The sequence below is a fragment of the Ixodes scapularis genome, unplaced genomic scaffold (genome assembly GCF_016920785.2).
Source record: "Ixodes scapularis isolate PalLabHiFi unplaced genomic scaffold, ASM1692078v2 PGA_scaffold7__128_contigs__length_106722199, whole genome shotgun sequence".
In the NCBI taxonomy this organism is placed as follows: domain Eukaryota; kingdom Metazoa; phylum Arthropoda; class Arachnida; order Ixodida; family Ixodidae; genus Ixodes; species Ixodes scapularis.
Window position 1 is genome coordinate 103,107,003 of NW_024609882.1, and position 144,179 is coordinate 103,251,181.

A 144,179-nucleotide genomic window follows, 5' to 3' on the forward strand; every position below is an offset into this window, starting at 1 on the left:
GCCGAAGATTCGGAGTTTATCGAAGTTCATATTTCTTTGATTCCAAATTCTCCGAAATTTGGAGTTTAATTTCGCTGTGTTTCCTATTAAAAATAAATAAATAAATAATAACTGAATGTAAACGTATGCCAGATAAAGAAAAAGAAGACGCGCTTGTATCAATTGAAATATTTTTAGTTGAATTTGGCGTTGGTGCCATTGCCATTGGCAATACTAATTTATCCATCGGATTTAAAAAGAGCGCGAAAAGACGAGGACCAGACAAAGAAGTGACACGGACGTAGCGCTGTTTATCCACGACAAAAGTCACACACAAGTGGCGCTTCGATAAATGCCGATACCTTAAAATCAATAAACACCCGGAGGTAGTCGCTAGGAAGCTCGTAGTCATCCCATCCTATTTCATCAATCTAGTGGAGTGGTTAAGGAGGTAATAGAGAGTTTGAACTGCCCCTCTTCCCAATTTTATACAATCTTTATGGTCCATATCTTTCACTGTTACCAATATATACCCTTTCCTTTCTCTAAATCACAAATCGCTTGGCCCAAACCGGAAACCAAAAGAGTGGCTTTTGTCGTGACCCGAATATACAACGAACGACCTGTTGCCCTGAATTAACATTGAAGAGACAAGCGGCAAGACACCTGTTGACAACGGTCCGAGATTTGAGAGATAATTATGGTGGAACTTTCCCAGGACCATTGACTCTGTGCGGATCAAACTTAAAAAAAAACAAAAAAACACTGACACATAAATATTCGGAGTTTATCGAATAAATACGAATTGACCAACATTTTACCGGCGGGTGTTTTTTGGAGTTTTTCGGATTTATCCGAAAACACAGAGCCCTAGATATAGCCAATATGTTGTTCGTTATAAAAAAGGACTTTTTTATGCATTTTTATTTTAATTTTCTGTGAGTTCGATATCGACAATAATTCGCTGTACTGTATACCCAGCTAACATGCTTGGAACATGCCTGAGAAATGTCCGCAGTTATAGCTGTCTTCATGTCTGTTGCGAACATCGTGTCTTTTAGCACACAATGTGTTTTTGAGCGGGATTTCATGAGAAAAGTGTATAACACTTGAGTGTGACGAGCGAAGGTTGCACGGACGCCAAGGCAGCATAAAGTATGCACAGACACCAAATTCTCGGCCTTCTTTACGTATGCTAAGTTCGTACTATCTCTATATGGCAGTCTTATTTGCGAATCCGACTTGGCCGGTGACTACCATCATTTTTCGCGTAAACGCGGAAAGGCGGTGCGAATATTACTCTCACTTAATACTCATTTGAATTGTCTCTCGGAATATCCCCCCCCCCTCCAATCTCTTAATTCAACACCCTGAAAAAGGTAGATGTATATAAATAGGTTAATTAACTAAAATCTAATAAATATATTTCAATAATAGTTTGATGAATCATGTTGACAATGCAGCGTTAAACGCAGTACACTGTTGCTGAACGTTGCAATCAAGACATTGCAATGAAGGTTTCGTTCGATCGCAATGTTCGGCACATGCGTAAGCTATTTTTAGTTTTAGTGGTGTAATCACTAACTTTAATGGTTGCGCAAGTACTTGAATTATTTTTCAAACAAACGATATTACTGGTTTTAACAAGATTCGTTGCAACAGCAGATAACTAATCTTGGGTCATGCTTTGTCACCAGTATTACAGCCTTGCTGTGTCTTGTTGTGTCGTCTTCTCTGCTTTTGTCCTCGTCTTTGTTGCGCACAAGATTGTATAAGATGTCAAACCAACTCGCCCAAACAAACTCTTCTTCAGTATTACAGAATTTCATAGTGTTCGAATTTCTCACCTGGATCGTTTTTTTTCTATAAAAAGTAGGTACTGGGAGTAATAGGGACTCACGAACCATAACTTTCATATTGCATTAGACAACTAAAATGAGACATTCTTTCTCGATATAATGTAACGGCTTGAAAACATCACGTTGCCCAAGTCAGAAAGTAGCCTGTGTTAAGAGTTTTAGTAAATCGTTTAGTCACTCCCGCAACTCTTTAAGCATTCCGTTGTGAACTCCGCTATATGTACCGCAACGGAGCCGTGTTTTCACGTTTTAGCGCGGTTGCAACCCGCTGCAAAATATAGCGTTACGCGAGCTAACGCAACGCCACTAGCGACTCTTTCGGACACTAAAGACAACATACATAAAACATTTTTGTAGAGAAATTGTTGGTAATCGTGTATTCACCTGTCGCAGTCTAAATATAATATAAATTACTTTATTGTCGAGTAAGCTTATGCTCATCTTCGCTCCTTTTGCACGTACGTCCAGTACGTTTCCCACGAGTAGGCTGGAGGCAATCCACGTTGTTGGCGCCGGGTTGGCTGGATCTTGTACAGTTGCGCTCGTTTCGCGACACGAAAGGAGCAGCGTGATGAACAAAGTCGACCGGACGAAAATAAACAAGATTGCGATTTTTTTTTTTGTGCATTATTTGTAATGTAGCTGGAGGAAGCGGGCAAACTAAGAAAAATAGCGGTTTACCATAGCCTCCTCTATACTTACAAAGCCTGGCAGTTCGACGACGGAGTCATAGAGTGCCCGGACACAGATTTGGAGAGCGAGGATCTGGTAACACAGAGCACCAAAGAGCCGTTTCTCGGGGAACCTGGACGGTAGCGCACAGCTTTTGCAGCGGCGAGGACCCGAAACACACTTGTTCGCTCGGCAAAAGTGCGTTTCGGCGTCTCGCCGCAGCGGGGCGCCAGTCACGTGGCTCTCCTCTCTTCCGTTGTCTGCTGCGCCACGTTTTCCATTTCGGCGGCCGCTTTTCGTGGTGATCCGCCAGGCTTTGTCAGTATGTATAGAAGCTATCGGCTGCATTGTGGATCAGCCGTTCCCTCGCACCACGGAGTCGCCCCCCCCCCCCCCCCCCCCGCCCCTCCCCCGCCCACTTCGCCCCGCAACCTGAACGGAATGTTTGTAAGACCCTTTCTTTCAAGTGGACCCTTCCTGAATGCATAGTTGACCTGGCTTTTAAGACCCGTTCGAATTGCTTCGTTCCTTTGCCGAATCGACGTTTCAGCGTCATTTCCTGTGCGGTGCTGTGGTGTTCGAAAAATGCGCACTCCCCGCAAGCCGGTCGAGGTTTCGATGGTGGCGGACTACCACGAGTGTCGGGCGCAGTCGCTGGTAGCAAGGCAGTGCTCGTTCTTGTCGACTGGATATGCTGTTCTGCTTTGCATAGAACTCAAATAAACGCTGCACGGATTATCTTTCGTTTTATGGTGCGTATGCTTTATTTCAAGAGTATGCGTTTGTCGCGAAGGTGACGGGGTAGGAAAGTAGACAGGTCGACTCGAATAGAGCCAGCGATCTTGGCAGCTACGTGACCACGCTAAAAACTTTCAGGATAACGGCGATTCGTTTCCCGTTCATTCGACTCGTCATGTAACAAGTAACATGACGAAAGTGGCCGTACTGAGCATGCCAGTGATTCATCGCCGCCTGTCGCAGCCCTGGAGGGAATTGGCCGCGGCTACTTCTCGCAGCAGCAATGTTTCATCCGCCACGGACATTGACGATCTCGCAGGGGGAACATACGGCGTGGTTGTCGCTGGACAGAAGCTAGCACGCTGCTCTACGTGCCTTGCTAACTTTGTTCAACTAGCGTTACCTCCACTAGAATCCGCAGCTCCGCTATTTCTCCGCTAGCAACGTGCATGCGGAGTAGCTGGGTCGCTCTACGACTATATAGGTTAGCAGGAGACCCAGAATGATCTACTAAAGCATCGTTTTAATGCACATGATAAACTGTGCATAGTGTTACAGCAATGAATACAATTATTATTTATGCGGTCTAAATTTTGCGTGCAATTCATAAGAGTTCTAAGTATGTAAAAAGCAACCAACCAGGGGTTCGTGTCGGTGTTTGGCCAGGCGGCGACCTGGCCCACACCGGCGGCCGCCGCCTTTTTCTCTTTAAAGGATGAAATGCTTTTTAAAGAGAAACAAGCGGTTTTGTATCTGAGGAAATGCACTTAAACCGTCTTTATTTGGTCTCTAGTTTCACGAATATGGAGATTATTTTTCAAGTTGGTGCGCGGAGGCTGCAGAAAATTATTTTCAAAGTACCGCTGAAGACCCTCGTTCCCAGAGCATGACGTCATATTAGGAGTTTTCGGAATCTTGGCTCTAGCGCATCTTCAGCGCCTACCAAAGCTATGCACGCGCACTCGTGCTATTTTCAATAAGGCTCGAAAAATACGCCATGACTGGTATCAGTACGGGGAAATATACCCAGCAATATTGCTTTTGCTCGCGCTGCCCACACGAACGACGCGCCTTTGGCGGCCCAAAGGTCCTCGTATAATGTAACGACTGGTCGGAGGTTTTCTGTGTTTGCTGGCATTTATTTATTTCTTGGGGAAAACGACCGTAATATTCAGATACACGGAATAAAAATACCCCAGAACGCACCCTTAACTCGTTTTTTCAAAAGGCTCTTGAGCTTCCTTTCAACGTTGCTCGCAAAAACGTTTCACCCTACTTACATTTTCCGCTAAATTTAACGGGAAAAGAGGCGTCACGTGACGTCACTTGATGTCATCGGACTTATACACGTTAGGGAAATGAACGGCACGTGAATAATATGTCAACTCAGTTTACCCCTTAAATTTAGTTGGGAAATTCATGTCTTCTGACCAAAACATAAATTCAGTTACCCGCTAAATTTACCGTGACAATTCGTCTTTTGACCTTTACATTGTGGTCGGTTTGCCTTGCTGCATACCCGACCCGCTGGAATAACAAGGAGCCAACGGTCTCAAAAACAAGAAACAACATTTCGTGGGGCATGGGCGAGACGATGAAGAATACTAACAGAAAACCAGCGACCACAGGCGGCACTTGAGCCCAGCCAGTGACTGCCTCTGTGCTGCCTCTGACCCCCCTTATCAAGGCGGCGCACGCGATGTGCGCGTGGCCGGCTTGATTCCGCCGCCACGCGGGTAAGTTTGCCACCTGTGGCCCGTAGTCGGGCAACTGGGCTGGGGAGCCGCCAGGGTGCCCACAACATCAATCCAGCTTCCCGGCTTAATTTAGCGGAGATAATAGACGTTATGTGACCTAAACAACCATTCAGTTCCTCCCCTGAATTTTTCGGTAAAATGTAGGGTAGAAACACCCACCTGGAAAAAACATACCAATTTCCTCACAAATTCTTTCTAATTAGAATTCTGTGTTTTCGTAGTTTATTTTTATTTGATTCCCGATTCTCGGAGATTCGGAGTTTAATTTCGGAGTGTTTTTTTTTAAATAAATAAATAAAATATATCCGTGCGTAAACGCATCCTAGATAAAATGCAAAACGCGCTTGTGTTAATCTTGAGCTGGATTTGGGATTGGTGCCATTGGCAATACTAATTTTGTCCCACGACAAAGGTTTGACTTAAGTGTTGCTTCGATAAATGTCGATATCTTAAAATCAATAAATTCCTGGAGGTATTCACTGGGGAGCTTGTATTAACCACATCCTATTCCATCAACCTACCCCGCAGCCGCGCGAGGTGGAGCTGTGAAGGATGTAATAGAGAAGATTCAGCTGCCTCTCTTCCCCATTTTTATGCAATCTCTATGGTCCATACATTTGCCTGTCATGAAAACGCAACATGCCGTTGCTCTAAAGCCCAAATAGTATGGTCCAAACTGGGAACCAAAACAGTTGCTTTTGTCGTGACCCAAAATTACAACGACCTGTTATCCTCATTGAACCTTGACATATGCGGTAAGACCCCTTTGGAAAATGGTCCGGGATTTGAAAGATGAGTGGCGGCATTTTTACAGGACCATTGACCCTGCGCGCTGATAAAACTTAATTGTAAAATACCGTCTTTTTTAGGAGTTTATCGGATAACTTTCAATTGACAAAATGTTTACCGGTGGTTGTTTTCGGAGTTTTTCGGATTGATCCGAAAACACGAAACTCTACCCGAAATGCATATTATGCATTATTAGACTTAAAAAGCAAGGTCGCTGTTAATTTTTTTCTTTGTTTAACTTGTTAATGGAGCACCCCAATCCCAAAAAATCTGTCCGTCTGTCCGTCCGCATGTTTCCCGATAAATATAATGAAGAAAATTACACCACGTGACCTGAGCAACATTTTAGTTTCCCCGCTAAATAAAGCGGGAAAATTGGTGTGCCCTGCCCTGACGTCATATGACGCATACACCTCTTCAACGTCCTCACTAAGTGCAGCGAGGATGACGTCACTTTAGTGCGAACCAAATAATTTGCCCGTTAAATTTGGCGTGGAAAGTGTCACGTGACCTGTGTATCAATTTCGTTTTTCCGGTAAATATGGCGGTAAAATTGATCCTCGAAATATTTTCTGAAAAACATTTAAACGACCGCGTCTATAAATACTGCATTTCATGCACTGTAGGACTTTGAAAGTAAAAATCGCTGCCAACTTTCTTGCAGGTACCTTGTCCCCACATTGCAGATAATGTGACCTAAACATCTCTCTTGTGGTTGTTTCAGTCGCCGGAAAAGATAGCGGCATTGATGAGAAAACGACCCAGGTCTTAATCGACATAACGATTCCTTGTTGGCTGGTTGTTCTATGCCTGTTTGTCGAATGATAATTCCGCTTGGCGACTGTTTCAAAGAGTAATCACCTAGAAAGCCCGAGGACTTCAGGGAAAAAGCAATTTAGCAGCAAGAATACTCCATTATCAGGAATCAATTGTTAGACAAGACTAAAAGTAAGCTAGTACGCCACGAACCGGGCAAGTTATTTATGAGAATTATTCATCAACCTGGTATCACAAAAATGGAACTCTATTGCAATTTGACCCGTAATCGCAGCAAAAAATGTTTTTTTAGAGCGTCTTTGCCTTTGTATCTAAAAAAAAAACAAAGACTCGAGAACGCTTGCACAAAACTTGCAATGTACAAACGTCGATCAGTTTTTAAAAACGAAAAAAAAGGCAGGTGTACGAACAAAAAAGCGGTGTACGTTGTCACGTAGTTAGGGCAGGCAGGTTTCTTTTTTTACTTCCGTCGCTGCAGTACAGCACACACCTAGCTGCTACAACCAAAGCGACTGGCTCAGGCATCTCTTCGAGCATGCCTCGGTACCAGAATGTCAGCCTCCGCATCACCGGCATAACTGTAAGTGTCACGCAGATGGTTCGCCAACTCAGATCGCTTCTCAGCAGGTTAGTTTAACATGACGATATCTTCCATGGGATATGGTTGCTGCGTCGGGATTTTCTCGAGGTCGTTGGTTCCTTGCGTTTCTCTAAGAGGACAGAGTAAAGAAATTAAACAAATACATAAAATTTAGAAATGAAGGACGAAGACACCCATGACTAGCAACACTGATGTCCTTTTAATATAGAAACATAAAAATATTGGTTAACATGTGGCCCAACAACCACCCATATTTAGAATGACCGAGGCGTCATGCACCGCAAATACACTTTTAGGTTTTGTGGCACGAGAGGGAGGGAGTGCTCACACAACCCTATTGCAGTTTCTACTACGTCTGGTGCCTCCATCATTTCGCGTCCGAGCTGATTTCTGCTCCTTCCCAGAATGTTGATGTCCTTATTTCCTATCCACTCCTTTTTTTTTTTTTGGAGGCGGGGGGGGGGGGGGGGGGGGGGGAGCTTCGATTCAAGTTTTGCCAATGTAGCACTTGACGCATAATAGAAAGATGCGTTACGCGACCCTTGTTTCTCACGGGGCGTGTTGCGCCCCGTGGGCAGCGTAGAATTTATTTCTATCTGGGCCGTTATACAGGAAAGAAGCGCGCCTCAGACTCTGCAGGCTGTCTTTTGAATGATGGATTAGCAGAATAACCGCGGCTTAAAGGAACACTGAAAAAAAAGAAGGAAAAACAGTATCTAATCGGATGAGAGTACAGCGCGAGCAAACGACGGACCAGTAGAAAAGTAACACACAGACAAGCCGCTGACTTGCATGACTTGTAAGTCAGCGCTTTGTCTGTGTGTTACTCTTCTACTGGTCCGTCGTTTGTTTGCGCTGTATTCTCACCCAGATGCATCGCCAACTCGCCCAGATTTCTACGCTTCTACACTTTTTAAAGGGCTTAAATTGGATGCATATATAACAAAACATATTTCCACTAAAAAAAAAAATAAAAGCGCAATATAGACGCGTTAGACGCAATTTAGGTGGAAGTTGCTCTGCTCTAGGCATCGCCCATTAGCGAAAGGAGCGTACGTAGCTAAGCGTCGCTTCTCGACTTTCAAAGTTTGGAGAGATGTATGACGTGTGGAATGTTCGTCGTAGAATTGCTTCTCCGTGCCGCGTAAGTCTTTTATTTCACATTTTTTTAATGCTTGAGAAATAAACATTATAGATAGTAATTATTGTTTTAAAAACGATCGCGAGATCGCCTTTTCTGCTTCGGTGTCAAACAATAACACGCATGGCTGCCGGCCTTTGTGGAGATAAGCTTTATGCGCCGTGCAACACATTGAACTCGTGTATTTGACTGAGTGTGAGTCGTTTTGCGTTCAACAAGACTGTCAAAAGAAGGTCTCAACCAACGTAGTTTGCAGCAAACTGTCGGAACTAGACGCCTTCGGAAGCGCTGTGCGGGTGCTTGTTTTCGTAGCGGGACTGGAGAAAGCCTAGCGTCTCACGTCAACTATTTTGCTTGATCTGCCTTGATTCGTTTGATTGTGCGTGTTAATGCTGAATAAAGGTGTTAATACCCATGAAAGCGGCCCTGCTACTCTCAAGAACGTGTAACCGTCGGGATTGTGACCATGGTTCCAGTACTTAGAGGGAACCTACAAAGATAACAGTTTGCGAGTCATTTGGTTGGAAGCAATCTTGTGTTCGACTAGTATCAGAAGAAGATGAGGAATAGGTTCGACAAAACAACGCGAAACCTATGGTTCCTGCTGTTTTTTTGTTTTTGTTTGTTTTCGACGCTCTTATACACCCTCTTATAAACGCTCCGTCTATACATCGAACTGCCTCCGTGCTTCCTCTCGAGTAGCCCTCAAACCACAAAATACTCGTTTTGGAGAGTGCGGCAGCGTCCAGGTGGTCTCGGTGGCAGAGTGGGCTAGCGCACACGATCTCGGAGCACGTTGAGTGAAGCTCGCGATGCAGAGCCCAGTGATCATGGACTCAATTCCCACCCCTGCCCGTTTCGATCTGGATGAGCATCATACCGGCGTGCGGTCGTGTATCACTACTGCGTGGTGCATCTTAAAAACCACAGGCTAGCGGTTGCACCGCACTAGCTAAATTGCTCATATATAGCTGAAAGACAAGTCGCGCGTTGAGGCAGACTCAATTCGGGCTGTATAAACATACCCATAACCCATGTTTTTTCGGCAGCGTTTGTCTGCTGGTACAATTAATGTAGAGGGACATGTCCACGTCCGAGGTGGACGTCTGCGCCCAACACGTCACAGCCCTAGATATCACGGCTGGACAGCGGCATCCGGACTACTCGACTCCCAACGTCCTTGAGGACGATGCCCGTTCTGTCTGCCAAGACAATTTGCATCATCATTTGGCACCGAAGTCGTGAGCACGGAGGAAGATTATGACAGTGAAGGGACTTGTGGCCTAATACAATGACGACGCCAAAAAAGGGTTGATGTGGGGAGTACCGAAAGCAACGGTTCCCTTTCCAGCGCTCACGCAAACATCGATTGAAGAAAAGCAGCAGATGGACTCACTGTGGTAACTGCTCCAACAAGTGAACACCAAACGATAACATCACTAAATGGTCCCGAGGTGTCCCTGGCTATGTAGAAGACGTGCCCGGAAGATATACACAATGCAATATATAATGTGAGACTCAGTAGCATTGCTGTCGGCACGCGCAACAAAGAAGCCGACAAGGCGTTGCTGAAGACATCTACACTCTGTGATATATCGGTGAGGCGCTACGCTCAAATTTCAGAGTTTACGATCCACACAATTATCAAGGATGCTGAGAAAAACCTTAGCAACAACAGAATCGTGGCTCACATGCAATCTGAAATTACTGTTGGAAACGTCAGACGGCTTGGAAAGTCCACAGCCGTAAAAATAACGTTCTTGGGGAACTCGCTTCACAGCTACATTCTTCTGGGAGACGTCCGCCATTCCACCTCTCTCTTCACGGACAGACGAATACAGTGCCTCAACTGCTATGGCAATGGGGATTTCTTGTAAGCTTGCCACGGAACGTAATCGCTGTGCCCACACCCACGTCCAGACAGATAAGGTATGCCAATCACAAACTGTGAAATAGGTTAACTTTCGAGGTAACAACGGGGCAACGCCACGGTACTGACCGAGATTACAAGAAGGGCAGGATGTTTGTGCCTATACTCAAGAAGGCATTCCGTGGGATTCCAAGCCGCAAGCTCCGCCATGAACTATGAGCAGACATCTCCCAAACTTGAACTCACTGAACTCCTCAGCGCCTCTGGGGATGACCCAGTGAGCATTCAAAGTGAAATAACCGTTGACGGAAAGAAGGCAGATCCCAGAACGAGGATCACGCAATTATCGCCAACCTATGTTTGCGTCCTAAAAAAAAAGCCCCCCCCCAAAAAAAAAAAAAAAAAAAAAATAAATAAATAAATAAAAAAAAAAGAAAAAAAAGAGAACGTCGAGAGAGACAGCAAGATTCATTATCGACGATTTCGAAAGACCTGAAGATACCCCAGCGTCGATACCAAAAAACGCACATTCGTTCACTGCTCCGAAGCAAGACAGCTGTGATGCCATCATGCAGTTAATCGCAGTTAACAGAGCTGACGAAGAAGCACGTTCGGAAATGCCAGCTTCTATTCAAGAAGGTACAAACTGATGAATACCTTTTATCAGGGCTGCCATCGATGTTTCTCTCACAGTGCTGCCAACGGTAAAGACATCATGGTCACCCGCGCTCTTGGCTATAATACAAGCAGTGCACACGCAAATTCACGAATGCTAGAGAGCACGTCATCAAGGAAACAAAATACTGCAATGCAACTTCATTGGTGTACCCAAAGCGTTCACGCGGTCCGCGTAAAAGAGAGAAAAAGAGTTGTTTAGCTTTACCTTCAATCCACTAGTGGAACGTATGTCGGTTTCGAAGACGTCTTCCGAACCTCTGGCAGCACCTGTTACATCACCGCACTGGCGTTCTAGTCATCCAAGAGTCTATGACACAACCTGGAGACTTTCGACTCTCTACCTACGTTATTTAATCACAGCACGTCAGTGAGAAAGGATGGTCGCTCGCTGGCGGTATTGCTCGTTTCTGCAAGCCTACAACCATAACTTGGTGAACCTCTCACAATACACTACATATAAAGAAGAATTTCTAGCCACCACCGTTAGAATAGATGTTGAAGACTTCACTATCATCTCTGCATACGTCTCCGCTGGACCAACCAAGAACTAGGATGCAGAGGACCTGCCCTCCGTGGTGACATTAATGCGCACAACTTGGCGTCAGGGGGACAGACGAACTGCCGCAAGAGGGCGGGCGCTTGAGTTGGTAACATCTTCGCTTCGCATTGAGAACTTAAACAATGACACGGCGACATATGAGTGTAATCGACAGTGTGCTTGACGTGACGTTCATCGCACCGGACGTACAGGCACTCTGGACCGGATAACCAGACTCATGGGGCAGTGATCACGTTCCTCTACCGTAAATGCCTAAAATCAAAGCACAAGTGGTGCCGAGCCATGAACTGGGATATGTACCGGAAACACTTTGATAATGCACTCGCAGCAGGCCCTCTACAGGACCCAGCCACAGCAATTGCGAATGCTCTAAAACTTTGGAGAAAGACAATAAAAGCTCCGGTATGGAGACCCGTACCAGATCTAGAGTGTTTAAATCATTGTGCTGCACGCCAAATGGCGCAGCGAAGGGCCCGCAAAACAAACAATCCAAGGGACTGGAGCACCCACTATAAGGCTAACACGAAGTTCAGAAGACATATCCTGCGTCTTCAACGTAAGCAATGAGGAGAACTCTGCACCTCTTTCGGTTTTCCGCTCGGTCTTTCGAAGTTATGGAAGATAGCAGGGGCCTTGTCGGCCGCGAAGCAGATACAACATCCCATATCCGGACTCGTGATCGCACTTTAGAAGCCCCTGCAGAAGACACCAGAGTTGATCGCTGGCGCAGTTTCTAGGGCAATCCTGACACCCGCGGCCTACCAGGCACCAAGCTGTCATACGCCCACCACCAGCGTGCCGATGCAAATTGACTCTGATCTCACCCTAACGAAAATTAAACCCGCTCTGCGGAAGTGCACATACCGTAGCGCTCCCGAACCTGAAAGTGTGACGTACCAAGCATTACGTAATATTGATGACAAGAACCTTCACATTTTTTAGAGACGCTATATAGGGTATGGCGCATATTGGAGCTCCCAGCTGCTTGAAAGGTTTTCCATGTTAGGTCAGTCGCCATATTGAAAATCACACGCGGACCTATCTCCGTATAGGCTAATCTTCTTGACCAGTTTTGTGGAAAAGCTCCCTGAAACCCACATTCTCCGTCGTCTCATATGACAGCTTGACACACACAAGGCGCTTCCATGCCAACTCTCTGACTTCCGAGCTCATTGCTCTACGGCTGATGCCATAGGAGAGGTGGCAACTTTGTGCGAAGAAGCACGGGCTAACGGAAAAATGACATATTGCGAGTTCCTTGACATTTAGAAAGCTTTTGATGCACTACTTTATGCCACCATCCTCCAACTGCTACGTGTTTCGGCATAGCAGGTAGGGCGTATGACTATATTTGTGCGATCCTTGAAAACAGAACTTTCGACGTCACTATCGAGGGAGTTACAAGCACCACAGAAAAAGTAACGCAAGGGTACTACAAGGAAGCCTTTTAAGTCAGTTTCTATTTAACCTGGTAATGGGCTTCCTTTCTTCTACACTTCCTCCAGTTAAATATCCACTCACCCCGAGAACAAATATCAGGATATATGCTGATGACGTCGCAATCTAGACAGTCGGCCACAGTAGCAAGGCGCGCATGCCATGTCACGTTCTCCAATTCGCCTTGGACAAAACGGCAAGAAACATTTTGTCTGGGACTGCCGCTGTCTGCATCAAAGACTGCTCTGCTCTACAGCAACTCCAGCCGGCAGCAAACTGTCCAAATATCGTTAAATTTCATGGAGATCAAAAGAGGCAGGTCACACGTCTACTTGGTTCTTTTTATCGATGACCTCTTGACGTGGCGACCGGCAGTCAAACGACTCTTGGTGTAATGCCACCGGCTATTAGGCGTTCTCCGGAGTCTCCAAGCACATGGCTTACGACGTTTTTCACCGGCTGGCTTGCTCACGCTCTGCTAGGATCTCCTGCAGTCGAAGCTGCTGTAAGCACTTCCCCTAGTCAACATCCCGCGGCTCCAATTAGAAGAACTCGAACAATTTCACTGTGTGGCATTACGACTCTGCACGAGCCTCCCACCATACTCTAGAAAAATGAAAACAAGAACGAGAGCCCAAGAATACCCAGTCTCTCTTTGGCGACAAAGGGCTGCAATGCACTCCCTAATACTAATGCATACGGCCCCATCAGCTCAATATGTTATTACGAACCTGCTCGCACGAGCATGTTCACATTTCGGTCAACTTGCAGCAGAATTCTAACGCGATATCAAAGGCCCAGGAGCTCACATCCCCATCCTGCCATCGCACTCTGTGCGTTGCCCATTAAGCGTGTCGATTCATTACCAAACCTTCCCAGGAAAAAATGCATGCACCCGGTAGTCGCTCGCTCTGCCATGGCTATGGCTCTTGAAATGTAGTATGATGGTCGGCACATCGAGGTCTACGCTGATATGGGTTAGTAGACAAATAAAGGGCTCTACAACTGCTGCTTACGTGATTCCAGCCCTTGTAACAGAAAAAGCTGTTCTGAATATTGAAACGCCGTCTACGAAAGCAAAGACCGTCGCTATTCAACTTGTGCTAGGGGCTCAACAAGCAAGATCAGCGGTTGGAACAGCCGTGATTCTTACGGACTACCGTGGTGCTCTGTAACACATCGCCGACATTGATGACGCTTCTCATGATAGCCCAAAAAACCTCACATTTCGCGAATAGGCTAGAAGACGACGATTGGAAACGTGTGCTTGAATAGGCTTCTTCGCACTACGGAATCGTCGGAAATAAACTAGCTGATACCTTAGCCAAAATAGATCGCATGCTACCAACTGCTAGACACAACCTCCGTCGTTTCCATGAAGCGTATTTTCTGACCGTGCGGAACATTAGGACACTCTACCCAGACTTCAAAACAACCGGGCGACAAAAGACAACACCGGTGCCAGTCTCTAACCTAACCCGAAGAGACACGACGCTGCTACATAGGCTGCGTACCAGCAGTGCCTGCACCCAGAAAAACCAACATCGCTTCGGGAGCAGGGGCGGATCCAGAACTCGGTTTTGGGGGGGGGGGGGGGGGGGGCGGAAAATTTGTAAGGGTACTATTCTCCGACTCTTTCGTGTGCACCGGGGGGTCCCCCCATGTCAAATTGCCCTCTGAGAAGGGGGTAGGGGGGTCGACCTTGTTTGGGGGGGGGGGGGGGGCGGCCGCCCCCGTTGCCCCCCCCCCCCCCCCCCCCTTGGATCCGCCACTGTTCGGGAGGTGTGATCGCAGAAGTGGTCCCAACTGCGTTGTGTGCGGATATCAGGAAGGGGAAGAGGAATTGGACTATATATTCTGGCACTGTCCTGAGCAAAACATTGCTCGAAGGACATTTATGGCGCGTATCTAAGCCTCCGGCACGCAAGCCATTACTCGGGAATAACTATTCCTCATTATTAGCAGGCAACGTGCAGCAACGATTTTCAAAGTAGTGTTCAATTTTACCCACGAAACAGGCCTGACAGACCGCCTATAACTTCTCACATTACTTTAAGGACTGTACGGCCTACCTAGCCTACAGCAACCCTATGACGCTGGTAAGATGCCATTGATAACCGCTCACCTTGAAGCCACCGCTCCAGGCACCACCGCTTCACGCCGGTGCACAGGTGTACATAACCTCCTCTCCCTTTATCAGCTGTTGTCTGATCTGCTTTGATTTACAACCTTCCGCGCTTGCGGCAAAACTATTCTAAATAACCCTTCTCTACCCCCTGCTTTGACTCCATCTCCCTCTTGCCCATGCAAATCTTTACCCGGTGCAGAAGGATAATAGACAGTTTTAGTGGAGCGTTGCTGGACCTTACGTACGCAAGGCGCAATAGTATAGCGTACGCTAAAAATGACCTGTTTGGACCGAATTTAATTGTGCGTTACGTTTTCGAGTGAACACCGCGCATGATCTTGGTTAAATTTGCTAGAGCCGTAGAATTCCGCGTGCTTATAGCGCAACCATGCTCCTGGAAAGAAATATTGAAAATGAAAACGTGTCCAATCAATTTATTTCAAATTAAACCAAGCCACAGCTGCCTCGTCAAGCGCGCTTTTCTGCGGGGTACAGAGGCTACGAGTACGAGTGCGTAGTCAAATTCGATCACGGAGCCTCCGTCACTCGTCCCGTGGAAACGGCACCTTTTATCAATGCTATTGCGGAATGAAATTCATGACCCTGATGTCCAGTGCATAGCGAGAACTTCGGCGATTTCTTTTAGAGTCGTTCGTCCGTCGGTGATGAACTGTGGAATATGCTTAGCGTTGAGCAGATCGCAGCGTCGACGCACATTCCGAGCGGCGAACATTTTCATTGTGCGCTCCTTCGGCTGCGCGGCGATCTGATTCGACCGGGCTAGGCCCCAGAAAGAATCGCCGAGCTAAACATCACGCAATTTCACGTAACCCAGAGCCTCAAAAACACCGCGTCGCCCTTGCTGCGCCAGTCGAGGCAACCGCCATCTTGAAACTGGCGCTCTCGTTGGGGTCTGAGATCTCTCTAGAGCGTCCCGCAAGGCCGGCTAGCCAGCAACGCAAAATCCCCAGCGTTACGTGCGTGCGCAATACGCTAGCCCTTTTATTGCGTACTGCGCATGCGCACTCACGACCCGCAATTTCCTTGCGTACGCAAAGGTATAGCGTATGGTCCACTAAACCTGTCTAATATTACTCATGGGCAATAATTTTAACCCCCTTTCCCGCTTTACACATCATACCCCCCCCCCCCCCCCCCCCCTTCTTGACTAGCATCATGTTGGTCCAGGTGTGTGTCCGTCATTTCGCTTCGGAAGGCCTGTAGCTCTCATGTTTTGAACAGTGCACGTGTCTTGCTATAGAAAATAAGTTTTTGTCTTGCTTCAATTTCGCGTCATGACGCTTCCCCACCTTGCTCGCAGACGCTATGCAAGAAAACAAGAACAGGAAAGCTAAAAGGACTGCATACATATTCTGTTTATGTTGTATAGTCCTTTGGGTCGCCTTTTTATTTCGCATGGACAGGCGCTGAGAGACGCTTGTCGATGTCATGCGTGACCGTGGCTCATGCATGACGGAAAGGTAGAACACCGATTTCAGGATTGCGTTTTGTGGGATTGCAGTGCTCTTTGTCGATTTCACCAAGTATGACCAAAGCAGCCCGCATTGCCACCTTAACCATGTATCAACATCCTCGGAGCTATTTTAAAGGATACTGCTCAATGAAGTAAATGGCTACCCGAGCTGGCAAAAGCTTGGAACCAGACACTTAAACCCATCGGAAAGACGGCTGGAAAGCAATGGGGTGCCAATAGAAATGCCATCAGAATAATGACCGGCGCACTCACATCTAAATCTCTATACTTTAGTTGTGACTGAATTAACCTAAACACGACGTTAAGGAGAATCAAAGGATATTCAACAATTGTTCCCAGCACTACAGAAATACACGCCCCTCGGAGAACGACGAAAATAGGCGGGAATGAACAATATAAAAGAACAGGAAAGGTGCAGAATATCGCGCACTGTCAACGCATCGAGAAAACCAAACACGGCCGACGACTACTTGAGGTTATGGGCTACGTAACAAAAAAGATACCACCTGGAGGAAACCCTGGCAGCATGGAAACAAATTGAAATAACGAACCACAAGGGGAAACAAGGGACAGGTACAAGAGCTTTCGCTGTCGGGTAATATAATCAGTGGCTGGAAAAAGGTACACAAAAAACAGAAATAAAAGGCGAAGTCAATTACAAGAATGCTTGAGGGACGCGGCCGTTACTGTAGAATGAATAGACAAAACTGGGAGCACGTTTGGAACACAAAGCTTCCGGAGCGGATCTTAGTTAAAGAGGCCAAAATGTGAACCATCTTAAGGGGCAGCTCCCAGAGACATTAAAAAAGTTCTAAAATAAGGCTACAAAGCTTCGGTTTTTACTGACTCCAAACCGGCTTTTAGAGCGGTCAGATATAGTAGTACAAGAAACAGAGCAGATTAAAAAAAAAAATCAAGATGTTCAATATTAAACTCAGATTACAGGATTCTAGTTTAACAATTGAGTGGACACCCGGGCACTCTGCACGCCGCGAGGAGGCTCACCTCTCAAGCAGAAGCAACCGGTGAAACCCCAATTAACCCGGAAGGAAAAGCCGAAAAGTCCAAGGGAGAAATTAAACTCTGCCTCCAGTGCCTTCTGCTGACAGATTAAGACCCGATCCCACAAGGATACGAAAGTTGGGATGCTGTGCGACTAAAAATAATAATGACCAGGACAGCCTTCACACCGTCAAGGAAATCAACCTTCAGCAAAAAGGACGACGGAAAGACGCAGACCTCCCCTGCGTGCAAGGCATGCACCGCGAAATCGTTATTGGCGATGACACATGTACTTTGGACCTGCGTGAGCCTAGAATAATTTGAACAAGATGCGTGGCACTCACTATTAGCGACAGAAAATTTTGGTAGCTCCCTCCTATGATTCCCTTTCGTGACGTCGTTACCTTGCGAACAACAAATTCGATGGTGTTTGTTATTAGCATGGTGGAAGCTTGAAATCATTGCGCTCCGAAAGAAACACTGCCAACACCGTCCAAATAAAAGTTATTACATTACTCTTATTTCTGTTGATAATAATACCTTTGTTGACGTCATAGTCAGTATTCGGCCAATTCTGGAAGGTTGATTACAGCGACACTTTCGATCGCAATGGCGGTACCGCGGTGTGAGAATCACACTTCCTTGCTCCTATATGATCAGCCTCACAATAAGGCTGCTTGCTTCCTGACGTGGAAGCATGAAGTAAGGTTCTTATATCACTCTTATTTCGCAAAATTAGCCTTACTTACGCGGCGCAGACCCTAACGCGATCTGCTGTACTACGACGATAATTCAGAACAGATCCACTTTGGTGGTTACCATTGCGCCCCCTTTAGGTCGTGAAAGTTGCGAAGAGCAGCTGAAGACTGAACCCATGCCGGGGTACAGGAACAGTTCAAGAAGTTGGATTCCATAATACGTGATATAACGAGCTTTTGGGTCCATCACATCATAAAACGAAATCATAACCATAACCATTCCCCTTTTTCCATACAGCCCACAATCCCAGTCTCGCCTGCCTCAATACTCCCACGCCATAGGCAGGCGTACCTTTTATTCAATTAATGTGTTTCGTGAATGAATATTACCAACGCTTTTCACGCGTCCAACAATCCCTTGCTACTGTTCAAAACTGCCTCCACTCAGCTGACCACAGTCTCCTCTACTGAGTCCGCTAGGTTCTTTCTGTGGAATAGCTTCTTCATTCGACCCTATGCATTCTTAACCGAATAGAGGTGTGCACCCCTCGGTGGATATTTTATGGTATTGATTCACCGCTCCTCCAAGTATGCTCCCAAGCGGCTGCCTGATTGACGTGACAGCGATATTGCTGGAACATGAAGCAACCGTCCGCGAACTGCCCGACCAGTATGGACAACCTGACCAGGTTCAAAACGTCAATATATTGTGTTCTATTGAAGGCTGCACCGAGCCTGCGTAGCGGTTTCAGTCCCTGGCTTGTCACTGCACCCTAAAAGCATATTGTGGACAGCTCGCTGGCGGCCAAGTCGGGGAAGCTCATACAAACGAAGCTCTGAGCTGTCACAGGAGACCACATCCCGGCGTCATGCAGGCGCTGACGGATGATGGTCTTTGAGGTTCTTATGCTTAGGCAAGTTTTTGACCTACCGATTTCCATAAGCGGCTCATCGCAAATTGCCACCTCGATTAGGAGGTTCTGTACTTTAGACGTTCTACGAGAAGGTCGCCCTCTAGGTGCAACGTCAGTGCGTACTTAACCTAAAAAAGGCCGTTTATGATACGATCAACCATTTCCCGGCTTACTCAACTAGTTGCCGCATTTGCTGACTTCGACAATCTTGCTTGTGAGAGCCCCATTATTTGAACCCTAATTTCACATGGGATCAGAGAGGGCATATTAAAATAAACAAAAGCTTAATCAATGTCGCTTGTACCAAGTACGGAATACCATATTGAATGCAAAAATGATGGCGAAAATAGCACGGCAAATGCTAGTGTAGATAAAATTAGCCTGTATGAATTTCTTGAAAAGTTACTCCTGTGCCTGCAAGTTTGTGAAACGCAGGCATTTAGAGAAATGCATGACCGTTAAGGAAACTGAACCATAAGCTGCAAGGGATGGAGAAGAGCGGCCTATTGTTTTTTTTCACATCGTCCCTCGCACTAATGATCGCCGCACCAGATAACTTAAGTCACCAATTCCCTTTTTTACTAGCACCACGGTGACCCAAACACAAATATAAACGGCAGCTAGTTTGCATCACATGCATCACATCTGCATCACATGGGCTTGGCCTTGACCTCAGCCTTATACTACCTTGAGAGCCAGGCAGAAAAAAGCGGCCGTTCAGCCCAATAATCTTTGAAAAACTAATTTCATCAATTATTTATACCGAACGGTACTTTAAATCGTAATTTCTTCAAAGTACTAATCAACCTTTTATTTGGGTCCGCGAGCTTTAAGCGTTCATAAAATGAAAGTGAAACGAACTCTTGCTGCGTGTCGCAGCTTTACCCTTTTTCCAGGGCTGAGCTGGAAAACGGCACCGTGCGGTTCTCGGGACTGTCCGGCTACATGCTGGATCTTCTTCAACAGAGCATGGGATTTAGGTGCGTTTTTGACCGTTTCTTAACACCCGTTTTAGGGACTAGCACCGGCGCTTAGACGCCTCGTTTAATCTACCGGAAACTGGAGGGTTCACCACGTCTTCAAATGTAGTCACTCGAGTTACTCTTGATGGCTTTATAAATGTGTCATAGATGTGCCTGCCGTAGTCCTGTATATGGCAGGGCAGCAGGGGTGGAGGGTGAAAACGCGTGTTCTACACTAGGTCACTCTGCAGTAAGACAGCTCACGAAAGCCTCACCAACCAGAATTAGGGGCGCTAGGATGAAAGCGAGCTTCACGTCTGCTCGCATTTCTTAGCCAGTATTTCTACAAAGAACCACCAGGACCGCGACATCTGGCAGCATGACACGCCGGCTCTTGTGACGTAATTTGTCACCCCTTTGGAACCCTTGGGATGCATTGGGGGAAGAAGGCGTTCAAAACACAAGTCAAACACGCGCTCGAGGTACCGAATCTAAACTTTTCTTAAATAGCGTTTTTTCCTGGTGAGCTTTAGCTATGTCCCAGTGAAGCACCGATAAATTAATTTATCGGAACGTCATCAGCTAGATTGAGTGAGGGCTTTAGTGGTCAAGCCCGCTGAGTATAGGGGCTGAAATATAGTTTATTCTCTCCATTCAATGTGTGTGTTTGGGGAGGGGGGGGGCAATTGAAAAACGTATTTTACATCAAAGTAAACATAAGCGAGGCATTTTTTACCTTAACATGAGACGCCGAATTCCTCACAAAATTGGCATTCAACTGGAGGCAACTATTTGCGTAAACAATATTCGCACACAGTTCCTTCAATTACCTACTACTCAGGTATGCCATGCAATTTTATACGGTAACCCCCCCCCCCCCCCCCCCACTAAAAAAAAGAAAAAGACTTCCTGTGAATCCTAAATCTGCACCTAACGCCTGCCTAATACAGCTTAGCCCGACATTTAGCTGTGTGCAGAGATCTGCCAGCCGGAGACGTCTAGAATGCTCCCTGTTAAGATATGGCTAAGATTTTCATCCACGGCATTTTTTAGCATCAAATGTTTTTTATTACACCTTATTACACCGAACTATTTTTCCGGATTCTTTCGGAGGGCATTTCACCTCATAACGCAGCCAGCCCGCTCTCGATAGCTGGCAGCATTAAGCATGTATGGGCGATTTCCATATTGAGCGCTTGATGAAAATTCTTTGATGAATGATGGGGTAAAAGGTTAGGCATTAACGACACAATTGTACATCTGCAAAATAAATAACGCACTTTTAATACGCAGGGTGTATTTCATAGTTTTACCAATTTGGTTTAAGAAAGCCGTGAAAGCTACACTAGTTGGGTATTTGCAGCCGCGTTATACTGCCAGGGGACATAATATAAGGGCTAATTGTCACGATAATTCATATAGCTTATTAGTAATTGATGAATAACTTTTATTTATTGAGAATAAACATATGGTTCTAGATAAAGGCTTGTTGAGCGCGATCGTAGATCAGTAAATTAGTAAATTCTAGAAATATTTGGAACGCGTGGGATATGCCGTGGTGCGCTAAATTCCCCTCGTGCAACAGGTGCAAGGCCCGCGCCGTGAAACCGCGGACAACACCACCGCGGGCTTACCTTCTGTGTTTTCGCGCCGGCAGCCTTGGGCTTGTTTGTGAGGGTGCAACATGGATCACCAACTAGCCCAAGTGCATACCCTTCTACAGCTTTGGGTTTATTGCACGTTAGGGAATCTTAGCGCACTACCTGCTTCCCTCGTGCTCCACTTTTTTTTCTAAGTTTGTGACTGGAACCATATGTTTATTTTCACTTATTAAGAAAGACAATACCAAGTTTTTTGTTAAATATTCGACATAAAGAGATCATTAGCTCATAATAATATGTCTCCCTGGCCATATAACTCACTTCCAGAAACCACGATAGTTTAGCCAGTGCGTTTTTTTTCTTTACAATCTGTAAATCCTAAGAAAAGAAACACGTTGTTAAAAGTATAGTTAAGATGCTTTTACATCTATATCTTTGGGTGGCCAGCTTCACACGTACATTAACTCTGCTGCTGCCGCCAGCCGTCGCTAAAAAAAAAAAGATTAATAGCAACACATGATAAGAATACAGGATGCAAACATGAAGTTTTATAAGTGTGATCCTTCTCCTTCGGGGGAAAATGTAAATACGTAAATAGGTAAATACCAGGGTATGTATAGCTATAATAATAATCTCTTGCTGTAAAATATAATCATCAAAAAAAAATAAAAAGAAAAACAAAAATTACAATGCTCTCTGCCTCCCCCCCCCCCCCCCCCCTCAAAAAAATAATTAAGGCGACAGACAAATAAGAAATAAAATGAAAACATACATGAGAACGCCAAGATACGTAGAAATACATAACTAATTTTAAAAAGAAAATCAATGAAAGAGAATAAAATTTTAACATTGTTTCCAATTCATTTTCTTATATATTCCAGTACGAAATTTTTAAAGAAGACAACTTCCTCGTCGTCAAGAACACAGAAGACTAGAGGCAGGACCAAGCGGAAAAACAATTAATAACTTAATACCAAAGGAAAAAAAAAACGAAACACAAATACTCATAATTGCTCGCAAGAATCTCCAAGTTCGTTCCAATGCCAACGTTCAGCTGTCTCCCTGTTTTTCTTTTTAATTGGATTTAAGGACTAAAGAAACGTTTGGTCAATTACGGCCCTCATTTTTTTATATTATATTGGATCAAACCTGTTATACCGTCAGGTGGTGCAGGTAGAGAGAAACAGTTTATTTTTTTTATCTCTCACTTAGAAATTGAGTAATTGAGCCCACTCAAATTATACAGTAATTATTCAAATCTTTTTGTAGGCTTTTCAGTATTATTTTAAAAATACCGCGAAAGCTACCGTACCGCTCTCTGTGCAGCGCAGTTACATGGCAGTGGGGACATCAAATAGGGGAATTATTCTAACTATAAGTCCTCTAACTCACTAAAATTTAGTAACAATTTTTTTTACTATGTGAAAATAAGCGTATGGCTTGGCTCAGAAGCTAGCTGAGCGTCATCCCAAAACCACTGAATCAAAACGTTTAGAAAGACTTTGAACACATGGGGATGCCCGGTAGCGCAGTGAAGTCGTCACTCGTTCAGCAGGCTCAAAGCTGACGACTCGAAAACACGGATGTTGGCACGCGGTGGTGTTGGCCGTCCCCAGTCATCTCTTTGACAAATGCTGGATCGCGTTTGCCCGCTCCGCGAATGCGGCCACTGACGGCCATTCTGTTTGGTAGAGTTATATTACCTCTAGCCAAGGTACAGCTGCTGCAGCCGCTATCATCCATACATGGCAGACAGCGTAGTGGCAGTTGTGGGGGCAGGCTGCCATCAAAATAGCGTGGGTGATAATTCGTGCTTGATCGAAATTGTTTGACGAAAGATATTTTTGAAACCCTACGTGAACGGTAGCCCGATCTTTGAGGACCCGGTGAAACTCTCACGAAATCTCAGCAAAGGGGAAAAGCAGCACAGCACGTATCGAAAGTCGCATCGAAAGAAGCATCGAAAGAAGCATCGAAAGCAGACGCCGGTACTATGGTGCCTGGAACGCGTCTCCGACTGGTGTGTTTACCGCGGCCAAAAAAGTGGTCCCTCGATTTCCGCCTGATGACGTCATAAAAGTGTCATGTTGTCGCCGGTCGCGACCCTGGCGGCGTCCCAATAGTTGTAGTACAAATAGCAGACGCCTGTTCTGCTGCATGTCGCTCTCTACTGTGACAGTCCACGGAAGCTAGAGCAGCCGGAAGTTGGGACGCCTAAAGGGACGCCGCGACGACAGCGACACTTGTGTTTGCTCGTGCTTTTCGCCAGCATTTCTACGGCCAACCGCCAGGATCGCGACAGGCAACAGCATGACACTCGCGTCATTTGTTGCCACATTGGGACCACTTTTGATGTATGGGCGGGATAGGACGCTAAACACACCAGTCGAAGACGCGATCTAGGCACCATACCTGTACGGAGCAGGGTGTAAGATAGACAGGTGGGGAAATGGCCCAGAGAAGCCTACAGCAGTGCCGTGACCGGATTGTGTACTCGTCTGCTTGTGGGTACCCCCGTTTTGCGACAGATGGCGCTGCGGCGAGAGGAAAAAAAATTGGAATCGGATTTGCTTGGAACTCTATGGGAGAGTGCATAAAATAGACCGAGAGCACGACAGTCCTCCATTGAAAATCCATGAGAAACCATCTCAGGCAGTTTAGCCGGTCGCCACCGGTCGCCCACCCGGAGTGAGAGTTCGTGGTGCTCCACATGCAGGGTGCGGCCGTAAAAACTTTCAAATTTGGGACGCCTAGCAAAAAACGAATTTCAAACGTACATACCTGAAATTGGGCACACGAACGTCGTTTATTCCAAAGTTTTTTGTCTATTTTTTTCAGACGTCAACTCTGGACTAGCGAATTATTAGAAAGATAACAAAAATGGCAGACGTGCATTTCCTATGGCCTATACCCGCCCGTTCGCCGTCTGCTATCTAATTCGCGACGCCGCTCCCAGATGGCGCACTGAACGCAAAAACGAGGGAAACGCCGCACGAAAGGCTGGTGTCGGGCGAGATAATCGCGATAAAAAGTGATTTTACCGAAATATGTGAACGATTATGCCCTTTTACTTGAAATTTAGAAACTGGCGGACGCCCTCGTTTAATAAAAATATGTTCTAAAGCAGACGAACGTGTGTCTTCCTTTGTCGTCTGCTTATCTGTTGACACGTCCGTTCCCGGTGAAAGCTCAACTTTGGAATCAAGAGTGCCGCTGCTGAGGCATCTTGATGGTTCCTATTTATTGTTTTTGTTGCACTACCTTCCGCAGTTATTATCAAAATATTTTCCGCGCCGCCCTGCCATGCCGCAATACTCGGCAAGTGAGTGTGCCCAGGCAGTCAAGTGGTACGTGGAGCGGAACTCGGTGGCCACAGCACAACGAAAATTTCGCACTGCATTTCATCAACGCCCGCCTTCACGCCCGACTGTTTTGAGTTGGGCGGATCGTTTTGTGAGTGGAGAAGACTTTAAAAAGAAGAATCCAGTCAGTGAACGTGAGAGCCTGCTGAAAAATGAGGAGCTCATTGAAGCGGTGCTTGCTGTCTTCGAGAGCGACCCGCAATTGTCAACAAGACGAGCAGCTGTAAATAAATGATCTCGTCGCATCATGGTGTCTTCTTGCTTGCATGACGATCTGTCAGAACTTGACTCGAAACAGGTAATTTCAACAATCGTTCATATATTTCGTTCAAATACCTTTCTATCGCGATTATCTCGCCCGACACCAGCCTTTCGTGCGGCGTTTCCCGCGTTTTAGCGTTCAGTGCGCCACCTGGGAGCGGCGTCGCGAACCATATCGCAGACGGCGAACGGGCGGGTACAGGCCATAGGAAATGTACGTCTGCCATTTTTGTTATCTCTCTAATAATTCGCTACTCCAGAGTTGACGTCTGAAAAAAATAGGCAAAAAACTTTGGAATAAACGACGTTCGTGTGCCCAATTTCAGGTGTGTATGTTTGTAATTCGATTTTCGCTAGGCGTGTCAAATGTGAAAGTTTTTACGGCCGCACCCTGTAGATGGCGCCACAGAAAAAGAGAAAACCGAGAAGGACACAATCCGGTCGCTCATTTGGCTTTCGTTTCCCCACCTGTCTATCTTACACCCTGGTACGGAGTCTGTTTTTGAAGCGAGCTGCGCTGTTTTTCCCCGATGCTGCGCTTTCGTAGAACTTTCGCCGGGTCCTCAAAGATGAGACTACCGTTCACGCCAGGTTTGAAGAATCTGCTTCGTCGAACAACTTCAATCGAGCACGAAATATCACCCACTGTACAGTGTACTAGATCTACGGCTATTTTCTGGCAGCCTGCCGCCATTGCGCTGTCCGCTACGTTACTATGATAGCTAGAGATGATATAACCTTACCAAAAAGATGGCCGACCGTGGCCGCATTCCCGTCCATAGGTGGAGCTGGTCAAACGCGATCCAGAAAATAGACGTAGAGACCAGCGGCCGTCCCCGTTTTCGCACCGCTATTCTCGCGCGTCTTGCACAAGTGGGAACTTTAGCGCACCCCTGCATTTCTCACGCGCTCCAACTCTTGCGAAAGTTGACAGATTTAGTGTTCTTCTTTTACACTCAGGCAATTCCATATTGGAACCGTATGTTTCTTTTCACTAATTACAAAGTTAATAACCAAATTTATTTAATTATTCGACTTATCGTGAGGATTAGCCAATAATATGTATCCTCCTGTTTGTCTAACTGAACTGCACAAACCACCTCAGTGTAGTTTACAAAGTTTTTAAACATCTCCGTAAAAAAAAAAAAAATATTTAAAGTATATAGATTATTATGAGGTCCTCACGTCACGCCGCAGCGGTGGCACTGCTGTTTGCGGTGTGCATGCTCAGACTCTTCTCTTCACGTGAATCTCTGGTTTCTGCGCACGCGCATTGCCCTCCTCGTTTTAGTAAAAGCCGGCTTATTTGTAAACAGCGCGTTGGCCTTCCGTTTTTCATTCAAACTAGGATAATTTTGGGTTATTAATGTTTGCCACTGGTGTCGACCTATAACGCGACGTATTCTATGGAGGTTTGTTAGAACGGCGTCCTCAAACACTCAAATTTCACCGTCAGTTTAGCTACGCGGCCACTGTGGTGGAGCTTGAGTGTTCCTGCTCGTGCGAGAACCTCAGTGCGGCTCGGAATACAACGGAACAAGCCGTATCCGTCACTGCCACCGGCCCCCTTTTACGGTACTCCTGTGACGCATGCGTCACGTCACGCGTAGGTCGAACGCTGGGAGCGAAAGTCAGGGCGGATAGTAGACGCCTTGGTTCGTAAAACTCTCAGGCTGGAAACTAAAGGCACCTCTTAAGCCGAGGTCACACTGCTCATACATCGTACAAAAAGCAGTGTGCAAACACGAGTCAGCGCAATATCCGTGGTTCGAAGGCCGCGTGCCACGTTTTCTCCTTGAACTCATTGCTACGCGGCATTTGAAACACAAATCTCGTGGTGACTCGCGTTCCAATCAGTTTGCAGACTGTCTTTCATGTGTTGTTAGACCCTTTTAATGGCAAACGCCACAAAGCGGTGCTCCAGTCTTCGACGTCACAGAGAACTTCCGGTTCATAAAATGAATGAAAAAAAAAAAGCCTTTTACGTTGCTGCTTGAAATGCCTATGAAACTTTTGACCACCGTTTTTTTTTTCAGGTAAATGACAAAAGAGCGAGGCAGCGCGGATCTGTAAAAATGCTTCGTATATTCTTGTAGACCAACTTGCCTCTTCCAGGACGTTCAACTGTTTTAGTCAAAGGGCCTCGTTAAATCTCTAACTTCTTTGTCCGTGTAACATTTCTGCTGTCTAGCACTGCTGACATAAGCAAGCTCGACAAGCTTGCAAAGATGGAGTGACCGGAATTCGCTTGGGACGCAAACGGCAGTTCATGTTTGTAAACAGTAAAAGGGTCTTAAAGCAGTGTGGTCCCGGCTTTATGCTACATTCATGCTGCCTTTCAAATCGCAACCGGAAAGCGGATCTGCTCGATCTCATCATCAACTGCGCGTGAAACTGCACTGAATCCCTAAAGGCTGGTTCACATATTTGCAACGGTTGCGTTCGCATGCAACCGAAACGACCGTAACAACCAAAACACCGTAAAAACCGTGACTCATGGATGGCTTCGCGAACCTACTTCTTGCATCGCTTGCCATGCTGCGTACGGCGAACACTTGTCCCGGTGACTGTCGTTACAGTCGTTTCGGTTGCATGCGAACGAAACCATTGCAAATGTGTAAAGCAGCCTTAAGGGAGGCTGTGGTTTAAGCAACCGAGTTTGCAACCGCTCCTCGAATGTGGTTTAGCTGCCAGTGTAAATGAGGCATTAGTAAGGCATGCAAATCGGATGAAGTATACACGCCAAGTGCAAAATGTTGGTGCCAAGCAGCCATAATGCCCGGGTCCCACTAGATTGACTGATAGCAACAACCGCCACCGGCAAATCTTAAGCACGTACATCGTGTTCACCAAGATACCTTGACAGGCTTTCAATCTATCAGTGCTCGCGAAGTAAAGGCCGGTTCACGCATACAGCGGAGCGCTCAGTTAGCGCTTCATGAGCGCTGGAAGCAGCGCTCATGTGGCACCGACCTACGAGTGACGTAGGGCTCGGCTAGCGCTTCACAAGCGCTCCAGTAGGCGCTTGGTTGGCGCTCCAGAAGCGATTCAGTAGGCGCTCGGTTAGTGCTTCAGCAGCGCAGTGTAACCGCTTATTCGCACTGGAAGCGGATCCGCGTTCGCAAAGCGGTTGCGAACGCGGTTGTATAGAGATCCAGTACGATTGCACGCGCACTTGATGTCATCGAGTGCGGGTAGAATTGTACTGGATCTTTATACAACCGCGTTCGCAACCGCTTTGCGAACGCGGATCCACCCCCAGTGTGAATGAGCGGTAAGCGCTCTCACGTGCTCGCTGCTGTCGAACAGCGCGTGCACGGCGATTCCGTTGTTGTTTTTCCTTTGGTGGTGAAAGAAGAGGAAGTAAAAGAACCGCTTTCCAATCAAAGGGTCCAGCAGACGATCCAGAGTCATGAACTCTGAGCGACTAATTGATTGGGCACGACCTCATCGCTTTCTATTAGATACGCGTCACCCTGGTTTCAAAGACACACAGTTAAAAAAAATCACCTTCGGAAGACCTCTGTGTCTCGGTCCCTCAGCCTGAGAACAAGGCTCGCCGGGGACCCGTCTGTATCTCGGTTGCGAAAAATTTCGCGCGCCCAGAAGATTCTTCTGGGCGTTAAGTCGTCCACACACATACACACTAATTGCTTATGTAAAAGCATTTGTCGCGTTTCTATTTCAGCGTCCCACATGTCCGCCATGGTACTTGTGATGCACACCCAACTACAGGAACCGGAACTGCAGTGCACGCGCTAATTCACAGCAGTAACCGCCGTAAAAGAAGCGCCAACAAGGTGCTACTCAAGCGCTAAGATTGCGCTACAAATTCGGTAATCGTTCGCTATATTAGAACTAAGCCACGCGCTTGGAAGCGCCACATGAGCGCTCTCTAGAGCACTCACGTAGCGTCAACTTAGCGCTCCGCTGTATGTCGGAACTGGCCTTAAACTCGAGTGATTGCTAGCCTGCCAAATATACATTGGCATGCTTGCTGCATCTGCTTCACGTTGGTCAGTGTTAGTTGTTTTTATTTGTTGCTTTAGTGGGGACTGGACCACCCGAGTCTCGTTACACGACAGATAGAAGCAATCGACACCGACGTGCGGCACGCACGCGAAGGTACCTATGGCAGACTTGCAATTTCTTGGTGCTCGTGGAGTAAACACGAGTGAATGCAAGCCTACCAAGGATACCTTTGTGTGCTTTATGCTCGTGCCTGCTGCTTGTTGGTGTCAGGTGTTTTTGCCCGTCGCTCTAGAACGACTCGGCCTAGAGTTCCTGTAGAGGCTCCCTACGGAAGCCAGAGTTGCGCGTTCATCCCCGTAGCGCCGTCTTTCCTGCACGGCATGTTGATCCTGCTCTTCACGTGACTGAATTCGACGAATAGCGGCGCCGCGCGTTCGAGGCGCGCGACACGCTCAAAAGCAGGGGTACGTACTGTCGGGACGCGTGCAACGTCTACTTTCCTGCATGGCATTTGATCCGGATCCTCACGTGATCGGATCACGGCGAGTAGCGGCGCGGCGGCACGTCGAAAACAGACGCACAACTCTGTCTCCCGTTGGGAGCCTATACAGGAACTCTAACTCGGCCATCAAAACGTGTTGTTGAGTTTGTTGTATTAGCGGCGAGATGTTTTGGTGGCGCCCTCCTACGGTTTCCTCTCGTGGCGTCATTATCTCACGAACTAGATCGACGGTGTTTATAATTAGCATAGTGGAAGCTTGAGATCATTGCGCTCTGAAACGAACACTGCCAACACCGTTAAAATTAAAGTTCTTGCATCGCTCTTATTTCTGTCGATGAGAAAACCTTTGCTGACGTCATAGTCACCATTCGACCAATCGTGGAAGGCCGACCACAGTGACGCCTTTGATCGCTCACGTCGCCAATAGCGCCAGCACCTTGCTGAGGGCAATATGACTTTTGCGTTGATTGCAATTACGGAGCTTCTGCTTGTTTCTCTGCTCAATCGAGCGTCCGGGCCCCAAAAATATGGGCCAATGGGAGACTGACCGTGTCAAACAGGCTGAGAAAGTGGCCTTTTTTTTTTCTCTCTAGGTACAAGGGCATTCTACCTCCTGACAGCGTCTGGGGTGGAAAGAATGCGGATGGTGAATGGGCGGGCCAGATTGGGATGGTCGTACGAAATGCAAGTACACCCAAACTGCATTGGCTCCGCGTTAGCTTGATCATTGATCCAGACTTGGGCAGTGCACCTACTAAAGAGTTGGAACTGATCAGTCGGTGGCTTTTAATTCACAAATTAGTTGGGTATTCGGTCTAATGCGTAGGGTATCAATGTTATAAAAGCGTTCCAACGTTTATTTATTATTTAATATTACTACATCTCCGGATAGAGATAGTATAGGGGTGGTGAAATAGTAGTGCAAGCAAAAAACAAAAAACGTAACAGTGTCAGAAGCGTTATGACATTACATTATGCATTTCGGGAAACAATTTATGAGAGTCTTATGTTCTTAAACGTGTACTTGCTCAGATATTTGCGTTTGAGTTTGAGGGAGGGCCTTAGGACAGCGTATTGCTGCTTTCTACAAGATCGTTGCTATTAAAACCGATGTCCGCAAGACGCGTTATGACATTGGTTACAATCAGAAGAAAATATCTGAAACAGTGTTTACAAATGCAGAAACGTTGCAGTTTTAACGAGGTGATTTTGTTTTATTCTTGCACGACACAAGGGGGCACAAGCTGATCTTTTGCTGTGAAACAAGCCAGACAAATCGGTGCCTGCAAATAGAAAGCTCAAACCTCAGCAGATCAGATTCACCGTGTGTAATTTCAAGACTTTCTCTTCCTGTAAAAAAGCGAACAAGACACTTGCCGAAATTAACGACGAACTCATCCGCAGACGATCGAGTTAGCGACACTATTTACTTGTGGCGCCATCTCCCGATAGGTACATCGAGCAGGAAACGCACTATGCTGTCTGCTCGCGACGCCTATCGCGCCTATTTCAAGTAAATAGCGTCGATAACTTGGTCGTCTGCAAGTGTGCCCAATTTTGGCATTGGTAAATTCATTGCTATCGTTAAAAAAAGAAAAAAAAAACGAACAAATTACGCTGTGAACTTTTTTACGGTTAACCTCACCTGATCAATGCCTATTCGGTAAAAGCTTGAGCTTTCTATCTGCAGGCGCTGATTTTTCTGGCTCGGTATAAAGTGGAAGAACTGCATGTGCCACCCTATTCAGTCAAATGCCATGGGGTGATGTGGCAGAAGTAAATAAGTGGAATGAAAGCAAAGGTTACACTCTCTACAGATATCAGATTGCAAGCTAAGCAATCATTGAAAAGTCACAAACACGGTAGCTTGTTTTTGTTTTATCATGAAAGATGATTGTATGCATGGTGTAGCATTTTTTCATCCGGACAGGAACCTGTCATAGCATGGCATCGAAAGGGGTCGAGAAGGTTCGTGTTATGCCTTCCATAGAGCTCTCCGTGAGCGAACTGGATCTTTTTTATTTAGTTTTTAATTGTTCAGATTCTGTAGTCATCTATAGCAATGAGAGTCTCGGGCATAATTTTCCTGTCAGATTCATAACTAACACACTACTCTTGTTTTTCGGCACCAGTAGCCTGGTAGTTTCGTCACCGCACGCGTCACAGTTAACTGTGACGCGTGCGGACGCGCACGCTTGCGCGTGTATTTGTGCTTTCTCTTCGTCAGAATTTTCCATAGTGACCTTTCCAGCGCTTATCATCTGGAGAAAACTTCCGAGTCATAAGGCTGCGCGTGTTAGCCTGGCGTCTAATATTTCGCGGTCAAGACCTACTGCTGATGCTCAGAGTGCGTGAACAAAGATAATGCCGCGCGCGGGGCCATTCTTGCAAGAATATATGTTTTTGCTCTTACATATATAGATCAAGGCATCATTCGGTCAGCGGTCCCATTTTGTTCCCAAATACTATTAAGTATTTAAAGAAAGGATAGCGTGTAGTGTACCTTCGCGCACGGCGGTACCGTGGACGTGGCCTTTTAGGTGGCACTTCGATCAGCGCAGGAGTCGGACCTGGCCCTTGGGCCGGTGACTCCTACGGAGCAGACTTTCTCGGTAGCAGGGCCCCTCCCGTACTACTTCGACACCGAGGCCGGACACGCGGCGGGAAGACTCTCGAGCCACGCCACCAATGTCTTCGGATACATCGGTGGCTTCGACGCACAGGTATGCCAGGCAGAAGGCCAAAAAATGCATGAGGGAGTGCATGAGATCTGACCGTTGGTTTGATGACATGTGCCCTTAATTCTATAATACGGCAATGATATGGTCAATAGTGTCATATAAAATGACTAATCTTGATATGATAGGCTAATCCTTTTGTTTGCAGGCGTGAAATTTAATTTGATGTGCATGGTATTTCTAAACTACTAACCAAAATAAAGCAACGTTTACCGACTGGTAACGAGGAGATTCCAAAAACTGTTTTAGAACCTTGTGCTAAAATTATTTCTTTAACTCTGTCATTATACTTACTGTATACTTAAAGGAGCTGTGCAACAATTTTTGTACTGTGCACAAATACCGCTTAAAACGGATCCCTAACGTTAATGACCTATGAAACACGCGTTCGTTTTTCACCCCACGCAATAGAAGTCCCAGTAAACAATTTAAGAAAAACGAGCAGCGTTCACCCCCTCAACTCGCAGCCAGAACAAGCGGCCACGTGATCTGGAGCCGATTATATGCCGCCAGTGTTGACCATAGCCACGCGCTGGGGTTGGCAAAGTGCAGGACACGCGCTGAGTTGCAGACATTGTTATGGCTCGGCTGTTGTCGTCGTTGCAGCGATTGGACACGGGTCACAACCCGAATGCTTCTCGAGCTAGCAATTGTCACGAGCCCAAGTCGAGTGCCCACGCAATGCTCGGGTCCAATCTATGAACTGCATTCAAATATCGTCACTTGGGTGTACTGTGATCCCCGAGTTACGTCATCAAATTTCGCAAAGGAGAGATTGAATGAAAATGATCGCTTTTGTCCTTGAAATTACACCGCAACAAAGGAGTTTCTTGGCCAGTGGCGTTGCGTGTGAGTATCCTTGAGTCCCAGGTGTGCCAGTAAGCTCGTGTAGAGAGAAAAACATTGCAATTGAATATCGTTACACAGCTCCTTTAAATTCTGATTCTTTACCACTTGACTGGAAGCCCTCAAATTTTGTCCCGATTCACAAGTCTGTTGCCAAAAATGTGGTTGAGAACTACAGGCCTGTTTCTCTCACAAGCAAATCCTGTAAAACAGTGGAACACGCAGCTTACACCAGTCTCATAAATCATCTAGCTATAATTATTTATTTTATTCCGAAACCACATGGTTTCCGCTCCAGGTCATCCTGCACCACGCAGTTAACGGAATTTTATCCTGATATAGCACTGTAATTCGGAAAAAATGAAGCAGGCCGACTGCACTATTTTCAGACTTTCAAAAGCATTCAGCGTGGTTCCTTATGCTCTACTCTCGTTTAAACTTCAGAAACTTAATTTTGACCCTAAATGTTTTTGTTGAATACGTGACTACATGATTTCTAGAAAACAACCCGTGGTAATTAACAAAATCTAGTTCCCCCATGTAAAAGTTACATCTGGGCCTGTTTTCTCGAACGCGAACCGTGGGTTAAAGTTAATTATTGTCCCTAGAAGGGCGAATTCTAGGTCACGTGACTGGGAGAGCAGGGGCGCCGAGGGAGGAGCAGTTCCTACAAGCAAAATGGCCGCGACGTCGCTTAATGAGGGCTAATAGTTCTGCTTGGTTCTGCTGAACATTCATTTCGATCCGGCTATTATATTAATGACGCACCATCAGCTTATTAGCACGTCAAGCAAAGCGGTAGTTCAGAGGGACTACTAAACTAACCGACGGCACAATTCCGCGAACGCATCACTCTTCAGCAGTCCGGGATCCAAGACATATGACGGTACATAAGCCTTGCTAGTGTTTTTATGGTGAGTAAAAAAAATGTTTTGCGAACGGGTGTTGGTATAGGCCCGTAGCTCTTAAGTTTTGAGCAGCGCTCCAGGCGAGCAAAATAGAATATTTGGCTCGCGTTTCGAACGTTGGTCATCACGCTTCCCCACTGCAGTGTTTTTTTTTTTTTTTGTACTCCGTTCCATTCTAAGTGCCAGCGTAGCAGAGTCTACAAGAGCGAGCTCCGAGCTTGCAGTGTCCCTTTTAAGCACGCGCGCTCGTGCAGCGCGAGCATCGTTCAGGGAAAGATGTTTTTGCAAGTAGCCTCGGCTTCGCTATCATGTAAATTGAGACATACGGGTTCACGGAAGCTATAAAGAACGCAATGAAATAATAAAGCTGGTTGGGACGCCGAGGCCGCGAGCCGCATAATTATTTTTTTAATTTTTTTTAGACGTTTTGTTATCGCGCATTTAGAGATGCTGACAAATGCTTGCATTCGAACGTGGCACGTGCAAAATCTAACGTTACAGCGCCACCTGGATAGTGCTGCCAGCATAACATGGTCGCGTCTTGCGGAAGTGCTCGCGCCCCCTGCCCGAGAGCAACGGGTCTATATATTTATACTAACACGTTTAATTTGTTACACAATGCACACCGACTCGTGAGCAGCGATTACTTTGCGGAGGAAGGGGGTTATCCTCGATAAAGTCTTCGTTCCGGGTCAACAGCTGGGACATTGTACTGTTTTTTTTTTCTGTTCGTAGTGCGCCGACAGAATGCCGACAGCATCGAGGTTTCTACATATCCCCGGTGGCGAGCAATTCAACGGTGACGATAAGCTTAGCTTATCGTCACCGGTGGATCGGTTGGGCAAACGGAAGAGAGGGCAAACAGTTGAGATCAGCAGGAATCACAGAAACGCGCGTCTAAAGGAACAAAAACGAGAGTACCGCACCGGCGTTGCCAGACTGGAAGGCACACGGGAAAGCTAGGCGTTGTTTATGACGAAACATTTTGAACGAAATGTTTCTTACATTTTCGAATATTCGTCGACAAGCTCTAGCATAGTAGCAAAAATGTCTTCGTACCATCTGAAGCAAATAAATTGGTCTTTAAGTACATTATTACTATATTTTGACTTAAAATACATACTACATCGATGACAACCAGCGGAAAAAAGAGGATAAACGAAATGACTGGCTTGTTTCACCGATAGATGGCGCATCTTACTGCCCAATCAAAAATAATTATTGTTGTTCTATATTCAGCCGTTACTTACAGTACCTAGGTACTTTTTCCTTCCTAGGCACCGTGGTTTACCAAAATGGGTTTACCATCGCTTCGAGAAAACCGGCCCTGGTGTCCCGCAGGAATATGTGCTCGGACAACTCCTGTTTTTATTTTTATATTAATAATATGGTCCAAAATGTATCGGTGGATGATCTTATAAAATTTCGTTTAAACTCATGTTGAAATATTTTTTGAAAAAGTAATACTTCGTTGAAGTTACAGGAATTAGTCAGGCGAGCTGGTTACGGATAGACTTGGTGGTCCTGGAGTGAAGGGACAAAAAGGAACGCACATACACGACGCTCCGAACTCAACTATATATGTGTTAGAAAAAAGACATCCTGAAAAATACACTGAAAAAAAAATTAAAAATTAAAAAAATATTACAATCAAATTTTCAAGAAAAAAAGACAAAAAAATAATTACAGCGCTATGGAGGAGGAATAAACGTCTTTATTTGTCTTCAAAAGCTAGCCCATCTGGCTAGGGGAGGCCGAAAGCCCCACCCGGGGTAAGGGTGCAGGGGGCCCGGTTGCGGACCTGCCTGTCCCTCAGTTCCCGAGCCTTCTGAACGGCCCATCGCTGTCCTTCCAGTGTCGTATCCTTGACTCCGGCGTCCAACATCTCAGGCAACGTTCCAGGCGCGCCTACCGGACTGCAGTCCCACAACACGTGCATGACCGTAGCCTTTTCCCCACATACAACACACGCATCCGTTCTGTACACGTCCGGAGCCATATACCGGCCCAACACCGGCGTGAAGATGCATTTCACTTGAAGCTGCCTTAGAAGGACGGCTTCCTCTCTGCTTAGGTTCTCGTGCGGAGGGGGATACACCCGCCGCGCTTCTCGTTTCGCTCGTAATACTTCCCCGTAGCCCACCGGAGCGAACACCGCCGCCCCACCGAAAGCCCGGCCTAATAACTCTCGGGCCATTCGGTCAGGAGCGACATTGCCGCCCATGTGCGCAGGGGTCCACACCACTTCCACCTCGTTACGAGGTTTGCACAGCTTGGCGACTAGAGGCGGAACACGACCGCGCGCGTACCCCCTCACCGCAGTCATCGAATCGCTTAGCACTGCTTTAACCCCTGGCAGGGAAACCGCTATGCTTATGGCAATTCCTTCTGTTACACAAACATCTCCGCCCCTAACACTCAGGGCCGTCTTGATTTCCCCGGTGGCCAGATCCGTGACAACCGCCACCCCAACTCCATCACGTACAGCTGCATCAACACAGACCGCTCCTCCAGATTTCAAGAACAGTCGCTCCAGAGCTTGCGCTCTGGCCGCACGACGCCCAGCGTCTCTCGTGGGGTGCATGTGTCTCGGGATCGGGCGCACTTTCACACATCTCATGGTCTCATTGGGTAACTCAGCTAGTCCGGTGTTTCCACGACTTACGCCGACTCGGGCGAGAATTTCTCGTCCAGCCGCAGTACCGGCAAGCCTTAACTCCTGAGCTTCTCGGTGTGCCTCAATCATCTCGGTCACCGAGTTATGCACCCCAAGGGCGTCCAGGTCGGCGTTATGCGTGAAAGAGAGCACCCCCAAACCGGCTCTGCAAGCTTTCCGCACCATCGCATCCAGCTTGTTTAGCTCGGCCTTCCACCATTTGAGATATGGCCCTACATACATGATATGGCTGAGGGCAAAAGCCTGGACTAGCCTCAACACTCCCTCTTCTCTGATGCCTCGTCTCCTACTGGAGACCCTCTGTATTAATCGCATGGCTGCCAGGACCTTTGCCCTCAGCCTGTCTAGCATGGCGGAGTTGCCCGCCTTTTCTTGTAACACCAAACCCAACACCCGAAGCGTAGGCACTTTCGGTATCAACCCTCCGTCCGCGTACAGTAATACTTCTTTCCACGAGCTTCGATGTTGTTGACACATTAAGTACTCAGATTTTTCTGGTGCACACACCAGTCCCGTTCCCTCTAAGTTTTCTTCCACCAGTTCGATACCTGTTTGCAGGGTCCCTCTCACAACCTCGCGTCGTTTGTCTAGACACCACATAGTAATGTCATCGGCGTATACTACATGTGGTATTCCTTCCCGACGTAGAGCACGTACTGCATCCACCATCACTATGTTGAACAACACAGGAGATATCACTGAACCCTGTGGTGTGCCAGCATTACCTAGGTTCCCTTCGCCTACCTCCAGATCCCCGGCCACCAATTTAGCTCTCCTGTTAGACAGGAAATCCTTTACGAAGGCAAAACTTCTATTCCCTAGCCCTGCCTTGCTAACTCCGGTTAGGATGGCTTCATGGGTTACTCGATCGAACGCACTTTTTAGATCCAGACCTAGAATCACCCCGGGCTTCTTGCTTTCCACCACCTCGTGTTTTATGATGAGCATGGCATCTTGTGCACCCAGACCCTCGCGGAAGCCGATCATTGAGCTCGGAAAGTACCCTTTGCTTTCCAAGAACGCTTGCCATCTCCTTAGGATCATATGTTCAAGGAGTTTACATACACACGAGGTGATGGAAATTGGCCTGAGGTGTTCCAAGTCCGGCGGCTTGTTGTGCTTGGGTATTAGCACCAGCTTTGCTACTTTCCAGGGCTCAGGGAGGGCTCCCTCTTCCCACACCTTGTTGTACAGGTCTAATAGTTTCTCTAGTCCCTCATCTGATAGATTTGACAAGACCGAATTACTGATCCCGTCCAATCCCGGAGCTGAGCGACGGTTAGCTTTAGTTAGTGCCGCCCTAAGCTCCCACATCTCGAATGGTTTGTCCAACTCTGGATTCTCTAACCCTTCGTACCGTACTCCACAAGTTTTCTCACCTTTGCCCAGGAATTTGTTCTTAAGCCAATCTTTGACCTTTTGTACCCCCAGATCCCTTACAGATCTGCCGACCACTTCCTTAAGCTTGCGGCCCTTTGCCGCCTTGGTCGAGTCCTCGTTCAATAAGTGTCTAAGTAGTTGCCATGTGTCTCCACAATGTAGGCTGCCCTCCGCTCGCGCGCACACGTCGTCCCACTGCTGACGGGACAGCGCTTCGCAATGCTTCCTGATTTCCCCATTAAGCTGAGCCAATCTTTTGCGCAGGGCTCTGTTGCGCCTACCAGTTGCCCTCCACCTCATCCTGATAGAATCCTGTGCCTCTAATAAAGATATCAGTCGGCTATCTACTATGCCCCCTACTGCATTATTTATTGCCTCATCAAGGTTCACTTCCCTTCTCGCGCTTTCAACCGTATTCGTCAGTTCCCTCGACCACGCTTCAACGTTCTCAATGGGGCCGCTTGGGCATAAAGCCCTGAAAAGGTCCCAATTGACCAGGCCCTTTACTCTCCACTGCCGCGGTTTCTCCCTCAATGGTACCTCAATCTCCACTACCCGGTGATCGCTGCCGAGATCTTCCATTAGGTTTTCCCATGAGATCCTAGCGTCATTGACGTAGACCAGGTCAGGCGTTGTATCCCTATCAGCAAAATGCCGCGCAGCCCGTGTGGGCAGGCCAGGATCCGTAACCAGCATTAACCCCACTTCCTCCGCGTCTGAGAAAAGGTTCAAAGCTTTTCTAGTGTTGTGGCCATGTCCTAGAGTTTCATGGCTAGTGTTAAAGTCCCCGGCCACCACTAAGCTTCTTCCGTCTGCCCAGCGGACCGCACCGTGCAGAATGTTACTGAACCTTTGCCGTCTAAAGTGGGGGTTACTATAAATGTTGCATACGCATACTCCCACCCTGCCCACGAGGACCTCTACTGCGATTCTTTCTACATTTTCATCCCCATCCATACAGTGTACTAACACCGGCCACTTTCTTCTTACAAACGTACAAACTCCCCTGACTCTACCAGGGGGCCCCCCCTGCGCCCTGTATGCCACATATCCCGGTAGGGTTACACATTCAATCACAGTTTCCTGCATCAAGATAACGTCTGGTTTGCGATGCCTACTCCTGAGAAATTGTTGCAACCTGGCCCTCTTGTTTCCATATCCATTACAATTCCAAATCCATATGAGCAAACTATCCATTCCTGTTTTCAAGCTTTTCGACCCTGCTTCTGATACCGTCCACACACCTGCAGACGTGTTCCAATTTAGACATTATCTGGGCCATACTCTGCTCCAAAACCCCGAACCTTCTTTCCCAGTCTACCTGGCCTTGCACCTGCTCTTTTCCTGCCGCGATTCCGACGGCTTTGGCCTTATCCCCCACGACCTTACGCTTCATAGGCGGGCTATTACCGCTCGCGTCAGACGATATTTCCATCTGGTCTACCTTACGCGTTAGCGCCTCGACCATTGCTTTTAACTCTCTGTTTGTCTGAATCAGCTCTTGCCGCTCCCTTTCCATGACTTTCATCTTCTCCATTAGTTCATTATCCTTACTACCCTTCCCAGTAGGGGGCTTTTTTGCAGCAACCTGAGCCCACGACACCTGGCGGCCTGTGCTACGGCTGCGGCTCCGCGAGGTACGCGACTCCACGGAGCCTGAGCGCCCCCTACCTACGGCGGGGAAATCGCCACCAGTAAACCGAGGGATCGAGGGGCTACGCGCACGTGCCCCGATCTGGCTCCTTTCCCATTTCCTACTACGAACAATGTAAGGTTCACGAAATTTGTTCTTACACCTCCTGTCCCCAGTCTCGTGCGGACCACCACACAGCTTACACTTGGCCATGCACTCATGTCCGGGCGTTGGGTCTTTGCCGCATCCCAGGCATCGACGAGCGCTTGGGGTCGGGCAGACGTCCGTTCGGTGCCCGACTTTCCCGCAGATTCGGCATACCTCGTAGTGCTTTCGGTATAAGGTGCACCGCAGCACAACGCTATCGTAGACCACGCGAGATGGGACCACCTCCCCCTCGAACACCACAATCACAGCACCAGATGAACCGATGCGCTCCGCCGCGATAAGGGACGGATTCCTGGGACCAAGCAGCGCCTCTTCGATCTGCTTCCTCGTGTGCGTCAAGGGTATCCCGCGGATTACCCCCTTTGCACATCCTTCGGGGACTGTCGCGTAAGCCCGTGCCTCGTACAGGGTATCACCCATCTTCAGGGCCGTGATTCCGATGTACTTCCTTGCGCGCTCCTTACACGAGCAGCTTATTACAATCACGTTCTGGGTGCCGTTGATAAACACCAGGTCTTCACTTGCCGCTGGGAGCTCTACACCGGCCGCGTTCTTGACAGCCGCTGCCAGAGCTACGTCTGAGACCCTTCTTAAATCCAAGCCCCCGCGGGGCCTAACGATGATCTTGGTGTCCCCTCGTACTCCAAAACGGGGCATGCGACTCGCTCGAATCACACGGTCGACAACTTTGCCGAAACTTCTTGCTTCCGCCGGTCGTGCCGTCTTCGTTCCGCGTCTTCCTACCCGGATCCGTCCGTCCTGTCCGTCCGCCACCGTCTCGTCATCCATGCCGACCACCTCGCCGGCGCCGTTAGGCTTAGCCGCCGACGCCATTGACGCCGGCGACCGAGCTTCTTCCAAGGACGTCGTTAGGCTTAGCGCCTCTCGTGGGTTCAATACAGATAAAGTCCAGAAAAATCGCAAAAACTCGACTCACCGGGACAAACTTCACTTCCCCGTGATCCACAGAACTTCACAAAGACGCTGAGGTCAGAAAACTTACATAAATTATCACGGCGCCGCACTAATTTGCGAAAATTGACGGAGCCGACATGAAGCACGTCCTTTCCGTTCAGCTGCCCTCCTATCTCTCTCTTACAGCGCTATACTTGTTTTAGTTTACAGCTTTCAAACGCGCGCGCCAAAAATGGACACAAAACTTCACCACCATGTCATCACATGTACGTGGCAAGGGCAGCATTCCCATTAGTTATCAATCCTCTCCTTACTTCTCTTCAGCGCACCTCAGCCGCCTTAGTGCTCCTTATTTCCTCTTTTCTTTGTCCCGCGTGATTTCGCTACGCGGTGGAGAGTTAAGTCTAAATGATATACAATCCTAAATACAGGGTGTCATAAAAGAAAATTTACACGGTCTCTTTTACCACAAAAATAAACTAGGCATCGCCGAACGTTCATTCTCCGTCCAAAGGTAGCGCTAGAGGTCACAACTAGATGCCAAAGTTTCAGCCCGATCCGATGACTTAATCAAAAGTTACAAGTGATTTTCTGAAAAGTTTAATGGGGAAATGGCGGCCGACGGAGTTTTTAAACGCATAGGACTCTGTGACTTCAGAAACAAAAAAACAGGCAAAAATGGGCTCTATTTTCCCATTGAAATTTTTAGAAAATCACTTATAACTTTTGATTAAGTTATCGGATCGGGCTGAAACTTTGGCTTCTGGTTGTGACCTCTAGCGCTACCTTTGGGCGGAGAATGAGCGTTCGGCGTTGCTTAGTTTGTTTTTGCGGTAAAAAAGACCGTGTGCATTTTCTTTTGTGACACCCTTTATATAGAAATACACATCGTGTAATTTCATATCTCTAATTGAAGGGTAATCAGAAAAATTTATAAATACCGGCCAATCTCCATTATCTTGACTAAGAACAGATAAAAATAGGAATTGCATTTTCAACCGGGCGTTGATTGCTACCGCAGACACTTTACGGTTCGGACGAGAATTAACATACCGCCAGAACTTCGTATGGGAACTTAATTAAGAAAAGCTTTTTAAGCGTGATGTTGTAAAAAAAAATTGCATTTAAATCTTTAACAAACCTCTTTAGGTCACGACTTATTCTTCAAAGTTGGACTCTTTTATTGACATTTGGTGTTAGCGTAAGGGCCTTTCCTAGACCGCTTTATTTTTCTCTTCACGGGAATGATTGCTCAAGTGATTTCAGAATTTTTTCTTATAGTTTTTGTATGCGTACGTACAAAACAATTAATACAGTACGTTATCACTTCACAAATAACCTCAAAAAACCTGAGTGTTGGCAGATAACTTTTAGAGGAACTGGACATCGTCGAATGATTCTTTAAGATATTATAAAACACTAACGTCATCAGCGGCTTTAAAGTTCAGGAATGTTTTATGAGGAAAGGTGGGGGGGGGGGGGGGGGAGGCTAGATAATGATTTCATGGTTCGATATCCGCTCTAAATGTTTTCTTTTTGGAAAGAAGAAAACGTAGAGTCCGAAAAACAAATATTAAGTCAGGTAGAGACGATTCTGTGGAAGCTGGTCTTGTATGACCCTTGACGACGTGCGTTAAATTATAACAGAATGCAAGCTCCAACTGTTGGTTGCAGCTAGCAAAGTCATCAATTCCACTTGAAAGCGGATGGCAATTTATATACGGTAAATTGAAATCGCCCACCAACAATATATTATTATTATTAAGATATAATGGATTGTCCACTTATACTCGGAGTTTGACTTGGACCTCGAATGAAGTATTTGGTGGCCTCTATTTTCTGCCCAAGACAACGGTTCTATCATTGAACTTTAGCTCTGTTCATAATGCTTAAACGGCTTCAACCTCTTCAAGCACCGTAAATTCCATTAATAAGTGCAGCCTCTCTACTACGTGATTTCCTGCATGTCCTATGTTGTAATTTACAGGCGTAATTTTATTGTCTAAAGTATGGTGGTAAAGACACGTATTTGTGATTGCCATAATGTCAGTCATGATGATGCCATCGATCCTGGTTATTGAATGATGTACATTTATACTTTTAAATACTACATTCGTTGCACCAGAGAACAGTGATTAATTTGACTTTATCAAACACTACTTTTACATTTGCACCGTTCCTTCGTTTTTCTGTTTTAGAATTCGACAAGTTTTTTTCCCGGGTGTCAACATCCCTTTTGGAGTAGTCTTCGTTGGTACTGATATAAGATCCCTTCAGCTCAGAACGACTAAATATTTTCATGCTTTACTTCTTTCTTGTCTCCTTTACTCTTCCTTAGATTCGATGTATTAAAAAGCCAGTTCTGAGTATATCGCATCACTATATAAGATTCTTTAAAGGTTCGTCGAACGGAAAATACCTGCTTCACGTTTAAGCAACATACGAACATCCGTATTTTGAGTGAAGCTACAGCCGCGCAGAGATAATATAACTTTACGCGACCTGTTATTTGGCATTTTTCTATGCCGCCCATACGCGGACGCCCGACAGAGAAAACAGAGCCACGTCGAACTATTTGGCATTTGCGTGAATATACTCACCGATTATAATTTTTTCGAAGTTAACTTCAAGAAAATAGGCATGTTAATTAGAGTTAAACGCAAAACTTCCGCTATTTGAAAACGTGTGATGGACAGCTTAATAAGTAGAGCTATAATGAGGCACTTATTCGCGCCAGAATCGAACAATCTCCTGCTGCTGCTCAACTACGTATCCTCTCGAATCAGCAAGGGGATGTGGATTGAACCGCATGAGTATAATGTAACCTTAAATTGATAAAGGTGTCGTGGTGTTGTGTATACTTCGCTCCGATTTTGCCTGATCCCCCCCCCCCCCCCCCCCCCCCCCGCTTCCGGTTTTCAGGAGGTGTATAGAAAAAAAGGCTGACATCTCGCAATCAGCTCATTAGTTCCCAATACTTGCGTCGCCCAAACTAGATAGCTTGCTCTGTTTAGAAGTTAACTATTTTTGAAAGCGCACTGGATGCGTTAATTACGCACCTAAAGGCTGGTTCAGTCATTTGTGTTTGAGTGTCACAAACTTCGTCAGACCGGTGATCATTCCGTACGACGAGGTAGTTGCTATGTCAAACAAGGTTTGCGAAACGCTTCGCAGTTGAACTTAAAAGGTCGTAATGCACTCGTTCATATTAAAACGCCAAAAAAATCTAAACAAAACTTCAGAAACACCGAGAAAACAAAAAGGAAGGCGGAACGTGTGGAATCACGGGAATGGATTAGACGTAATCAAGGGCGGCACATCAGTAATTATCTAAGACCTCCGAGATAGCAAGACTACAGTGCTGTCTTTTCAAATGTTGAATTCGAGTGGTCGCCCCTCTCCTCTGGGCTTGATCCCATCGAGCGCTTCCTCCTCGCCGCTATAATTGGCGACAGGTTGAAAGTAGAGCCTGCTTTGACATCTCGTTTCATTGTCGGTGTCGGCGTGGTGGTCGAAGTGTCTTCATGTTGTCGTCGAGGTCGTAGCCATGGGCTAGGTTTAGTTTATAGTCCGGGTCGTTTTCGAGGTCATAGTCGAGGGCGTCTTTGATGTCAGAATCGACCTCGAATGTTTTTCGGCGACGACGTCTTCACGGTCGTTGTCTTGGGAGCTATCGTGTTCACAGGTGGTACCCATCGTGGGAACAGACTGCGTAACCCCGCACCTTGACCAACACGTTACTAATAAGAACATAAACTTGATTAGTAAAACTTAAAATGATCGCTGTTTTTGAAGAAATTGTGCCAAGAAATAAAGTATCGAAGGCCGTACCTTCATTCACGGCAACGGAAGGATGACTGACTCATGCAGTAATGCAAAGCTTCTTTTGTAAACGCGTGGGTACCTAGACGATTCAGATCTCGAACAAACAACAATTGGTTCAGGAGTCATCTGGAACATTCTAGTCATGCAAACAAAAGAGAGATAAAAAGGACAAGCGTTGACGGGGATTAAACCCCAGACAGCGGTGTGGGAGTTGAGCACGCTGCTGACTCAGCTACTCACACAGGGCAATATTGTAATGCCGGCGATTTCACATGAGTCCCAGTCAAACGCAGCATTCATGTTGAATCTGTGTCTTGCGTTGGCAACCTTCAGATGACACAGAAAATTCGGTATTAAGGCTTTGTTGTCAAAGGGGTGTTGGCTCAACAAGCTTGTCTCCCCACACTGCAGATCTGGATGACAATCGCCAGTGTCCTGCTCTGCCTCAGCACGCTCCTGGCCCTCTACTCAAGTCTCACGGGGCTTCGGACGTTTCTGGACCACTTTTACGATTATCTATTCGAGATGCTGGGGAACCTTCTTCTGGAAGGTAACGAAAAAGCCGGCACGCGTTTATAAAAAAAAGAAAGAATGCAATATCAAGATCCATCGCTGGAAATACTAAATGCTGCGACCGATAATGCGTTTAACGTAGAGGCATATGCATAAATCTGCATGTGTTTGTGTTGTTCTGTCTCGACTTGCGAATGAGTATACATCTGGTGTATATACAGTGATGCATCGTCAATACGCAGCCTGTTAATATGAATACCCTGCAGTATACACTTCATGTTTACGGAATAACTGGTGAATATTTACATTTTTGTCTGTGTTTTAGTGAATGATTTAGACCGTGGGAGTTTCGGGGGAATGAAGGTATCTACAACAATATTGAGATATCCTTGTACATGTTTGAAGAAAAATAACGTGTTTCGCACGTCAGCGCAATGTATGTACAGTCTTTCACATTACAAAGACTGTTTCATAAAACGGCTACTCACCATTTCCTGCAAGAATTGGTGTTGAGCAATCGGTTTTGTGGATTTAATGCCAATGCCTCCATCTCTGTTAATTATCTTTTACTGATCGCTGATTCTAGGAATATTCACGTTGCATCTATCTAACCATGCCAAACTTTTCCAAGTTCCCAAGAACGCACTGTGCTCGTATGTAATATGCGAACTTGATATAAAACAACTAAATAATTGGGACAAGTTTTGCTCTATCACTCCTGAAATATTTCAAGCACGTACGCTTCCAATTTCAACTTCAAGCAAAGGTGCCAAGGCGACCAATTTAAACCTTTACGCAAAATATAGCTTTATTCTTGATCGCTGTTCAGTTAAGTAATTTAGACAAAGCTGCACCTCTATGAATAAATTTCGAACGAATATTACTTTGTTTGCAATATTCAGAGCAACGTCGATCTTAGCGAAATTTCGATTAAGAAGCCTGCGTTTTGTGGCTTCTTTAAAACCCATCTTCGGTGCAGTTGCAGAGAAACTCGAAAGCCCGTGACATACGCAGAGACCACAAAGTCTTGTCCGATACCATTAATGCCACAAAGGAAAGTGGCCTTTGTTGCTTTCAGGTATTATTCATAAACAAGACGTTGATTATTCAGAAAAGATAGCGCTAGGCGGTTACATAGTTGATTAATGATAACTGATTGCTGATCGAAATTTAAGGTCTTACACTCTTGCAACGTCATTATATATGATGCGCTAAATTGGATTCTAACAGATTAATAAAATTGCGACTGGTTAAAGATTGCAGTTTTTCTCATATTTTTATCATTTTTGGCAATCAGTAGTTAAGCGAAAAACTTTCACGGTTAGTAGCTTCCTTGATTTTACTGTGAAAACCGATATTTTCCGAATTTTAGGCCCCAAAAATACTTATTGAAAATCGGGTTAAACACGATTTCTTTCCGAATTGGGAAACTGAGTTCTACCCTTTCTAATTCCTCTGCTCCGGAAATACATTCTAGGAAAGAAAGAGTATTTAGGAACGTATTTTCCCTAGCTCCAGACTTCTGAAACGAACCTAGGCCTTCTTGGCTTCAGCAAACTTCAGTGACATATGTAGACTGAGCAACACATGTCGCTGTTATGCCCGCTGTGAAGTACTGTTCTCGATTGCAAATGTACGTAAGCTGTGATGTTAAGACCGAAAGGTCCAGAATATTATACAGATATGATGTGCATGCAAATACACATAAAAAAGGATTTATGAAAATTTTAAAAGTTCAAGTGAACACTTCTACCATCTTGGAAAATATAACTTTATTATAACGAATTTATAACTTTATGTCGAATAAAAAAACGATCTATGTAATTAACCCGTTCGATTGGTGTTAATTGCATCTGTAAACTTGTAATTATGACGTAAAACAATAAAACTCCTGTATAGTTTTTTAAAAGCCCCATTTTTTTTCCTTATTACCGGCTCGAGGGTGCCGTGCCGGTCAACGATGAATTTTCTGGAAAACTTGGGGACCTCAGCAGCAGTGCCTTTGTCTCGGCGCACCGGGTTAGACGTTCCGTGGCGATGATCATCCAGCGGTTTCCCGACGCCGACGCTGGGAAAAGTCCAAGTAGATTCACTCTGATGTGCTGAAACGGAGCAGTATAGGCGACGGATTCGGGTGCCGGAGCCCAAATGGCTTCGTTAGAGTTTACGTGCGGCGTTGGCACTCGTGGCACGATCTTGTGTACCGGTGAACTGCCTCCAGAAGCTTAGGCCAGTAATACTCTTCCCGAATTCTGGTCAGAGTCCTGCTGTAACCGAGATATCTGGATGTCGGGTCGTCATGGCAGGGTTGGAAGATCTCTCGCAAATCGGAAGGATTCACCAATAGCAGGGATGGGCAAAATACATGCAAATATCTATCGAAATACAAATACAAAATTCTTCATCAAAAATGTATTTAACTACAAATCTAATTACATTTCCAAAAAAGCATTGAAATACAAGATACAAATACAACCAAATATATTTGGTCTCCTCCAAATACTTTTCCAAATAAATTCCTCAAAATCTGCGTCAGCGACTTCAGGGCACCTGCAGCGGGTTTCTGGGTATTTCATTTTAATTTTGCATCGCACACTCGGGAGTTAGTGTGCGAGGCTCTAGTAACGTAACAGAAATATAATAAAAAATGTAATCAGCTTGGACGTAATAGATGAAAAAAGTACAAAGCTTCAAGCAGCTTTTTTTTTTTTTGTCGATTATACATTTTGGTATAGACCACCAAAGAACCGAGACGACCAAGACGCGCAGCACTAGCTAGAGATTTTTTTATTGTTGCAACTCGCACCAGTTACGAACATCTGGACGGGCCGCGCATTTAGAATGTTCCAGGCAACAATATGGATGGAAATCAGACTGGAAAGCATCACAAGTTGTCACAGGCACTTATTTAGCCAGTCTGCCTGTGAACGTTGATTTCGTCACAACTCTTGCCCTGGACTAGCACCGTAATCAGAAGGTCACTAAACGCTTGTGCTTGATTGAAAAACACTGCATCCGGTGCAGAACGTAGTTTTCTACCTGCTCTAGACAGAAACAATAAATTTGAGGGATGTATTTTCGCCCACAAAATTGTATTTAATTACAATTGTATTTGAAATACCCCCGTTTTAGTATTTAAATACACACGTCAAATACAGTACCCAATTTGTAATTAAATACAAATGCAAAATACACAAAGTATTTGAAATACGTATTTCAAATACGTGTATTTGAAATACTGCCCATCCCTGACCAATAGCCTCGTTCAAGTTTTTGTCTCCAAAGTACTTTATGTAGCAGACGACTTGTCGAATGATGAAGGTTAACAGTGCTCTTAAGAAGGTACTGTGAACTGTACTTTCTAGTTTATTTAAGTGCTCAATCAGAGCGCGAAGTACAGGACCGTCTCGCAGGAGTTTCGCCATGTCACTGACGTGCACTGCTTCTAGGAAACTCTCATCGTAGTCGCCAATGGCGCCAGTAAGAGTTGACACAACGTGGGCTCTGGACAGGCAGTCAGCTTCGCTGTGTTTGCTGCTTGACTAATAGTTTATGGTCATGTCGATTTCTCGCAGCCGTAGAGTCCATCGAGCGAGGTTTAGTGACAGATGTTTAGCGTTAGCGAGCCAACACAACGTGTGGTGGTTTGTGACCACTCGAAGCGGGTTCACGTACAAGTACGGGCGGAATTTTTTTATTGCTCAAGTAACAACAAGGCATTTTTTTCAGTCTTCGTGTATTTTTTCTCTGCATTCAACAGCGTGTGAAAGAGCCTAGGCGATCACTGGGTCGCTTTCTTCTTGCCGCTGGACGAGTACCGCGCCGTGTCCTGTACTGCTGGCGTCCGTGCGAACTTCTGCTTCCGCTGACTGACCGAAGTGGCCAAGGATCGGGGGCCACTGGAGTCGTAGCATCAGCTCGTCTATTCCCTGTTTTTGTTCGTCACTCATTAGAAGTTCATTGCGTCATTCGTAAGTGAAATCAGCGGCGAAATGTTTTTGCGAAATCCGGAACGAAGCACTTGTAGAGTCCGGAAAATCTCCTTACTGACGTTTTGTTTGATGGTGGTGGGACGGCGCGAGTCTTCTCGGGATCTGGACGAACACTTTCGTTGCTCACGACATGACCTAGGAACATCAGTTTGCCATGGGCAAACCGACACTTGGACGGCTGAGGGCTGGGCCGGCGGTCCTAATTGCCTGGAGCACGGTTCGAAGACGTTTCAAGCGTTCGTCGATGTCGCACGAGAATACCACTACATCATCGAGGTACACGAGACAGCTCTGCCACTTTAGGACTTCCAGCATGGTATCTATGACACACTGGAATGTTGCCGGGCCGGTGTCTCCGCTAGCTAATGCGAAGGCAGTGTCGTTAGGCAGTTGCTTATAGCGTTTGGCTCGCGCTCGCAGGGCCTGCTCAATGCTTGTGGCCTCCGTCACGGAAACCTCGACGGTCCCACGCAGGTTTCGCAGGAGACCCCCCATGATGTTTTGTTTTATTCATCGCATGAAAATTTTGAGGTTCTTTGATTCCTGAGCTTGGGGATTCACGCGGTTGAATAGTCGGAGGACGTCTTTGACAAAGTTGACGACGCATTCATTCGGTGCTTGAATTATCGCCTGGAGTAGTTCTCTTGTGTATTCCCGGGGCCGCTGGCTCGTAGTGGCGTGGTGTAGCTGCTCTTTGTACTTTTCCCAGGAGGTGGATGACGCTTCATGGTTTTTGAACCAGAGACGGGTCGTTTCATTTAGTGAGAAGTAAAGCAAATGTTCCTGACGCTCAGCTCTCGTGTCCATCGGTAATGCCGCGCCACTCGTTCGTACCTTTGTATACAGTCATCGACATCCTAGTAAATTTCACCGCTGAAGGGCGTCGGCGTACAAGGTGCAATGGGCAAGAACATGACGGGGTGTACAGCAGCAGAGGTCTCGGCCGGCTGGTCCTTAAAAAAAATTTCCGGTTTGTCGACTTTTTTCTTGGTTGTTTCACCAATAGACCAAATTACGGCGGCTAACCCTGAGTACGGCGGCTTACTCGGCCTTCGACTGGCTCTACAAATGAAGTCATAACTTCGACGTTACCATCGACGGCCACGACGCGACGGCACTCATCTACCTTGGAGCAGGCTATTCTGTTTTGGGCGGGAAGCACTCTCACTGTATTCGGAAAGTGATGAGGCCATGGGATGGCCAGCAAGTACGAACCGCCAGCGGTCATCTCATCACATCATTGTGAAACTGCACCGCTCGCGTCGTAATCCAGGGTGAGACATGTTTGATGAACTTCGTCCTTCTTTAGGACTGCTCACAGGACCTCGTACTGGACATGGACTTGAATACGGTGCCGTCATCGCATTTGGAGTGAACAAATTGACTCTGCGTAAGGCAATACCTACGTCGGAAGATCGTGATGCGGCGTCAGCCGTGATACGAGTTCTTGCCGACCTCCCGAATTTGTTGTGGCTGCATGTCGAGTGTCTTCGTGCCAGTCTGGATCGTAATAGTTATGTTCCGTGAAGCTCTGTTAAAAGTACACGTTCAACTGCTCCTGGAAAGAGGAAGTGGTATTACCAGGGACGTAACGTAGCTCAAGGATAGGTGCACCATGGCTCTTGTGACGAACTTCTGAAAACAGTCAGAGCACTTGACAAGCGGTACAGCCGTGGGCCACATCAAGGAACTTCCAGACTCAGACGCGATCGCCTCCACCTGAAAATACTCCTCTTCAATGGTCCACAACAGGACGCTGTCTTCGGAGTTTGACATCGTTCTGACCCTCCCGACCTAAGAACGACGACAGCTGAACGAGCATCTCTCCGAGGACAGCGAATGTTTCGCCACGTCATTAAGGGTACGCCAAACGACGGCTGCCAAGCATCGCATGGTTGCGAATGAAGATGCCCTCCCTGTACATCAGTCACTGTACGGTGTCTCCGTCAAATAACTGGAGGTCATCCGTGAACATGTTCAAGAGATGTTGGATGACGACATCATCCAGCCTTCAAACAGTCTCTGGTCCTCCTCCGCCGTGCTTGTAAAGAAGACGGAACGCTGAGATTCTGCGTGGACTATAGAAGGCTGAATTGTGTGATGAAGAAAAACGTCTATCCGCTTCCACGCACCGACGATACTCTAGATTGATTATCTAAAGTGTGGAAACTGGCAGATTGAAGTCGACGAGCGGGACCGCGAAAAGGTGACCTTCGTAACGCCTGACAGACTGTAAGAGTTTAATGTGATGCCTTTTGGACTTTGTATTGCACCAGCCACTTTTCAGCGTGTCACGGACACTGTGCTGGCGGGTCTGAAAAGCAGAACTGTCTCGTCTACCTTGACGATGTCGTGATATTTTCAAGCGACTTTGAAATGCACCTGTGACGACTCCGTACCGTGTTCCAAGCCATCAAGACTGTGGGACTGACCTCCAAGCCTTCGGAATATCGGCTTGCTTACAGTGAACTGAAGTTCCTAGGTCACGAAGTAAGCAACATATGTGCTCGTCTTGACCCCAAGAAAACATGCACAGTGGCCAAAGTTTTACATCCACGGGATAGAAGGTCGCGAAAAGATTCCTCGGCTTGCGCGCCTACTACAGGCGTTTCATACGAGATTTTGCGAAGACCTCTGCTCCCGTCCCCGACCACGCGAAAGACACCGTAAAGTTCCACTGGGCAGAAGATCAACAGCACACATTCGATGAGCCGAAACAGATACTCAAGACAATTCCGATCCTCGGCTATTTTGACCAGCATGCCGAGACTAAAGTCCACACGGACGCTTGTACTGGTACAGATTCAGGAAGGCACAGAACGAGTGATCGCCTATGCAAGTCGAACGCTCTCCAAGGCAGAAAGCAATTACTCCACAACGAAGAAGGAATGTCTTGCGGTAGCCTGGGCGATAGCCAAGTTTCGTCCCTACTTGTACGGATGTACGCTCAGAGTGCTCACAGAACACTACTCGCTCTGCTTGCTTGTGGAACAGGAAGATCCGTCAGGACGCCTTGTCCGATGGAGCTTTTGACTGCAAGAATTGTATATATCTGTGGTTCACAAGACCGGCATCAAGCACAGAAACACGAACTCTCTGCCTGTCGAAGGATGCCGCCGAGTCAACTCCGGAACGGCTCCGGCGACAACGACGAGGAGAGATTTCTCGGCGCAGTCAACGTCGACGATATGTCGGCACTCCAATGAGACCACCCTTAGCAGTACTACTGGCCCAAGCTCCCAAAGAATGTCCTCCAGTACACAAGGTCGTGGCGCTAATACCAACAACGAAAAAAAAAACAAAAAAACTAAGCCTGCAGGGTTGTTGCAACCGATAGCACCGCCGACTGGTCCGTTCCAACAGACGGAAATAGATGTGCTCTGGCCATTCCCCAAGTCGACGCAGGGACATCGGGGGACAGTCGTCGCGACGGAATACCTCACTCCATACGCCGAGACGAAAGCCCTTCCATTCGGTTTCGATCATTTTGATCAACCCGTAAATCACAAGAGTGTCATGTAAAAGCTCCCCGCAACCAAGGAAAACAAATCGTAACGCACGCACAATACATGCATGGCACACTCTGTGTTCCCCGGGTTTATAAGTATGATCGAAGCAAGTTTAATATTTTTTTTTATAATGTGAACGCAGTTTAATTGTGACCTGGAGCACGACGACCTTGTCCGCGCTCACGCTTCCGTGTGATATGGGAGATGCACGATGCGCATGCGCGGTGAACCGCCGTCGTGCACGTCGCATCGCCTGCACGAGCGAAGGAAAGTGGGCGTAACGAGCGAACAAGCGAGCGAACGAACGAACGAAAGAGCAGGGCGGGAACCACGCCACAGCCTGACGACACCAGTCCAGTTCAAATCGCGACCGTCCTAACGAAAGATGGTTGGGAGCACCAGGACAATAAATGTTAAAACATGTAAAATACGGTGAGTTGGTAAAAAATAAATGAGTGACCTGAACCTTGTTTCAGCTTCTCCGAATCCTGCCTCTGACCCCCACGTCCGCATCGTCGTGTCCTTCTGGTGGCTGATGCTGCTCGTGCTCATGAACACCTTCACGGGGCACATGAAGGCCAGCATGACGGTGGACGAGGAGCTGCCCAGGCTGGACACGCTGCAGAGCGTCTTGGACCGCAAGGACATCGTTCCGGTCATCATGGGGGGCACCACTTTCCAGGAGATATTTCAGGCGAGTCCCGAAGACACCGACAAGAATAGAACGGTTGAGATTTCGTTTGTTTGTGCCGCCTAAAGCATCTGCTTCCTGCCTTCGATAGCGCTTCGGTGACTTGTGGGCCTCGAGCGCGCACGCCCAGCCAAAGCACGGCGGAAGGCAACTAGCGTGTGCTGGAGGCTGGGTATCCAAAAGGGATGCTCTGCCGTTCTTACCTTGTAATGATTATAGTAGATTGATTGTGCACTGTATTCTTAAGTTTATAGGTATGCCTTTGTTTTTTTGCCGTATTCACATTATGACGAAGTCACACTGCTTATGGTTGTTTAAAAAAGCTTTTGATCACGAATCCGTTTCAATGTAACTCATTGTGTCGATGTGGTGAGGTGTGAGTTTTTTATTCTTCCTAAAATTAAGATGAATCGCAACGAATAGAGATTGCACTCAGTCGAAAAGATTCAGGAATAGACGAGAATTGTCCCGAACAACCTGAAGAGTAACTTCCAGACGTTGTTCCAACAATGCCAGACTCGCTGGGATTGTTGTATTAGCCCTGAGTGGGAGAACTTTGATGAAGAGGGCAGGCAATAAAACCTGAACTCTGCTTTTATAAAGAGAGTTAGTAAACGTTTAGATAGAGTCTCGTACACTACACGAAAGAATGTTCTCAGTTTGAATACACGTGCATGACAGAATGGTCGGCGAGTTCACCTCAGACATATATAAAACCAGAGACTATGTCCCATGATATGTGTCTGCGAAGGTATATCTATACAAGCGGTAACTGTGCCGTCATAGTAAACATCGTTTGTATGCCGTACAGTCTCCTCTACACTTATGGTGATATTTAGATTGTTCATTAAAATTGTGGCGTCTCTGACGCTTCTATTAAAGAGGTAGAGGCTAGTTGTCAGTTAATTTCGCCGCTTCTACGTGTTCTGAGCTCATGTGTGGCATGTTTTAGGAGTGAAACAAGTGCGCTGAACGGCGGGGCACCGGAGTCCCTAAAGAACAGAGGGAAGTAATATATCGACTTATTTATATTCAAGCCCATAGAATCCCGAACCACGAGAAACATTTCTAAACAATGATTCGTGGCCACGGCGTCGGCTATAGGGAGTATTCAGTGGCGTCCGTATCCGTGTGCGCTGCTGCTGAGCGCGTGCTGACGGAGAGCTTCCTGAGTCCTTTTGGAGCGTGTATTTAGCACCATCAAGGTTGCCGGTCTTAGCAGGCTATTAATGTGAGCTCGTTCTGAGCATGCGCTCTAAACATCGGCCTAAAATATGGCGTCCAGAGAATACCTCCTAGACACTGTCGCAATGTTTAAAAATTCAGAACCCAGCGTGTGATATCAACAGCCCAGGACGCGCATGTCCGCAATTTGGAAAGCGGGGAAAACACGCGCCATATAACGCTGAAAATGCCTCCGCCCAAAAGCCGGCTTGTAGAATGGTTTATAACGTGAAGATAAATGTGAACGACAGCAGTATATCGTTGCGTACATTGGTCTTAAGATCAGGACGCGCCCTTTAAGAATACCGTCTTTTAACACTCCGGGAAGTGATTCTTATGTACATAGGATCGTGCATCAATGTACATTTGTTGTCAAATTTGTGATTGAAGCACATCACTTCCGAGAAATAGAGTTGTTGCTACCATCATGTCGGTGCCACAAACCTGCTCACGTTTACTCTACCTTGTGCGTTAATTTTACATAAGCAGAAAGACAGTGAGAGAATAAATAAATAAAAGAAGGGTTTGGCAGCCTTAGAAACGGTGCCGGCATCTTAATAACTTGAGAGTGAAAGGGAGAATGTTATGATGTTATAACGAAAATAAAAGGATGAGGAAAAAAGAAAAAAAAAAGATTATCACAAATGTGAAAGGTTCCCAGTAGCATAATCATAAAGCGGGTGACTACATAGCATCACAAAGCCCTTGCTAAAAGACACCCGACAAAACAGGTAAAGTACAAAAGTTATCCTTCAGCTAGCGCTGTATACACCAACTCATGTTTACAAACAAACCGGAGCGCCCCTAGCGGACGCCACCGGCGCCGCGCATGCGCGGTGGATGGTGGGCAAGAAGCCCGCCGTCGCCCATAAACAAACCATTGAATTGCGTTGTTGTCGGCGTCGGTGGGAGTCCCCGTGCTCTTTTTCGCGTTGGAATTGTTGATGCTATGTCCTCCTAACAATGTCTGACTACTTGAGCGGCTTCAGCAAAACTAACGAGGCAAAACTTTGCGCGAATAATGTGACGTGCGCCGATTCATTTCACGTGGACGCCGCAGAATGGGCGCTAAAGCTTGACTCCCACGATGAGATTCTGCTCGCTGTTTTCAGACGCGACGTTGCTCGGACTGCAAAAGCGTGGACCGTAGCCGAGATGGTGGACGTCGATGGTGAAAACCGCAAGCAGAATCGGGCATTACAAGTCGGTGATGGCCACTGGTAACAATAATGATAAACATGTTCTTGTATCTGTTTACACTTAGCCTACTTACCCCAACCAACCTTCAAAAGTGTTTTGAGGCCTGCACTTAGTTCTTATCGCAATTACCGGGTCAACGTTTGGTTTCCGGGCCGCTGTCGTTTGAACGAGCTGACGACAAAAAGCGGCCAAGTTTGAAAGAGCAGACGACAGTTCGAACGCATGCGTAATGGGGTACGAGCAAGAAGCACCGCCGTCCCGCGTCAACAAACCACTCGAATGTCACGCTCTCGGCGTCTGTGTGAGTCTGCCTACTCTTTTTCGCGTTGGAATTGTCGATTCTACGTCCACATCGCAATGTCTTACCACTTTAATCGCTTCAGCGAAATTATCAAGGCTCGTTACGCCGCTAAACTTTCCGTAAATAATTTGACGTGCGGCGATTCATTCGCATGAACGCCGCAGAATGAACGCCAAAAGCATGATGAGATTCTTCCAGCTATTTTCGGTAGCGACGTCGCTCGTGTTGCAAAAGTGTAGAAGGTAGCGGAGATGATCGACGTCAATACTGAAAATCGGAAGCTGGAACAGACCAAGCTTAACTAGTCGGTGATGACCACCGGTACCAATGATCAACATCTTGTATCTACTTTTTACACCGAGCCTACTTAAGTCTTTTGAGGTCTGCAATTACTTCTTATTGCAATCACCGGGTCAAAGTTTGGTCTACGGGCCGCTTTTGTTTGAACGAGCAGACGACAAAAAGCAGACGTTTGAAAGAGCAGACGAAAGTTCGAACGATCAGGCGGCCGTGTGATTTTGAAGACGCACTGAACCCGTGCGTGGTTCGGACAACTTGGCGGTTTTCTCTCGTTTATGTTGGAACAAAGCAAATACATCTGGCGACCACAAAGTGTTGTCCGCGCACGCAATCGTAGTTCGACAGCGTCTGGTTTGCCCTTTTCACGGCTACTATTCACGTTCTCGGACGAACGGAGGGGGCAAAAACACGTGAAAACTGATCTTCAAACCTTTCCAGACTCTCTTGGTACCACCGCCACAGACCGGAAGTGCGTCTGGCGCGCCACCACCGCGGTGTGACGTAGGAGAGTTGAGTTGGTGTATACTTTGCTAATTGTCTGCTGCGAAGATAAACATCCCTTCCAAGCACACTGTTGCCTTCACTCACTCGTACACGTGATCACAAACATACACAATCATGGGTGGGTCAATTAAAATATCGCAAACAATGCTAAGTGCCCTATTGAGAGCTTTGCGGTCCGGCCAAGGCCCCAGTATATTTGCTAAAGATAGGGGACGTCCGTCAAGCAGTCGAGGACGAATCTTCATCTTGTGCCTTTTAGAAGGAAAGCATTGGCACTCTAAAATAATGTGATTGACATCTCCAAACAGATAACCATATTCACACGTTGGAGGCTCACGTTGCCGAATTCGGCGCAGAAAGCTGCTCGTAAAAGCCACTTCGATTCGTAGTTGGAGGAAGAGAACATTGCATTTTATTGTTGTTCCGGTAAAAGGTAGTAGTTTAAGTTGAGGTGCAATATCAGAAAGGAGAGCCTCTAGAGCGTTTTCTGTGAAGCATTAGTGTCGGAAGAGTTCCTCTCAGAAGTGCCGTAGAAAAAACTTGGCCACCGCAGATGTGAAGATCGTCAGTCTCATTGCGTCACGAGAATAAGCCACGCAAGCCATGCGATATGCTTCGACGCTTTCAGTAATGTCACAGTGACCCGGGATCCATTGAAGGCGTATTGAATTCCCATACTCCTCTCCGTGAACCATTGTAGCTTAAACTTTGCATAAATATAATCCCAAGGAGGGTTTTAAGGTTGTACTTTTCAGTAGTATTAATGCATTCTTGGTATCTGCCAGTATTACTGTTTTTGACTGATCAAACGTATCAATGAATGTGACGGCTGAAACTATTATGTGCAACTCAGCCGCTGTTGATCACGTATGTTGCAAAAGCATAAAGACTATGCTTGCTCTAAATTTCAGAATGGTGAAAGCAAATGTTGAACTATTCATTGAAGTTGATTCGTCTGTATGAACATGAACAGCATTGTTATAGTATTGTACTACTTATTCCAGGGGCAGTGTTTTCGCAACAGAAGAGGGTGCAGATGCTTTAGATTCAATGCGGAGCGCAAGTTCGTCTGCTTCTTTTGCAGGGGTTGTGGTGACGTCAGAACGCCGAGCTTTCATTTGCTTTGATTAGAAGATAGTGGGTAGGCCTCAAGGCAACTTCCTTCGAGGTACATCTACTATCCTTTAATCAGAGCTAATCAGTTTTCGGCGTTCTGACGTCACCACAACCCTTCAAAAGAACCAGACGAACTTGCGGTCCGCATACCTGAAATATCTGCTCGTACACTCAGCGGCGGTATGGTCCACAGGGGGCACTCTAAGTCATGGCCAATGTACCTAAAGGGGTACGCAAATTGTAATGAAAGTAAAAGGTTGCGAAAGTTATATTCCGTGGACCGACTGAGGATATTTTGACACAATGGACGCCCGCCCTCATATTTGTGGCTAAACGAATGTAATGCCGACACATCTCTTGTGCGCGAAGGGCAAGCGGAGGCCCTCGGTCTCCCGCAAAAACAAGGTCAGAAGAAGTCGCTCGAGGGACACCAAGACATATGTGCAAACTTTATATATTTCATATATTTGTGATCATATGTTTCAAGCCCTTTTTTATGATGAAGATATCCCATGCATGAGTGGCGTTGATTAGGCGATCGCCTGTCGTACAAGGACTGTATGAAGATGTAAGCGACCATCTGTCGACCCACCTCAACTAGCGCCCGCAATAATATATCGAACAACATTGACGACGGCATTAAGTTTTCTTTAAGCAGATCAATATGTTTAGACCATGTAAATGAACAGTCTAGCACGGCACGAAGAGATTTGTGTCATTTCAGTCGTTTCATGTTTTGACTTTGGATGTTGAACATAAATCATTCGAGGAGTTTTCTTCTAAAAAGCAGAACTGCGGATTTTTCGGCTAAAATTTGTATACTCTTTTCGGGAAGGTATGTGTATGTCTCATACAAGCTGAATAGAAATGGAGCTTGTAATATTTCCTAGGAAGAATCCGATCACTATATACAAATGTCACGAGCGTACATCGAAATTTGGAGGGGCGGTGGAGGTCGTTTCGGTAATTCAGCCATGACTACGCTGAATGAGGTTGGACTTAATAGGCTACCGTGTGGGACCCGTGCTGTAGCTCATCTGTTCTTTTGATTCCTTCGCTCGTAACTATAAAAAAATTTCCGGTCCAGCAAGGACGATTTAGTCCAGCGTACAATGCAACCTCGCCCCCTGAATTGAGTGAGTTCATTCAGAACATATGTGTGACTGGCGGTATAAAAGCACGACGAATATCTAGATTCACTGCAATATTCAATTTCTTAAATTTGTGATGGTGTTCAGTGGTCGTAACCAGGTCAAGGATTGAGTCCATTGTGCATGCTAATGGGCGAAATCCAGTCATTTCTTTTGGTAACACGCGATTTGATTCAAACCACTATTGCAAACGTAAGTACACCATTTTTTCCATAAGCTTCCCGACACAGCTGGTAAGACTTACTGGAAGAAATGATTCTAGTGCATCTGAAGTTTCTCATTTGAATAAAGGAACGACCTTAGCCAGTTTTCATGATTCTGACAGTTTCCTTACTTCAAAAGTCATTGAATATCTCAAGAGGGTTTGCCTTTCTTCCAAGACCCAAGATTTGGAAGTGCTTGGTCATATGGTCATGACCAGGAGTTGTGCGCTTACAAATTGTCCTCTTTGCATCATCTTGTTTAGGAATACTAAAATCACATTTCAATTGTGAGTTGTTTAAGTTATTCACTCCGTCAATCCTTTTCTCTGCGGCCTCACGTGATGAGTTGTACACCGAAGAGGACATCACTGCCGTTGTGTAAGTGAAACGCGGAAACTAATGCAACACAGTTATTTCGCAACTACCTCGTGACAGGTCCAAAGCTCAGAAAGGTCTTCGCTGAGTAACTGGCGATTTCAAAGAGCGCACTATATTCGATACCACTTTGACCTAAGTGAAAAAGGTGAAAATGTTGCGCAAAGCGTTCTCCATCGTAATTCAGAAAACTTTCGTAAAGGCCGATTTATTTCAGTTCAGATACGCTGTGCCCCTCTGTAGTGATCTGCTCTTTCTGATCTCCGATATCGTCTTTGAGTTATCCGGCGGATAGCTCGAAGCTCCTCGTATTCACCATTTACAACAGCACAACCTCTCGGAACACGCACCTTTTAGTGGCGGAATACACAGAAAGGATAAAACACATGAAGGACGAACACAGACGCACACAGACGAAAGACGCTCTCTCTCTATTTCAATTCTTTGAAGCTCACGGTTCGTAGTGTCATGGGCATTTCATAAATGTTCGTTGCTCATTGAAAGAACTGTGTGCGTCTGTGTTCGTCCTTCGTGTGTTTTATCCTTTCTGTGTATTCTGTAGTTTTCAACGCGCTCTGCTACGTGTACTTTTAGTGGCCTTGGTGAGATTTGTGCTCCTTTCGAATTCTTCAACTTTCCGGGTCTCTTCTAGTTGTCTCGTGTTCAGAAAACGAAACATCTTCCATATTGTATAGGGTAGTCGGTGGTATGGTTGCTGCGATGTTAGCCGGGGATGATGAATGTGTATTGGGTGGTGGTCAATGCAACGTGCGTCTATATATGTGCCCCAGTTCATGTAATGAGAGACGTCTGGAGAACACAGTGTCATCTAAAGGCAACTGAGATAGCTGACACATTTTAGGTACGTTGGTAAGCCATCATTGAGGATACCTATGTCGTAGTGATCAAGATTTTAATTCCGGTTTTGTCACAATAAAAACTACCCCAACATGTATATTGGGTGTTAAAATCCTCACAAACTACATATGAAACAGTAAGTCGTCTGAACAACACATTAAATTCAGCATTTGGGATTGAAATCTGTGGCTTTGTGTAAATGCGCACAATAGTAAGTGCCATCCCTTCTATGTGTACTTGCCAAGCAACGTACTCTGGTACATTTGAAGTTGAGGAAAAAAGAAGTGTTGAAAATAAATTTTTGCGCATTCCAAGTAGACACGGACTTAGACCTTCTAGTGGTTGTTGGGACCGAGTTCTCTAGCCAGGATCACGGAGGACCACGGCAGGGCAGGAACCAAAGTTCGACTCCAGGCAGGAACAACAGGAGACGGGAGGGTCTCTCATGATAAAATCTGTTTAATACATCTGTTTTTAATACATCTATTTCCTTCGAGCAACGGCGGTGGCGCCGGCTGCGGCAGCTGTTCTCGTAACATCCCGTCAAATATGACGAGAAGCCGCGAGAGTTTCCACCTCGCCTGTCTCTCCCGTGCGCTGCTGCTCCCGGAAGTCGTGACGTAGGCAGCGGCGCGCTGCACAAGAATGTCACTTCCGGTCAGCGAAACGCCACATTCAGCGGCAGAAATAGGTCTTGGACTTATGGTACGTTTACACTTGCGGATCCGCTAGCGAATCCGCCCAGCTTTTGCCACTGGGGCGAAACGCTGGGCGGAAAACGCGGCGGCGAGCCGTTTTGGTCCAGGACCTATTTTTGTCGCCGAACGAGGCGTTTCGCTGTCCGGAAGTGACACATCTTGCGCGGCGCGACGCTGCCTACGTCACGAGTACGCGTTCTTCCGGGAGCAGCAACGCCCGGGAGAGAGACCAGAGGCGGGAACTCTCGCGCCTTCCCGTCATATTTGACGAGATGTTACGGGAACCGCTGCCGCAGCCGGCGCTGCCGCCACTGCTCGAAGGAAATAGATGTAAACACAACCCGCTCGTCGCCGCCACCGCCGGGAGCGCGGATTTTTTTTTTTCAGGTCTAAACGTACCATTAGACGGCTCGCCGCCGCATTTTCCGCTTTGCGTTTCGCCCTAGCGGCAAGATCTGGGGCGGATTCACTAACTGATCCTCAAGTGTAAATATACCATAAGAGACCTATACGGAAAAAAATGCAATACAAAAAAAACAAACAAAAAAAAACAAGCGTCAACGCCAGGGGGAAAGGGGGGGGGGGGCGGTGGCGCCTTCCACGGACGCGCAGGCGACGGGCTTAACTTTCACTGGGGTTACATGAGAGCGAAACAAGAAACCAAGTACCAAGCGAAAGAAACGAAGGGAGCGGCAAAGAAAGAAACCGCCATGCACAGCTTCTCATCGTCCTTCTTGTCTTACGTTTTTTTGTTGTTGTTGTTGTGACGGCATGGAGAATGCACGCGTGCAAAGACTGAAATCTGAGAGCGAAAGCGACTCATAACTCGCAGAGCTCTGATAACTCGTTGACTCGCGCGCCACCGAAAGATGATCACTTATTGTTTTGTTATAGTTGAAGGAGCGTTGTTTAGCGGGCAGCCAACCCTGCTGCCTTCCACGTTCATTCGCGCGCACTCCTTTGAAGTGCTAAATGTGGGCTTGCTTCGACATTAAAACAAAGCGAGATTCACCTCTCTCTTCTCCTCTTGCGTTTTGCTCCGAGGCTTGTTTTTTATACTGCTTTTGTAGTGTAGGTCCGCCTTTTACTTGGTCTTTGTCCCGATCCTTCTTTTCTGTGTTACATTTTAACATTCAAGTGGGTTAGGGTTACAAGCAAGGTAGCAGATTTCCGCTCAATTGCTTTGACTTATAGTCACTGCATACTTCGTTTCACCTCGCGATGGACCGCTGCGGACGCTACGAGTTAACCCAGGCAATCCAACACCCTGAGCGGGACCAAAGGGTCACGCGACACTCAGAAGGCGCTGGATTGGTTTCGATGGCTCTCGTGCTATCTGTTGCGGTCCATTGTAAGGTGAAGTAGACTATCGTCACCACTCTTGTCGCCTGACCGAACTGACTACAGGGTGAAACAAGGAGACGACAGGCTCTTTAAATCAACCGCAAAATTCGATTTCTTAACCTATCACGCTACGACTTTGTGCAGCGTTGCCCACAGATGGTGCATTTTTTTCGTAAAATTTGCAAAGAGCGAACTTACCCGAGGAAAAACTAAAGAAAGAAAAAGGCTTAGCTCCTATGGAAACGCAGCGAAGACACCGGTCTGCAAACAACACGGCGCCGTTTAGCACGGGAGACAAGAGATGGCGCAAGCGTTGGCGACGCCAACGAACGAGCAGACGACGGCGAGAGCCGGCGTATTTAGCAGACAAGGAACTGCAGTTCCTTGTTGTTACCGCGCCTGTTTTTGTTTCTGCGACTGTAGCCACCTGCGGAACGCGCGCCGCTTTTGAGTCGACAAGATTGTCTGCAAAAGACGCTGGCTCTCTGCGCCGTATGCTCGTTCGTTGGCGGCGTTCGTTGCGCCATCTCTTGTCTCCCGTACGAAACGGCGCCGTGTTGTTTGTAGACCGGTGGCATCGCTGCGTTTCCATAGGAGCTAAGCCTTTTTCTTTCTTTACTTTTTCCTCGGGTAAGTTCGCTCTTTGCAAATTTTACGAAAAAAATGCACCATCTGTGGGCAACGCTGCACAAAGTCGTAGCGTGATAGGTTAAAGGGGCCCTCCAACAGTATTTGAGCGTCGACTTTTTTTTTGCGGTTTCTACACGCTAGTGGTCCCGGAAACCCAGTGCACAACGAAAGAGTTTGAAAATATTAGCGCATCATATTTTAATTTGACAACTCGGAAACACCTCCTCCGACGGTGGCGTCGCGAGGTGCCGAATGCGCGCGCATAACGGCGCTCCCTTTCACTATACGTCACATTCTCTGGGTTTCGTGATTGGCGAGAGCCGTCCCAGGAATTTTGAAGCGAAGTAAGGTATATCACACGTTAACCGTCATTATTTATCTAACAAGTCATTTTTATAGAGCTAATAAAGTTGCAAAGTAAAGTTCAAAAAGGGTGAAAACAACGCCTTGTCGCTCATGCGCGCCTCCCAGCGGTGTCCGCGACGTAAAATCGCGAGCAGACGACAAGTGATCCGTCCAGACAACGCGCATCGTATTTTCACTTGTGCGCCCCCGGTCCCGGTCAACCAAAAGCAGTAAGAGGAGCGAGGGGAACCCTTATTTTCTTTTAGGGCTGTGACAGACTTTTCACTGTTCGAGTGAAGTGCGGCGACGGGACCCAGCTTATATCCTACTCGCCGAGGTGGCTGCGATGGCGAAGTTGCGGGAGACGAGTCTTCGGCGGCTGTCGAAGCGGACTGAGGCAGAGACGCGTCGCGGCGCTTGCGTGGAGTGTCCTCGTACGGCACGACGACCAGATCCGCACTCAAAATCCGATAAGCCCGGTAAATTCATCGATGATGGCAACCCATCCCAAAGCTACGGTGGTTGCAGCTAGGCCTAATGGCCGAGGAGCCGACCGGGCCGACGGGCTATCAACCAAACTCGCGTCCAATTGGCCAACCGCTTTGCTCCAATCGCTAAACTGATTCATTTTACGTCATGAAGCGCTATGTTTTGCTTATTTAAAGTTGTTTTCTGTAATATTTAATTTGCTAATAACTCACAAAATATTGTGAATTTCTGTAATATTTTTTTTCCTCGGTGTTCCTGCTTTCATGGAGCTCCGTTTCTGCGCGAACTTCAAACCGGTCAAAAAATTGTTGGTGGGCCCCTTTAAGAAACCGAATTTTGCGGTCGATTTCAAGAGCCTGCCGTCTCCTTGTTTCACCCTGTATACACCTTTCCAAAAAACGCTCCTAGGCCGCCGCCATGTTGCTGATGCTGATGCGGCTGGTGCGACTCTCGCGCCCTCTATCAGCTAGAAGTTTTCTGCCACTCTCTGGGACTGTGAAGACCCGCTCAGCGCGGTTCTCTACATGCATTTTAGCCGTTTTGCATTCGACGTTTTCTCGCTCTCTTGAAAGTTTCCACTTCATTTTTTTATGCGTGCTGCGTACCCGTTTAGTGTTATCTTCCATTGTTAGAAATAAGGCTGGTAAGTGCCTGTCATTCAAGCTTTTCTGCTCGACGTTCACGGGAAACGAAGCAGGTGAAGGACGTCGAACGACCCTCGACGCGATTTTGCGAACATTGTTCTCCCCCCTCCCAGAGATAGTCCGCGTAGAATCCTCAGTCATCTCCAAAAATAGTTGCCCGGGTTGGGATGACCAACGGGTCAGTCGCGTTTGTTTCTTTGCCTTGGTGCGGTTGTGGAAAAAAGGAAGCTCTCCCCGAAACGTGCCCCAAACGGAGTCATCTCGGATTCCGTCCGATCGTCAAGATGTGACTGTCGTCGCTGTGACTGTGTTATTTGAGATCTTTCTCAAATAAATTCTTTTTGGATAACGCTGCATCGTGTGGTATGTACGATATATTGTTCTAATGTTATTACTTCCTCAATTGTATGTCCGTGTCCTGTCCATCGGTAAACACGTTATTTGTGAGCGTGAAAAATGCATACCTTTCGGCCGTCTTCTGTTGCAATTTATTAGAGCGCAGCTCTTAGGGGCCCGTTCCCGGCTTGAGCGGCGTCGCCGTTGGCGTCGCCGTCGGCGTCGGCGTCGGCGTAACCAAGGTCATCCCAAGGTCACGTGGCCCCCCAAGGTCATCCCAAGGTCTCGTGACCCCCAAGGTCACGTGACCCCTCCCCCAGGGTCACGTGACCCCCAAGGTCACGTGACACCCAAAGTCACGTGACCCCTCTGAAGTCACGTGACCCTCCGAGGTCACGTGACCCCCCCCCCCGAAGTCACGTGACCCCCCAGTCACGTGACACCCCCAGGTCACGTGACCCCCGCCGAGGTCACGTGACCTCCCCGATGACGTCGTCACTGATGACGTCAAACGGCATCCGCATCCTCATCGTCATCATCACTGATGACGTCATCAGTGATGATGACGATGACGATGCGGATGCCGGTGAGGTCATGAGTGACGTCACTGATGACGTCATCAGTGATGATGACGATGCGGATGCCGGTGAGGTCATCAGTGACGTCACTGATGACGTCATCAGCGATGATGACGATGACGATGCGGATGCCGGTGACGTCATCAGTGACGATGACGTCATCGGGGAGGTCACGTGACCTCGGCGGGGGTCACGTGACCCTGGGGTGGTCACGTGACCTGGGGGTGTCACGTGACTTCGGGGTGGGGCATCCGCATCGTCATCGTCATCATCACAGATGACGTCATCAGTGACGTCACTGATGACGTCACCGACATCCGCATCGTCATCGTCATCATCGCTGATGACGTCATCGGAGTCCGCATCGTCATCGTCACTGATGACGTCATCAGTGACGTCACTGATGACATCATCGGCATCGTCACGTGACCCGCCAAGGTCACGTGACCCCCCCCCCCCAGGTCACTTCACCCCCCCAGTACCCTTCCCTCCTCCTCCTCAAGAGCTGCGCTCTAATTCGGTGTTACAGGGAGTTGTAAACGGCTTTCACTTTTTTTGACAGCAAAGCGCTTTGTCGCTTCACATGCGGCGAATCCCGCGGCGTCGTCAAACTGATCGTAAGAAAAGAAACAAATAACTAGAACTATACATTCCAGTCGCACTCGTTCTGTCGCGCGCGTACCCAACAAAAACAGTTTACAGTTTTTTTGTTTTTTTTTTTAGTGTGACACAATGCTTTCTCAATGCCCTCGGGAAAATACATGTACAATGAAACACAAAATATAGCGGGAAAAAACGAGAATTTAGCCGCCAGCAGCGTTTGAAACTGCGCCTACGCAGGCTGCGCCTATTGAAATCACAGTCCACTCCGTTAGGGTTAGGAGGGACGCCGGTGAGAGTCTAGCCTCAAACTCAGTGACTGGGCTCGAAAACGGATTGTGGTCCCTGGGGTCGAGTGTTTTTTGGAAAGGTGTATAGTCGGTGACAAATCAAGAAGGAAGTGGAGGCTCTTCCCACCTCTTTCCACTACAGCAGAGAGAACGCTAGAAAGGAAGCGACATTCTCTCCAGTGCTCGCTCTGGTAAAGTGGAAAGAGGTGGGAGGAGCTTCCACTTCCTTCTTGACCGGTCACTGACTATAGACCTGTAGAGAAACCGTCCCGCGCCAGAGGAGGCGTGACCCACGCTCTGAGGGCAAATGAGAAGGAGAGCATGGGTGCTAGCGGCTACCAAGGCTTGGGCTTCCGCGCGTCTCGGCTGTCCGATCTGCATTCGTGCCCCTTGTCCTCGACCCCGTTTCATGCGATGAGAAGTCAGTTGGACGGTGGTGTTGAGAAGACACGGGGAATGTCAGTTCGAGTTTACGGTCCGGTATTACCCAGTTAATTGTATCATGGTGTGACGCTAGCTTTGTCAACGCTGACTGCGCAACTCGTCGACACAACGCGAACCGACACCGAGGTAGGATGACGAATCGGCTGCTACCGTCTGCTGCCTGAACCCGCCACTCGATGAGCGCAAAGAGGAACATCACGACTCGGACGAGAAGACAAGAAAACTACAGATCGAGTTTTGGCACCGTGGAAGACATTTTTCGACATTAGTCGCAAAGAACATAAACAAGCTGCACGCTGCAAGTTGTGCAACGAAACTATGCACGGTGCAGTCGGCGTATCATCGAACTTTTTTCTTCATCTGAAGAGGAAACACGAGAATGAGTACGCGAAGGGTGGAAAGGGCAGGCGAACCAGCCAAGAATTGAATTGAATAGGGAAAGAAATATCGAGATTCGTAAAGTAAGCGTGAACTCATGCTTTTTCAAACAGGTTTCACGACATGGTCTATACGGCACCCTCGTGCTGCGCCGTAGAGGTTGCCCTTTGTCAAAGGATGTGCTCTTGCCGCTATGCATGGAGTCCATTCCATCAGCGTACTAGCCGTGTTGCTGTGCAAGCATTTGGAGAATACTATTTTATACCTTATTTCTGCGCCACGCGCGAACTCGACATTTTTATGGTCTTATGAAACAAACACGCTGGCCACGTATGTCCTAAAAATCAACTAAAAAAAAAAGTAAAAAAAAAAAGAAGAAAATGAGTGTATTTCCATTTTGCTGTTGGTTGCAAGCCACGTGATTGGGAGGCCGATGTCTTTTATACCCTATTGACACGACTGCAAAGGTACCTTTAGCTAAGAGACCTTTATTCTCTGCGGCCAATCAATTTATGATCTTCCGCGCGTGGCATGTGCTTGCGACTCCAGAGCACCGGCTCATTCGTTGAATGCAAATGGACCTTTTGTTAAAGGTACCTTTCCGCTGGTCGTGGGAATGGGGTATTAAGGTGCAACCCCACCCTTGGTTAGTGTGATTCTGAACCAACAGATGGCGGCGGAATCGCCTTCCAGGCCTGTACAACAATGCGAGAAATCGTATGTGGTGGCGCTTCGATACAGTAGGGTATTTTTCTATATCCTGAATTTGACATCCCTGGTCCCTTGCTTGTTTTTCTCAGCACGAGCTTTCTTTGGAACGCGCACGGCTGCTGCAGTTCTCGTACAAGGAGGCCAATTGCCTACGCTCCGAGCTCACATCTCCAGGAAATGTGGGCAGAAAAAAAAAAAACCGAAACTAGTCCTGAGCCAAATGGCGAGAAGCATGCACAACAAAACCACCGACGCGCTGAAAAATACAAAATTGCCTGTGCGCCGTTATTGGAGATTTCAGAGGCTAATTACACATATTTCAATCTGATCAGATTTTTATTGACACATATGAAAGTGACGAGAGGACGAACAGGGAGCTGAAAAATAAAGGTTTAATCTGCAAACTTGCGTCAAACTAAAAAAGTAAAGAAAGAGCGTCGAGGCAGCAGAAAAGCACGCAGCGATTCGGTAGCGTAACAGAGAGCGAGAGCGAGACTGATTCGACAAGGCCGCTTGCAGCTGCTTATCTACAGTGCGTCGCATCTCGAAAGTTGGCTTAAGAAGGTTCGAGCGTCGCACGCTTGGGGCGAGGGCGAACTGGCACTCTCGAGAACAAGAAAGCAGGGTGAAAGTTACGTCTGGTGCAAGAATGAACGCGAATCTTGTACAGGTCCGTGACCAAGCGTTGCTTTCTTGGGTCTGCGGGCGGCAATATGACGAGCCGCCCCTTCTGTCATGCATGTGTTTGGCTCTTTGTGGATTTCCAGGAAAACGTGATGACATGATAGACTTGGGTCTCCAAAATAGACCGGTCTCACCAGCCAGTTTGACTACGCCACCGCTGCCACGATGCATCGAGGTAACTTTAGTCTTTCTGCAAGTGCGGCAACTTCGCTGGAGCTCAGCGCGTGCAGGGCACGAACAGTCTCGTGCACTGTCGTCTGCCTCCAGTGAACTAAAGTTATGGCGTCGTCACGTATGCGCCGAACACTTAGTGAGATCGGTCTATTCTGGCTTGAGAAATTAACTACCTAAAAAGTAAAAAAAATGAATGAACTAAGTTTAGGGCGGTCAGGTGTCTCATTTAGGTAGCTGGGTGTTTATCTTGACCAAAACCATGAGACTGGAAAACACAAAAAAGGGCACTCAGGTTTAGATGTTGAGTTTGGTGATACCAAAGTAGGACTGGTGCGGTTGTCATAATAAAAAAATGCCGAGGTTAAAAATTAACTCACCGCCATATATGATAAAAATTAATTTTAATTGAATTTAGTGATAAATGCAATGACTGACCAGGCACAGATTTTGGGTCTGTAGATAGCTTTTGCAGATAGTTTAATTAATGTACAGGGTTATCACAAAACAAAAAAATTGCAGGTTTTTTTTTTTCCTTTTTTTTTGTTACCGCAAAAATAAACTAGGCACCGCCGAACGCTCATTCTCCGCCCAAAAGGTAGCGCTTGAGGTCACATCCAGATGTGAGTTACAGCCCGATACGATACCTTATTCAAAAGGTGCAAGTGATTTTCTGAAAAGTTCAATAGGAAAATGGCGGTCGACAGAGTTTTCGAATGCATGGGGCTATATGGCACTAGAAACCGAAAACGGACAAAAATGGGCTCCATTTTTGCATTGAAATTTTTAGACAATCACTTTTAACTGTTGAATAAGGTGTCCGTTCTGAATGAAATTTTGGCATCTGGTTGTGACCTTTAGCTCTACCTTTGAGCAGAGAATGAGTGTTAGGCGATGCGTAATTCATTTTTGCAATTAAAAAAAAAAAAACTGTACATTTTTTGTGTCATCCTGTACCAGTCTTAATCTAGTGATTTCTGCGCGCAAGTTGTGGTGCACAAAAATTAAAAAAGATGGAAACGGATGGAGTTAGACGTTGTATAAAATATAGTGTAGGAAGGCACATGGTACGCTGATTAGGAATGAAACAGCCCTCCATTTTACACTAGCGTTGAGCGTATCGAAAGTTAAGGGTGCATCAAAAGCTAAAGGTTGCACACATATGCTGTTCAGGCCGTTATGTTTGAATGCTCATAGTACTTTATTACCCTCAGATTTGATGTGAGTTGTCTCCTGATTGCTTACAATAGAAATAAGGAAACATTCTAACTTTGGGTTGATAGAAAAACTCCACCTGCTAGGGGGAGCTACCAATCATCTCGGCGCCGGTTATGAGTATTCACTGCATGCCAACGGTCGCGTGCTTAGAACGAGTTTTTCCCGCGTGATTTCATACAATCACAATTTTTCTTGACAAACAACAATGTTTAGTCAGGCAAGTGGTCACATGTGAAGCTTAAAATATTTTCTATTGGTTGTGGCACAGGTGATAAGTTGCATAGTTTTTTTTTTTTTTGGAATCCGCGGAAAAGAATCCTCTTCGGCTACCTTGGTCTCTAATAATTCATGTAGCAAACAAAAGAGCGCGACCTGAATCGCAGTGGGAAACAAAACAATAATGATAAACAAGCATCACGCGAAAACTGAGGGCATAGCACATCTACAGAAGGTAAGCTTTGTTTCACTAAATACATTACCAGTAAAGTATTTGGTTTTATTCTGCAAGCAAAGCGGAACATAAAAATGCGAGCATACTGCCTTGAACTACACTTCCAGTAAACAAGCGCACCATTCAAAGCATCGAGCTCGCTTTTATAGCTTTTGGTGAGCTCAAACCTTTGAAAACGCAATTATATTCAATTCTATTATTTCGATTATTTTTATTAAGTGCGCCTATGTGGGTGTTTTTTTTTTTGTATTTCGCGTTTACGTGCCATTTTCTTAGTTAAATAATATTTCCCCAGAAGGTCCGAAAACTATAGTCCGTTTCATCATAAGTACAAACCGTATAATCAAAAATGTAGACAAAAAACAAAAAAACGAAGAACGCGAACACGTGAACACACATTAAAAATGCAATATAACGGCGCATTGTAAATTAGTCGTTAGTTTTTTAGAGAGCAGCAGTTTCGTAGGGCGACATTGTTACCCGTTGAAGGTTATAAAAAGTACAGTGCGATTGTTAGCTCGGGGTCTTTAACGTGCATTACGAAGTATATGTAGTACATGCAGATGGGCGACTGAACCCAGGGTCCCTGCTAAAGCCCCTTGATACAGGCGTTCTTTACAAGTACCGCCAACCATTTTTGTGGAAATGGGCAAGACACTTACGACGAGCGGGTGCCCTGCCGCCATTTGCTTTCAAGGGCCAGTCATTTTAGTGCTGTGCCGCCATTTGCCTCCAAGGGCCGTTCGAGACATGGGCCTCGTGCACTGGTACGTTTGAGGTTATTTGAAAGACCAACGCCTCCTGTACGAAAGACCAACGCAAACACATCGAGGGGATTTAGTCCCTACAGGTCCTGCAGCGTGAGCTCCGTGCTTTGAACGGAGCTTGAGCTCGAGCATTTCTCTATGTGCTCTTAGAGTTCCCTGCGGGAGCCAGAGTTGCGTGTCTGTATTCCACGTGCCGCCGCGCCGCTATTCGCCGTGATCAGTGTTGTACGGAACGGCGTTCCTAGGAATGGCGTTCCTGGAACGCGTTCCTTTTAGGAGGAACGAAGGAACGCCGCCGTTCCATTTTGCATCGCTGGAACTGGAACGGGAACGCGTTACATTTTTACTGGAACGGAAAGAGTAACGGCATTCCTTTTTTCGCCCAGTGGGGTAATTTTTATTTTATTTCTAACAGGGAAAGTATGAAAGTACAAAAACAATATCTTTACAAAGTGCAAGATCTCTTTAACTTTTTGGCTACTAATCTTATGGATTATTTTGTGTGGTTCTCGCTTGCTAACAGTTTCGGGTGCAGGAAAGCTGGTGGGCATTCATACTTTTTGAGTGCCCAAAACTGCGGTACAAAAAGCAAAACTTTTAGTCGTAGGGAAAGACAAAGAAGAGGGTTGTTTTAAACTCAGCTACTTTGTCTGCTTTTACGAATTCTCATACACACAGAAATCTTATTCCGACTACAGCCATTTTTGAACTTCAATAACGAGACCTAAAATTACAACGAGATCACAGATTTCCCGATATCGGACCACCCTTGTATCCCGAACTATGTTCACTTAAAAGATACACAAAAAATAACCTTTATTTCTTCTCTTGTCCCCCACCTTCACACTGAACAACAAATCCAACCTTCACAACGAAGTATTCGTGGCTTTCAAGACTGACTTTCCAAAAGCCCTACCCTCTCCTTCACTTGCTCGTCTTGCGGACAGCAACATCGAGAAGCAACTGTTGTTAAGTTCTAACACGGGACTCTGTTAAATTGAAGCCTGTGAGGTTGTTGTAAAACGCTCGTGCAATCTAGGGTAAAAGTACATTTGGCTCGTCTGAATTGTCCACTACAAACATGGACATGGTTAATAGCTGAGATGTTTAACATGAATATATCAACAAATGAAACCCTGCTTCCGCATGTTTTCTTCTCCTGGTGCCCTTCCATTACGACATACAAACTCGTATGCTGACTATTAATGGGATAGATAAAAAAAAACTCTGCTTGATTTAACTAAATATGGTAATTAGCAAAAAATACAAATGTAACGTATATGTAGCGATACGTTCCATTTTTTAAACTGTAACGGGAACGAGTTCCTTTTTCACAAATGGAACTTGTAACGGGAACGCGTTCCAGAAATCAGAAGGAAGGAGGAACGAGCTTTCGTTCCTTTTTTTGAGGAACGTGTACAACACTGGCCGTGATCCGATCACGTGAGGAGCCGGATCAAGTGCCATGCAGGAAAGTAGAGGTTGCATGCGCCCCGCCGTACGTACCCCTGCTTTTGAGCGCGGCGCCGCTATTCGCCGATTTCAGTCACCAGAGGAGTAGGATCAACATGCTGTACAGGAAATACGGCGCTACGGGGATGAACGCGCAACTTTGTCTCCCGTAGGGAGCTTATACAGGAACTCTATGTGCTCCGATCCGCGGTGCCACCACACACTCGGCCAACGGTCCCCACCGCACATGGTTTAGCCTGTGAGCTAAACCAAATAAGCTACGCATAGAGTATCGGCACTTTTTCCCTCGATATTGTTGTGGGCGCCGCCATCTTGGTGTTAGTACCAAATCAAACGCAACTGTCGATCCTCAAGATTCAAAAGTGCGACTTCCTTAGCATTAGTTTCGGTATCAGGAAGCGCACTTAATATTGCTTTGCTTCGTTGCGAACTGTTTAAACATTTGTGGAGGTCGGAAAAGCGTTTCCTGTAATTTCAGATAAAGCTTCCGATAACTGACAACCATCATTTTAAGCACCAAGATGTCTAGGAAGCGTAACTTAATTAGTTGTTCTAGTTTAGCCCGACCGCACAGGCACAGAAAGAAAATCAACTGCTTGACCTCGCGCTCTTGGCGCTGCTTCAGTGGCTTCATCAGCCCGTAGCGTTGGCTGCGCTCCGAACTAAGGTAAAGCAGAGCAAATATTTAGACCTTAGGGTTTCAAAAGCCTAACCAACAAAAACCACTTAACACACCAAAATAAAAAAAAATAAAAGAATTGCGGGTTTATTTTGACTAACTGGAGATCTTTTGACGTGCAACCGAAATTTCAGATTGGCCTTCGTCGGATTGCGGGCCCAACTCGGCCAGTATTTAAACCCGACAAATATATATTCATGGGCCAGCGCGTTGGCTCAGAGACAATAGAGAGTTTTAGTAGACCGTTTTCGGTTTCCCGCTCCGCTCTATGGAAAGCGGAGTCGCCATCGCGCATGCGCGACCCGCTCTGGGATTTGAGCGTGGAGCGTCAGCTCCGCTATTGTCGCCATTTTGAGAAGTACGTTCCACTCTCAGTAAAGGTTCAGTAGATGGTGCTTTTCTGGAAAGGTGGGTGCTCGCAATTTGAAATTATGCTTGGGAGCGCGCTTGACCCTTAAGAACCTCGCTGCACTAAGAAGCTGCGCAGACTTTGTTTGAAAAGGCGTCCCCCAGAAAACGTTTCGCGGTAGTCAAGAACCTCTGGCTGCTTCGAGAAATCGCTGGCCGCAATCCTTTCACGGCCCCTGAACGGTGGGAACAGGTGCTGCCTTGTCTAAGCCAGCGGGCTCGATTTTTCTGTGCGAGATGACGACGACGACGTTGAGAGGATGACACACCGGGCGACGGCGGTGTCTCAATCTGAGCCCTGGGCCTCGGTTCCTCGGAGGCGGCAGCTTCTACTTCGGCTGGACTACCTCCTTGGAGCATGATTCTTTGACCCCAGTGGACCCCAGTGAGCAATAGCGCCATTATGTTCCTGGTGCCCCTTCATGCACTGATCGAACGGCATGCAAGATCCTCATAGCTCGCTGCTCACCCGCCCAACCCGCCTCCACGAAGTCTGGACTTCTGCGAATCGGACTGCCACCCTCCCAATACCAACAACCCATGTCGTCGTCATCTTGCACGTATATACCCATCACATTACCATGTTCCCTAGACGCGGTACCGCGGGCCTTGGTGGTACGGGCTGCTGCCTTTCCGGGGTGCCGCGGCTCTCCAGAGCCAAAAATTAAAGGTTAACCAAAGACTAAAGCGGTCGGCAAACGGACAGATATTTTGTTTGGTTACTTCAGGCAGAAAGACAGTGAAAATTAGCAAAAGCGAGTGCTCCATTTATATCTCTACTTTTTTTCCCAATGAAATGAGTCTTTTCTTCTTCGTATGCTTTGGTTTGTGATATGGTGCCTTGGTGTTTATGTACACTGGCGCGACACTGTCAGCGGGAGCATTCAATATCCTGTTTTCATTTTTCACCTTAAATTCGAGGGGCTGACATTTGCCTATTGGTGTGGAATAAAGCGCTCGTTCGGGGCACTAATCTGAGCGACAAATTTTCAGCTTTTTCAATAGCTGTCAAAGAAATAAACTGCAAATAAAAGCGATTTTTTTCGTGTTCGTATTAACAGTGGAGCGCAGTGTATGTATCTGCCTTGGGGGGTGACATGAAACCATTTTGCTTGACTATACACTTCTTTTTATTTCTTTTGTTTGTTTATGAAAGTGCATTTTTCAGCTTAAGCTCCTGCCCAGTTTCGGCCTCACTTGTGCTACGGTCTTTTCTTGCAATAGAAGGCCACGCAACATAGTCTACTCTTACAATGCTGAATTCAACAGTAACACTGTAATTTGGTTAGATGCAATATTCACACGCACATCTGAGAAGTAAAATGGGAGTCGTTAGTAAACGTTTTTATTAAAATATTTCTAGATGCCCTTCAGCCCAGTTGGACAGGTATTTCGCTCAGTACAAAAGCTTAAACATGATTTACTGTGATAAGTTTATGCATTCTAATATTAAACAAACAAAAAAATGCCCATGGTCTTTGTAGGTTTCGTCCAGCCGTCAAATTATGCCGTCTGCGCACATCACTGCCTGGTGCTTCACGACGAGCACCCTCTTGTGGTCTTCTTCTAATTTTTTTGATGGACGGCATATGGGCATGCTGTGCAGTCAACAAAATCCCAACAGTTGTTCAGGGGTGTTCCCTTGTCCTTGACGGCCTAATAAAAAAGACAAAAAAAAAACACTCTTATAACACGGCAGTATTTAAACACTACCAAAACATGTGATATGGGACTTGTTACTCCTCTAAGATAAAGCGTATTTCCATAGTAGGGTTGTAAAAAACTGGGTATCGTAAATTAATATATATATATATAGTTGTTCCTTAATTCTGCTAAAGTTTGAGGCCGTCAAACTGTGCATGCGAGGCCCGCTACGCCGGAATTCAAAACGAAACTTCTGAAAACTGATCCAATCTACCACTATTGCTTAGAAGTCCAGGGTTGTGCTTGCTAAATTTTGCATTGTTTATGCCTGTCTGGTTTTCACCAGACAAAAAATTGACGTGGAATATTCTTTCGACCGTTATTGGTAACTCTTTTCAAAACACCACCGGGTAACATATTCGGCCGCCATATTTTGGGCATCGCTTTTAGTGCGAGACTTGTGACTAGAACTCATTTCATATTCAGTATTGACGCAGCATTCGTGTCTAATACATTTAGACTCGCATCCGCGACAAACAATGACGTAGCTCTCTTGCTCCCTAGACACTTGGCCAAAATAAGGCGGCCTCGAAGACTAGCGGCACCATGGGTTGCACTTTTAAAAAGGCTGCATTCAAGTTTCTATTATTTTCTAAATCTACCAAGGAAATCCAATGCAAACATTTCTAGAGGAAAGTTAAACAATTCAAAAGTTGCGAGCGAGTGTGAATAAATGAAGCTGAGAGGGAATGGTTTCTTTGGTGCAGCTTGCGAGCGCTATGCTCGTGGTCAGCTTTCAGTGACATTTTCGACAGGAGGGCGCATGCACAGGTATAATAGGCGTTCAAGCACGCGCACCCGTACATCTGACTGCATAGCCATAGGACGTCCACAAAACGCGACGACTTTACCGACGCCGTGCTGGTTGCAAAGTGATACTCGTTCACTTCGTTTGATTATGCTGTTTTGTGTTACATAGAACTCAAATCGAATGGTTTACTTTTTACGCGCGGGGCGTACGCTTTACTTCTTGATTCAACCTCTTTCAAGCTGAGGTCACGGTCAAAAAGATAGACGCGTATTGAGTAAGTGCAGCCATCTTGAGAGCTGAGCGATCACGCTAAGGACGCTGAGGGCAGTCCGCTCTACAACTTGTGAAGCGGAGCGCACGCTCACTCCTCTAACTATACGCTCCAACTCAGAGCGGGCCACGCATGCGCGGTGGGGACAATGCTTTTCGCAGAGCGTAAAGTAGAGCAAAGAGGGCTCATAAAAGTGGCCTACTAATACTCATAGATTACGAAAGCGCTCGTCGTGACTTGTCCTGACATTGCCCATGTACACCTTTGGCGTATAGAAAAAAGTAACTTTTCACCAGACAGAGCAGCTGTGCTAGAAACAATGGATACGCGAAATTTACACAAACCATGCATGGTCTCACCTGTGAGCACAGCTCTAGTTTCGCCAGGGTCAACCACCTATGTTTGTTCATGTCAGCGAGCAGGTGGCCGAACCTCTCGTTGATGTGACCCACGATGAGGTTCACAGAACTGAAGAACACCGACAAGCTCCGTCCAAACGCTCATCCAAGTACGAACAGACGGTTGGGATAGGCCAGTCGAGGAAGAACCATGCAAAGCGTCTCGCGAGATCGGCAACACCCTGCGCCGATCTGTCGGGTGCTGGTATTTGGAGGCCCGCATGCAGAACAGCCAGGTCCTTCTTTAAGCAGGATAGCTTCCTAAAGGGTTTCTTTTCTACGTTGGAAATATCCAGCAAACCGCGTTCGGAAAGGAAGCTTCGGCGCTTGATGGCACGAGGGATACGAATCATAGATTCGATGTCTCGCCAGCTTAATATCGTTAGTAGAAGTCTCCTTCCTTGAGAACAGCGGGGATTCATCGTGCAGATGCCTTGCTAGCCTTGAGCAACACTGTACTCGTACTACGCAAAAGGATGTGCTCGCAATGCGCAAACTTCGTCCTTTTCTCTTATTTTTCTACTTCGAATAAGTAAATCTGTTTCAGTTTTAATTCGAGTGGAGCAGAAGCTACAAGAGCGAGTGCCGGCCTTTCAGCGTCCTTGATAAGCACGCGCGCTCGTGCAGTGCAAGTACCGTTTAGAGCAACACGCTCATGCTTATACCTTCGGCTTCACTCGCACACAAGGTGGAACGATTATATTTATATTTTATAGCTTAATATTTCTTCAGGTGTGTGCCTACTCTTTTGTGTTCATTATTGTCGCCTTCGTTTTTACTACCTCTACAATCACGCTCCCTTTTACTCTCTTGGTGTTAACGCTTAGGTTTTTTTGTCTTACTAGTACTATAAACGTCCACTTGTGGGGCCACGCAAGCAAATTTTTCGAACCCGCTCAAAACGCTCTTACGCTGAAGAAAAACGCTCTACTAAAACGCGTTTTTGGACCTCCGCTTTCCATTCCGGCGAAGCGGGCCGCGCATGCGCAGTTTGGCACCCTCAGAGCGGAGCGGAAGATGAAAACGGTCTACTAAAACTCTCTATTAACCGCTCATTCACACTGAAAGCGGATCCGCGTTTGCAAAGCGGTTGCGAATGTGGTTGCATAAAGATCCAGTACAACTGCACGCGCACTCGGTGACATCTAGTGCGCGTGCAATTGTACTGGATCTTTATACAACCGCGTTCGCAACCGCTTTGCGAACGCGGATCCGCTTCCAGTGTGAATGAGCGGTAAGACAATTTAATGTTGTGTGTTTTGTTTTAATGTCATTGCCACTTAAGAGCCACTGAGGTGGTTCTTGAAACAAAATACAATCAAAGCATTCCGACAAGTATAGTTTCATTGTGAAAATGATTTTTGCGAGTAATAAGAACATTAAAATGTTTTCGCATACGCGGCGGAATCTGAAATGGCAGAATGCATTTCATGGCGCCCGTTTCATTTGGATCGCGTCGGGCATGTGTACCAACGCACAGTAGAACGCGCGCAAAAGTAGCTGTGGCGCACCCGCAGCCTCGCGCTTGTTCTAACATCACTGGCTTGCTCAAAGCGGGCATCCAGGTGTCTAACACCCGGACATCTGGCGCTTTTTCTGTCTTTCACGTGGCGTTCCAAGCGGCATGTGACGAAAGACGCCCATCAAGTTGTCGCCATCTGTACTTGATATAAGAAACTACAATTTACCGTAACTGAATGGGAAAAGTTTGAGGTCTTATAACATTCTTAACGTGTAATATATAAATATAAATGTTCTGGAAAATGTAATATCCAAGGATGCTTCATAATTTAATGTCTCGTTATTTTGATTAGTTGACGTGATTCCGTTTTTATAGCGCCATAAAATAATACCATTTTAAACTTTATTTTTTATTTTAAAATATAAATGATGCGTACAGTTCCTTGCTTACTTTTTTAATTAATTGCATTCAAGCGAACGCTCACGTAAAATATTGTGGACGATGAGACGTTATAACTCAAGAAATATTTTTTTTTCAATATTAGAGACTGTGGTCTATAAAAAGCTGAATAAATAACTAACAACTGAAGAACAACAATTAAAGAGCTGTTTTGCAACAATTGTTGAAAAACAGCTCTTTATTTTGACATTAACTTTATATTTGTAAGATACATAGAAAGAAAGTTATACGCCGTCAAAAAAGCGCCAAAACGTCATGGATGGTGGGGTTGCACCTTAAACAAGCATCGATAGATCAAGGGGCTTTCTCAATGTTTGCAGTACAATGGAAATGAACACTTTGTGCCACCGGCGCTCCGCTGAGTAAAATTAGTGCTTTTTTGAGGCATTTAGCTTTTTTTTTTTTAATGTTCTGCAACTGATAATGTCAGCTTTATGCTGCTTATGGCGGCAATACAATGTTGCTGTCAAGCGCCAATTTTTACTTTTAGGAATTAGAGGAATGGTGTGAAACGATTCAGCCATTCCAGGAGTGAGAATGAGCCCAGTGTCCCCATTCCTAGGAGTCAAAAGGAATTGAATTATCGAAAACTGTAATTCCCCGGAATGGAATTGGAATGAGAGGGGGGTGCACATTCCGCAACACTGTTGTCGATACCGTCAGAAAAAAGTTTTTGTTGTTGTTGTTGTGATTTTGAGGCTTTTATTGGCAACGGCATTGGGGTTTGTAATCCAGAAGGACTGCTTACATGTGCTTGAGCACCACAGGTATCCGAGGCGGACGATTTTTATTGTAAGTTACCACAATGAATGGAGTCGTGTCCTCATCCCCTTCGATTGAGTCACCCACCAAGTAGCAAGATGGTTTGTCATTTTCAAATGGTTCATCTTTGTTGCTGTCTGTACGTGGCCATTTGACTGGGATAAAATTTTGTTTGCCGATGACGGTGCTGCGTCTTTGAGAAGATCGTTAGACGGTGACGAATCTTCAGTCCCGCTAACAGATTGCCTTAGAGGTGGTTTAGTCATAATTGGAGACTCTGAAACGTCGTCTGCTGACAAAGTTGTTCCATGCCGAGCCGACAGAGTAAAGTGTAGGGCTGGATGCCGTTTCCGGGAACTCACCGTCGGCTGCAGACCAGGCAATCGACAGCCAAGACCACGGTGAACAGCAAAACGATCACGATTTGTTAACCAGGACTTGAGTGAAAAGGTTTCAATAAGGAGTTAAATAGAAAAGCTTCCACTTTAGCTGAACACCGTCGTCGTTTTTTACACATTAAGTGTGTTAAGATTGGCTTTTAAATAAAATTTTAAAACCAGAAAATAAAAAAATACAACACTCAGCCGACCATGTGCACTGACAATTCTTAATTTTAACGATAAAAATACAATTGTTTGACTCAATGCACAGCAAGACAAAACCGACATTTGTTTTGTGAAAAGAAAATACGCATATGGGGGAAAAAGTTTTGAAGTACACTCTCAGTCGGAAGCGCTTTCTGAGGACTGTTGCGCTAAGTTGGCACCCCCCAAACCGGAATTTACAGTCAGCCACGACGGAATATAAAAAATGTTGGACCAGCTAACCCTGCCCATTACCATCACGCCACGCATTTTTTTTTTTTAAATAAAACCGTCAAGAGCCATTCATCACGCTTGGTTGATTTCGTGAGCGTGAGAATCCTTTTGATACCATTATCAAGGAGTGCATGCAGAAACGTTAGACATATTGGAGCAGATTTCTTTCATTAGAAGTCGGTAACCATCAAAGTACTTAAGTACTGGTTTTCAGCAAAATATGATTTGCTGAAAATTGTTCTATAGAATATTTTTGCCTGAACTGCTCATTCGCGAAATTACAAATTCGTCTTTCTATGCCTTAAAGGACACCTGAAATATTCAAAACTTAATTTGTAGTTGTAAAAATTTCAGCCTTTTCAACAATTTTCTGACATTTCATATATTATTTCAGATATGAAATAAAACTTCTAATTAACTTTTGATCTGGACCTGCTTTTTATTTTTAGTATTCAGGGGGAAGCAAATTAGATCAGGTTCATGAGTAGTTTGCAATAATCGTTGCGCTTATGTTTGCTTGTGGCAAAAAAAAAAAAGATGCATGTCACCGTGATAAACTTTTTTTAGTACCTGGTGGAAGCCACTGTGGCAAGTTACGACTGTGAGAGAAGAACAAGAAAACGCATTGTGGTTTCGTTTACAGCCGCATACTTCCTTGCTTTTATTAGCGTTATCTGCTGCTACCGCTCGGTTTGCTGACCACTATACCCAGAAGCAGATACTCAGTGCACCTCCTGAAACCCGAAACAAAGGCAACAAAGAGGTACAAAACACAAAAGTCTCAAAACACGATGTCGATTAACAACCAGCTTGATTGCTGAATAACGTTCTCTCCAAGAATGTCTGTGGTCCGTGAATACATCACTCCATAGAGCTACCTGTCCTAGCACTTACTGCACGGTTCCTATATAACTAAAAGTCTAACTGTCTCAATATGGTGAACTATCATCTGTAGATGTCGACACGGCAAGACCACCAACAGGTTTTGGAACGAGCCAAGAGAATGCGGACCATCTTGTCTCCGCGCGAGACTTTCACCAAGTTCATGTTCGACGAGGTCCTGAAAGAGAAGAGGGTCATTTTCCTGGAAACCTTCACCTTCACGTACTGGGTGGGGAAGTTCTACAAGAGCATGCCGCGCGGGGAGTTCTACATGGCCAAGGAGACCGTCGTCAACCCGGCCATGTGCATGTGGATAAACCGAAACATGGACAGCTATTTCATCCGGGCCATTCACGTGCGGTAAGTGTCTCTGTTATACTGCGTTGTCGCATCACTAAAAGCGACCGTGAAGCAGACGCTGGGGGCAAGGGATCTTTATGGCGTCACAGGGTCTTTTACAGCGTAGCTGTATATTCAATGTTTTATTCAGACAACATACATCAGACAGTTGTCTAGGGACCGTCTGAAAAGGCAATTAAAAATACCTGATGAGGCGTCGACACCTTGCCCCCTCCCCTCCCCCCCTTCCGCACATCACTCAGCGTGGCACATACGAAGGCAGAATAATGAAAACTTGCGAAACGTAAACAAATGTATGAAAAGCCTAAGCATAACAATGCACACGGGATAGCACTGCATAAAGGTCAAGAAAATAGCAAATAACATGCTACGATAAAGAAAATGAAAGCCGTTTACAACTTCCTGCAACACCGAATTAGAGCGCAGCTCTTGAGGAGGGGGAGGGGAAGGTACGGAGAGGAGGCTATGCCCCTCCTCTCCTGCTCGCCTTCCATTTAGGGGAAACTTTTTCCGCTATATTTAGCAGGGAAATTTTTCCGCTAAATTTAGAGGTAAAGTTTTTCCGCTAGATTAAGCTGAAAACTTTCCCCGCAAAATTTAGGGGGAAAATGTTTCTGCTAGATTTAGCGGGGAAATTTTTCCGTGAAATTTGGCGGAGAAATTTTTCTGGTAGATTTAGCGAGGAAATTGCTCCGCTAGTATTAGCCGGGAAATTTTCGCCCTAAATTTAGCGGGGAAATTGTGACTCACAGGCCGGACTTCTTGAATTTTTTCGTGTCGTCGTCTTCACTGAAAACTACATTCGGCGAATAAATAAAAAAGGGCATATCACACATTTAATTTAATTTAATTTATTAAAGTACCTACATCGCCTAGAAGGCATTACAGTAGGGGGGGGCACAAAAATAACATGCAAAATATACATCGTTATACACGAAAGAAAGAAGAAAACACTACTACACTTATAAAGACTAAATCAGATGAAAATTTAAACAATTAATTGAATTTTCTAAAAGAACAGCTCTGGCATCAAAGTTTCTACAATGTCATTAGGAAGCTTATTCCAATCCTCAACAGACCGTGGAAAAAAAGAGAATTTCAAAACATCAGTTCTGCACTTAAATGGACGGATCTTTTTTGAATTGTCCACCCTTAAAGACACATAAGCAGGTTCTAGAAGATGTGTTGATTTACATATACCAGTATTATTGTGGAAGATGTTATGCAGAAGTTTTAGACGAAGGTACTGACGTCTGTGCCTCAGCGGCCTCCAGTCCAGCGATGACTTCAGTTCAGTTACACTTGTCCTGAAATCATAATTTCCGGTAACAAACCTTGCAGCACGGTTCTGTATTTTTTCAATCTGCTCCTCCAAGTTGAACCTATAGGGGTCACATATTGTACACGCATAATCAATAACTGATCAAACAAGTGAAAAATATAAGGTTTCTTTCAGTGACGAGGAGGCCAATCTAAAATTACGTTTAATGAAACCTAGCGATCGACTAGCCTTGGCGGTTATATGGTCAACATGTTTATTCCAACTTAAATTTGACGAAAAAATAACTCCTAAATATTTAGTTTCATTTAAAAGGATGAGGGGCAATCCACCAATGGTGTATGAAGAAGGGAAGAAATTCGTTTTTCTTGTGAACCTGATATAGACACATTTCGATATATTCAAAGACATACGCCATTGAAAACACCAAGCTTCAATCCTGTCCAAATCACTTTGAAGAGCAAGGGCGTCAGCATTACATGAAACATCTGCGTACAAAACGCAATCATCGGCATATAATCTTGTTTTAGAAGAAACTTTTTCGACCAGATCATTAATGAAAATTAAAAATAGGAGAGGTCCGAGTACCGATCCCTGTGGGACACCAGATGTAGCTGTTGTATGTGTTACACCAGATGTAACATATACAACATACAGCAGATAATTCATTTCAATAAAGTGCAATGACAAAACAAGCATCCAAGCCAGATTATTGATCATAATGCGTTCCTGATAACAACGCGAAGCACGTAGCGCTCACCGCATACGTTTCGCGGTAAAGATTCCTGCTGCTCAAGCTGCCGCAGCGACGGCAGCTTGCGACGTACTGAGTGATGCCACTAGCCTTTCTTATTTAAAAGGGTTGTGGTACAGTGCATTTTGTCAATCATTTGGTGTAGACCCTTTTGCTGTTCACAAACACGAACTGCTGCTTCGTCCCAAGCGACTTCCGGACGCACCGTCTTTGCAAGCCTCTTGAGCTTGCTTATGTCGCCAGTGATAGAAAGCATAAGTGCTACACGGACAACAAAGTTGGAGATTTAAGAATGGCTTTCCGCTGTACAATATTAGATCTTGGAGGGGGCAAGTGGGTTTACAGGAACCCTCAAAGCATTTTAACAGATCTCGCATTCCTTGGTTCTTTTGGCGCTCACCTGGAGAGTTAGTGGTTAAACGTTTCATGTTCATTTCATGCAGCGGTGTTAAGGTGGCCTTTGTTCATCATTTTTATAAACCGGAAGCTCTCTGAGACATGAAAGACTGGAACACCACCTGGTGGCAAACTGATGGCAAATTCACCGGCGGATGTGCTTGACAGCGGCACTCGGCTCAGCTCCGCCGTTGATGGTCTATTCACTCCAACGAGGTAGAGGGGCTTAGAGTGATAAACCGGAAGTTCCGAAGTGGCACCCCCCCGGTTGCCGCCATGTTTTACGCAAATGTGACCACTCGTCACGTGACCTCACAAGAGCCGTGACGTCGCAGGTAAGATGGCAGCGCCCAGAGCTGGCGGATGCGAGTTTGTTCGGTGCGCGGCAGCCGTGATGTGCAGCGGCTTTCCGACGATTTCGGGCTTTTTCGTGCTCGCTGACGCAGGTATATTGTGAAAATATGAAGGAATGAGACTCTATACCCTGTTTGCTTAAGATCGCTCTGGATCATATGGATATTAACACCTGTGAGACAGCATCAGCCGTATCGCCGTACCGGTGCTCGGATTCCGGGATGTGTTCGAGAATCGATAAAACTTTGAGTGCTTTTAGCATGAAATTTTCGCGTTTTCTTAGCTTTGTTTGAACATTGAAATGTCTATGAATCGACGCGAAAGGTATACGTCGCGTTAGGGCCTAGGAGAAGTTGTTTCAGGCCTGCGTCACCGAATAACCATAGCAACTTTTAGCGAGGAAGCTCCTGCGCCCTTTGTGCTAATCGGCGATTCTACATTCGATCGCCTTTCTTCCCTTTTTGGTGAGTGCGAAGTGCACACTTATTTTCAGCTACGAGGATTACGTTTTATTGAGTGTGGGGATGAATAAATCGTTGCAGGCACCTGCTTCAAAGCTATTCGACTTGCAATAACAACTGTTTTGGTGTATGCATAGATTAACTCACCTTTTCCACTTTCGCAGGATTTATTGCAGCAATACTTTTTTTCATAACAACTGCATTGTATTAGTCAGTCAATTATTTACTTGGTCTAATTACATGGATAAGATGATTCACATTTGTGTTCATCCCTTGCCTGAAGAGCAGTCTTGTTGAAAAATGTTGACCATTCCTTTCGGTCTCTTCAATAGCCTTTTTTTTTAAAAGTGTGGGTTGTCTATACTTCGTATCATTGTAACCTGGAAAAGGACAACCGCCACAGCCCCCTCGAGCCAATCAGATAGACAGAGCGAAGGTGTGTGACAAATCTGTGCAGACGAGCACTCTGAATGACATGTTGTCATGTGCCTCTCTCCAACGTGCATATTGGCTCACCGAGACTGTAGCCTTTGCTGTTTGCCAAATTATGATGAAACAATTTACAGTAGCTACTACTCTAATTACCCCAGGCTTTCATACTTTGGTCATTTGTTCGACAAGAATGTTACGTCCGCCATCACTGTGAACTCGGCTCAGCGCCCATTGGACTCGAATGCTGCATTAGCATTTGACGTGAACTGGGGCCCATTTGTGTGCTTTACGCCGAAAAAAAAATGGCAACAGTTGTGTTGCTTGATGGGTTTCTGCAGAGGGTCTACGTATAGGAAGTGTCCTGCTACATAACAATGCATCAACACATACGATTAAAGTACATGCTCAGAGGTGTGTTCAGGAAAAGTGGAATGAGTGCAACCCAATGCAACAAGTCTGCCAGTCTGATATGTCCCATCAATTAATATTGAAGGGTCAGAGATGCGAGTGTCCTCAAAAGGACCTGCGCGTGTGGTGAACACAATTCTTGGTGTATAAACTCTCAAGGCATAAAGGCAAGCGGAAATAGGTTTATCTGGTTAGTGTATCAAATGTTTATTTCCACTGCATTACATAATTATTGATTCTTAGTTAATGGTTCTAGAACGAATTCTTTCTGCGACAGTCTCCTGTCAGGCGTTCAATCGTAATACCTGTGGACCTTGTTGTGGGATGACGCTCCTGGCACGTCTGTGTTCAGTTTGGTCGAGTAGCAACTTTGACCGACTGATGCAGTCTTGTAATCATACGTCATGTGCGCCTACTGACATCTGATGCACTGAAGCTGCAGGGCTGGCTTCTAATCCGCGAAATTTCCCTGGTAGTTTTCTGCATCAATGCAGCAAGCTCGGGCATGTATTGGTTATATGGCTATGCCTTTTGCTGTACCGTTGACTTGATAGCTGGCAACAATGTTTGCTATCCAAGCCATTTCACTTCCATCTCGTAATGGAGATTTATTGTGCATCCCACGACCACTGCAACTTGTGCAAGTCTTGTGTGGCAAAGTGAAGTCTCGTGATGCTTGCAGTCCACTTTTGAGAGAAACCAACCATTCTATTTCTTAAAGGGCCCATGAAACGATTTTTGGGTTGGGATAAATCATTTTAGATTGGGATCTTACTAATAGCACATTGTTCAGTGGACCAAAGGAAAAAAAGGTAGAAAGTCAAAAGCCTGACTTTCAGTGCGAAAATTTGAAAACAGAGCGGACTATTTCGTACCTCCTCCCCTTCGCGACCTCTCTGCCTTTTCACTGTGATACATCCGCGGTCCCAAAAGCGCATCATCGGGTCCAAACTGACGTCACACGCAACCGGACCTCACTTATTCCCTTCACCCCTAAGCTGACATTGTGGTGGAAGCTACGCGCTTGCCGGACCAATCAGCCGCCTCCCTTTCATCACCTGACTTCATTCTCTGCAGCCACATTTGCCACGCTCACGTGGCAAGTGTGGCTGGCCCAACGATTACGTAGCTTCAACAGCACTGTCAGCTTCGGAATGAACGGGGTGGGGAAAGCAACTTTTGTCTGAATTTTGAGCGACAGGCTAATCTTCTAGGGGGAGAATGGATGTGTCCGGATTACACAAACGACAGTGCGAGAAAGAGGGGTCTCCCCTTTTTCGTTTTGTTTAACTCTTTTGGTGGAATGCGCGATTTATGAGTTGAGGAGGAAAGCTAAACAGGAAAAAGTTGGAAAAGCGTTTCATGACCCCTTTAAGGTCACTGAGCGGCATTCTCCCTCAAAGTTGGAAATTGTGTGCTTCATGGCGTGGACGCAGATAATTAGTGCCAGCAAATTATTAGGTATTGTCCTTGGGCGACAACCGACACCAGATCAACTCTCCTTGCATTGCCGCTCACCTGCTTTGTCGTGCTTACCTCCCGTCCAGATGAAGTAGATCACGAGCTTCGGGCTAATGTCGGCACCAGGGACAAAGACCGCCGAAGATAATCCTCAATCTTCCCCGGACGCTCGTCAAGACGTGGTCGAGGGTCGTTCGGCACGAACCCTTGCAAGCCAATTCATTGGTACGGGCACCTCCAGTAGACAAGGTCGGCCTCATGCAGTGGTAGCAGAGTGGTTTTCGGTGGACCATTCGAAGCACCTCCGTCTTCCTCGGTGTACTTTGTTCAGCGCGGACCTACACTGGTTCTTCTCGATATCGGGAATGCTTCGGCATTGGGGTATTTCATTGAATTGGCATTGAATAATAACAGGTAGCCGGTGGTGGTCGTTGTGACTTTGTGGCATAAGTCGCCCTCGTTTCGTCAAATGCTGCTTCGCTCGAAGAAGTCTCTAGTTGAAATGCCTGTCAAACTTCTGAAAAAATCTAGGCGATCAAAATTAAAGCCGGGCAACTGATGGCAGGAACTAGCTTCCTTATCTCCTCCCGGACACCGTTTTGAATGATGTCACGGATGCCTGGGGGGCTGGCGTCGAAGTTGCAACTTGACGACTTGAGTGTCGCAACGCTGGGGAGTTTTTAATAGTGACGTGCTCGGGCCTGCAGTGTGCATTCAATGTTGGAAGCTGCATTGATATGAACCCTTCGACTGTTGTCGTGGGGTTGCGGACAAGGCTTCTGAAGGTGTCCCTCAAATGAGGACCATGGGATTCTTAGCTTCTTGTCTTCTGTAGCATCAGGGTTGGCGTGGGTGCTCGATCAGAAGCAAAACGTCCTCCACGAAGGTGGTGACGCTCTCGTTGAGGCCGTGTCCTGGGCAGAATCAGGAATTCGGCTCTCTCTTGTCAATGTTGGCTGATGAACATGCACTTCAGCTCGGTCTTGCAAACTTCCCACGATGTTAAGGAGGATTCGCGGTTCTCAAACCAGTGCCTCACAGTTTCTTCCACGAGAAGTATAGGTTCTGCAGGAGCTGGTTGTCCATCTACCGACTGTGGCGGGCGACACGGTCATATTGTTCAATCCAGCCCTCGACGTCTTGTGCACCTTGCGTGAAAGGGCATCGGAGTGCGAGGTGCGACGGGCATGCAAACGATGGTGGGAGCAAGCGTGGTTAGCTGCGACAGGGTTGTCATTGTTGGCTTAGTCAGCTTTGGTTTTTCTGGCAAAAGACCTAATTCCGTTGGTTCTTGCTGGTAGCAGCGCCTGGCTTGGATTTCAAGTTCTTCGTGGTGTATTTCCGAGTTTCGCCCTTGTGGTACTCGCTCGTATTGCAATTTTGCTGCCGGGCTCGGGATAGGACTTGGTTCACGGCTCGCCGGGGGTTTAAGACTCGGGATAATGTGCCACCCGTGTCTTGTTATCGGGCAACTCGGGTGAGGAGCCGCCAGAGTAGACACAGAGTGAAGGGCTATAGGTAAAGTGTGCAGCACCTCCACCAGAACATACGATGACAGCTGAGCATGGCCTAAAACTTTCCAGAATAGTAAATATTGATAGAAAATAGGACTGGAGCAAGCATCCGAGACAATATAACAAAACAGACAGAAAAGAGTCTATCCTGACCACTAAAGAAGCTGCACTGCTTTAGTGGCATTCTGTCTGAATAAATCCTCTCCTTCGGGGTCTGGCGACTGCCGTGGACGAGCTGAACTGAAATCGATGTGAGACCACTTTTCTGGTAATGAGCCGCTGCAGACTGCCGTCGCAAAGCGGCGTGAATGGGTGGACTGGGTAGGTAACGCGCGCGATGAAATGTCCACACAGCTTGCAATTCGCGTAACGAGTGTTGAAACTTTGGTGTCGACGAAACGTGCGACAGACCAGCGGACTCAATACCAACTGCAACACCTGTGCTCAGTGAAGGTGCACGTCTACGCCAGAACATTTTAGTAGGCAGCACAGCATCACCTAAAGCACGGCACAGGAACTACCAGCTTGAAGGCAGCTCTTAGGCGCGCCGCACACCTGTGCTCCGTAAAAGGGCACGTCTACGCCGAAACAATTTGGGAAGCAGAACAGTATCACTTAGCACGACACGGGAACTAAAAGCGGCAAGGCAGCTCTCCGGTGCACCGCACAACCAAAGTGAGCCTTGGGGCATTTGAACGAAGCGACACCACGATTGCACACTGCCAAGCACGAGTCGCGCAATTTCCGTCGCTAAACTGTGTATCCAAATATATTGCACACGCTTTACTGCAGATCTCGAAGGTTCCGACGGTCAACGAGAGCACAGAAACGTCGCCTTAAATTTTATCCTAGCGGTATTCGAATCAATCCGAGGTGCGAGCAACGTAGGGCAGATTGTCTCTTCCGTGGCAATATCGCCGTCGGTCACCAGCGAAATGCACACCGTTCCTCCGTATTTTCACCTTGTACCTACGTCAGACACCACGCTGAACTCTGAAGTCGCTGTCGACCGGCCTCATATGACGGCTTCTGCGCCTGAAATCAACTCGCCGAGACGAACGACAACCAACAAAGCATCCGACAAGCTCCGGCATTCCGGCACAGCTGGGGCCAGCCGCTTCATGGGCGCTGCCATCTTTCCTCTGACGTCACGCATTTGGTTTGGTCATGTGACGAGTGGTCAAATTTGCGTACAATGGCAGCCGCCTTATGGGGGTCACTTTCGAGTGCAGACCGGAACCCCGGTTTATCGCTCTAAGCCCCTCTACCTCGTTGATTCACTCACACAAGCGAGTTTTTCTCCTCAGAATGGACTAAACGTCAGTGAGCTTTGAGGTCACGCGTACCGCGTCATGCAGGAGACACAAGTCTCGCAATGCGAGAACGCATATCACACTCTTATGATCTGCATTTTATCATCGAAAGCTTAAGCTTACTGCACACTAGTACATTTAGCTCAACCCTACGCGTCACAAGTGCTTTAAATCTTTGGAACATTCACTTATTGAGGGGTTTCTGATGTCGGTCAGCATGTTTCTAATTGAAACCATATGTTTATTTTTGGCAATTAAAACATTAGCTAATACATTTTAGATAACAATCCCTGATGCCTGTCGTGCCTGGCAATTTTTTCTCAAGAAAGGTTACTTTTTCCTCAGCGACACTCTTTGGTAGATATCTCCGAGTCTTCTGAAACATTGGCTATATTCTTTAAAAAAATTGCATTATTCAGAATATATTGCTTCGTTCGCGACTGAATAATCTTTTAAAGGCCGACGTACAACCTCGGTTTTCTGCAGGGAAGATACTTCTCTTAGCGCTTCCCTCTCCTAAGCTGCGAGGGGAGCCAAGTTGGACCAAGGTAAAAAGTGGAGAGGATATAAGAAAGGAGCAGGCGGGAAAAAGTGGAAAGCGCGAAGTGTACGTCGGCCTTTAACTAATGTTCCTGCCACACTGCGAAATTTAATGTAATTTCTCCTCGAATGACTTTAAGTGTTCGGCAATCAGCTCGTGAGTCTGACTTCGATCGTCGCGCGTGCACCACGATGCACCAAAAGTGGCGTGCGCTGATTGGTAGATTGGAAAACATTATTTGATGAAAATATATTATCAAGACGATGACATCATTTTTCAACTTGTTCCTCCTTAGCTTTCCTTCTCAACTCAAAACCAAAATGAGAAATCACGTGGTCGCGACGTGTTTTGGCACCAGATGCGGTGACCCCAAGCCTCAACCGTGCATTCAGGCACACCGTGGTGCTTGTCGTTCGCAAGTGATGAAAAGTGCCGCCACTGCACTCATTGGCCACGAACGTGAATGCAACTATTTGTCGACGGATTGATTGTTGAGAAGTGCCTGCGTCCGAGTGACGTAGTGCTCAAGTCCAGTGCGTATGCTGTGTTCGGCTAACGTGCTCGGCTACAGCGGATATATCGCAGTTAAAGGGCATAGAGCTTTCGAATAAAAGGAGTTAAGAAATTGTGCGCTCTATTCTGAGACATTCGTACCTAAATGTAGGTTTCTATCTTTCTACTTTCGCTTACTACTTTTCTTGTGGCCCATTAAACGATATATGTATAGTAAAATCGTTAATTCAAGCCTCTAAAGTATTTCATAGTTCCTGTAAATTTTACCATTATGATTTTGTCATGAGTGTATTGGCCGGTAGCCTCGAAGCATTTGTTGTGTGAAATAGTTGTTTCCTGGTGAAAATGCCCGCGGTATTTCATTTCAACTAGAATGTACTCATTATTTGAGTTTTCATATATTCGCACTATCCATTTTATGTATTAAATTTGGTTTTGCATACATTTCACTGTAATATGGTTTATTTCAAACACAGTCTACATAGAAACGACTTGGTTTTGCCATATCCCGTCCCGTTAAAAGTTTGAATATAATGTTAATACGCAGGTTTTTTTTTCAAATTATGAGATTTACCTTGCATTATTTGATAAGATTTTCGTAACTACGTCATTTTATCCTAACATGTGCACACAGCCTTGATTACGTGACGTATAAAGTAGGCGCTTGTGCGAACAAAGCATTACGCGAGGTTTGTTTTATTGCTTGATTCTATCATTTCTTTCATAGGAAGTTCAAATATAGCCGACGCTACGAGCTGATTGGACGAATCAAAGAGCATCACAAGCTCAGCATCGGGGTGTTCGTAAGGTGCACGGACGTGTTCTCTAATTGCTAATCCAGTCATGCGCAAGGAAGGCCCAGTGACTTGCGGTTTTGAGGCTTTTCGATTGTTTGACATTAACTCGCAGCTTCGGCTGTTTCTGTATTTGGAGTGAAACGGAGTACATCTGGCATGCACGAAGGTAATGTCGTGCATGCCAGAATGTGACCAGAGATGGCGGTAATGAATGCGTGGCACAACTTCCTTCCACAGGAGCCGCTGGATCACCGAGTCCGGTCTCCCTCAGCGGTGGAAGCACCTGATGATGGAACAGAGCCGGCACAACTCCAGCGGCGTGATTGGGTCTCCGCTGCAGTCCCTGTCTAGCGTCGCGCCGCTCAGGCTTCAAGACGTGGCAGCTCTCATGCAAATACTTCTAGCGGGTTCTTGTATAGCCCTGGCGGCTTTCCTCGTCGAAGTGGCCAGGCACCGCGCTCAGAGCCGCGCCCCAGTCACATCTCCGACTTGAAGCGTGGAGCACACGTGAGGGAAAACCGTGACACGCACGCGCCGTCGCTGACGCTATCACGCGGTCGAATGCCGCGCAGCCACGCCATAGCACCAGTGACGGTCGCTATGATTACGCCGCTTAGAGGCCTGACGTCACGAGTTTTTCACTCGCATGTTTTCCGCGCATAGATGGATATCACAATAGAAAATGCATCTCCTATGGTAACCCTTTTGTCCATTCTCAGCAACTACTGAACCAATTGGAGTCGGGATGGTTGTATTCAAAAGATAGTAATAAAAACATTTAAAAAACTTTAGAATTAACAGATTCATTGAATTAAAACGAAAGAAACACACAAGAGGACGAAACAGACGACACAGCTTTCGACTTGCAACTAGGTTGCAAGTCGAAAGCTGTGTTGTTGCAAGTCGAAAGCTTTGTCGTCTGTTTCGTCCTCTTGTGTGTTTCTTTCGTTTTAATTCAATGTACATTACCAACACGCTCAAGTCTATAATTAACAGATTCACATTACAGATTATCGATCCCTCCTGAAAAAAGGAGAACAGTGATGTCTGGTTAATACGGATACTCCTAATATGGATAGCCCGCTTTATAGACATGATTTTAATAGACAATTTGCGTAAATTTGTGCATTTTTTGTCTCGTTATTATGAACAACTGATATTCTGGTTGATTTTTAGGGGGATCTGAGGTGTCCATATTAGCGAGAAATTGCTGTATTGGTTTCTTTACTCTGTGTCCGCGTTAGCTGTTTCTTAAGTAGCCGTTCTTTATAGCTCTTTCTATACAGGCCTGTCACTTCCGTGCCTATTGCTTAAAGGGGTAGGGAAAACAATTCTGCTTTTATATCTTTGTTTAGATATGGTCTACATTGTGGAGGTCGCCCAAAAGCAAATGTCTAGACTATTGGGCCTGGGTTGCTGGCAGAAAAGTCAAGAAAACTAATTTTAAAACAAATGGACGTAATTCAAGATTGCACCTGGTGGCGTTCTGCGAAGCTCATTGGAATGTTGCCCCGTCATTGGCCATTAAGAAGCTGCGCCAGTTTGCGGCAGTGTAGCTATCCCATGGAGTTACTTACACCTGAATGTGGCTTGGCGGAGAACGCCAACGAGTCTAGCACTCTGCATTTGTTAATTTCCACAATGCTTCTGCAGGGTGCATTCTACACCCTCAAGATCACCGTTCTTTGCAGACCTTAGATAGGAGCTTGATCTAAGGATGCGAGGACCTATGCCTGGCCAACCATTGCCCCCCCCCCCCCCCCCCCCCCCGGGGGATGCGTTGGGGACAACGCACTCCTGTTATGGCACCCAGTGAATACCTTGTATGTAACGGGTGGTTTCAGATACGATCGGCCCAAAGGTGGTTGGTCGACATTTTTAAATCAATATGTGTGAAGGAAAGCAGTAAAACAGCCGAAGACTCTTATATGACTCGGTCAAACTGCTCTCGCGACTAGGCCAGTCATGCGTTTTGCGTACCGCAGTACCTACTTTGCGTCAAATGATGGGCATGCAGCTGATCAGAGAGGTTGCCATCATGCTGGAGCTGGTAGTTTCGGTTTCTCCGTAGACTCACAAGGTAACTCCTTGAGATATCTCAAAAACTGCACAAGCCGTCGAAAAACAAATGAGACCTCGTAATCCAGGGACACCTCCTTAATTTAAAAAATAAGAAGAAGAAAGAACGACGACGACGAGTTCGGATGAGGCTGTTTTTCCTAAACTTTTAGAATTTTCCTAGAATTCGCACTGTTATAATAGTTTTGCATACTCCTTATCTTAACATTCGATGCCATTTGAGTGCTACATGCCTTTACCTCTTGCCAGCACCAGACGTTGGTGCTGGTATCAGAATGCACTAAGAACACGACCGGCTACTTCACGCTAGACATGGATATCTCTATCCAACCCAACCCGTTTCAAGTATGTAATAAGAACTCTCTGAAGATGCCGCTGACCAGGAACTCACAAGTGGTCAAGGAAATCCATCCACAAGCTAGGCGCTTGAAACTATATCAACGGAGCAAGGCATGTCAAGCAATCTAATAATCACTCAGTCAGAATGCATGCAACTGAAATGAGACGTCAAAGAGGGTACTGTTATTTCGAACTTTAAGTCATATAACACAGTGGGACCTCGAAAACGTCCTCGACCATGGACAAATTCTTAAAGCAACAATGCCATCATCACACCCACATCAGACCTCACCTGCATCGGACATACTTCAATCTTCACACCACAAAACCTCAAAATGCAGATCGGAAACTTGAACAGCCTCAGCGTGACAGATTTCTTCAATAACAGTGCACCTTCTTGCGTCCTCAAAATCAAGATAAACAAGAAGCTGAATGTCATCGCAGTGGACACACGCAATTTGTACACCAAGGCGACTCTACTAAAATTGACCAAGATTTTTAGAATTCCTGTCTACACTTACGAGCCATGAAACAAAAAAACCTCAGTAGGGGTTATTCGCGACATTGACCTATTTTTCACAATGCCGGAACTTCGCAAGAAGCTCAAATGCAACGCGACAGTAGGATCAATACGGCCTTTGGGAGCGTCACGTTCTGTACGTATAACCTTTGGCTTTCCTACTTTGCGAAGTCATGTGCTTGTTGCGTATGTTAGGTCTAGGGTTGACTCTTTTACACATAGGCAGGCACAATGCACCAAATGCGGACTTTTAGGTCATGTCCTCGCTGCTTGAAAGCGCTCAGAGGCTTTTAAGCAATGTTCAAATGATCACTTGTTAGAAGCTTGTGACGCAAGTACCGCTCACTGCAGCAACAGCGATTGATAACACGAGACTTTCTTTCCTCAGTGCCCGAAACAAAAGCCTTAGGATGCTTATGCAATGCGCTTACACTCAGCTAATGTAGAAGTCACATCTGGAAGTCATGCTCAACCGGCACCCCAGAAAGTCGCACACAAGACGATACAAGAGCGCAAAAAACTAGAGCAATGCTCGAAAGATTGCTACCGCAAAAAAAGAAAAAGAAAAAAAAAACGCTCGGGCATGTTACAGCTACGCAAGATAAAAATCGCGAAGAGGAGAAATCTGTGAGGTCTCTCTTAGATTTCCCCTCTCTTAGTGTTGCATCCCAAGGTAACTCCAAGCCATCAATTCAAGCACTTAATGTGATTGATTCCTTCGAATAAAAAATATTAATTATGCTGAAGTTTTGAAGACAGTCTACAGTCCGATCTTAGTAAGGAGTTAGGAGTCTGCCCCTACCCAGCACAAAACAATCAATGGAAACCAAGGACAGAAAGAAACTTCTAAGCCGAATGAACCTGATCCGTCTGACTAGAAAATAACCCTTAAAACAGTAATCACCACAGCCATCAACTTTCTCAGTCAGTTCCCCTCGCCATTAATACAGGGCTTCATCTAAATTCTTGACATTCTCATTCCCATAATCCCATAATTCTAGATTTCTTTTAAGCAACAACACTGTCTTTTTAGCAATGAAAAGCACGAGGCCTTCAATCGAAAGCGTCTGATCTCGGCCACGATCTCAGAAATAATCATTTTCCTGTTATAACGATATCCGAACATGGAGCTCGGGACAGCTTTAGAATATCGGGATAAGAAGTTTTTACTCGAGAAAACATTCAAGGAACAGCAGAACAATATTAGCGATCAAAAATGATTTAATTTACGTTGAACAAGACACTGGTTTAGATAATGACAATTAATATGTATCTTCAACCGTTAAAGTTGGTACCAACTCAATAACGTTCATACATACCTCCCAACGTTACATTAGATGTTCAGTGGTAAGAAAATATGCTACTAGTGGTGCCGAAACCATGCGTTCTATTAGGAAATTTCAATGCTCATCAGCAGCTTTGGAGTAATTTTAGAAGCACTCATAGAGGGCATGAACTTTCTGACGCTACCATTAACGCCGATCTTGTAAACATTTATGGCGGCACACCTACGTTTCTCAGAGGAACAAGTGTAAGCAGTTGCTTGGACTTGGCATTTATGTGAAAGGAGCGAATAGACAAATACACTCTGCAGCCAGCTCTAGATAACTGGGCAAGTGATCATTTGCCCATTTCAATATCTATGAATGGCTTCGAAGCACCTAAACCACGGCGTAAGAAAAGTAAAACAAATTGGGAAGCATTTCGATTTGTTACCAAAAATGACATAACAACTGCAATAGCGAATGGAGACATTGCTTCGCCAAAAAAAACAGTGACTGATGCAGAATAGGAAAGGTACATGCTATAAAAAGAGCGGAGCAAAGACTAAGGCGAACACACAAAACTGTCGACCTCCGTGAAGCACATAGGACGCAGTGTCGTATAAGGCGTCCCTTAAACTTGTTGACTAAACGTAGGTGGATCAGATGTTGCGAGACATTGAATCCTCGCAGTCCCATATTGGGACTGCGAGGATCCAATGTCTCGGATTGGGGAAGAAACACCGCACCAGTTACATCTTTTTAGGGCTTTGTCTCTAACGGAGAAACACTCGGAATTACAAGTCGCCGAGAAGTTTTGTAAGTCGATGGCAGAAAAACCACAATGCCTTTTAGACGTCAGGGAAGACACACAAAATTATATCGTGACAACGTCACAAGACTCAAGACTTCATACGCCTTTAACACTTCAGAAACTTAAACTAGCTATAGCTGTTACAAAGGAAAAGTCATCAGCTGGAGCGGATGGTGTAACCTGCATGGTGCTGGCACAACTCGAAAATAACTTCCTAATGAAAGTTTCAGAGGTTCTAAATAGGTCTTGGGAAACAGGCAATGTGCCAGAAGCGTGGAAAGAAGCACAAATTAGACCCCTTTTAAAGCCAGGGAAACCGCCAACTGCTTATACTTCTTTCCGCCCAATTGAGCTTACAAGCTGCATAAGAGAAACGCTTGAAAAAAATAATACAGGGTAGGCTCACTTGGCACCTTAAAACAAACTTTATCTTCTAAAAAAAATGGCCGGTTTTCGCTCGGGCAGATCTACTTGTGAAAGAATTATAGACCTTGCCAGTTCCGTCGAAGAGGGCCACGCAGAAAATAGAATCGCAGTTGCAGTGTTTCTACATATCAAGCAAGCTTTTGATTGTACGCATCATGAAGCCCCCCATCCTTGTCTTTAAAAACAAAATAGGTATTGGAAGGAAAATGCTTCTTTTGATAACAAACTGTCTAAAAGGTAGGTCAATATTCATAAAAACAAATGGGGAGGCCTGCACAAAGAAATACAACATATCAAGAGGCTTTCCTCAAGGTGGAGTGCTTAGTCCAACTCTTTTCAATCTCGCGTTAATGTCGGCAGCAGGCGTTGTTCCCTTTAACGTCAAGGCTGCAATTTGCGCATACGATATTTGCTTGTGATCTAGCAACGCAGGGCGTGACGTACCACAACGTAGAATTGAGGAAGCTATGTACTTGGTTAGCCAACAATTATCGAAACTAGGGGTCACTTTATCAGCAGAGAAAACAACAGCAATGGCTTTCACAAGAAAATAAATATGCCGCTACCCTGTACTCTTAGCTGGACATCTTCTACCATATATAAAGCCCCCTACATATTTAGGGGTCACCATAGATCGCAACTTTACTTGGTTATCCGAAGTAAATCTGATAAAAAAATGAAAGCTGTGATTAGTATATTACGGTGCCTAGCTGGCACTGCTTGTGGATGCTCGTGCTACGCTATGCTTGTCATACAGCGCTCCCTTGTAGACGGTATTATCAGATACAGCGCGCCGATGCTTCTTGGTGACAGTAACACAACCATAGAAAAACTACAAACAGCCCAGACGAGTTCTCTTAAATTATGTCACTGGCTTCCAAGGGGAACATCTACCTATGACACGCTGGCTGAAACGGGCACGATATCTGTTGACATTATGAGAACGCAGAAATCTTGGCGAGTACATCTACACCACATCACAGAGCATAAGAAACACTCTATGCGGTACCCCCCATTACAAGAAAAATACCAAATTCAAGACTAAGCACAGAAATTAAAAAAAAAAATATTCCACAAGCAAGTATCTTGTGTGACCAAACACGGAGGAGAGACGCCCCCCCCTCCATCCTGGCTTATGCCATCGATGCAACTAAATACACAAATACCTGGCATAGAAGTCCTTAAAAACACAGCGGTACCTGTTCGATTTCAACATACTATGCATCATATATCTAGCGTATATGTTGACCACGTCTTTGTTTACACTGATGGATCAACTACTAAAACGTCATTGGCTTCTGCCTTTATAATTACCCAGAATAAATACACTTGAGACCGCACGCCTTTCCAAGCAAGTTGAATCTACTACAGCGGAACTATATGGCATTCTATTACCGATTAGATATATCTCAGAAACAAGAAATATGCAGGAATGGGTGATTTTTACCGATTCCCTTGGTCCTTTCAAAAGCTTAACAGTATTTGAAAAAGCAAGCAGTAACGAGATTCTTCAGCTAATATAGGAGACGTGTATAGCAAAGCCGTAGGCATCGGACATCAAATAACTCTGAAGTGGATACCAGGGCACAGCGGAATCAGCGGAAACGAGCAGGCAAACAAAGCAGCCAAGACCGGACACAAGTTACATAAACGCATAAAAGTTCCATTCACTAAAAATGACATTAAACGTACCCTAAAGACAATAGTAAAACTATGATTACAGAGTCGTAGTCGTCGTCTATTAACGCGAATAGGAATGTACATTTATTTGACCCTGTACAAGGAATGATACTTTTAGATAATCTACCCAGAAAGCTAGAGACCTGGTACCATAGATTAAAAGTTGTAGCAGCCTATACAAATAGCTCCAATTTTCTTCGTGGGCGGTCGGACAATCCAAACTGTAGCTTATGCAACTGAAAAAAAGAAGCTATTGAGCATATTTTGTGCGTGTACGTGAAAAATCACAGTGAAAAAGAAGAAATGATAAAACGCTTCAAAAATAAACCCAAGGCCTTTCACTCCGACAGAACTCCTGGGCCCGTGTAACAATGGACCTTTTCCGAGAAGCGTTCTGCGCACGCGCGGGCGCCCGATGCCAAGCGGTGGAAGTCGGCACGAAAAATCGAGGAAATTCGGAATGAGGCTGTAGATCGACGAGTAGAACACGTAATTGCAGCATTGTGTTACACAAAAAAAGGAAGTGGACGGAAAGAAAAACACGACGTTTGGGTGGACGCTACGGATTTCTCTCTTTAAAGTCGCGTTGGGCACGCGACGCAGCTCAGAGAGCGAAGCAACTGGTAGCGTAGCTCCCATTATCGATTGGTAGCGCAGGTAGGTCACTTCCTAGATTTTTAGTTCGTGCAGTCACCGCCTGGTGCCGTCGGTATTTGGAAGAGGTCCATTGGTGCCAGCAACGTCTCCTTCTGCGAACACTACAAAAATATCTCCACGATACTGGACTCCTAGATCAACTTTGAGTGTGTTCGTGTGTATGTGTGTGATGTTTGTGCGTGATTTTCTCTTACTCTAAGCTTCCGTACTCCCCTCTACCTTTCCTTATGAAGTAGCCAGTCCGATACGAACTTCGGCTAACTCTCCTCCTATCATTAAATGTTTCTATCTATCTATCTAACTTCGATAAAAAGCAATCGTAACCCTAACATCAAAAAAAAAAAAAATTACCGGAGTTATCCTATAAGCTGGAAGAAAGTATTGTTACGTTAATCGAAATGCAAGGAAGCGCGCAGGAAACGCGCAGGAAACGCGCGGTGACGAGGCAGCAAAACGCGGTGACCGTCATTGCTTGAGGTAAGGAGGGAAACAAAAGCGTGTGGTGCGCTTCGAGGATAAACAATTACGCACGATGTGCGCTAGAAGCAGACGAATATGCATGCCGCATATAGACCAGTGTCCAGAATTCTAGCCCCCAGCGATAAAAATGGTAAATAATAATCTCAAACTCAGGCTGTTGTGAAAAGAAAGGAGGCGCATAAAACAAGATGTTTGCCGTTTACAGCGTTTTCGGCATTGGTGTTGTTCGTGCGCCTTCGTGACTAGGCATTTCTGACATTTTTGCACTACGATATATTCGAAGGTTTATGAAAAAACGGAGTCTCGCAAGAAGCGCCGTTACCCACTGTGTCATGGCGTCAGCTAGTGCCACTGTATAAGCTACGCTTCAGAGTAACGGCATTTGGTCGTATTGTGGCTTAAAATTGTGGTTGCCAGTTATCTGATAATGTGGATGCTTGGGCTAGTTGGTAATTTATGCTTGGATGGAGTGTGACTGTTCATCCGCGCTGTTCCATCCAAGCAGTTATCTAAAATCACAAGAAACGCTTTTCCATCCTCTACAAATATTTAAACAGTTCGCGACAAAGCAAAGTAATATTACATGAGCTTCCTAACACCGAATCTAATGCTGAGGAAGTCGCACTTTTGAGTCATGACAATCGAAAGTTGCGTCTGCTCTGCACAAGCACCAAAATGGCGGCGCCCACAATAACGTCGGGGAACGGAGTGCCGATACTCTAAGCGCAGCTTATTTAGTGGCTCTAGCGACAGCATAAGCAATCATGGCAGTGCCCATGGAACAAATACACTGGTCTACAATCTGTATACAAATTAGGCTCTCCATTGCATTAAGGCGTACAGGACAAAAAGAAGGTTAGAACTACCCTCGGCATAGGTGGCTCGCAAAGAGAGGCTGCATGATCAACGTCAATTCGGTCAACATCTGCTTCTGCCTGGAGCTGAAACTATACCTTGTCTTTCCCTATGATGGACTGAAACCAGGAGAATGGTTAATTATTTCCCATAACGAGTCAGTTATAAATCGGGTGCCAGGTTTTTGAGGTTAAGTTTCTTCAAAATCGAGACTTTTTTTGTCGAACCTTGTTTGTTCCCGCAGGCAAGAAATAAAATTTATTAAGATTTATGTTAAAAAAAAAAAAAAAAAAAAAATAAAAACACTGAAATGTATTTACCAACCCCAGGGAAGGTTCGCATGAGGTTTGACGTTCTTCGAGGATTATTACCATTTACAATCTTCGAAAACCCTTCGGGGCTGTGTTCCCGGTCTTCGCCCAAAATACCCGATCGGGTCCGGGTATGAACAGAACAGACACATTTGTTCCTTTGCTTCCGTGCTATGCAAAAATAAGCTCTGTTCAAAGAGGAGTGCGCTAAATTAGTCCGGATTCCTTCCAATCGTCGGGTATTGACTTACGTTGATTCTGTAGATTAGATATGCTGTGTTATTTGAGATATTTCTAAAAAAAAAACTCTGTTCAAATAAGGTTTCACCGTGAGGTACGCACAATATGTTGTTTGATTGATGAGACTCGTTGAATTTCATGTTGTGAGCGGGGAATACCTATGCCTTTAGGCTATCTTGTGTGGTCAAATACATTCGACAGTGAATACACGTGTGGATGACACGTATGATGCCGTAAATATTTAGCATAAAATGAAACAAACGTCCAGTTGCATTTGTTCCGTTGCGCACGGACTAACCAAAATTGCTTTCACTTGGTTGTTTTTGTTCTCAAGAATGGAACAATGTTTTTTTTAGATAGATAGATAGATAGAAACTTTATTCAAAACATGATGGTGGGGATGATTCAGCCGCCTCAGTCCAGGCAGCCGCTGAGGGCCCTGTTGATGTGGGCCGCCAGTTCCCGTTGTTGTTCGAGGCTGACCGCAAGAGCCAGCCACTCCCGGGTGTAAGTGTGTGGTTGTGCCGGGTTATGGGGGCAGTCCCGCAGTAAGTGGTCTTGGTCGGAAGGGGTGAGACAGCGGGAACAAAGAGGGAGAGGGTCACCTAAGGAGCGGCGAAATAGGTGGAGTCGAGCGGGTGTGTGAAGTGTGTATGTTTGTGCCTGACGAATGAGTGTTTGCTCACGACGAGTGAGCTGGGTGTGGGGCGGAGGAAAGGTACAACGAGAGGCGAGAAGGTCGGCTAGGGTGGGGAGGGGAGGAGGAGGAACAGGGGCTGTGTCACAAGCGTCAGCAGGGGCCCGGAGGAGCGTTTCGCGGGCAAGCTGATGAGCGCGTTCATTCCCGGCAACGCCAGCGTGACCAGGTATCCAGTGGATGTGAAGAGGTCCTCTAACATTGTTGAGGAGAGGAAGTGCAGAAGGGAATGCGAGGCCCTGAGCGAGGTGGGAGCAGGCCCACTTTGAGTCCGTGTAGATGTGGGTGGTACGGCCAGGGGAAGAGTTGTTGGCAGCAGCAAGTGCAATGACGAGAAGTTCTGCTTCGACCGGGGAAGCGCAGCGCTGCGTTCTCGAGTGTTCAGTGCCGCGTGAAGTGAGTACGCGAATGCACCAAGGGTGTCTTTTAAGGCTGCATCGGTGAATACGTGATGAGATTCGGGATCTCGGGAGCTTTTCCTCGTGTAGTATGTCGCACGGAGAAGACGGCGAGCGGGATTTCGATCCCTGTCCATGTGGCGCGGAATCGGGGCCACGGTAATATGTTGGAGAATCGTGTTGTCTAGGAGAGTGGGTTGAGGTCCGGTTGGATGGGGTGTATAGCCGAGTTCGTGCAGGATGAGGCGACCTGTTGGAGTTAGCGAGATTCGTTGACGCTGATGTATGCGATGAATGTCAATAATGTCGGAGACCGTAGGTAGTACGCCCAGTTGAACCAGTCGAGTGGTGCTAGTGGTTAGGGGGAGCCCGAGGGCGATCTTAGTCGCCTTACGAATAAGAGCGTCGAGCTTGCGTTCTGAAGTACGTGTGAGGGATACGTAGGGAGCTTGATACTGAATGCGGGAAATTATGAGGGGATCGCGAAGTCTAAGGAAGTCTTGTTCTTTGAGCCCCCTGGTGCGTGTGGTAACACGGCGCATCATGTTGAGGATGGGTGCAGCCTGGCGTAAAATGTTCTGCACGGCAGTAGTGCCTCCCCCATCGGATTGTATATGAAGGCCCAAGACCTTGAGGGACTTTTGTGGGCGAATGATGTGGGTGTCATCCTGGAGGGTCACTTGAGGGGGATGCCAGCGGCCAGAGTGGATGAGTAGCAGGGAAGTTTTCTCGACCGAGCAAGCGAGACCAATAGTGTGGGCTGCGTGATGAACAACTTCGAGGGCGGCTTAAAGAGAATCCTGGATGTGACCAGGACTGCCTCGATTGATCCAGATAGTGACGTCGTCAGCGTATAGAGAGTACCGAATATCAGGGAGGGGTTGGAGGGCACGGTGGATACGGCGCATAGCGAGATTGAATAATGTTGGAGACAGGACCGCTCCCTGAGGGATGCCTCTCTGTGGGTGAGGGACCGCGTCGAGCTTGTGTTCTCTGATTTGAATTGAGAGCGTACGCGATCGAAGAAAGTCCCGGACATAATTATACATATGCGAGCCACATTGTGTGTCGGCGAGTTCTGAGAGCATAGCGTCATGGTCCACGTAGTCGAAAGCCTTCGTGAGGTCTATAGCGAGGATGGCTCTTAGCTGGGCTGTGCTAGGTGACTGCAAGATTTCTTCGTGAATGCGTAGCAGTGTATCTTGGGTGGAAAGATGTGAGCGATAGCCAATCATACAGTGAGGAAGTGCTTGGGTATCTTCAAGATGTTGTTGGAGGCGATGGAGGACCATGCGCTCCATAACCTTGCCTACGTGGGAGGTGAGCGTGATGGGCCGAAGATTCGGGAGTTCCACCGGCTTACCAGGCTTGGGAATGAAGATCATGCGACCCTTTTTCCACAGATCACGGAGCGGCAGTTTGCCTGTCCACACAAGGCTGATAGAATGCAAGAGATGATCTTGATCAGCGTCTGAAAGATTCCGGAGAAGGGCGGTGGTGACCAAGTTGGGCCCTGTAGCTTTGGAGCCTTTACACTGACGGAGCGCTGCGCGTAGCTCTGCGTAGGTAAATTCTTCATCGAGCCCAGTATGAGGAGAGCCTTCATAGTTAGGATACCGTGGTTGGCATGCAGGAGCGACATAAAGTTCCTTTATGGCAGCCAGAAGTGTATCCGGGTCCGTGTGCTGGTTAGTGAGGCGGTTTATCTTGTGTGTGGTCATGGTCTTGGTAGAATCCGGATTTATGAGGGCTTTCAGAATGCGCCATGTCTTGGCAGTATTCAGGGTGTTCTGAAGTTCGTCGCAAGAGGCATTTCAATGTTCGCTACTGAGCTGATCCGAGTATTGCTGGATGTGCTCATTTAGGCCATCGATGCGGGCACGGAGCTTGCGGTTCGTTTTGCAGCGCTTCCACCGCTTCAGAAGAGAAGCACGTGCTTCCCAACTGTGCGCGAGGTGGGTGTCGATGTGAGGGTTAATTTCATTGGTGGCAAGGATCTTGGTGCGTTGATCAAGCGCGTGTGTAAGTTGCTGTGTCCAGGTAGGTATATCTGTGAAAGAGGGGTCGCTGCGGTCCTGCCGATAATTATGCCAATTGATTATGCGGATGGGTTTCCATCTGATGCGTTTCGGAGTTTCAGATACCGTAAGGTGGAGGATGGCGTGGTCTCTGCCCATATACTCTTGCGTATGTTCCCATTGTAGATGAAGAGATGGTGTAGAAAAGGTGAGATCTGGGTTGGTATTGCGCTCTACAGAGTTACCCATTCGGGTATGTTCATGTATGTCGTTGTGCAGTGTGTAGCCGGCTTCTTGTAGTGCACAGTGCACTCTACGGCCTTTCTTGTCTACACGAGTGTAGCCCCAGGCGGGATGTGGGGCATTAAAGTCACCTGCTAGAATATGGTGAAAGCGGCGTTTAGCCCGGCAGGGATGCAAAAGCTTGTTAAGTTCCGGGAGGGTATTCCGGGGGGGGGGGGGGACTGTAAACATTACTGATGTGCAGAGAGCCGCGCTTAAGGGGAATCGATACAGTGAGACTATTGGCGGTATCGTGTTCGTGAGAAGCCGTGAGGGTTGAGCGAACGAGCGTGGCAAGGCAGGGAGTTTGTTGAAACATGACATAGCCAGAGAGAGTAGGATTTAGTCCTGTCTCTTGAAGGAGAAGGATGTCTGGTAGCTGAGGTTGCGATTGGAGCCACAGGAAGAAGGAATTACGCTTGCTCTTGAAACCGCGACAGTTCCACTGAAAAATGTGTATGCACTCTTCCATGATTATACAGGGGGGGGGGGGGCGCATTCAGGGGGAAGAGGGTGAGTCGAGGGTATTTGCGATAAAAGTGTCGCAAAGAGGTATTTAAAGTGCTCAGTCTGCTCTTGGAAGCGGCGATCAAGCTCAGCAGAGAAATGTGCAAGAAGGTCAGTGTTTTCTTGATGTTTCTGCTGGACAATGGCTTGCTGCTCGTCGAGGAGGGAGAGCTGATGCGTAATTTGCTGCTGGAGGTGCGATATGGCGGCATCAAATTTCCGTGCGTATTCTTCTAGGCGATTGGAAAGATCAACATATTGGTCCGCATTCGAAAGGGTGTGAGCGGGGGAAGGGGGGTCTCCTGGTCGGAGAGACGACTACGTTTGACGCCTGGAGAAGGAGAAGGGTGGGGAAGGCTTGTGTTAGCTAGGCTGGGGAGGGGTGAGGGAGGGGGCGGGGTGTGAAGCGGGACTGAAGGTTGGTTGGAGAGGATGTCCCGATAAGTGAGTGAAGGTGATCTGCGTGCGTGTTCAGGCGTGTGTGGGAGTGGCTGGCTCACCTGGTGGGATGGTAGGCGAGAAGGGGTCTGATGGGCGGTAGGGCTGTGACCCCGGGTACCAGCAGGACTGCGCCCACTGGAGGTGTGGGTCCGGCGTGGAGAAGGGCTGGTGCGGCGGCGAGAAGGGGTGGTGAACCGGGTGCGACTACGGCTGCGGCGAGAAGGGGTGGTGAACCGGGTGCGACTGCGGCTGCGTGACCCGGATGGCGCCTTGGGAGGAGCTGTGGCGGACGTTGCCGCTGCCACACCTTCAGCTTTGAGGGCGGCCTTTCGCTGAGCGATGCGCTTGTTGTCAGCCAGCTGGCGAACGGCTGCGTCGGCAGCCTGCTTGTCTTTACATGCTGCGTCGTCAGCACGATGCGGGCCACCGCAGCGGAGACAGACCGGGTCCGCCGAGCAGGTGTGGCTGTCGTCGTCAGGTTTCAGCTGACCACATGTCGGACAGCGGGCATTGTAGGTGCAGACGTCAATCCGATGACCAATCTGCTGACAGCGGTGGCAATATTGGGCCTTGGGGCGAGGGGGCGGCAGCGGAAGATGCCACCGGCATAGCAGATTTCATGCGGGATGTGTGTGCCGTGAAAGGTGATGAGAGCCGTGGTCGTCCGACCCATCATGCGTGCGGCGAGAATTTTAAATTCGGGGCGAAGCGTCGACATATGGCGCATGAGATATTCAGGGCTTGTCCCAGCGGGAATATTGTGAATAACTACTTTGCAGGTATTGGACGGAGTGGCAGGGTAGATGGTGACGCCACAGCGACGGTCTTCGAGATCGACGCTGGTTATTTCCTGTAGGGGCTGGGTTTCGTGGGAGTCAAGGCAGAGCAGAAAAGCGAGGTTCTTGGATTTGTCCACGCGCACCATGAACTGGCTGGCATCGGCAGGAGCAAGGGCGGCCTAGGTGGGGAGCGCGGTGTGGATCTGGCAGGGATCATGTTTGGTGAGGTTAAGGTGGTCGCTGGGGCGTAAAACAAGCGTGGCTTGTATTTGGGAGACAGCATGGTGCCAGCCGTCTTGACCTTGAACGAATTTGGGAGCCATGTCGAAGGAAGCGACGGGCCGGAAGGCCTTGCGGCCGGTCGGAGTGCGCGCCGGTGGAGGCGTATCTGCGCGATGCCTAAGTAGGCTTAGCGAGGCGCGCCTCGGTTGGATTCGGAAGCAGGCTGAGAAAAGTTCGGAAAACGGCCGGCAGCTCACCAAAATGTTTTTCAGGGCATACCGGAGATGTTGTCGGAGCACGACACAAAATTGGGTAGGATCGGCAAAGTTCTGACTGGGTTAAACTCGCCGAAAAGGCCGGAGCCGATGCGGTGCCCGTCCGATCACTTCGGCGATGCGAGCGCCTCTCCATGTTTTTTTTAGAGCCTGGAGAAATTATGATCGCCATAAAACATAAACAAAATAATAAAGTGCAGCAATTTAACCACCACCAATGTCCGATATTGCGCCTCCACAGGCTGCCAGAGCCCAATGACGAGAAAACCCACAGCATAGAGCAGTCGGGCAACACTGATGTCGAATTTCACAACCAGACAATCGCTTCGTTTGAGACTGCCGCTGGAGAGGTCTGTTGAAGAGGGCTGCATCAGCATTCGGCGAGGAGTCGGATCCAGTCACATGCTTTTTGCTGAAAAAGTGACGGCCGTCAATGTTGCTCGATAAGATTTTGAAAATAGTCTGTTGAGATAAAGGATGGAGTTCCAAAGAAAGCAGCAGCTTCGTGAGCAGTTTAGAAAAGGTTCTGTTCCAAGTTAATTAAATATTTAAAATAAATATTCATCAAGCTTCTCACGAAGCTTGGGTTCCTTTCTTAAAGGGGACACTGAAAGGGTATTTATGTTTGCCTAGGTTTTTAGTTGACACATGAGAGCCCAACTGCCCAGAACAGAATCTGCGGCTCGAAATTCGGTTTCTTTTCACTCGAAAGCCGCCGATCGAGAACTGGCCGGTTGGAGTCCCGCTCACTCTCTTCTCTGTGATCACAGGCGGTTTTCTAAGGTTTAGACACAACCACCAAATTTAATCAGTCGTGGGTCATTGAGGAACACACTCAGTATTAAAAAAAAAGAGAAAAAAAAGATTAAACCCATATTGTCGGGCTTTTAAAAAGCTGCAAATACGTTGATTGAAAACAAAAAAGGTGCACAGAGAACCGGAAACATTCTGTACGTTCACTGCTTAATTCTCAACACGGCGTCATTTCATGTATCGTGGGACTGGCGAGCTGGACGGCGATGGCAGCGGACGACGGGCATGGGACCTCTACTTCAGAACTGTCTTTAGCGCTGCCGGCGAATTCTGTCTGCCTTTGAAAGAGAAATTTGGGACCGATGAAAAGAATTGGTATTAATCCCGTACGACACGCCCGACCGCCAAGCCGTTTTGCACGAAGACGTCGCCGAGCCGTCGCCCCTTCTCGTGGCTGAAGACATCGCTGGCGCAAACGTCAAGCACGAAGTGCTTACTTTGAGTTGAATATGCACACGTACGATTTCTTTACTAGGTGCGAATGTGGCCAACGCGTGGTGCTGCCCGACTTCGTGCCGGGAGTGCATTTGCTGGAAAGAAATCGGAACCAAACTTTCCAACCTACAGACGACCGGCTGCAGTATTACGAAGAGTTCCCGCAGTAGCTTATTCGAAAGATGTCCGCTTCACACGCTGATGGATAGGCAACCTACCCAGGATCAATCCTAAATGTGGACGTACCGTTTTTGTTTTTTTTTTTGTTTTTTTTGTCAACGTTTCTTGATATTTACATTATTTATTTACAATTATCACTGAAGGAAAAATGTTGTGAACAAAGTGTCGCTGAAGTAAATGGTATGGTATTTCTTTTTAACACCTGCGAACTCAATGTAGTCAATTTCTACAGAATGCAACGAGAACATAAATCGGGTAGCGTCGGCTTTCCAAGGTGCCCGTGAATGTTCTACAGGAATTGCAGCAATACACATTAAAAGACAGTGCAAAAAAGTCAAGACACAAAGTAAAAGGCGGACACAGGGCAAACGTTGACTAACAACCAAAGGGGGGGATCGGTGGCCGAGTGGTCTAGCGCGCACCAGCTCGGAGCACGTGGAGCGAAAGCTCGCGATGCAGAACCCAGGGATCCCGGGTTCGAGCCCCACCCCTGCCCGTTTCGATCTGGATGAGCATCGTACCGGCGTGCGGTCGTGTATCACTACTGCGTGATGCACGTTAAAGACCCCAGGCTAGCGGCTGTACCGCACTGGCTAAATTTCTCATCTACAGCTGGGAGACTCGTCGCCCCTGTGAGGCAGACCAAGTTGTAGGCTGTATAAACATACACACAACTCAATTTTTTTAACAACCAAAGGTTTGCTGGAACTTCCACGCGCGCACAGTGACACGCGCAAGCACACGCTGCTTTTTTTCTTTCGACAGAAATAAGTGCTAATAAAGTGAAAATAAAAAAAGACTGAGACATAATGTGAGAAGAAAAGAAACTTCTACAGCGGCACAAGAAAATCGTATGCTCTAATGATGCGTTCGGACCACGATCAGGATCCTAGTGACACGTTGCGAAACGCCTGACAAAAGAAATAGTAAGAAAAATTAATTTTGACAGCGGCCCGAGAAAACGTTAAGGTCATGCACTTTGTTCACCTACATTCACACCACGTTCACACCGCGTTCAGGAAGCAAATTAGAAGTTTACAGATCGCGGGTGAAACTATAATGAGGATGGTCACAATCGCGAAATCGCAGTTCGTTGTATGTCAGATGCACTGACGCGACACTGATGCAGTGATCTGGTCCGCAGACAAGTATACGCGCCGCTTCCGTGATCTTTCTCCAGCTTGCCGCTCATGCATCCCACCACCTGGGTATTGTCCAACACGGAGGAACACTCACACTTTCTGAAGAGTATAGGTAAATGTGATCCGTGGCCACTGCGGAGCGAGGCCGCATGCTCACGCAGCCTATCGCTCAAACAACGACCAGTCTGTCCCAAGTAAACTTCACCACAGCTCAGAGGGATCTTGTAGGCATGTCTCGTATCACAAGGGCCGCTCCTATGCACGATGTCAAGAGGAACCAAACCTAGGAACGGCCCTTGTGATACCAGGTATGTGTCAAGAAAGTTGTCTACGAGATCCCTCTGAGCTGTGGTAGTCTACTTGGGACAGACTGGTCGTTGTTTGAACGATAGGCTACGTGAGAACGCGGCCTCGCTCGGCAGTAGCCGCGGTTCACATTTACCAATACACTGCAGGAAGTGTAAGTGTTCCCCAGCGTTGGACAACACCCAGGTGGTGGGAAGTATGAGGGGCAAGCTGCAGAGACAGATCATAGAAGCGGCGCGCATACTTGCCTGTGGATCAGATCACTGCATCAGTGTCGCGTCAGTCCATCTGACGAACAAGGAATTGCAATTTCTCAATTGTGACCGTCCTTAGTATAGTTTCACACGCGATACGTAAAGGTTTAATTTGTTTCCTGAAGGCGGTGTAAACGTGGTGTGAGCGTGGGGTGAACAAAGTGCATTATCTTAACGTTTTGTCTTGCCCCTGGAGGAGGAGAAGGTGAGGGAATAAAAGTTTATTGAAACCAGCAGTTTAGTTGGCTGGGCTTCGGCCTTCCACGTGGGGACGTCGAGGTCTTGCCTCTTCGCCGCCTCGCAGGCTTGCCGGGTAGCCCAGAGTTGGTCGTCGAGGTGGGAGCCGCGCAAGGCGGCGTGCCATCTGGACAAGAGGGTCAGAGTATTAATTGTCGTATATTGGAGTTTACATTCCCATACCATGTGGGGAAGCGATGGCACCTGAGTCTTACAGATCTTGCAAGTGTTAGTAGGGTAGATTTCTGGGTAGATCCTGTGGTAGCGTGTAAGTGAGGGGTACAGGTTCGTCTGTACCAGGCGAAGGGTGGTTGCCTGTGCTTTGTTTCGCTTGTGATGAGGGATCGGGAAGGTTTTTTTTTAGATAGAATGATTTCGTAAGGTTGTTGTAGCTGGTGAGGCGATCGCGTTCCGCAGGTACACCTGCGCTGTCTCCAGCACGGTTGACTAGGCCTCGTCCTACGGACTGAGCGACCTCGTTGAGGTAGGTGAGGTGCGGATGTACGTCGCCGGCGTGCGCTGGGGGCACGACGAGAGTGATTTGGTTTTCAGGTGAGTGAGGGGCTTGACATAGGATGCGTAGTGCTTGTTGTGAAATACGACCTTTGATGCAAATGCTGATTGCCGTGCGGGAATCGCTCACGATGGTGTGGCAGTCCGGATCGAGGGTGGCCACGGCGATGGCCACTTCTTCGGCCATCTCGGCGTTTTGGGTTACGAAGCTGGCGGTACGTTTGAGCGAGCCGCCTGCTGTGGTAGACGGGCGCCGCGAAGCGGTGCCCGTCTTGATATTCAGCAGCGTCAACGAAGGTGACAGCCGTGGTGTCGCCATAGGCTTTAACGAGGGGGGCAGCCCTTGCCTTCCGGCGTTCTTTATTGTTCTTGGGGATAGGATCGGCATGTAGCCAAGTCTGTACGTCGCGTAAAATTTGATTTTGTCTCCATGTTGACTGCGGTAGGTGATGTCAAGTTTAGTTAGAATGTGCCGGCCCGTTTTTGCGAGGGTGAGACGCTCCAGATGAGACCGACGCTGTGCTTCGATTAATTCGCGGAGGGTGTTGTGGAGTCCTAATTGTGGTAGAAGTTCCGTGCTGGGGTGTTGTTTGGCAGTCCTAAGGCTAGCTTGTAGGCGCCGCGTATAATGATGTCCAATTTACTCTTTTCTGCTTTGTATCAATCATGGAAGGCCGCGACGTACGTGATGTGACAGATGACGAACTAGTGAACAAAGCGGCTGAGGCTTTGCTTTCATGCCCTGCCGCCGGTTGGTCACCCGTTTTAGCAGCCACAACGTATTGGCCGTCTGTCGGAGGATCTTGAATAGAGCCATTGAGCTGGAGCCGTTGGCTTCAATGGTCATGCCAAATACCCGGATGGTGGAGACTACGGGTATGGTTCCACCCTCCCTCATGTGGAATTGGATTTCCTCGTAGTGGCGTTTGTGCGCAGAGCCTAGTGGTGGCCATCCACCGAGCGTCGGGCGGTATACCAGGAGCTCTGACTTGTCGGGGGAACATCAGAGTCTCGTGCCTTGGAGATAATTTTCGACGGCATCCATGGCGGCATTGATGGTGTCTTGCAGAGCGGTTTCAATTTGGCCGTCGCTGCCCGTTGTGGCCCAGATGGTAATGTCGTCGGCATAGTCGGTATGTTCTATGCCGCGGAGCTTCTGTAGTTCCCATGCTACTCCGAGCATGACCAAATTGAACAGCATTGGGGAAATCACAACATTGTGGTGTTTCCGCGCATCCGAGTGTGAATTCCTCCGATTGAATATCTTCAACCGAGAGGTACACCCGTCGGTTCGATAGAAAGGCTCGTACGTAGTTGCAGGTGCACTCGGCGAGGTTGAGCAGGGAGATGGGTTCGAGGATGATAGAGTGCGCGACGTTATCGAAGGCGCGTTCGAGATCAAGGCCCAGGATCGTCTTCGGGTGTCGGGATGTTCCGTCGAGGATTTGATGCTTGAGTTGAAGCATGGCGTCCTGGTTTGAGAGATGCGCTCTAAAGCCGATGATTGAGTGGGGGTTTGCGGACGTTTCTTCAAGGTGGGAGTTTATCTGGGTAAGGAGTGCATGCTCCATAACCTTACCGATACACGAAGTTAACGAGATGGGGCAGAGGTTGGCAAGGCTAGATGGCTTGCCAGGTTTTGGAATAAGAATTACCTGGTCGGTTTCCATTATGGGGGAATGGACCCTTGGCGCTAACAGTCGTTTATGTACTCGGTGAGCTGTTCCACCGAGGCGTCGTCCAGGTTTTTCATAGTTTTGTTGGTGACGCCATCCAGGACTGGGGCTGAACGGCTCTCCAATCTGCACAGGGCAGCGTGTACCTCTGCCACGCTGAAGTCCTCACCGAGGGCAGATTTCGAGGACCCCGGCGTATCGTCCGTGAGGCCTTGCGGGCCCGGATGGGATGTACTTTTGGCATAAGGTATCGCTGACGTGGTCCTGGCCGTGTGCCTTGGTTTCTGTGAATAGGTGTTTGGTGAGACGATCCTACTGTTGTGAACGGGTGGTAGCCAGTGGCGTATCAACTTGTTTTTGAGTGGGGGGGGGGGGGAAACCAACCCCCCCCCCCCCGGTCCAGGTCGCATATTTTTACTAGTGATGGGCCGAACGTTTGCCGAATCTTGGGATTTGGCGGAGCCGAACTTTTGCCGAACTTTTCTAAAGATTCAGAAAAAATACACTGTTCATCATCATCATTATCCTTTATTTTCCTTGAGGGCCCGTGGGGCTTTATACAAGGGGGTGGCAATAGAACAAGAGCAAATAGAACAGTAAACACAAATATAACACTGTAAGCTAGCTAGGTAGGTTAGATAAAGAGGCTAATCGTTTCAACAAATTTAATAGTATCAGTAATAGGAACGATATTATGAGGTAGTGAATTCGAATCCTCGACGGCCAATGGTATTGCGGAAGTTTGGTGAGAAACAGTTGATGATTGAATTGGACGTAATTTACATAGGTTATCTAGACGCGGGAAAATACAATGGGAAGGGGTGATGATAGCAGTGATTCTTTGAGGTAGATATTGTGGTAAACAATTCGATTAAGGAGAGAAAGGCGTGATACTCGGCAGCGAAGGGAAAGTGAATGAAGGTTAGCTGATTGGCATAATCCTGATATGCTGGTATATGGTGAGCAGTTGCTATAAATAAAATGAAGGGCTGTGTTTTGGACGGATTCTAGAATATTTGCAAGGTAGGACTGCCATAGGGGGACCATATAGATGAGGCGTATTTTAACTTCGATCTTATAAGAGTGGTATATGCTAGTCGTTTTACGGAGGGTGTAGCAAGTTTGAGGCTACGGCGCAAATACCCGAGAGAACGGTTAGTATCAGAAATAACAGAAGTTATGTGAGTAATCCATGATAGGTAAGAGGTAAGATGAACACCCAGGTATTTATATGATGAGCATGCTATTACTTGAGTGTTAGTGAGGTAATTAAAAAAATGGTGTGGCACGCGAACTGCGGGAAAATGATAGGGATCTACATTTATTGAAGTTTAACGTCATCTGCCCTTTTTCACACCTATGGATTACAGACTCAAGGTCTTCCTGGAGAGCATGATGATCATGGTATAAACGAAGGGGCCGGTAAATGACACAACCGTCGGCGAACAAGCGTACAGAAGAACCTATATTAAGATGGAGATCATTACTATAATTTAAGAACAGAAGGGGGCCAAGTACAGTTCCCTGGGGGACACGTGACGTTACGGTAGAGGTGGGAGATTTTACGTTGTTAACGGAGGATTATTGCTTACGGCTAATTAGAAATTCAGGAATCCACTTAACAACAAATGGATGGATATTAATATCGTTAAGCTTTGTTAAAAAAAACAAAAAAACGTTGGTGTGGTATTTTGTCGAATGCTTTGGAGAAGTCAATGAAAATGGCGTCGGTCTGAATATTCGAATCGAAGCTTGAATAAATATCAGTAAGGATAAAGTAGTAAGGGTGCTGGCGAGTTGGTGAATGTTAACCATGATGAATATACCTGAGACTGGGGCAGAAAAGAACATAAAAGTCGAAGGAACAGAAAGGGACAGGACGACGTCTGAGTTTGAGACGTCGTCCTGTCCCTTTCTGTTCCTCACGACTTTTATGTTCTTTTCTGCCCCAGTCTCAGGTATATTCATCGTGGTTATCAGTAAGGAAGGCGGTTAGCCGGGTTTCACAAGAGTACGATTTACGAAATCCGTGCTGATGTTCAAAAAGAAGGTTATGAGAGTCAAGAAAGTTTATTGTAATTGACTAAAGTACATGCTCCATCAGCTTAGATGGAACACTGGTGAGAGAGATGGGACGGTTATTACTTATTAGTTGGCGATCACCAGTTTTGTGAACAGGTATTACGTTAGCTATTTTCCAGACTTAACGTTGATGTTTAGTTTTTTCTGACAAAAAAAGGTTTATGTGTTTTTTGTGTTTTTGTTTAACTTAAATGCAACACGTAGTGCCTACTGACACAGTTATTACTAAATGAGGTGATATTCTGCAAGATAATTGTATCGGTGTCGCTTTTGTGTGTGTTTACTTGCAATTTTAGTGTCTGCCTCCAGAAAGTGGTGTGACAACGAGGTTGGGTAGTAGCCGGCGCAGTCACGAATCACGCTAGCAGAGTTTTGATTTCGAGACTTCATCAGCGCACGCCTGCAAGTGTGTTTACATTGTTAAAATAAAGCAATCACTGCGTTCTCACTTTCTCTGGGGGTTGCCGTTTCGTGCGCGAAAACAGATGCAAGGGTTGCTAAGCTTTCACCAGAAGAGATAACAATGTTGTAAGCATGCATGTTTTTCGATTTGAGTCACTTGACGTCAGCTCTGTATGAAAGTGTGCGTTCTATATTAAAAACATGCCGTTTTAACATTTAAAATTTCGGTTTCTGTTGTTAGGACACACACGGACGTTTAGGAAGATGGGGAGATTAGGAATGTCGGATGTGCAGCGTCGAGCATGGTAGACAGTTCTGTGTTTAGTTCTATGCAGGTACATGAAAATCGCGAAATAACGCGAACTAACTACTTGTGAGCCGAAACTAGCATTGTTATAATAATAATAATAATAATAATAATAATAATAATAATAATAATAATAACTTTATTTGCACAAACTGGAAGGGGCCCATATGGTGGTGTGCGGCCCGGGCTAGGCAGATAGGTGAAAACCCTTGCGCAAAGCGCCTGCCAGCCCGCCACCACATGTGAAAAAACCAAACCGATGTATACATGTACAGAATATACACACTACAAAAAGTGCGTCAAAAGCAAAGAAAAGAAGAGGGAAAACATGTATCACATTATGACGAGGATGCCACCTGCATCCCATACATTTTGGCAAGCTCTCGTGACTCTGCCCCGTTTGACGGCAGTGGGCTGTGCGCACTGAGCGTAATTGTCAGTTGTCAGTCAATGTTTCAACTACATCGTTTCATCAATGGAAACGTCAAATGTAAATCACGTTATCCAGAATGCACCGCATCATTTGTCACTTGCGCAGTGGACTGCGTAAATTACTACTGGTCGATTTTCTGTTCTTGAGGCAGAAAATATTGAAGACAACCACACTCGCGAAAGCGCACAAACGAGCAGTTACTGTGTCGCCTACTCCACACCTCACCGTAAACGCTGGTTGTACTAAACTCTACGATGGTAGCCGCACGACTGCGCGGCGTCCATTTGCGATTCATGGCCCCGTCGCGTTCGTGCGCGCGCGCAAACATTTGCCAAATTTTTGCCGAATTTTTGCCGAACTTTTTTTCTAAATTGCGGCATGTGTGGAACTTTGCCGAATCTGAAGTTCGGCAGATTCTGTCCATCACTAACTTTTACGGCACAGGTGATAGACCCCCTAGCAACGACGCTCATGCCGGATTGGTTGCTCGGCAACGTTTAAATTAATTTTCGGATTCGGACACCGCGTGTATATAACCCGCCCCCCCCCCCCCTTCCCCCCACCTGCGTTTACGCTGCTTCGCGGCGAGAGTATGCGGCTGCTAATTACAGAACTATTAACCCACTCAGCCCCCCCCCCCCCCCCCTCTTCTACCCCCGTACACGCCGCTTTGCAGCCGGCAACCCATGCCCCGCCGTCCCCCATGCACATCCGTAAATAGAGTCCCATACGATTTAGTTCAGCGATGTTTCGTCGACAACATTTGTTTTTGTTTTATTTTTTCAGTGTTAATCGTAAAAAAAAATAAAATGTCTTAAATATTGCCAAATGCCTCGACAAAACAAAATGTTCGAGGAAAGAAAAAAGATGCCCACACCGTGGATAGAACCCGGGTCTGCTACGTATACGGCAGACATCTTACAACTAAGTTAGGCTACCGCTTAGGAAACTTGCACTATAACCACTGCCTATGTTGAGGGCGGCATCGCCTATCTCCACGAACCAGCCAATCCGGCGTGAGCGCCGTTGCTAGGGTTTGTATCGGCTGCGCGTTAAAAATATGCCCGCGCGGGTCGGGGGGCGGTGCCCTTGGTATTCCTCGGGCGCCGACGGCCACTGTTTGCCCTGCCCAGCGGCGGCCGTTTCAGTGGGGGCAAAACACATGCCTTCGCCCCCGCCACTCTAAGAACTGGGGGGGGGGGGGAGGGGGGCAAGCGCCTCCTTTACCCCTCCGGTTGGTACGCCCATGGTGGTGGCATTGTCAAGATGATGTTTAAGGACTTTCCACGAACGGGGAATGCTGGAGTTGCCCGTCTAGAGAATTACAAAGCTACGCCCATTGCTGTTGATTAGAGGGAGAGTGACACCTCCCCCCCTCCACCAAAAAAAAATGTTTTGTTTTCATTTTTTGCTAGGGGATTTATTGTGGAATGGGAATACTACTCAATTAATATTTTGCTACATAGTCACGTATTTTCTTAATAAAGCCAAAAAACGCAACTGCTTGAAACCGATATCGAAACCCCCGCACCGCACGGAAAAGTGTGGAGGAGAGAGTGAGTGGCGAAAGTCACATGGCTACACCCGACCGTGCGATTTTTTATTTTTTTTTTCCGAACTCAGCAGACGAAATGCGTTGCGGGATTCGTTCGCCGTGCGATTCCTTTGCAGTTATGTTTGTTCAGCTCGCTGTTCTGTAGTTCGAGATGAGTTGTTTTGTACGTTTAAGTGTTGGCAATTGGTAGTGAGTGCCCATGGTGAATACCCGTGATCGGCTCCGAAAAGAATACTCCCAAGATGTTGCGTGAGGAGCTGTCTCACATGTCCTGCGTCTGAAAGTGGCATGTGCGGCAGAGTGCACAAGTTTCCCAAAGATCAACGGGTCGGGATCAATGGCTGGCTGCAATTCTTCTAGAACAGTTACGGGAATTTCGGAAATCGGAGGCTACCCGATTGATATGCTCCTTCCAGTTTGTGGAAAGTGACTACATTGAGTTCGCAGGTGTCAAAATTGGAATCCCATACAATTTAGTTCAGCGACGTATGGTCCACAAAAATTGTTTTTTTCAGTGATATTCGTAAAAAAAGAAATGAAAACATAGCAAAATGTTTAACGAAAAAAAAATGGTACGCCCACACTAGGAATTGAACCCGTGCCCGCGGCGGGTGAGGCGGACGTCTTTCGAACGAGCTACTGAAGCAACTCTTTCGTTCGCAGTAATGCAGCCGGTCGACTGTATGCTGGAAAGTTTGCCTGCCGATTTCCCTTCAGTACATGCACTTCCGGCTTGAAGTCGGGGAGCACCACGCATTAGCCACATTCGCACCCAGGAAAGAAACCGTACGCGTTCGTATTCAACTCCAAGTACGCACCTCGTGCTTGACGTTTGAGCGAACAATGCCTTCAGCCACGAGAAGGGACGACGGCTCGGCGACGTCATCGTGCAATCGACTTGTTAGTCGGGAGTGTCTAACGGGATGACTACCAATTCTTTTGATCGGTCCCAAATTTCTCTTTCAAAGGCAGACAAAATTCGCCGGTACCGTGAACGACGGTTCTGAAGAAAAGGTCCCACGCCCGTCGTCCGCTGCCATCCGCTAGTCCCACGATATGCGAAACGATGTTGAGAACTAAGCAGTGAACGCACAAAATGTTTCCAGTTGTCTGTGCAACCTTTCTTTTTTTTTTTTAATCAACGTATTTGCAGCTTCTTGGAAGCCACAAAAATGGGTTTTATATTTTTTTTATATTTTTAATATTGACTGTGTGCCTTCAGTGACCCACGACCTGGATTAATTTTGGTGGTTGTGTCTAAACGTTAGAAAACAGCCCATGACCACGGAGAAGAGAGTGAGCGCGACTCAATCCGACCAGTTCTCGATCGGCGGTTTTCGGGTGGAAGAAAACCGAATTTCGAGCCGCAAATTCTGTTTTGGGTAGTGAGGCTCTCATGTGGCACGTAAAACTAAAAACCTCGGCGAGCATAAATACCCTGTCAGTGTCCCTTTAAGGACTCGGCAGTGCTCTTGGATATTCTTGTTAAGTAGTGCAACTTTTTTCCTGAGTGTTTTTTTTGAGTCGTTGACCCTTCCACCGGGAGAGGATGGACGTTGTGGATTCAATCAGGTGGGCAAGCCGACTGACCATGCTTTCAGTCGGGGCGTCGGTTTTTGATAGTGCGAGTGGCCAATTGAGTGTCTGATTGAAGGTCACGTGACCAAGATTCTATATTGGTGATTGGGGTGTCTGTCGCTTCTTCTGTGCGATGTTTGTGGAAGGCGTCTCAGTCCAGCCGCGAACTTCCTCGTTCTCGTCGATAGAGTTGTGAGGTGTGGGAGAGTAATTTCAGTGATCGAACGATCGCTGCGGATGTCGTATTGAGTATTGCGCCATTGAGCGTTCACTTCGTTTTTGGTGAACGTAAGGTCGGGCGTCGTGTTTGGCGCAGTGGAGGTGTCGAGGCGCGTGGGGAAAGTCGGGTCGGTCGAAGAGGCCCCCGGTGGCGGGGCGGGAGTGTCGTGAGCGATTCCCTTCGTGTCCATGATTATAGCCAGGGTGACGGGGGTGGATGTGGTGAAAAGGATCTGGAGGTTGTTGTCTATGGCGCTGACACTTTGCATTAAGACGAGCAGAGCATTGTGGAGAGTTTCAAGGGGTGCTGCGTAGCGACACGAGAATGTCTTTGACTTGGGGGCGCAGCTACCCCGTAGCTCCTCCTTGGAGGGCTCTCTTTATCGGGGCCGGTGTCGGGGGTTCCTCTGAAGGTGTGACGCTAGGGGGTCATGGGTGTCTGGGTGTGGGTTGTGTTTTGGGTTGCTTTAGGCTCTGAACCTCCCGCGTGAGTTTTTGAATTACGTCGCGCATAACTGTATTTTTTTGTTGTTGTTAAGTATTGATCAATGACCGCATTGTCTGTATTTTGCTTAGGTGTAGGGGACCCTCTCGCGAGACGCGCGCGCCCGCCATATCCTCTGCGCAGCTCATCGTTTCTGAAGTCTTTCGGCCGTTTGGGGTCACCCTGGATCTTGACCGGAAATGGTCTACTCCGGATCGGAAGCGGAAGTGGCAGCGGGAGCGGTGTTTGGAGTCCATGGGCGGGAAATCACCTGGATGAAGGATTGATTGCTCTGCCGTACGTTGCTCCCAGAGGTGTTTCCGGATTGACGTGTGGCGTTTTGTATTTGGCCGTGCACTAGTAGTGCAAAGCTATCGATAGTCGACTTTCGAAAAATTATAGATACTACTATTGATAGTCGCCTATCGAAAAACTATCGATAGCAATATCAATAGTCGACTATCGAAAAGCTATCGATAGTCGACTATCGGAAAATTAACGTCATTCGACTATTGGCAAACTATCGATAGTCGACAATCGTAAAGCTATCGATAGTACCGTCGACGTTTACTATCGATAGTTTTCCGAAACTAGTCGTTTACGTCGCTCCTTTTTCCCCTTTTCTCGTTTTATTTTTTCAAATGGGACACCCTCTAGCCCAAGCACTTACCATCCCAACTTTGGTTCAGCTTTCACTGATGGCGAAGACGGGAGTTTTGGGCGAAAAAAGGAAGAAGGGAGGCGAGCGGCGGTGTGGCAACTGTGTTCGCTCTAGTAGTGTAGCAAAACTATCGATATTACTATCGGTAGTCTTCATAGCCACCAAAAATCTGACTGTCGATAATAAAAAAAACTATCGATATACTATCGATAGTCGAAAATCGAAAAACAATCGATAGTGCTATCGATAATCGATTATCGATAGTTCTGCGACACTATCGATAGTTTTTCCAAAACTATCGGTAGAGTTTTGGATCACTACCGTGCACCCTTTGTCCGCCGTGGGGTGGGGTCTACCACACAGCGTGCAATCGGGGGTGCACTGATGGTCTTGGTTGGGGATTGCGGGCGCCGCAAACCCTGTAGATGTTTTTAGGGAATGGACAAACGTCCATGCGGTGCACGAGACGGCCACAGTGGTAACATATGTCGATTTGCTTGCGGTACAAGCAGCAGGGAATCAGTGTTGCGCCGTATCGGATCAGGTACGGCACACTGGGTCCGTCAAAGGCGATGACGACGATCGTGGTGGAACCGATGCGCTTGGCGGCCGGGGCTAGTGAATTGTGGGTTTTTGATGACAGCGTCGATTTCCTGGGCGCTGTCGGTGAGGGAAATACCTCAGATAACTCCTTTGGTATTGTTGTCCGGGTCTGCCTCGTATCCGTTAACATCGTGGGTGACACCATTGACGTGGATAAATTTCATGCGCACGTGCCTGTCAGCATTGAGCGGTCGGGGCGTGCTGATCACGACGATGTTTTGTTGAAAATTCGGGCAGATCGCGTCGTCTTGGCTTTCTTTAGGGCTAAGTTGTGTTGCTTGGAAAATGGCTGCAGTCGCTGTGGGGCTGCCGACTTCGAAGATATTTAGTGCCCCTTTAGGTCTGACAATGATCTTAATTTCGTTCTTGGGTAATCGGGGCATAGGTCCGGCTTTGAGGACGTGAGATTTAACGTTCTTCCTGGTTTTAGAGCGAGAGTGGGAGTCTTGCGATTGGGGTGGGTCGTCGCGAGATGAGGTTTGGCCACGTTTCTCGTCGGGACGATGGGAAAGGGCGGTGCGGACATTTTATCAAATGCCATTTCATCGAATAAGTGGACATTTCATGGAACGCCTATTCATCGAACACCGTTTCATTGAATCACCTGACGCCGTTTCATCGAATTTGACATAATTTACTATCGCTTTTGAAATGGCTTTAACACCGCTCTAAATTCACCAAAAATAGAATTACTACTCACTCTATTGTTTGTCCAATTAAACGTTCGCTACTGCATCATAGAAGGTAGCTATCATGTCAAAACTTGACTGGGTACGTGGCTTATTCTTTTCTGGCGAGGTAGGCGGCTGTTATCGACGAAACACTTTTAGAGCGCAGATCTTAGGCGCCTGTTTCCGGCTTGAGCGGCTTCGGCGTTGGCATAACCGTGAGGTGACCTCCGTGAAGTCACGTGACACCGTAAGATTACGTGACCACCATTACATCACGTTACCCCCGGTGACGTCACGTGACCCCCGTGAGGTCACGTGACCTCACGAAGAGGTCACGTGACTTCTTCGTCAAGTTTTAAACGCTGTAATCAAACTTAGATTCTCAATTATGATTAAAAATTGTTTTTCATAAATATATGAATTATAATGACATTTTGTACATGGTGCTTCATGTCACGTGAGAGGAGAGGAGGAGGTTGAAAGATAGGGGAGGAGGAGAGGATGAGAACAACGAGGAGGACGAGGAAGGAGGAGGAGAGGAGGAGTAGCAGGGAGGATGAGGAGGTGAGGAGGAGGGAGTAGGGGTACACCCTCTTCTCAGTTCCCTTGCCTTCTCCTCCTCAGTTACGTAGTGACAGACAATGTTCTGTGCCGGGCAGCTCAACTAAGCCGGTGTTTATTCTGTTATTGTTTATATACACTGCAGGGGCGTCGCCGTAAATGCTGAGTCACACGACGCGTCTTATCATGCCACTTTCACACGATAGATCCTGTGTTGTTTAGAAACATATTACAACTATAAACACGTTAGGACATTAGAGAAACATATTGTTACTGAACGCGCACAGACTACGGCGCTTGCTCAAAGTTCCGGTCGTACCCGAGCCGAAAGGGTGGTTGAGTCTGCCGACCGGAACGCCTTGGAGGCACTGTCGGTGACCTTGACTGGGTGATTCCCGATGATGTTGCAGTGGCGTTCGCGGCGCCGGCTCATTTCCTTGGTCTTCATCAGAGGAGTCGTCGCTTTCCGATGATCCTGGTTGGAAGCTTTCCCCGTTGTCAACAAGAGCTGACGATTTTGCCGCAGATGAGAGCCATCTTTCGTGACGACGTTGTAGGATCTGGGAGCCGCAAGACTCCGCACCACGGCTTTCTTGGACCAGGACCTGTCCCTCAGCCTCACGACCTGCCCGTCTTTGAGTGCTGGGAGTATGCGGCCTTCGTCATCCAGCTTATGATGTTTCTTCACCCGCGTACCGGGCGCGTTCTTGAACTCTGGAAGTGTTGTTCGAAGTTGACGTCCCTGCAACAGTTCTGCAGGTGAACGGCCATCTTCCAACAGAGTCGACCGACAGCTTAACAGCCCCATCCAAAAGTCTCCTCCCGCTTCCCTCGTTTTTATTTTCAGGATGCGTTTCACAATTTGAACGCGCTTTTCGGCCAACCCGTTGGAACGGGGAAATGCGGACTGGACGTAATATGGTGAAAATCGTACTGGGCTGCAAAGTTGTGAAACTCGTATTACGCAAACTGAGGGGCGTTGTCCGAACAAACCTCGATGGGAATCCCAAATCTCGCAAAGAGTGCACTAAACTTTTCAATCATAGTGCGTGTCGTCGTGTCGTGCAGCCTTTTGGACTGCGCGTCATATACGCAAAGATACGATTCCCCACCGCACTGAAAGAGGTCGACACTCGCTCTATACCATGGGTGCTCGGGTGTTTGCCGTAGCAGAAGGGGCTCAGCCTCTCGTCTGTACGCATACTTTTTACAAACGTCAGATGTCTGTAGCGCGAATTCTATGTCCGCATGAAGCCCCGGTCAGTAGACCAAGCGCCGTACTCTTGCTTTGCACTTGTTTATGCCCTGGTGTCCTTCGTGAATTCGCTTCAGCATTTCTGGTCGCATGCTTTTCGGAATGATGACTTTGCAACCCTTCACAAGTACTCCCTCAAGCCCCGAGAGCTCTGAAGTGCAGGATTTCAACTGACCTTGAATTTCTTGGTTGGATTCCAAGCACCGAATGACGGCTTGGAGTTCCTGATCCTGTGCCGTTTCCCGGGCCAGTTTCTTCAGCGTCGCTTCACTGACAAAAGTGGAAAGTACTGCTACCGCGTGTACTTCAACATCCTCGATAGAGCCCGCGTGGTCACGCGATCAGTCGGTGATGACCGGGATAGCATGTCGGCCAGTACCAGCTGCTACCCTGGGATGAACTGCAGACAGTAATCGTACTTCAATAACCGCAAGAAAAACCTTTGTAATCGCGGTGGCATGCCTCCGATTCCTTTCGAGGCAACCGCAATGAGCGGGCTGTGGTCCGTCTCGATAGTTATCTTCCGACCGCATACGAAGTGATGAAATTTTTCACCGAATGTAATACCGAGCGCCCCCTTTCGATCTGAGCGTACCTTTGCTCCGCCCCTCTCAAGATCTGGACGCCATGATTTTCAACATTGCCGCCCCGATTGCGTGCTTTGACGCGTCACATGATAACTTCGTTGCTTTTGATGAATCAAAGATAGCGAGAAGCGGTGCAGTACGGAGAGCTTCACATAAGGCGGTCCATTTTTTTTGCGTGCTGGTCTGTCCATTGGAACACCGTGTTATGCTTAATCCCGCAAGAGCAAGGTCTTCGTCGCGAGATGTTCTAAATACTTGCCAAAGTGGTTGATTACACCGAGCATCCTCTGCACCGCTACTTTATCCGCCGGTGTCGGCATTTCATGTAGGCAGCTGACTAAGCTTGGGGTTGTGCTTATTCCGTCTTGAAGGTGAGCATTTCGGCAGACGTCTGCCTGGTTGGGTAAAATGTTATAAATAAATAAAGGGAAAACGCCGACCAATCCCTAAAATATCGTAGGGTCCCAACGTTTCGGTGCCGGCTCGGCACCTTTTTCAGGGGGGCTATTTAAAAGAGAAGCAGCTTCTTTCTTTTCTTCTGCGGTGAATGAAGGGCAGTATCTTCGTTTTTTTACGGTGGTTAGTTTTCAAACCAGGTGCCGTACCTTCGTTTTCTTCAAAGTTGGTTATTTACAAACGAGGATCAGCACCTTCGTTTTCCTCTATTGTAGGGGCCTGTTTCTTTGGTGTCTCCTCTAAGTGTCGTAGTCCACTGAGGAAGAAGAAGTTTTCCCAAGGTAGGAGCAATAAATTTCATAGCTGCAGCGTTTTTCCCTTTTTCCCTGTTTCGGGGGGTTATGGCCCCCCAAAAGCCAACGGCAGAACACGGAAACCCTTCCGCGACTGGACCAAAGCATTCCTTGGTGGCAGGGACAAAACCACCAATACAAAAGACCGGAAAAAAGACGTGGTCAGGCACGGCCGCACCAACAGCCAGGATAAGCCTAATGGCTGTAGCTGACGCAACGACCTCAAAAATGGGGACCAACCCACTCTACACGATGAGGAAAGGCTTCCATGTAACAGAGACCACACCTGCCCTGGACCAGACTCAAAAAGACGACGAAAATATCCAGGAGGCCTCAGAGGAACGCCCTGAATTAACAAATGACAACTCAAGCCATTCATTGGAGGCTACAGTTATTGAGGACCACCAAAACGACTCTTCGGATGCGATGGAGTCCACTGATGAAACCGATGGGTTCACAGTTGTGACACACCGACGAAACAGGACAACAGGAGTCCCTGTCTTGCTGCTGCCAGCAATAGAGGGTTCCAAGCTTCAAAACGTGAACCCGCTGCATCTTAGCGTTGATGTAACAAAGGCGGCAGGTGGGAAGATTCTTCACCATAGATTTACTCAGAAAGGAGGCCTACTCGTAGACGTTGCTGAAGAAGCCGCTGTGAAACGGTTACTCAAAGTCACCGAACTCTGCGGCGTCGCCATCAAAGCGTCTCTTCCGAGAGCCTACACACAGAACAAAGGACTTATCAAAGGCATACCTCGATGGTACACCGTGGAACAGCTCGCAGAATACCTTCAGCCGCAAGGCGTGGTTGCCGTCAGAAGACTTTATCGACGAAATGGAATTACCACAGAGACAACTCCGACAGACAGAGTGGTCCTCTCCTTTCGCCCAAACTCAGAACGACCATCAGAGGTGAGTCTTGGCTTCTCAACTCACCGCGTTCATGAGCACACCGATGCACCCCCGAGGTGTTTTAAATGCCAAGCAATGGGACATGTGGCAAAATACTGCACAGGCTCCCTCACATGCAAGAAATGCAGTGGACCGCATCACCACCGCGACTGTCCCAAAGATGTCAGGAAATGCACCAACTGTGGTGACCCTCATCCCGCAGATTACGCTAACTGCAAAGTACGCCTTGCAGCTCTGGCGCGTACGAAGGCGTTTCTGCGCGGCCCAATTCTGCGACCTGGTGGAAAAATACCAACAGAAACAACTCCTCCAAGCTCGCATGACGTTGCTGAGACAACACCGACCCCAAGGTTCACGAAGGCAGCAAAAAAGAAAAGAAAACCTCACGGTAGACTACGGACCACCACCTCTCAACAGATATCGGACGAAGAGGAAGATTTTCCGTCTCTACCTCAACACCAGATCGACAGCGCGAATCACTCACATGATTCGTCTTCACGAGACACCCAACAACAGCATCAGCACAAGGCACGACGCTACAAGAGTTATAGCAGCGCCCTGGAGGGACGCCCAACAGATACAAATCGGCCTGCAGTAACCATAATTCAAGCAATTTTTGCGACATTCCGTCAGGTCCTCATGAGCATGCCACAAGGACCTCACAGGGAAGCACTTCAAGGCATTCTACAACTGGAGAGCTTGATTCTCTCGTTGTAAAAAGACACTATAACTGCATCTCAATTTAAAGTGACGATGCCCGCAGACCACATAAATTATGTTGTGCCCACAATCCTTCAATGGAACTGTAGAGGACTCCAAGCCAAGATTTCAGAATTATCCTTGTACCTACAGCGGGTCCCGATCCCCATCCTTGCTTTCTCTGAGGCAGGACTTCCCGACAACCGTTCGATAGCAGGTTACGAGACTTACTGCTGCCCTTCAATTTCTACATTTCCTAATGGAAGTGCTGCATTATACGTTCGTCGTGAGTTATCTCGATGTCAAATTCCGACTGATTCTTTAAATACTGCTGATGCCGAGTTTGTCGCTGTGAAGGTGTCTTTTAAGAAAACCACCATTACGGTTATGTCCATTTATATCAGGCCAGGCAGAGAATACGACATGATGGACGCCTTTGAAGACTGGTGCAATCAACACAAGCCAAATTTAGTTGTTTGCGGTGACTTTAACGCGCACCATACGCTTTGGGGAAGTGATTCAATTGACAGCCGAGGTCGTAGGTTAGAAGAAATATTCTCAGCTACTCAACTGTCTATAGCTAATACAGGCGGCCCAACCTTTTTCAGGCCACCTTCCACATTTTCAGCTCTCGATGTTACAGCTTATGATCCCACTCTTAAGCTTTCTTGGAAAATTGCTCCGGATACTATGGGCAGTGACCATTTTCCTATCTGGATAACTCTGCCGGAATGCAGCAAGCCAAACACAAAATCATACCGAGTGACTAATTGGGACGGGTTCCGAACTTCTGTGAGTAAATCGACAGCTCCCATTGTCACGACTATACTTTGCGCCTTGATGTTAAACACCAAAGTTGTCCGTCTACCAGACCACTTCCCGTCACCGGATTTAAAACTACTTAATCTCACCGCTGCGCGTCGAAGAGCCCAGCGTCGTCTACGACGCCACCCAACTTCTTCTAATCGCACGACATTTAATCGTATTTCGGCCACACTTCGACGGTATGCCAATCATTTAAGACGGTCGCAATGGTGGAACTTCTGCGAGGAACTGAGTGCGCACACACCGGGGACTAAAGTATGGAAAATCATACGATCTCTCACCGGTGACAGATGCCCCATTCAACCTTTTGAAACACTTGCCCTCGCTATGTCTAAGACAATAAAAGAGCTTGCAGAAGATTTTGCTCGCACATACGAGGGGAAACCAACAGTATCACCAGTGCCGCCCACGGCAAATATTTCCAGCAATCCACTTGACGACGCCTTCACTACCTCAGAGTTCACAACTGCCTTACGTCAATGTCGTCGGCGCAGTGCTACAGGGCGGGATGGCATATCTTACCAAGCACTTCAGAACTTACCCCTAGAAGGGTTAACAGGACTGTTACAATTCTTTAACTCTATCTGGATGACTGGAAAAATTCCGGAAGAGTGGAAAATGTCAATTATCGTCCCAATTCTAAAGCCCGGGAAGCCGTCGTACGATCCGTGCTCTTACAGACCTGTGGCCCTAACATCATGTGTTGCAAAATTAATGGAACGTATGATTCAGAACAGGATAACATGGTTCCTCGAGAAACATCAATTGTTACCGAATGAGATGACAGGGTTCCGCCAGGGTCTCTGTGCAACAGATAGTATCCTTGACTTAATCAGCAGCATAGAGGATGCAAGGGCTCGGCGACAAACTACGCTTGCAATCTTTTTTGACGTTGAGAAAGCTTTCGACACCGTAAATGTTGGGAGCATACTTAGGCGGCTTACTTTTATGGGCATCACTGGCCGTATTCAGACATTTCTGGCAAATTTTTTATCCGGTCGGCAGTTTCAGGTTCGACTGGGAACTACGTTGAGCAGCATACATGGGAAAACTGGAGGCCTTCCCCAAGGTAGCATCCTCAGTCCAATACCCTTCAACCTCGCCATGGCTGGCCTGCCACAAGAGATTCCACGTGGACCGATAGGAGTCAACTGTTCTATCTATGCGGATGACGTATGCCTATGGGCCAGTCACTTGAGACGCGACATACTCCGCCGATCATTGCAACCAGCAATAACCTCTGTTCAACTGTACCTGGCTACGGTCGGACTTGAAATTTCGATAAGCAAGACAGCTTACATGTTCTTCCCACATATTCAAAGGCGGTCATGTCCTAACATTGACTTATACCTGGGAGCTACGACGATTCGGCGAGTCACAACATACCGCTTCCTTGGAGCAACCCTTGATACAAGACTTCAGGGAAAACCCCAGGCGGACGCCATAGCAACCGCATCAACCAAATTTACCAACGCAGTCTGTCGACTAGGAGGTCAATCGTGGGGGAACTCCCCCTCCTCAATGCTTCGACTGCACGACAGCACTGTGATGGGACGCATGCTGCACGCTCTGCCATACGCCAAACCTTCAAACAGCCAAATGCTTCATCTTGAACGTATTCAACGCCAAGGCATTCGTAAGGCGCTTGGCGTCCCTCGGGCGACATCAAACGAAAAGGTGTACTGTGAGAGTGACACACTACCACTACCACTCCGCATTACAAAAAATCTCATGCAACAGCTCATACGACTGCATAAATCAATACCTGGAACTGACCTTATAAGACGCCTAACAGAAAGAAAAGAGTCAAGGTTCAACCATCTTTTGAGGACAGTACATTTCTTGGACCCACTATTACGTAGCACAAAACCGCCTGCCTATGTAGACTATCCCCCCTGGCGCCAGCACACGTTCCTGTTCCAGGAGCATTTACCAGGGATCCGCAGAAAGAAACACACCCCAGAAATCGTCCTTCGAAGAGTTGCTGAAGAGGCTATCGCACTGCTATACCCGGGAGCACTCAGAATATACACCGACGGCTCTGTACACCGAGGTCGACAGAGCGCAACAGCTGCTTTTGTCATTCCTGCAATGAACATTAGATGGAGCGGCAAATTCGACAAACTAGTTTCATCAACAACAGCTGAAATGGAAGCCATGAAAAAGGCTCTATCTACAATCGTCACATGAAACGTTGCGTATTGTAAACAACAGGCTGTTCTTATAACAGACTCCCGTACAGCACTCCGTAGGCTTGCGACACCTGGATCCCGTGACGAACAAGTTGCCACAATCATCAAACTCCTCGAAGTTCTCTCGGAGAGAAGCCTCACCGTACAGTTCCACTGGGTACCATCACATGTTGGAATCCCTGGAAATACTGAAGCTGACCAGCTGGCTGGGGAAGCACACAACCAAACCCCCAGCATTAAAAGCCCAACGAATTTCAAGGACTCGCTTTGTCTTGTGAAAGCCCACATCGAAAATCTTGCTCCGTCCAGCCAAACGGCACACCAGCCCTGCGTTACCAAAGGATTTTCCCGCGCTAATAACACCCTCCTAATGCGACTACGAACGAATAGCGCGTTTACCAAATATTTTCTACATAAAATCGGCATCATGGACAGCCCTATTTGTACTACATGTGACCAAGAGGAAACTATTGAACACGTTGTCCTGTGTTGTGACATTTATGAAATACAGCGACAAGAATTCCTCCAAGAACTATCCAAATTTGGCATTACGACACCGAAAATAGATGACATATTATACCCGACTGGAACTACACGCCGGCGTCGTGCACTTCAGCAACTGCTATTAAACTTCCTGAGCGCCACCGGCCTGTCAGAGAGGCTGTGACAGAGGACACCAACCCAGAAACAATTTTTGTCTTTGTTGGAGCAAGAAGTGCCCATCTATGTGCGCGTGTGTGTGTGTGTGTGGACGTGTACATATGTGTGTGTACAAGTGAGCGCGTGCCAGTGATTCACAACATCATCCATAGTCACTCTTACTTCCTTTCCCCTCGCTCCCTTTAATTTTTTTGTGAGAAACAGTTCTGCATCCCAGCAAGAACAACTTCTCCCCCCTTTTTTTTGCCTGTACGACACCCCCCCCCCCCCCCCCCCCCCCCGTCGTAGTCCACTGACGTATGCTGAGGGCAAGGTGCCGGAGGATCGATTAATATTTCCTGGTGTAGTCTGTATGCGCCATGACTCAATAAAGAGTCGTTGCCGCCAGTTGCTTTCTACATCCAGGATTCGGGTATTTTCAAAGTCGATGCGGTGGTCATTGTCCTCGCAGTGTTCCGCAACAGCGCTACGCTCTCAATCGAATTTGCGTACGTTATTTCTATGTTGGCGGACTCTTTCCTTGAGGTTTTTTGTTTCGCCAACGTATGAAGCGGAACACTCAGCACAGGGAATCTGGTACACAATGCCTTGTGCTTTTTCTCTCGCTGGACGGTCTTTCGGACGAGGCATTAGGCGCCCAAGCGTCGAAACAGGTTTGTGAGCCACCTGAATACCTTCTTTGGCCAGCGTACGAGCCAGAGTTTCGCTAGTTCCCTTTATATAAGGTACACAGACGCGGATGTTAGAGCGGGACTGCGTACTATTCTGCGGGTGCTCAAGACTGCGATCAAGACGACGGGCAACACGGCTGATGAAGCTGTTGGTGTAGCCATTCTTTTTGAGGTCGGCGATGACAGCCTCTTCTTCACTTTTTTTATCTTTCTTTGAGGAGCAGATGTTCCGAGCTCTGGACAACAGGGTCGCAACCACCGACGCCTTGTGACTCGAAGGGTGGTATGAGTCAAACCGAAGGTAACGTCCAGTGTGGGTCGGCTTCCTGTATACAGTGAACTCCATGTCTTCACCTACTCGCTTTACAAGCACGTTCGAAACAGCAAGGTGCCGTTTTTTTCAAGCTCTAATGTAAACTGGATGGCCGGCTCGATGGAGTTTAGGTGTGCTAGAAAGTTGTCAACCTCTGACGTTTTTAGGATACAAAAGCAATCATCGACGTACCGTAGGAACACTTTGGGCTAGCCGGAAATGAGTGCAGCGCCCTTTGTTCGATTGCTTCCATCGTCAGGCTTGCCGTAGCAACCGAAATAGAAGCTCCCATTGCGCTTCCGCTGGTCTGGCTGAAGAACTCTCCTTGGAAGCTGAAGTAGGTGCTGTGAAGGCAGAATTCAAGGAGGCAGCATATTTCATCCACGCTAAGGCAGGTTCTTTCGTTCAGGTCTTTCTCCTTTTCGAGTGCGTTTCTGGCTGTGGCTACAGCCAGGGGCACTGGAACGTTCCAGTACGTTCCAGTGCCCCTGGCTGGAACGTACTGGAACGTACTGGAACGTTCCAGTTTCGCTCTAATTCGGCGTTACAGGAAGTTGTAAGCGGCTTTCCTTTTTTTCCCACTTCATCCTTTCAAGAGGGAAGCAGCAGCGCCTTTTTTATTTTGTATTGGTCAATCTACTTGGTATTTTCATTTTATTTTAGGAAAATAGCTCTCTTTTCAAGAACATATATGTTCTTAAAAAAGACGCGTCTCCCCTCTTCGTTAATCTATCGTAACCGAAAGAAACGTGGACCTGTCGGATCTTCGACACGCAATATATATACTGCATGTCGAATATGCGGCAGGTCCGTGATTCTGTCGGTTATAATGAATGAACAAAGAGGGCAGACACGTCTTTTTTTTTCCGTATCTTGGGACACCGAGACAGATCACTGCTTCATGGACGGCTTCGTCTTGAAGCAGAATAGGTCTCTTCAAGGACAAAGACATATACGTTCCTGAACAGACGTGCAACGTGCAGCCCTTGGGAAGATCATGGCGGCGCAGCGCAGCACTGAGCGAGGTTTCAGACGCCATGTTCTTTTCAGATGTGGCGCGCGACACGTGTCTCGAGCATTTTCACAACAATGAATGGCGCCACTTTTCCCAGAATAGAGGGGCTTTAGGCGCACCTAATGGGCCGAACACTTGGCGTGCGCGCTTAGGCTTAGAGCGGCGACGGCGTAGTGGTGGCACAAAACGGAACACTTTGTGTTCCGTCTTTTTTGCGCTATTTTAATATGTTGTTCAACCGGCCAGCCCAGCAAGCTGTCCTGTGAATTGCAGCCTGCCATTGGTCCGATCCCGTTGATCTTTCAGAAACTTGTGCAGACTCTGCCGCATAATGCCACTTTCAGGTGCAGGACGTGTGAGGCAGCTCTTCACGCAACATCTTGGGGCTATTCTTTTCGAAGCCGATCACGGGAATTCACCACGGGCGCTCACTACTCATTTCCAACCCTTCAATATGCAAAACAACTTATCTTGAAGTGTAGATCGGCGAGCAGAAGAAACATAACTGGAAAGGAATCGCACGGCAAACAGTTCCCGCAACACATGTCTGCTGCGTGCGGAAAAAAAAAAAAGAGGAAAAAAAAAGGGGGGGGGGGGGGAGAGCACGGTCGGGTGTAGCCACTTGACTTCTGGCACTCTTTATTTTGTATTACTTGATCTGAAAATAAAAATTGAATTGAAAATTGAATTGAAATTTTCGGTTTCGGTTTAGGGCAGTTGTGTTTTTAAGCTTCATTAAAGGTATACGTGACTCTGTAGCGAAATGTTGATTGGGTAGTCTTATTACAGCATAATAAATCGCCTGGCAAAACTGAAAAAAAGGGAGGTTTTCAGTGTTTCTGTAATCAGGGGCAGTTCTAACTCGGACTTTAACTAAAAAAAAAAAGAAAATACATCTCGGCGTTATTTTTTAGCATTTTTCTTCCTGTATATCTCGAGAACACGCACCCAACTTATAAACACCGGGGAGTGTTACTCTGTCATACATATCAAAGAGGCGCACTGATATGCACTCAACGGATTGGAGCGTGATCCTGCGTCTTATTTGTCGCTTTCTTTTTACCCTGCCATTGATTTAAGCTAATCGAGCAAGACCTAGCGTGCGACTCAAAAGAAATGTATATATTTTGATGAAGCATACGTATGAGAAAAAAAATACAAAAAAACAATATTTAGAAGGGGAAAAAAATAAAAAAAGCTATCGTTACCGAGATCACTTATCGACTGCGCCCCAGTGACGACGAAAGCTCTTTGGTGCACTTCCTCAGATCGAAATCGGGGCCCACGCTGTCTATCCTCGGAGGCCGCTTTAGGTGGCATTTGCAAGGAGAGGAGGAGAGAACACGTACAGCTTGAATTGGCGCTCCCTTTGGGGAAGGGCACGCATGCCCGTACCTTTCACTGCACTGCAGCTTTAAGTTGAGCCCGAGTACGGTTTATTCCAATATTGATTCCTTATCAGCAGTTCGTTCCATCCGAAACTGTTCCTTTTTACGAGATACCTTCATATTGCTTTTTTTTCAGAGAAACACCAGTCGGGTGACTGATTAAAAGGGTCATTGCGAAAATCACAAAAGGTACAGCCGCTTGCTGTTCCCAATAAAAATAATCTTGTCAGGAACAATTATGAAGTATCAGTAATTAGTGTATGGACATAACGAAAGTGAGCGAGAACAGCACAGAAACGAGGAGTTAATAATGACCCGGTTTTATCAAGTTGGTGTCCGAAACGAGTGTCTTTATTAAAATTTAATGCCTAATTGTAGATAAGACTGTTTTTCAAGATCTATTTGCTTCTGTTCACAGAGCAGGTAGATAAGCGACCGTTGGCGCAGAACGTTTCCTGCTCACCCCTGAGGTGACAGTACGGTGGGAGCAACGCGCTTGGCGGAAAAGTCTGCGGTCTGAATTCCGTACACGGGAGCGTGAGCACGTGGCGAAACAGAGACGCCTCAGTGGTCCAAGGAGTAGGTAGCTTCCACCGCACTGTCAGCTCAGGGTTAAACGGAGTATAGGAGTGGCCCACAAACGTAGACCGCCCTTTGAGAACAAAAGCGGTGGCTACGGAAGGAATCAAGCAGTCTACATCGTGACATCCGCACTGAAGAAGCTTTCTCGAACGTTCGATTCCGTCGCCGCATTGTCACGACCGAGAGGGCGAACTAGAAAAAAATCTCTTCAAGAATGTCTCGGTACCAGAACGTCAGCCTCCGAATCACCGGCCTCACTGTAAGTGAAAAGCGGACGGTTCGTCAACACCATTGGTCAAGTAGCTGGTGAGGGCTGAACGCAGTAAAATCCAGTTCACACGTACTACATCGCGGCGCTAAATCAACATCAGAAGCAGCACGGATGCAGTGCTAACTCGAACTTAACGTTGCCGGGATGCACCGATCTATCGAACGTCAAAGAACATAAGCGCATCAACAAAAGGTGCTGCAGGAGTTTGCGCGGGTTGCCAAGTAGCTATTTGTATTGTTAGGCTTAGAGCGTTGTTGAATTTTGTTAACGTAAAGTAAGTTTTTGCGGCTCGATGGGTGAATATAAAAAAATGACGTCAAGGTCACACGTCGGGAAATGTAATATTTCCTGTTTGCTGTTAAACTGTGAGTTAAAAGAGACATTTTTCTGTAAAATTTCTTTTTTTAATATGTATTTTGTGATTTTAGCTGCCTATAGAGTGCCGAACTCTCCGACAGAGTTTTTTTTTTTTTTTTTTTTTTGAGGATCCTAATATTTTGTTAAAAACACATGTAAAGAGTAATACTCGACTAATCATAGCAGGGGACTTTAAACTTCCAGGTATTGATTGGTAGCAGCTCCCGGTTGGGTCTTTTGAAGGTACAAACTGCGAAAAAATGCTTGATGTGGCGTTTAATTATTGTCTCAAATAAGTAGTTCAGGACTACATGAGAATCACTGAATATAGCAAAACATTATTAGATTTTGTATCTTTGTCAGATAATATAAACGATTATTCCACCGCTTTAAATACAGGCCTATCACATTAGCAAATGCATTTAGTATTATGTTAAATCGCTGAAAGAAACGATGTGCTACAAGAAAAACTTTAATAAAAGATTTTCACAGCGCAAATATCGTTGCTATGCTTGACCACATGATGATAATATGAGCTGATTTTAGGAACCTTGCTTATACCATAGCCTCCTATATATTGACAAAGCCTGGCAGATCGCCACGAGAGGCGACCGTCGAAACGGAAAACTTAGAGGCAGACAATGCCTAGGAGGAGAGCTATGCGACTGGCGCCCCGCTGTGGCGAGACGCCGAAACACACTTCTCGCGAGCGAAAAACTGTGTTTCGGGTCCTCGCCGCTGCAAAAGTTGTGCGCAGATGTCCATATTCCCTGAAAAAGGTCCCTTTGACGCTCTGTGCTATTAGATCCTCTCGCTCCAAATCTGCGACCGGGCACTCTGGCTCCGTCGTCGAACTGCCAGGCTTTGCGACTATAGAGGAGGCTATGCCTATACCCATGGCTTGAACGACATGTGGCTTTACTTGAAGAATTTGGTTTCGTACTGGTATTGAAACTTACGTTTCTACACGTGTAAAGCCAATAGAAAAGCATAATTCATGGATTACTTGCGAAATAATTCACCACAAGCGTAAAATGGGGCGAATGCAAAAAAAAAAAAAAAAAAAGAAAGAAAAAGCGCGAGGTCATCCAAAAGATTACCAGGACAATAAAACGATTACTGAAAGAAGGATTCTTTGGGGTCACTCTACACGACTTTCTGAGAAGTTTATCAGGACAATTCTGGAGTTACGTAAGCAATGAAAGGGAGCAAATCGAACAGGTCATTCCAGATGATGTGGTAGTCACGGAATGTAAAATATGGCAAACAGGTTTAATGAATTCTTTCAGTCGGTTTTTACGGAAGATGATGGGCAAAGCAAGATCCCAATTTCTACCAGCCCGATGCCACCTCAAATGACTGAGCTGAAAATATTGTAGAGTGGATGTTTTGATAGATCATTGCATCTTCATCCGAAAAAGGCTCAGGGACCAGATAACATCCCCGGAAAATTTCTCAGAAGATACGCTGAAAGGTTCTCATTATACCTTGAAACAATTTCCAAGAAGTCTCTAGAAACAAGTAGTCTTCCTTTTGATTGGCTAAGGGCAAAAGTGGTACCAATATGTAAACGTGGGAATCGTCTACGAACAAAGAATTTCCGTCCAGTGTCTTTAACTATCACCTGCTGCAAAGTGAAGGAGCGTATAGTTGCAAAACATATAAAAAAAATTTCTGGACAGCAACGCTTTGCTTTATTCAAGACAACATGTCTTCAGGAAAGGTTTATCAACAACGACCCAACTTGTAGAAACTTTTCACGACCTTGCCTCTACCATAAAATCTTAGCAACAAATTGATGTCGTAAGCATAAATTTTTCAGAAGCATTTGATAGTGTTTCGTATAAAAAAATTAGTACCAAAACTTTTGCACTAAAAAAAAATATCAGAAGTTGGATTGAGGTTAATTTATGAAATAGATCGCAGACGGTTGAAGTTCGAGGAGCCCTTTTAGACTCACTGTCAGTAAATTCAGGTGTACCACAAGGATCAGTATTGAGACTGCTGTTGCTTCTTTCAAATATTAATAATATCTCAATGGTAATTAAACCGCCAGTACAAATAAACTTGTTTGCAGATGATTGTTTAGTTTATTTACCAATTAGGACATCTGAAGACCGGGCAGCATTGAATGAGAGTTTTGACTATATCAAACAGTGTTATTTCCAGTGGCAAATGGGAACTAACTTTTAAAGTCATCATATACCCACGTTACTAATAGGACGAATGTATAACTGTTTCAGTATCAGGATGGGAATGTAGTACTGACAAGTATACAAGCTTGCAAGTATCTATAGATAACAATCAGTCAAAACTTAAAATGGTGGCCACATATTTTATATATCTGCGCAGGGGCGTATAGAGAATTGTGCATGCTTCGACATAAACGTAAAAATAGCAATAAGGAAATAAGACTTGCAGCATACAAAACTCTAAAGGCCCGTTCACACTCTTGCGACCGAGTAAGACTGAGAGCGACCACACCGGTTTTAAGCTTTTTGCGACTTCTTAGGACCGAATGCGAAGCAGCGGAGCTGGTCCTAAGAGATCGCAAGAGGCCTTAAAACCGGTCTGGTTTCTCTCGGTCGTACTCGGTTGCAAGAGTGTGAAGGGGCCTTAATACGACCTACTCTAGAATACGCTTTGGTCGTTTGGGGCCCCGGAACCAATACCGACATAAAGAGGCTCGAGAGAATACAGAAGAAGGCCGCACCTTTCATAACTTCAAATTACAGATCAACGTCCTCTGTGACAAAAATTTTGAATGTTTGTGGACATAAACCCTTAGCGGTTAGAAAAAAATGGCACGAAGTATAGCGTTCCTGGCTAGGCACCTTTTCTAGCACGGAAGATGGAAACCATGCCGTAATTTTATCTTCGCTTCGATAATTAGAGTGCGATTTTGCGCGATGAATAAAGGCAAACAGGCTCGAAATGAAATTCAAGGCATCACATTCGTGTACTTTAGCGTCGGCATGCAAAAGAAGCTCCGGGAAGTTCGTATTAAGCGAGAATTAAAGAATATGAGAGGCAGTGATTTTGTTTGTGGAGTGGCATGGGTTCGAACACTAAGTTGTTTCTAAACACGAAGCCGATAGCGTGACCTTGAAATTAGTAAGGCGGCTTTCTTTAACCGCGGGGAAAAATACCCACGTTCACCAGCAAGCCCGCTCTGCTCTTCGTTCGTGAGCTGGAAACAGGAGGTAAAAAAGGGTTAACCCCCATCTGGCTGTGTCTCGCAGCTTTACCCGTTTTCCAGGGCCGTCATGGAGAACGGTACGGTGCGGTTTTCGGGGCTGTCCGGCTACGTGCTAGGCCTCCTTCAGCAGAGCATGGGATTCAAGTACGTTGTTTGTTGTCCCTACTTGGACGCGGGGATGGAGGAGTCGTAAAACTCGGCGTATGCACACCAAAACATGTAAAGGTGCATCTTAACTTAAGATGTTGCGAAGCTGCCGTGCTTCTCGTTCGACCAGGGTTTGGTTTTCCCAAACTTCTATTACAAAGTTCGAATAAAATTCGGCTGAAGTTCGAATTTTTTGTTCGTGCTGGAGAAGATAGACGTTTTTAATACGGGCTGCAGTCGAGTACACGCCGACCACTGGCGCAACCCTCGGGTCTAGTAGCAGCGCAAAGTATGCGCCCAAACAATATAGGACTCGGCTGATTGTCGCAGCAGCTGCAACATGACGCACATATCAGAAATTTGCCCACTGAAAATGAGTTGAGGCCACCTGGTGGAAAAAAAAACTGCAATATTTGTCGGGCCTATTGCTTTACCGGTCGGGTATTGATAAACTAAACTACATACTAAAAGTACGTATGTTTGTCTTTATATTGTGGAAACATATGGCACCCTAATCCACACGGTGGGACAAGGCGGGACCAAGGACATGGCCGCCTGCGGCGCTTGGCTAGATTCGTACCCGTGACCATTCACAGCAGGCGGCGATGTCCCGGCCTTTTAGTCTCGCCGTTTAGATTAAGACCCCTGTAATTTGTGGGGACCCTCTCCCTGGCTCCTCCGCGCTCCGTGACCTCGCCGGTCCCTGTCGCCGTGCTGCCGGGCGCTCCTTCGTTCCCCGTGACCTTCCCGTTTCACGTCGCCGTCCAGTCGCGGAACGTCCGAGCTCTCCGGGAGGGATGGGGCAAGCGCCCCCTCACCCAGCGCTGACGTCGGAGGGTCGGTCGCAGCAAGGTTCCCGAATGGACGGTCGGCGGGACAAGGACTTGGGAAGGTCTTAAAAGGGGAACGAAGACAAAGGAAGGGGTCTTGGGCTGCCGACTTCACAAGGGACCGGTCAGGGAGGTCATTGGGACGACAGCGACGAGCGGCTCGCAGACGACGTGAGTTTGAGTAAACTCTTTTGAACACGCACTGTGTCGGTGACTTCTTGGGGAGCGAGCGAGGCACGTCCCGATCGGGCGTCGATCAGGTAGCGACCCACAAATTATAATGTAAAACAAATGAACTACAGCTAATTGTCGTTTTTTTATCAATTTTGTTTTTCAATTTGTGTAGAAGTAGGGCATCACTCTCTGTTACTCGCACTTTGTCGAAGTCGAAGTTCGAAAGCACGCTGAAACAGCCGAACATTGAAGTTCGCAGTTCAATATCACGTTAGACAGAATTTCGCAAAATCCCTAATTTTACGTGTTTAATTGATTCACATTAGAGAATTTTTTATAAGCCTATACACCTTTTTCACATAAGCACAGCCGTCTTGAACGTCGTCACTTCTGGTATGTGTTAAAACACCGTTTTGATCTCTCCACGCTGCTGGAAGGTGTCCACAAAAATGCGTGATTGTTACACATCCTTGTTTTGCCTCACCTATATCTTCTCGTATAGACCTTTCCAGCGGCAGTCTCGAACGAAGCGATTTACAGCGCGCGTCCCTAGATTCGAGAGGGTACGTCAGTGTTGCCCGACTGCGCTGGGCTGTGGGTTTTCTCGTCAGTGGGCTGTGGCAGCCTGCGTGGGAGCACTTCCAGACGATGGTGGAGGCTAAATTGCCGCCTTCTAATTTTTATTTTGTGTTCTATGGCGAATAGAATTTCTCGGGGTTTTTAATAATGAAATGTGCTATTTTTGGGAACAAAAAAAAAAAAAAAAAGAAATCTGTTTTGTTAAGTCCGTGCGCGACAGAACAAATGCAACCGGAATGTTTGTTTCATTTTATATTGACCTTTTTACAGCACCATTGTCTCAGCCGTGTTAATCGACAAAGGTCTTAACCATCGAAAATATTTGACCACATGGAATATCCAAACTGCACGGATATTCCCCACCCACAACATGAAATTCAACGAGTCTCATTAATCGCACAACCCATATTGTACGTAGCCCACGGTGCCGCGTTTTCCGAACAGGATTTGAGAAAGGTCTTAAATAACACAGCGTACCTAATAAACGGCCTCGACGATAGTCACTTCACGACGATCGGACAGAATCCGGCATGTTTTGAGCAGCTGCTTTTTTTTGCACAGCTTCAAAGCAAATGAACGAACGTGTCTATTCCGTCCCCACACCCCGAACCCGACCCTATCAGCTATTTTTCGCAAAGACCCGGAACACACGCCGGGAAGGCTTTTTGGAGATTATCTTAGCGGAAATAATCCTCGAAGTACGTCGAACTGCCCGCGTCGCGAGCTGCTTGACGTTCGCTCTCTTCGTTCGTTTCCTGCGAAGGCCGAGCACGCTACGAGCCCTGGTATTCCGTGTGTTAGCGCCGTCCTCGAAGACGACGAAGAGTACCCCGAGAGCGCTCCACGATCCGCGTGACTTTGAGTTCTTTTCTCGGTAGCCATACCTGCCTGACGTATATTAAACGTCCTTTCCTAACCTTCTCTCGCCCCCCCCCCCCTCCCCCCTCCCTGTCTTCAATGTCGAGACCGTAACATATCAGAAGTGGGATAGCCAGCGACCACGGCCCACTTCGGATCGAATCCTGCGGCTACGACTTGGCACAGCGGCGCCAAACGAAACCTCGACATGGCTGAAGCGAACGACGAAGGTCAGCGGCGCAGTGAACGGAACCGGACCCGACAGACTGCGGCAGCGGGCCCTCCCCGACTTCCAGTCACCGTTACTACTGGAGCAGGGAGCACAGGGCTTGGCGGTAGCGATGGCGCGACCACGAGCCAAGGTAGTGCGGCAGCTGGAAATCCTGAACTCTCCGACACCGGTAATCAAGGAAAAGGAACATCGGTGACGAGACCATCGATCGTCCCTCCGGCAATTCCGACTGGATTGAATGTACCGACAGGCGACCTTCCTGGACTTAATTCTCTTGTACAGGAGGCCGTACAAGCCGCCATGCGAGGAGCGATCACGGGCTTGGCTGACGTGCTACGTTCCACAGCTCAGCCCACGAATGACGCAAGACCACCGACAGACTCTGGTAAGCTGGTACCAGTGTTCAGCCCCGTGACGAATCCAGCGCAGACCATCGAACATTACATAAGAAAAGTCGACGAACTATCTGTGATATACTCATGGAACGAGCGACAGACGTCGTGTTTTGCGCTGACAAAACTGGAAGGAATCGCTAAAACGTGGTACGACGGCCTCGTCAGTGTCCAGCGCTCGTGGCTTGAATGGAAGGCGGAGCTGAAGAAAGCTTTTCCACCCGTCATATGCTCACAGCGCCTGCACCAAGAGATGGAAGCGAGACGGAAATCGGCAAGCGAAACCGTCGAGCAGTACTTTCATGAAAAAGTCAGCCTAGCTCAACTCTGTCAGCTTCCTGATGATCAGATCGTGGATTATGTCATAACCGGTATCAATGACGAATCTCTCGTTCAAAGTCTGAGCTTTGTCAAGTTCCCGACACCGGAGGCTCTGCTGGAATGTCTAAAATGTTTGGACGACCGACTCGCCGTCATTGAGGAAGCGTCCCACCGGTCAGATGTGGCGACCGTTTCAATGACTGCCAAGACAGTTTCATCGAATCACCGATCCACCCAAAGAGTTGTTAAACGAAAACCGGCCTTCAACTCTAGCGGTGAGCCGCGCTGTTTCAACTGCGACAAATACGGACATATATCTGCAAACTGCAGTAAACCACAGAAGCGAGAACGCTGCAGCAAATGTCAACGGATAGGACATAAAACAGCGGACTGCAGAGCAAGCGCCAAAGGTAGTACGAACGTCAAAAGTCATCACATTGAAGATAAACAGGAAGTGAATGCACGAAACGAGAAGTACTTTCAAGATGCTCTGGTAGACGGGAAGCCCATTCGAGCTTACGTTGACCTTGGAAGTCAGTGCGTTACGTTGCGCAAGATAGATGCCGACGATTTGGGAATCAGCTATAACGAGCCGTCCCGGGGATGCAAGATTGCGGGCTACGGTTCTGGTCAAGTTCTACCGCGTGGAATGACGGAAGCAAGCGTCACGGTGGACCAAGCTACAGCCCGCGTTCCAATCTACATTGTTCCAAGTGAAGCGCAAGCGATTCCGCTTCTTGTTGGACAGCCCTTTACTGAGCAACCACATGTCACAATCGTGCGAAGAAGGAATACACTTCGCATTTTTGAAGAGCACGGCAGCTTTGCTGATGAAGATGACCAGCTTCGATTCGTTGAAGTTCCTGATCTTCCGCCACGTTCTGTCACGCTCTGGGCCAAGGAGTCTGTCGTGATTCCACCGGACTACGTGGGAATTGTTCGTCTGACGACCAAGGAATCCGCCACAGGACACGCCTTCGTTGACGCACAATTTCGAACGCAAGAGGGCAGGGAACACTGTTTGCCTGCTTGCGTAATCGACGTCTCGGAAGGCGGCAACACTGTTTTGCCTATTTTGAATGTATCAAAGTCCGACCTCCATATTTCGAAAGGAGAAGTAGCAGCCAGAGGGTCCTGGTATTCAGGAACAATTGAGACTGCGTGCCAGCGAAAGATGACGGATTTGTTGGAACCGATTAAGGTGGAGGATATACGAAAGGGGCCTCAGGTGACTGCTGAAGAATTTGAGAGGCTGCTAGAGCTCATTAACGAGTACCGTGACTGTTTTGCAGTCAACGTCTTCGAGCTTGGCTCTACAAATGCGGCAGAGATGAACATCGAGACTGTTCCTGGGGCAAAACCAGCATCTTTTCGTCCATACCGGCTGTCCTACGACCAAGGCACTCGAGTAAACAAGGCCGTTGAAGAACTGAAAGCAGCAGGTGTTGTCCGCGACTCATCATCCGAATATGCGAGCCGACTACTTGTCGTGAAAAAGAAAACCAGAGAGGAACGACTTTGTGTTGATTACAGAGCGCTGATTGCGATTACTTAGAAGGATAAGTATCCCCTACCTCTTATCGAAGATCAGCTGGACCGACTGCAGGGAAACTACTGCTTTACGACGCTTGATCTGGCCTTGGGCTATTACCAAGTTCCAATGGCTAAGGAGTCCCGAGCTAACACTGCTTTCGTGACGCCTGACGGACATTACGAGTTCTTAAAAATGCCGTTCGGTCTCACCAACGCTCTAGCGGTCTTTGAGCGTATGATGAATGCCGTATTGGGACCGTTGCGATATGGTGTCGCCCTAGCGTACATGGACGACGTTCCTATCCCTTCCACAGACTTTGATGAGGGTCTTGCTCATCTCGAGCAGATCTTCCAGGTTCTACGAGCTGCGAACCTTACGCTTCGTGTAAGCAAATGCACCTTCATGACAGAGAAAGTCACGTATCTGGGCTTCGAGATCGGAGCGACTGGACTCAGACCCAGCGACTACAAAGTGAAAGCTCTAATTGACTTTCCAACACCGTCCCGAGTGCGCGAAGTCCGGCGGTTTGTTGGACTGGTCAGTTAGTTCAGACGGTTTGTCAAGAATTTGGCAACTCTCGCACAGCCGTTAACGAAGCTTCAAAAGAAAGACGCACCTTGGGAGTGGACCACAGAGCAGGACACCGCGTCCAGCGTCTGAAAGCTGCGCTTGCAGAAACGCCCCGTGTTGGCCCTGAACAACCATGAAGCCCCGACCGAAGTTCACACAGACGCAAGCAAAAAGGGGCTGGGGGGCATGCTGCTTCAACTACAGAGTGATGGCCACTTCCACCCCGTGATTTACGTAAGTCGCCAAACGTCAGAGGCTGAGAAA

The 144,179-nt window shown here is 46.9% G+C and overlaps 2 protein-coding genes and 1 pseudogene across 2 annotated transcripts; 2 read left to right on the forward strand and 1 right to left on the reverse strand.

The window, feature by feature from the left end:
- The first annotated feature begins 9,396 nt into the window (after positions 1-9,396).
- On the forward strand, positions 9,397-57,467 carry LOC8034814 (glutamate receptor-like). Its single transcript, XM_042286322.1, has 6 exons — positions 9,397-9,554; positions 30,348-30,438; positions 32,316-32,477; positions 45,256-45,394; positions 53,335-53,552; positions 57,387-57,467. The coding sequence occupies exons 1-6, from the start codon at positions 9,397-9,399 to the stop codon at positions 57,465-57,467; spliced, it is 849 nt and encodes a 282-aa protein (XP_042142256.1).
- Positions 57,468-81,703: 24,236 nt separating this feature from the next.
- LOC121833270 lies at positions 81,704-92,717 on the forward strand. The gene is made up of 2 exons (XM_042286410.1): positions 81,704-81,986; positions 92,447-92,717. The coding sequence occupies exons 1-2, from the start codon at positions 81,748-81,750 to the stop codon at positions 92,700-92,702; spliced, it is 495 nt and encodes a 164-aa protein (XP_042142344.1). The 5' UTR covers positions 81,704-81,747; the 3' UTR covers positions 92,703-92,717.
- Positions 92,718-119,481: 26,764 nt separating this feature from the next.
- On the reverse strand, positions 119,482-123,140 carry LOC121046889 (annotated as a pseudogene).
- Positions 123,141-144,179: the final 21,039 nt, after the last annotated feature.

Coding starts and splice junctions, on each gene's coding strand:
- LOC121833270 (XM_042286410.1), top strand. CDS start 81,748: ATGCGGACCATCTTGTCTCCGCGCGAGACTTTCACCAAGTTCATGTTC. Junction 81,987..92,446: donor ATCCGGGCCATTCACGTGCG/GTAAGTGTCTCT, acceptor TTCCTTCCACAG/GAGCCGCTGGATCACCGAGT.
- LOC8034814 (XM_042286322.1), top strand. CDS start 9,397: ATGTCCACGTCCGAGGTGGACGTCTGCGCCCAACACGTCACAGCCCTA. Junction 9,555..30,347: donor CATCATTTGGCACCGAAGTC/GTGAGCACGGAG, acceptor TTTTCTCTCTAG/GTACAAGGGCATTCTACCTC. Junction 53,553..57,386: donor CTTTCCAGGAGATATTTCAG/GCGAGTCCCGAA, acceptor ATCTCCAAACAG/ATAACCATATTCACACGTTG.